General features: G+C 38.2%; 1 protein-coding gene across 1 annotated transcript; it reads left to right on the plus strand.

Annotated features, from left to right (window-relative positions):
• Positions 1 to 1,042: 1,042 nt before the first annotated feature.
• On the plus strand, positions 1,043 to 44,507 carry GPR63 (G protein-coupled receptor 63). The gene is made up of 2 exons (XM_059942042.1): positions 1,043 to 1,118; positions 42,701 to 44,507. Exon 2 carries the CDS (start codon positions 42,851 to 42,853, stop codon positions 44,108 to 44,110), a length of 1,260 nt encoding a protein of 419 aa, XP_059798025.1. The 5' UTR covers positions 1,043 to 1,118; positions 42,701 to 42,850; the 3' UTR covers positions 44,111 to 44,507.
• The last annotated feature ends 99,672 nt before the right edge of the window (positions 44,508 to 144,179 follow it).

Genomic DNA, 144,179 nt, shown 5'->3' on the forward strand with positions numbered 1-144,179 from the left:
TTCCTAGGGTGTTGACAGCTGCTGATGCTGTGTCTCTGGGCATCGCCACACTGGGCATATCCCGCTGTGCAGTGATCACAAATGTTGATGATAGCTGGAAAAACAGTATCACTTGTCACTTGAAAGCAGTATTTCCCAGTATCATTTTGATCTTAAGGTTGGTATCTTTTCTGAAGGGCCTTCCTGAATTCAGTTTGGTGATCTTCACAGCCAGTCTTTGCTGATGAAAGTCAATAGTTCAAAACGTCCAGTTGGAGGCCACCTGGCCATTGGAAGAGAACAGAGCACATGGTAAAGCAGGGCATTTGGCAAGTCTCCCCTGACACACCAGTGACACCATCAGGGGTCAGTCTAGGGGCCCCAGCTGGTCTTTAGTTTTTTCGGTCTCCTGCACTCCTGGGGGTGGGGGGGGACTCTCAACACTGTGTTGGAGACAGGAAGAAAAAGCAGGAAACACGGGAGAAAACGCAATTCCACTGGGCAGTCTCCAGCGGCGCACACGGGCTTCGGGGGCGTAGGTGTGGGCGGTGCCTCTGTGGAGGCGGGAAGACAAGCCCCTAAGGGGGATGGGGGCGGTTAGGAGAAGGGGCGAAGTTCCAACACCGTCGTGGGCGCAAGCCAACGGCGAGGGCGGCCCGCCGGTGCCGGGTCCCAGCACTTGCCCTGTTTTGGCCCAGGCCGAGGGGCGACCTGACCCGGCGGAGAGCTGGGGCAGCCCGGGTTCTGGCCCCTGGAATCTCTCCTTGTCTGCAGGCTCCCTCCTTATTTTCTTGCTTCCTCCCCCCTCGCCGCCCGTCCTAAAACGCGGCGCCTTTAAGAGGGAGCTCGGTTACCCTGGGGGCGGGAACCCCTCGGCAGATCGCGAGGCGGCGGCGCTCGGCCGCGATGCTCCTCACTTTCTGCTCCAGCTCCCGCCGCCGCCGCCGCCGCCGCCGCCTCCTGGATCGCCACAGCCATCCCCGCCTCCTCTTCCTCCTCCTCCTCCTCCTCTGCCTCGAAGCGTCGTTTTCTGCAGCAGAGGAGAGAAGTGCTATGTCAGGAAAGTTCCGGGAGGGACTGGCTGGGGCCATGATCCCCGGGCTCTCCAGCAGGCGCCCGCGCGCAGCCCTTTGTATGAGGTGAGACTTGGGGTCCCCGGCCCCAGGGACAGGTAGCCGCCCGCGGGGAGCGCTTTGATTCGTCGCGGTGGGAAGGGTGTGCGGTTGGGCGGAGTGTGTGGCGGGGGACGAGGCTGGTGAGACCGAAGTTGTGCCGGAGAAGCTCGGGGTTTTCGGGAAGGTTTTTGCAGCTGGACTAGAGGGATTTCGGCAGCCAGCGCCACACGGTGGGGCCCGGCCGGGACTCGGTGTCCCCGGGTCCCGCCTCGCCTCGCCTCCCGACGCCCCCTGCCCCGTCCCCTGCCCGCCCGAGCGGTGAGGCCTTCGAGGAAACCGCTCCGCTGCTGGCCGGCCCCCGGTGCCGGGTTTCTCTCTGCCGGGCTCTCCCCTCGAGATGCTAAGCGCTGGGAGTGAGAGGCAGGGGATGGAATCTTCCTGAACTTTTACACTGTGGGCTCCTCACTCTTCAGAGGTGAAATTCACCTCGTTTGCCCAAGTCCGAGGGCTCCTTCGAGCTCCACCGGTCCTGAGATGTTGCCTTTTACTTGTGGGTGAGCTTTCCGCGCTGTGGCTCTTTCAGCCTTGGTCGGTTTTCAGCGTTGCACTGATTTTCGTCCGCCCTCCTCCTCCCCTTTTGGGAAACATTTTTTTTTTTTTTTAAAGAAAAAAAATATCTTGGAGGATTCGGATGCTAAAGCAAACCAACCAACCACCACTACAACAAAACCCAACAATGCATTTTTGTGAAATTTACCCCCCGGGGCTGACCTAAGTATTCCAAGTGATTGTTTAGTCCCCATGAAATATTTAGTCTTGGTCTTAACACTTATGAAAGGCAGAGATCCCTGTAGTAGGCTGCAGGGTTTTGTTTTTTTTTTTTTTCAGTGAGGTAAGATGAGGTTTCAGTCATGTTTTTTAAAAATTTCAATCATGTTTTTTAAAGATTTTTCTCTTTGTTTATTGGTTTTCATTATATCTTAGATTAAGAAGGCTCCCGTTAATTTTAGGAGTAGTATTTCTAAGAATCATAAATAAAACCTGATGTTTCTTGCATAATGCGACATTGCTTCACACAGTTTTACTCTTGGATGTGGTATGTAGTAGGTGTAATTATTTGATGAAACCTAATATATAAGTACATTTATTGCCCAAGTGGCTAAGTTTTCTTTTTTCATGTATCCTGTGGGTGAAGGAAGCCCATTTTCTCACACCCCCAGGTCTCTACCACAACTGACTGTTCTTGTTTCTGTCTTCTTCACTCACATTGTATACATCTGATGTCAGGGACAAATTAGAGGCGCTGATGGCAAGTCCCTATATTCTGTGAAGTGTTGCATAGCCAGAATTGTAGTGATGTAATTGATTATATCATCCAGATTATTTTGAAAAATAAAAATAGAATGTGGGGGCTTGTTTAAAGAAAAGAGTGTCATGAAGTATTTAAATTCTCAAGTATATGCTTTACATATAGTTTGTGTGTGGAAAGATATATTACCAAAATAGACGGGGAATACGGTAGGAGACAACTTATGTGCAGTGGGGAAGTTTTGAAAGAAAATCATTCCAGAATAAACATGAATATGATAACATTTTGTTTGGGATATAGGTTTTCATCTCTGAGCATGGTTTTGTCACTCTGTTGTCAAATATACCAGAATTGAAACTTTAAAAAAAGAACTCTCCATCTCAAACATTTTCTGAAAATTTGTAGCAAACTGAGCATTTTTGGAAAAAAATTTGCTTCGAAAAAGTCGCATACTTAAAACCCTGACTGCAGTTACTATTTTATCTTAAGTTTGCTGGACTCTAGGCCAGAAAGTACTGCATTCAGTAAGAATTTGGGGTTCTAAAGTGGATGTGACTTATTTCCTAAAACTGTGTGGATTAATATGAGTACCTTGAGATTTGGTATGTGATTTATTTGATTGAGATGATTGTTTTGTGAGTAATCCTTTTTGAAACTAAAGATATATATTCATATGTATATCACATATACATGTCACAAATATATATGTCACAAAATCCATATCTATTCATAGATACGGATATACGTATATTTATGCATCTCTATATATCTATAAAAGGGAAAACTGTTCAGGGACTCAGTAATACTCCTGCACTAAGAAGAGCACGTCTGAAAGATCAAAAGCTAAAAACATTTCTTGCTACAGCTTGTCATTTCTTCAGCAATTTCATCACTATCAGTTAAGTTAAAAAAAAACTGTGTTTTCCAGCATGTTCTTGTTCTCACACAAGGCTTGGACCAGGGAGCCATATGCCAATGATCCTAACTGCATATTTTTTAAATGGACTGAATTATCACACCAATGGATGATTGAATCAGGCATTTCTTAAGCTTCAGTAATTTACCTCCAGTAGAAGAATCCCTGGTAAAATTTAGCTTGTTAATATAGTGTTTTATTCTTTTAACACTTCAGTAATTACCTTCAGGGCATTCCCCGTAGGTCTGGGTCTTAGAAAGTAGACATCAAAGGCATGGGAGGCAAGCCTTGGGTAAGTTTTGGTACTCCAATTTGTGAAATGATGTCTTGAGTATTTGATTTGAGAGAGATACTCATTTATACTTGGGAAAATAATACCTATGATACAGTGCTCCAGTCACTATAGGCAAAGCTTTGGAATATTTCTTATCATGTTCCACAGCTGAAGCTGCTGCATTTTAGCATATGTATGAAAGTTAGAAATGAAATGATTTTTTAGACTTTTTTTCATTTGCTAGACATTTACCAGAAATGTGTTTATATTTGCTACAAATGCCCTTTACTTTATTGCATATGGCAATTTTTTCCTTTTCCTTTTTTTTTTTTTGCTACTATGATGTGTATATTTAGGGTGAGTTCTTAGTGTTTACTTGAAACAGACAGTACCATGTTTCACAGAGTTTATGTTGTGTCTCTTCAGCTTAAAAAAAATAACATTTGAAATGTTTGACTATGAACATGAGATCACAGACTTTCAGAACTGATGGGATCTTGGTCAATTGTAGTTTCAGTTTCCTGGGAATTTTCTGTTTAAGGTCAGATGTGGCCCTGATTTGAACTGGATGATCCACAAATAGGTACTTTTGCAACCACAAAACATGGAGAACATTCCAAATAATTTGCAGTGTGGGCATGCTTTAGTGTTTAGTTGGCTTGAGGCAGTGTGCCATGCTTGTAAAAAATGGTTTTTGAAGCTGACAGCAAGCTGTTTCACTCTTTGAGTTTGACACATAGGATGTAGTGCCTTTTAGCCTCTGTGCCAGTAAATGTGGACAGGATTGGAAAAAGTAATTTGTTCACATTTCTGTATGTCAGAAGATTCAGAAAACTCAAGCATGAAACTAGCTTAATATACTGGAAAGCTCATTCATATTCATTAAAAATGTAATGAAGAGTTGAGAATGTTGGATTTTAACACAGCTTTCAGGTCATGGGCAAAAGAGTGTATATTTGCAGTTAGTAGGGTAATCTAGTGGTCATCTCTTGAAATTAATAATAACACTATTATTAATAGTATTTCCTTTGAGTGATAATCCTCCCAGGCCCAACTTTGATTAAAAAACATCCCCAGCCAGACACTGTACCAATCACCTAGCAAATATGTTAACTGATTCTTAAATAATTTTAAGTTGAAACCCTTATGTGTCATTGTAGTCATAAGCTTTATGTACCTTTGGGGTTTTTGACCAAAGTTTCTTGGTTAACTTCTTTTCTATCAATTGACGAAGCCCAATCTATATCATTAAAGCATTTAAAAATATTTTAGGCAAATTTTTTTATGTGAAAATGTCTAAGGATTTGCCTTGGGAAGGGAGTGCAGAAGGGACATGATTCTTTATTGTAGCTCTTACCTTCCAAAGGAAGGTGCCTTCATCTCTTCCTGTCTTTTTTTAAACAAAAACAAATGCATAGGTAATTTTAGAGAAAGAACATTTGCAGGCATTTAAAGATGCTTGAAGTTTCAATCAAAATAAGGGTTTCAGCTCAAAGTTACCTAAGAATCAGTGAACGTTTGTGCCAGGTGTTGGTTATGGTTTCTGGCTGAGGGTGTCTGCTGCTGATGTAAGTTGGTCCTGGGAAGATACAGATTCAAAGGGAGTTGGAATGGAAAGGGGCTAATTCCAAGCATAGCATCTATTGCCTTCCAGAGGGAAAAATGTTTGCCTAAGTGTGTACTTCTATAAAATCCACTTTTCATCATTGTAGCTTATTTTTTCCGTTTCCTCCATGCTATATATGAAGTGTATAGTGTCTTCCTGCTCCATTTTTGATTAACCTTGCACTTCTAAAGTTTCACACTGTTCAGCACTAGCAGAAAGTCTGTTCTTTAAGCCTTTGAGCTTGTTCCCAGCAGTACTTTTCAAATGTGTTCCCCTTATTTTGAATTATTGAGTTATTTAATGATACATTATGAGTTTTGAATTTAAGATTCCTCCATCTTCCTTAATAGGCCTTGGTTGAATTTGCTTCTACTTAAAGGTGCAGTGATGTTGGTCACTTCTCATTTTTGTGCCTCTATTTCATGTACAGTTGCTATTGTGAGGTTTCAAATCTTTATTCTTTATTCATACGCATGGAAAATTTAGAAAATCCAGACAAGCTAAAAAAAAAAAAAAAAAAAAAAGGAAAAGGAGAGTTATGCCTATTAACATTTTGATATATATTTTTATATACATATAGAAAAATACTATATTTCATTTTCTAAAAGTGATACTTTACTTACTATATGTTTTTCTTTTAAATTTTCATACAAAGATGAACCACATTCCATATCATAGAGTGATCTTCTGTAACATATTTTGAATACTAAATAGTATTTTGTTCTGTGGATGTATCATATTTCATTGGGGAGATGCCTTAATATCAGACAGGTTTTCTTTTCTTTTTTTGTTTTTTTAATTAATTAATTAATTATTTATTTATGACTGTGCTGGGTCTTCGTTTCTGTGCGAGGGCTTTCTCCAGTTGCGGCGAGCGGCGAGCGGGGGCCACCCTTCATCGCGGTGCGCGGGCCTCTCACTGTCGCGCCCTCTCTTGTTGCGGAGCACAGGCTCCAGACGCGCAGGCTCAGTAGCTGTGGCTCACGGGCCTAGTTGTTCCGCGGCATGTGGGATCTTCCCAGACCAGGGCTCGAACCCGTGTCCCCTGCATTGGCAGGCAGACTCCCAACCACTGCGCCACCAGGGTAGCCCGGTTTTCTTTTTTTAAAATTGCTACTATATAGCGTAAATATCTTAAAGCTCAGCTTTTGTACATATCTGTGGTTATTTCCTTTGAGTAAAACCCTGGAAGTAGAATTTTGGGGTAGGGATAAAAGGCAATGATGTTTTTTATTGACCTCAAGGCATTTTATTAGTCCCAATATAAATCTGCAGATTTAATCATAGCTTTCCTTGGTTACCTTCTGCAGTTTTTTTTGGTCAGTGTAATATGAAAGACTCAAGTCAGATAGCATTTGAACCCTGACCTGAGTGACTAGGGCTTTATCCAAATGAAATAACCCTAGATATTTACAAAGACTTATCTATAAGGTCCAGCCTCAACACCAGAACATCCGTTAGGGCCCAGTTATAGCTGTAAATGCTGTTACCACCTAAACAGGAATAGCAGTTGATAGTGTGCCCTGAGAGTTCTCTCTTTTTCACTTCGGTCTCCTTACTATATTACCATCTGACCTCCTGGCCACATTTACTGATACATACATAATTGCTGTGTGGTAGAGTAAATAAATATTGTTTCCTTATGTATAGTCATCTCTAAGATTTAAAGATTCTATTTTCTGCCCTTTGCTGCCAACACCTGGACTCTTAATGTCCTCTGTGTGTTTATCTCTGTATCTCTATGTCTATATTTTATATATTTATCTCTATCTTTGTCACTCTCTGTCGATAATACAAAACTTCATCATAGCCAGAAGTTAGGTTTTAAAATCAGATAAGTATCCCTCTGGCTACCACACAAACATAGTCACTCCCGGGAACAAATCTAGGGGTATAAAATGGGCAAACACCAGGAAAAGGACATGTATGAAAACTTATGGATTGATAGTTTAATGTAGAGAGAAATTTTCTCCTTCATTTTTATGACTGACATTGTCTTTAGCTGTCAGACATGACCCTAATGACTGCAGAATGGCATTTGTATTTTCATGTACATTTTTCATTTTTAGAATTTGGTGCTGGCTGTAAAAAGGAAACAGAAAGTAAGCGCGCGCGCACACACACACACACACACACACACACACACAAACATATTTTCTGGGCCAGCTATTCTTTTTTCAGACAGTGTCTTCTCCACTGTGTGGAGACCATGTCCTTTCCTCCTTTTTCTAGTCAGGCTGAGCTTCTCTGTTCCCTTTGTACCTGGTACTTTCCTGTTCTAGCACTTCAGAATGAATTTTTTGTTTAGATGAGTATAATGTCCTTCTTTAATATCTCAAACAACAGGAATCATATCTTTGTATTTTGGCATGGAATTTAACAGGCATGTAAAGATTGAACGGGTACATTTTTTCATGAGATTGTGTGGATGTTCATTGTTTACATGGAGAGGTTTAGAAAATGCTTTTGAAACTGATTTTACTACATATTTTTAAAAGAATATTTGTTGTGAAGTACCTTGTACATATAAAGGTGCATAAAACATATTTGTAAGTTAAAAAAATAGAATACCTTTGCACCTACTGCCAAAGTTAAAAAGTATGATATACCTAGAATCCCTCAGTTTACCCATTCCCCACCTAAAGGCAACCCTTGCTTTATCTCTAAAGCAACATATTCTTTAGTTTTGGTTATTTTAGGACTTTACATAAAGGGAATTATGATATATGTATTATATACTTTTATGTTTGCTTCATTTGTTCACTGTTATGTTTTTGAAATTAATCAATGTTCATAGCTGTAATTTGTTTTTGTTTCTGTTTAGTGTTTTATTGTATGAATTCTATAATTTATTCATTTCACTCTTAAGGGGCATTTGTCATTGTAACTAGGTTTTCAAAAGCATAAAGTATAAGTATAAAGTTTTCCGTGATATCCTTTTATCTGTTTAATCACTGCCACATCTGTGATATGTCCCATTTCTTTTTTACTCCTGATGCTGCTGATTTCTGTCTGTCTGTCTCTGTCTATTGCTCTTTCACTCTCTGTCTCTCCTTCAATCTTTTTTTTTTTAATTTTTTTTATTTTTTGGCCACGCCACCGGGCATGTGGGATCTTAGTTCCCCGACCAGGGATCAAACCCTTGCCCCCTGAAGTGGAAGCGTGGAGTCTTAACCACTGGACCACTAGGGAAGTCCCTCTCCTTCTTCAATCTTGAGATATATCTTTTCAAAGAACCAACTTTTGGCTTTGCTGATCATCACTATTACATGTTTTTTTCCCTAAATCCTTCATTTTTTGCTCTTTTATTTTCTTTCTCCCATGTTTTTAGGTTTATTCTGCCATTATTCTAATTTCTTAAGTTGGGTGCTTAGCTCATTAATTGTGAACTTGCCTCATCAGAGGACAAGGAGTTGCCCTTGAATCATCACATTAGTTGCTTATCAGAATTTTTATGTAGTGCTTTTGTTATCATACAGTTCTAAATATTTGCTATGGTTTCTTTGATTCATAGATGCAAGATCCATCTTGAGAACGTTGTTTTCTAATTGCTAACATAGTTTGTTGTTGCTGTTGCTGATTTCCAACCTACTTGTAATATGGTCCCAGTATGTGGTCTCTATCATACCAGTCTTCTGATGCTCTTTGAGGTTATCTTCATGGGCTAGGGCAAATGTTCCCTTTTTAATAAATGTCCCATGTGTAGCTTGAAAATCATGTATATTCTCCAGTTTCTGGGTGCAGTGTTCAATGTGTATCCATAAGATGAAAATTTTAATTGTGCTGTTTAAATCTTCTTACTCCTTATTAATGATTTTGTCTGCTTGATTATTCAGTTACTGAGAAATTGTAACAATGGCTTTATCAATTTCATCTCCATAATTCACCTTCTGCTTTGAATACTTTGAGATTTGTTATTAAGTGCCTTTACAATTAGATTTTAAAATATTCTTATGGTAAATTAAACCTTTTTTCATATGTAATGACCTTCTAAGTCTCTAATCGTGCTGTTTGACTTAAGTTTTTCATTGATATTAATAAAACAATTTAGGGTTCCCTATAGATTTTGATTGGCTTGATATATCTTTCTCTACTCTTTGACTTTCAGGTTGGATTTATGTTCTTATGTTTTTAGATGTCTTTTGTAAATAGCATATAGCTAGATCTTTGCTTTTAACTGGAGAGTTTAGTCTTTTTATGTGTAGAATGAAGACTGATATATTTGGGTTTATTATCACATTATGATGGATTTTCTGTTCTGCTCTATCTCTTTCTGCTCTCCTTTGTTGCCTTGTTTTGAATAGGTTGGTTCTCTCCCACCCCCTTTTACTATTCTTTTTATTTTGAGGGTTAGGGCACTGGCTATAAGCTCCATATCTATTCTTTTAGTGGATACCCAGACAGTTTTACTGTGCATACTCATCTTAATCTAGTTTAATCAGTATCTTTGCCTTCTGCCATAGACTGAATTGTGTTCCTCCAGATTCATATGTTGAAGCCCTACCCCCTAATGTGATTGTATTTGGAGATGAAGTTTATAAGGATGTAATTAAGGTTAAATGATGTCATATGTGTGAGGCCCTAATCTAATAAGACTGGTGTCCATATAAGAAGAGGAAGAGACACCAGAGATGTCTTTGTTCCTTTTACCTATGCACAGAGGAAAGGCCAAGTGAGGACACAGTGAGAAGATGGCTGCTCTTGATTGCTCCTGTTGCCTTTATCATTTTAAGGTTTTGTTATTTTTGACTATGAGCTGCTCACTTTCCCTAGAACTTTATTGGTGGTAATTTTTTCAGGCCTAGGTTGAAGGTGAGTTCCTCCAGAGGGGAAATATATTTTGATTCTACTATTAGCTTGGACACTATTGGCTCAGGTACATTTAAATGAGATTTCTGCTTGAGGATTTGTTTGTTTGTTTTTTTAATCTCAGGGCTAGTTTGTGGATACGAATTCCTTGGGGAGATTATTTTCCCTCATCTGTCTAGCACTAGATTCAAGACTCGCAGTTTTCTTTGCTGTCTCTTTTGGCATGGAGGAGTTTATTTCTTGTTCACTTTTCACGTAGCAAATTAGCCCTTTGAAGTCCTGGTTGCTGTCGGGGTCTTCTAAAAAAGCAGACAGTAATGTGTCAAGCTAAGATTGAAAAATGCTTACTTTTCTTTTTTTCTTTTAACTCCAATTTTATAATTTATCATTTTCCTCTACCGATACATTTTGAATTTCTGTATAGTATATTGGTATCAGTACTTTCCTAAGGCCTAAACTTCATCTTGTTTACAGTCATTTAATATTTCATTTTATATTTTGTTCTTTAGGAAGTTAGTGTAGGCATCTTATTTTAAATTATTCAATTACATCTGGTTATATTTGCAAGCTTGAAAGACACTGCCAGTTACATTTATTTTTCTATTGCTTCAGATTTCTGGGTTTTGCCTTTAAATGGTAGTAGGGAAAGTTAAAAAGCCACCTTTGGTCTGCATTGCCCTTATTTATAATTTCCAAAGCAAGTTAAAGATGGCAGACTGCAGGATTCTTCTGGGTAGTTCACTTTTGAAAAGGAGTAATTATTCCATGTTTATTTCAAATGGTTACATCTTGGTAAACATTTAAGAAATGTTTAGTTTTTCTCTTTGTTATGCTCAATTTTTTTCCTTTAACCCTATGTAGTATAGATATGTGGATGCAGCCTTGGTTGTAATGATCAGTTAAAATGCAAAGAGTTTGAGAACCTCAGCATTTATATTTCTTAGTACTCAGTTACTATGGATTAGCTATAAAAACTTAGATACAGTGGTAAAGTGAAGTCAAATACAAAAACAGACTGAAGTAATGAACTTGATTACCTTTGGGTAATTATTTCATTCATCAAGTCGTAAAGCTAAGCTTTTAATATTTTCTGTGCTCTTTTTATGAAATAATTTTTCTTTTGCATTCTGAGTTTTAAAATCTTTTTGTCCTACTAATTTTTCTCATCTTGCGTAAGGAATCACCAGAATAGAAATGATCTCCGAGGCTCGCATAATAGAATTTTATTCTGGTAAGGTCTTTGCTCATATCTAGATTCTAGGTTGGAATAAAGTTTCAGGAAAAGATCCTTCAGATAATTTTTTTTTTAGTGGATAGGCAGGGAAGACTCCTATGAAAAGCCTCATTACATAACATAGCATCCATTTAGTTTGCGGCCCTTGTACAAAGGGAATTTTCTATTTGTCTAATATTAACTTGAGACTTGGAGTGATCATTTTACTGAATGCTGTCCCTCCCAGAATCTACTTTAAATGCTTATTCTATTCAATTCCAGCATAATAAATATTCCACATATAAGAAGAATTTTCATGTTTGTTTCATCAGCCATTAGACAAACTCTATATTTGGGCCATTCCAGTGCAATGGTTCTTGCCATTATAGAATCTATATTGAGTCCTCCCACATGTACGCACACTCATGCACCTCTTTCTGGTATCACTTTCATAGGCCGCATCTGCTAGGAGAAATCAAATGAGAACCAAGCATGAATGAAGTATTACAAAACTGGAAGAACTCCACATAAGTATAAACAGTGATGAGTATACAGCAGTATATAGTGTTCTTTCCGCCTTTTTTGTGTAAGAGGAAAGCTAAGAATTGAAATTCCGACTATTATGTGTACAAATGACATTGGGTGAGTGAATTCTCTATAGTTCCTTGGTCTTACCACCCATATGTCAGTTGAATCAGCACTTCGTGAACTTGCAAAGTCTTACTGACACTTTGATTTTTGAGCAGAGAACCAGAGACTAGCAGCAGGCATCTTACTGAATGGCAGCATCATTGGGGCACTACCAGTGGGGAACCCAGCAACAAACAAACATCACAGCCTCACCCCAAATTCCTTCTCCTTTGTGGTTTTGTGGTGCGTGATGAAGAATTGTTCTTTGGTGTTCAGAATACAGCCATTTTATCAACTTTATTTATTTATTTTTCATTTCTAAAGGTTCAAAATGAATATTCCAGATTTTCTTTAAAAATTTTCTTTGCTAAGGCATGATTTTTTGGTGCGGGGGGAGCATGGTAGGTGTTGGGAGGTGATATGCAGTACTTTGAATTTAGAATGACAATTATGTAACCCTTTTTACTTAGAGCAATCCTTCCCCATTGTTGGCTACACAGCAAACTTAATTGAATATTAAAATTTGGAAATAATAGAGATGGAAATAAGTTTATGTTAAAGGAAATAATTATTTTTATTCATGAACTTTGTTTTATGGCAGGTTTTAGTAGAGAGTCCTTCAGCTAGTGAGGTTTCAAGAAACAGTTTTTTGAATTTAAAATTATTTGTCAACAATTTGGTTTTAGAAGACTTTTTTAGGGCCACATGCATTTAGTAAAACTTTATTTATTCTTGCAGTGAAAACTTCCTGCTTTTAGTCTTCATTTATTTATTTTATTTTACCTCTTATTCCCTATGACCTACTTTCTCTCACCCTTCTCCCATCAAAAAAAAAGATAAAAGAGAATACAAAATAAACTATAACTTCAAAATCAAAATGTATAGGCATGCCTCAGAGATATTGCAGGTTTGGTTCTAGACCGCTGCAATTAAGTGAATATTACAATAAATTGAGTCACGGAATTTTTGGTTTCCCAGTGCATATAAAAGTTTACACTATACTGTAGTCTATTAAGTGTGCAATAACAGTCTAAAAAAACAATGTACATAACTTAATTAAAAAATACTTTTTGCTAAAAAATGCTAACCATCATCTGAGCCTTCAGCGAGTCATAGTAGTATCATTAAAGATCACTGATCATAGATCACCACAAAAAATATAACATATATAAAAATATATAATATAATTATATAAAATACAATAATAAAAAAGTTTGAAATATTGTGAAAATTACCAAAATGTGACACAGAGACATGAAGTGAGCAAATACTGTTGGAAAAATGGTGCCAATAGACTTGCTAGATGCAGAGTTGCCACAAATCTTCAATTTGTAAAAAGTGCAAGATCTGAGAAGCACAATGAAGCCCCCTCCAGTAAGATCACTTATGCCCATTTATAGTTAATTCTTCATCTCATCCCTAGTCCCAGGCAGTCATTGATCTACTTTCTGTCTCTTTGATTGCCTTTTCTGAACATTTCATTCAAGTGGAATTACATAATACGTGGTTTCTTATGACTGATTTCTTTTGTCTACCATAATAGTTTGAGGTTCATCCATGATGTAGCATGGATCAGTACATTATTACTTTTTATTGCTGAACAGTATTTCATTGTAAGGATATACAGGCATGCCTTGTTTTATTGCACTTCACTCTATTGAGCTTCGCAAATATTTCTTTTTTACCGTTTTTTACAAATTGAAGTTTTGTGGCAACCCTGAATTGTCAGATGATGGTTAGTATTTTTTAGCAATAAAGTATTTTTTAGTTAATGTATGCACATTGTTCTTTAGACATAATGCTCTTGCTCACTTAATAGACTACAGTGCAGTGTAAACATAAGTTTTGTATGCACTGGGAAACAAAAATGTTTGTGTGACTCTCTTTACTGTGATACTCGCTAAAATTTATTGTAGTGGTCTGAAACCAAACCCATGATATCTCCGAGGTATGCCTGTAATAATTTTTTTCTATCCATTCACCAGTTGAGGGACATTTAGGTTGTTTCCAGCTTTGTCCTGTAAAGAATAATGATGCTATGAACATTCATGTGCAAGTCTTTGGGTGGACATACATTTTTGTTTCTCTTGGGTCAGTACCTAAAAGTGGAATTGCCAAGCTCTGTAGGAGACTTATTTTTCACTATTTGAGAAACTGCCAAACTGTTTTCCAGGGTGGTTCTACCATTTTATATTCCCACCAGCAATATATGAGGGTTCCTATTTCTCTATATCCTCACCAACATTTGTTATTATCTGTCTTATTTATTATAGCCATTCCAGTGGGTGTGAAATATCTTATTGTGATTTTAATATGCATTTTCCTAATGGCAATGATGTTGAACAACTTTTCATGTGCTTATTAAGCATTTGTATATCTTCTTTGCGGTAATGTCTATTCATATCTTTTGTCCATTTTTCGATTTGATTTGAATGTTATTAAGTTATAAGTGTTCTATGCAAATTCTGGGTACAGGTCTTATATTTGATACCTGTTTTGCAAGTACTTTGAGTCTGTTGCCTGGCTTTTAATTTTCTTAAATATGTCATCTAAAGTGCAAAAATTTGAATTTTGATGAAGTCCAGGTTGTTAATTTTTTCTTTTATGGACTGTGTCATGTGTATGAATTCTTTGCCTAACCCAAGGTCTGGAAGATACATATTTTAAAGGACATTTAAAAATATTTCTAAAGGATGGATCCGAGAAGTAAAAGTTCTAGAAACTTGTAGTACAGTCAGCCTTTCGTATCCGTGGGTTCTGCATCCACAGAGTCAACCATCTGCAGATTGAAAATATTTGAAAAAAAATTACAGAAAGTTCCAAAAAGCAAAACTTGAATTTGCCATGCACTAGCAACTATTTATATATAGCATTTACGTAGTGTTAGGTATTATAAGTAATCTAGAGGTGATTTAAAGCATATGGAAGGATATGTATCTCTTATATGCAAATACTATGCCATTTTATATAAAGGACTTGAGCATTCTCAGATTTTGGTATCCATGTGGGTGGTATGGGAACCAATCCCCCACAGATACCAAGGGATGACTCTATATTTTCAGTAAAGTTTTTTTTGAAGTATTACATACAACAGGAAGTTGTACAAATCCTAAGGGCAAAGCTCAGTTAAATTTGAAAAAATGAATATGGGTGTTATAACTACCACACAGATCAAGAATGTTACCAGCATCCCAGGAACCCCCCAGAACCTCCAGAAGCCCCTTCCCAGTCTTTACTCCTACTCTTCCCCAAAGTTAATCAGTAATTACTAACACCATAAATTAATTTTGCCTGTTTTTGAATTTTATATAAATGGAATAATATTGTATATACATTTTTATGTCTGTGTCTTTTGCTCAGTATTGTATTTATGCGATTCATCCATGTGGTGTGTTACAGTGGTTTGTTCCGTTTCATGTCTGTGTAGTATTTCATTTTATGAATATATCACATTTATTTATCAATTCTACTATTATAGATATTTTTACTGTTCTATTTTTGGCTATTTTTAATAGTGCAAAATAGTGGCTAGTTTTGGCTGTTTTTAATAGTGCTAGCAAAATACTTGTACTTGGTTTTTGGTGCACAAGTGTGAGCATTTCTATTCAGTGTATACTCAAGGGTGGGTTTCCTGGGTTATAGAGCTGGCATAACTACAAATTTACCGTAACTGGCAAACTGTTTTCCGTAGCCAGTTACAATTTCCACTCCCAGCAGTAGTGTATGAAAGTGTCATTTGTACCACATCCTGACCAACACTTGCTGATTTTCCCTTTTTAATTTTAGCCATTCTTTTGGATTTGTGTCTTACTGTGGTTTTTATTTGCATTTTCCTGGTGAGTAATGAGGGACAGCACCTTTATTTTTATTAAAAAAAATTTTTTTTTTTGGTGTGTGTGGCTATTTGGTTATCTTCCTTTGTGAGGTTTTTGTTCAATTCTTTTGCTCATCTTTGGCAAGTGTCTTCTTTTGTTTGGGTTGCCTTTTCTTATGATGATGCCTTTTGGTCAGCTTTTCAGTCTTTCCTTTATAGCTAGCGCTTTTGGTGTCTTAAAAGTAAACTTGGTTTGGAGACTTCATTAAGATAAAGAAACTTAAACTTGAGCTAATTAGAAGCTGGTGTTTGCTGTTAGGAGGGCTCTCCAATTTCCTGTCCATGCCTGTTCCAGGGGGTTCTTCAGAAGTCGTTTTTCCCACCTTCCATGGCTCTGAACACAGCTTCCGGCCCTTTGAGACTGATACAGACTCTGCTCTGCTCAGCTTCTCAGGCTCCCAGCTGCCTCTCTTACTCAACTTTAAGCTTCTCAGCTGCTTTTAAGCCTTTCAGCTGCCAGTTTTCAGGCTCTCAACTTCTCAACTGCTTTGAGAAAACCTCTGAGCTGGCATTTTAGAATTGGCCCATGCCTCCAGGGGAAAAGTATCTTTGAATGCTGAGCTACCTCACTTTTACATACTTCCTTCTTTCTGAGATCTTGGCCTCTCAAGTTCTCCCTGCTTTGGTAGCTCTTAGGTGCCTTCAAAGAGGTTTAAAAAAATTATTTAGGCTATTTTGGTTGTTTTTGGTTGGCACATTGGTCTGCCACAAGCTTGTCTTTCTTTGCCAGGAAAGGAAATCCCTAGGAATGTTTTTTAAGGCTGTTGATAAAGCTTGTTGAATTATTATAAGGTTGCATTTCCGTTGATAGAGTATTAGTTTGCCAGAATTATTTTCATCTTTTATAAACCTTTGAAAATTGACCAAGCAAAAAATAATCTTGTGTTTTTCTTTTTCTTTTTATTCTAATGAGACTGAACATTGTTTCAAACACGGGTTGGTCTTTTGCATCTTCCATTTATGATTTACCTATTAATAATCTCCATGATTTTTCATTGATATTTAAGAACTGTGTAATATTGCTTGTATTGATAAGAATTTGTACATCTGAAGATAAAGGATTGTTACCTTAATGAACTTAAAAATAATTGGCATTTCCATTGATCTTTATAACGTTTCAAGACTTTGGAAGGCAAGGGTTGTATCTCCTCTTCTTTTGTGTTCTTTCTTGGTACCTGGTAAGTGGTATAGTCCAGGTTACCATGAAGCAGATTGCATTAAAAAATAATGCAGAGATAGGGGCCAGAAGCTCTTGAAGATTGTTCCCTTTGTTCACTGTGAAAAATTTCTTTAGTTATTGATACTTCATTTAGGAGCATGGCCTCAAGTCTAATCCCATTTTTGAGTCATTATCTTCTTTCTCATATCCATCTAAATCACTAATGTAGGATCAAACTCTCCTTTGTGCTGTACCACATTTATTGGGGATAAGTATCTGCTTCATAAATCTCCACAAATGTAAAAGGGGAATTACATGTCTTACCTTCCTCACATGAAGTTGAATTAATGTCATTCCTAGAAGTATCATATAAATGCTGAATGGCAACCTTGCCAGTTGCATTTTGAAGGGGTGTAAGGGTAAGACAGTTTCAGACTGACTTCAGAGTTCTAAAGCATGCATATAAAATTTTTTAAAATCTAAAGCATTCTTCACTCACACTCTAACCAAGTGTTTGGATTTCAAGAAATCATCTAGACAGTTTAATTTTTAGTCACATTATGAAAAGAATGTCTGAGGATGAGGGGTAGTAGAATTTTCCTTATCGTGTTAGGCATACTTTGCCTCTCTAAACTGTGGAAATATAATTTTACTCCTTGAAATGTCCTTGTTTTAGTCACTGCCCAACCTTTTTTTTTTTTGGTTATTTCATCAACTCTGCATAAACCGTAATATTTGCTCTCGTGCTGCTGCCTCTGGCCCTTGGGGAATGATGTTCTGAAGAAAAATTGAAGTCTTTGGAGAAGGCTGGTGTAAAAATAAAATCCTCAAGGTGTCAGACCAAGGATGTGGGCCAGATCTAGGGACGGCATTTTTAACATCGCAGATTGCTGTATTAAATGGACTAAAAGAGCCTTTCTCTTTTTTGGGTGTTGAGGGAGGCAGCAAAGCATTTTGGAAGGAGTAGGGACTTTGGATCCAGGCTGCCCTGGGTTCCAATTCCAACTCTCCCACCAGCTGTGTGTTTAGAGACACGTCACGTTCTGAGCCTTGGTTTACTTGTATTCAAAATGGGGAAAATAACTCCTATCTTTGCGGTGACTTGTCAGGAATAGCAATAATATATGTGAACGTCTGGTACATGGTTGGTGTTTAAGAAATGGTAGCTATAATTGCACGTCTTAAATTTTCTCTTATTCTGGCATAAGACTTTTTTCCCTCCCTAATGTCATAGTGATTCATGGACTAGAGCCAGGTTACCTAGGTGCTAATAAATAGCTCTGCTATTTATTCACTGTGTGACCTTGGGCAAGTTACCTACTTTGTAGCTCCTCATCTATACAAGAGGATAGTTTTGATGCCCACCTCCTAAAGTTGTTACAGATATTAATATTTATAAAGTACCAGAATAGTGTCTGGCTAATATGTAAGCACTAGGTAAGTATTTGATATATAAAAGTAGACACTCAAAGCCAACATTAATTGGTTATTGTTATTAATAGGGGTAATAGGATTAGGGATGGGTCTGGGGCACCATTGCTGTGTGCTAAGCAATGGCCCGCAGGTAAGAGAAATAGACTCGAAGAAGTTTAGTGAGATAAAAATTGGCGACTCAAAAGCTGTCACAGATTCAGACGGCTGCTTTTGATCAGTAGGCACATCAGAGTGGTGGAGGTGTTTACTTTTAGCTCATATAAGAACCTGTAGAGAAAAGTCTTCACAAGAATGGTTTCTGCTGTGTTCTCCACTGTCAGGAAAGAGACCTAAAGGAACAGGAACATGACTCGGGCAGAAAGTACTTCCATGCAACACTCAGCTGACACTGGCACTCCATAATGTCAGACATTGTCTCCTTTGGTTGGCAAATATATATATTTATATGTATATAAATAGTATGTTTCACATATGAAGTTGGAGGTTGAACAAATCTATGGATTATTTTTTGAGTACCATTGAATATCACAGTACATATAATGTTTTATTTTTATTTTTTTCAGTTGCTTTGAATTAGCATAAATAATACCAGTGTTGTCTTCTTTTTTGTTGAATTTTTATAATAATTTTCTTTTATATTCCTGCATTTCAGGTAGTATGAATCTTCACCTAAGGCTTTGTTTTAATACAATTTGAGTATCTGGTAGACTCACGCAGATGTTTATATGTTGCCATCCTTCACAGCTCACCCTTATGTTAAAAAACCATAGGTACTGCTCAGAGGGAAGTCAAAGAATACAACATATTTTAAAGGTAAAACAGACTCGTAGGGGAGACCCAAGAATGTGTCCATGTCTATAAAATGAAAAATGAAATGCTTTTTATTGCAGAGTGATTTTCTCTCCATCTCAAATATTACAGAGATTTTTTTTAAAAAGAGAAAGAATAAAAACAGATGGGTTCAGTAATTTCTTAGCATGAACATTGAGAATACTTTTACGACTGGGGAGTTTTGGAAAGTTCACCACTTCTTATTTTCTGCAGACTTCCATTGCTCATAGTAGGTATTTTAAGTTCAGAATAAAGATTCACAAAGCTGTCTAATTGCAGTAAATGGAAGAGGGAGAATGAATAGCTAAGCTGCACCCCACATGTGCACTGTTCTTCCTTTACCTGCAAACCTACCCTGTAGGACAGAGCAGCCCAGCATTTTACCCCTGAGTTGAAAACCAGAGACTTCTTTTCTCAAGAAATCAAAGGAACTGCCTGGGGGGAGAATTGGAGCTGATAAGGGGAGTGCACAAGTGCCAGTAAAGCCCTTATCTTCTTTCTGTTTGAAGGCCCACCCCCTGCTCACCCTGAAATGAAGCCTTTTGTTAAGTCCAACATTTCCCCACACGGAGCTACCTGACTGCTGCCTTATACAATACATAGGAGAGACTCCCAGAAAAGCAGAGGAAACCCACACTGGCCACAGGGGGAAAAGCTACCGGAAATATCCACCAGATATATGACAAGAAACAAAAGAGTGATAAAACAAACAGAACAAATGTCCCTGGAAGAAACAGACTAATTAAGGAATAGAAGAGAGTATAAGTGAAAACTTTAGGGGAGTTGCAAGAAGATGACATCTGGAAAACAACAGGATGCATTAAAATAGCAACATCAAAGAATAAGGAAGAACTCTTGAAAACTAGGCATTGTTTGCTGAAATTAAAATGATCAGTGGAAAATTTGGAAGGTGAATATTAGAAATTTCCTAAAACGCAGTGCAGAAAGAGAGGCAGAAAACTTAAAGGCAGACACAGGCTCAGTCAAGTTGGTCTAATATCTAAATACTTGGAATTCCAGAAGATACAACGGAGTCAATGAAGAGTTGAAAATATCAAATAAATAATAGAACCTTCTCTTGTGCTCTGGGAAATAATCCAAATCTTCAGATTGACAAGTTCTGAGGGCCCAGCAAAATGGATGAAGGCAATTTTAAATTCAAACTGATTCTTGTGAAATTTAAAAACACTAAGTATAAAGAAAAGATCCTAAAAACTTCTAGAGAGAAAAGTGAGCTTGTCAAGTCCCTGTTAGTCTTTTTTTTTTTTTTTTTAACATCTTTATTGGAGTATGATTACAATGGTGTGTTAGTTTCTGCTTTATAACAAAGTGAATCAGTTATACATATACATATGTTCCCGTATCTCTTCCCTCTTGCGCCTCCCTCCCACCCTCCCTATCTCACCCCTCTAGGTGGTCCCAAAGCACCGAGCTGATGTCCCTGTGCTATGCGGCTGCTTCCCACTAGCTATCTATTTTACGTTTGGTAGTGTATATATGTCCATGCCACTCTCTCACTTTGTCACAGCTTACCCTTTGAACACTTCTTTGCTTTCTGGTACGGTAAGGTACTTTAGCCTCTACCCATATGTTTCCTACCCCAGGCCTGGAGTCAGTCCTTTTTCTAAGGAGCTTTGGTGTCTTTTAATGGTGAATGTGTTTAGAAACAAAGATACCCTAGGCATTCACTGTATCTGCAGTATTGTGGCTTCTAGACTTTTTCAGTGGATAGAGCCGGGTGGGGAGGGGATAAATGTATATATGCCTTATCCCATGATACATACAAAATGGTTTTACCAAATAGCAGTATCACTACTAATAGCAAATAAGCTAAGTAAAGTTGAGAGGTTTTTTGCCTTTTTTTTTTTTTTTTTTTGTCTTTAGAATATAGGGTGTTCTAAGGGCATACAATCAGAGTGCTATGTTCAGAGATAAATTCTTTCTTCAGTGTGATTATCAATTTGACAATAGGTTTAGGTTCTTTTTTTTTTTTACTGATTAAATCTTGAGGGCTTACATTTTTATCCCTTTAATTTTTGAATATGTGAAATATTTAAGTGGTTCAAATGTCAAAACTATTAAAAATATACTCAGAGAAGCCTCACTAATATCTCTGTCTTTTCTATTTAAATACTCCCCCACACCCTATTTTTGGTTTATCCTTTTTTCAAAAATAAACGAATATATGCATATATATGTTTGCCCTTCTTTATTTCACAAAAATAGCACGTTATATATACTCTTTTGTACTTTGCTTTATTCAGTTTACAATGTGCTTGGAAATCACTGTTAGTTTATTGAAATCTTCAATCTTTTTGACACCTTCATAGTATTCTGTTATGTGGATGAGTAAAATTTATTCACCCAATCTCCTAGATAAGCAGTTAGGTTGCTTTCAATATTTTGCTTTTTCAGTCACTATTGCAGTGAGTAGCTCTGTGCATATGTTGTTTTGTATTTGTGGAGATACTTCTTTAGGGTAAATTCTTGGAATTGAGCTTGCTCTGGGGCAAAGGGTAAAAGCATACATGGTTTTGTTTGCTGAATTCCCCTTCAAATAGGTTGTATCGTTTTGCACTCCCATCAGCAATATGTGGAGTTGGCTAACAGATTTACCAATATCGGGTATTTAAAAATTTTTGCGAGTCTCATATGTGAGTAATAGTATCTCTGAGAGTGTATTATTTGCCTTTCTTTTAGTGAGAGTGAAGTTGAGCATCTTTTCACGTGTTTGAAGGCCGTTTGTGTCCTTTCTTGTGAACTGTCAATGTCTTTTACCTGTTTTTTCTTCTTTTTTTTTCACTTATGTAGGTACTCCATTTGTAAACTTTCTTATTGATGTGTAATGTGCTCATAGAATAAAGTACACTAATGTTAAGTGTCTACCTCAGTACATTTTTAAGTTGTAACCACTAGCAGATCAATAGACAGAACATTACCAGTTCCCAGAAGCTCCCCCTAAACCTCCTGTCATCCTCACCTCTTCTCGCAGCAAAGGTATCCACTGATCTGACCTTTATTATCATGGGTTAGTTTTTCCTGCTTTGGAACTTCCTACAAAGTGGAACCAAACAGTATGTCTGGTTACTTCAACTGTTAAACATAGTATTTTGTGTTGTCTTTTGTAGTAGTAGTTTTTTAAAACTATTATTGGTGTATATATTTTGTTGTATGAATATACCAAACTTAATTTAACATTCTACTGTTAATGGACATTTGGGTCATTTCTGGTCTTTGGCTCAGAGAACATCCTTGTACGTATATGTTTTGGTGTATCTTTGTACTCAGAGTTATGTGTATGTTCAGTGTTAGTAGTACAATCTAAGAGAAGTGGTTGTACCAAGCTACACCCCACCAGCACTCTGTGAGGGTTCCAGCTGCTCCAGATCCTCAGCAACACTTAGACTGTCATTTTCTCCTTAATGATAGCCATTCAAGTGGGTGCGTATTATTATTTTATTGTAATTTTAACTTGCTTTCCCTAATGAATAATAATATTGGTCACTTTTTCATATGCTTAACTGTACATTTGTATATCCCATTTTATGAAAAGCCTACGAAGTATTTTGCTCATTTAAAAAAAGAAACCTGGTGTGTCTGGTTTTTCTTTACTGATTCTAGAAGTTCTCTATGAATTCCAGATATGAGTTCTTTATAATTATCTTCTCCCTGTTTGTGGCTTGCCTTTTCACTCTCCGTGATGATTTTTTTGATGACCAGAGGTTGTTAATTTTAATGAAATATTATTTAACCATATTTTCCTTGAGGGTGATATCTTTTGTGTCTATTCAAAACGTTTTGCTTATCTAAGGTCCTGATATTCTCCAACATTATCTTCTAGACCTTTTGTATTTAGGCCTAAGATTCCATCTGAAATTGATTTGTGCCTGTGGTTCAAGGTAAGAGTCAACGCTTCTTTCTTTCTTTATGGATTTCTAATTGATTCAGCACCATTTATTGAAACACTCTTCCTTCCCCCAGTGACACCTTTGTTGTAAGTCAGGTGACAGTATATAGATGGGTCTGTTTCTGGACTGTATATTCTCCTCAGTTACTCTTTTTAATGGCAGACACAATGGAAATTTTCAGGGGCCTGTTACACTTACACAATAAACTGTGATGTTGACAAATAGTAAATAATCGAATCAAAGCCACATTCTTCTTTGAGCAAAACCCTTGCGTCATTATTCTGGTTCTCCCATGTGTTCTAGGAATATGGAGTTAATTTCCAAAGAGAGCCTAGGACATTTCAAAAATTTCTTATATGAGGAGAATCAGTAAATAAATTAGCAAATATTCACTGAGTACTCACTGTGTTGTGTGCCTGTCCCTGCACTGGGGCCTGGGGGAACAGGGTTGAACGACACAGTCCTTGTTTTGTTGCGTTTTTTTCGCTTCTAACTGTTCCTCTGTGGTCAAAAAATGACCACAAGGTAGCATTTTATAAATAGTGGACGGTGTCTGGAAGTTCATTTCCGCATATTTTCATGATTAGTTTCCTTCTGTCTTCTCTTTGCACCAGAAATAACATTAAAAACACACATTGGAATTTCTGCTTCCATCAATAGGTAATAGCTCCATTCTTTCCAGGTCCGCTTGGACATAGCACAACAAACAAGAAAGGACATCTTGGAAAAGTGGGAAGAAGGCAGGCTGCCTAGGGCCCTTGGGACTTGAGAAACAATACAGCAGTGAGTTCCGTGGGTGTCCTTATTGCCTCTCATATATACTGGACAGGCTGCTGCAATCTGGGAACAGACAGGAAAAAAAAAGCCTGCTTCCCTTAGCCAAAGGATGGGGAAAAGAATGGTTGTACAACAGGAACTCCTTTGGTCAAAAACCTCCCTGCTCCTATCTTTTTGTAGACATAGCCAAACTTATTCTAAAATCTAGATGGAAAAGCACAGGCCTTAAAGTAGTTAAAAACAGTCTTGAAAAAGAAGTGGGAGGAATCACTGTACTCAGTACTTTATATTTACATTATCAAGATAGTTTGGTATTTGTGGAAGAATGAACATATAGAACAGTGGAACAGAATAGAACCCAGAAATATATCCATAAAATATGCTCAACTGATTTTTGACAAAGATGCAAAAGCAATTCAGTGGAGGAAAGATAGGCTTTTCAACAAATGGTGCTGGAGCCATTGGACATACATAGGCAAAAAATGAACCTCACCTTAAACCTCATGCCTTATATAAAAATGAATTCAAATGGACCATGGACTTGAATGTAAAATATAAAACAATAAACCTTCAGGATCTAGGGCTAGGGAAAGATTTCTTAAACTTGACACCAAAAGCACCATCCATAAAAAGAAAAACTGAAAAATTGGACCACATCAAAATTAAAGATTTCCGCTTTGGACAAGACTATTAAGAGGATGACAAGACAAGCTATAGATTAGAAGAAACGAGCTTCAAACTACATATCCCATAAGACAGTATGTAGATATATAAAGAACTCTCAAAACAGTAATAAAGAAATTCAATTAGAAAGTGGGCAAAAGATATGAAGAGACATTTCACTGGAGATGATATGCAAATGGTAAATAAGCCCATGAAAAGATTATTAGTCATTAGGGAAATGCGAACTAAAACTACAGTGAGATATTACTACACATCTATTAGAATGGCTAAAATAAAAAACAGTGACAACACTAAATGCTAGTGAGGATGCAGAGAAATTGGATCACAAATACATTGTTGGTGGGAATATAAAATGGTACAGCCACTTTGGAAAACTCTTTGGCAGTTTCTTATAAAATTAAACATGCAACTACCATATGACCCAGTAATTATACTCTCGGGCATTTATGCCAGAGAAATGAAAACTTATGTCCGCATAAAAACCTGTATTACAAATATTCATAGAAACTTTATATGTTATATACAAAATCTGGAAACAACCCACATATCTCTCAGCAGATGAGTGGTTAAACAGACTTGGAGATTGATGGGATACCACTCAGCAAGAAATAGGAGCAAACTACTGATGTATGAAATGACTCGGATGAATCTACAGAGAATTATGCTGAGTGAAAAAAGCCAGTCCCCAAAGATGACATACTGTATGATCCTATTCATGTAACATCCTTGAAATTGTGTCATTATAGACATGGAGGATAGACTAGTGGTTGCCAGGGGCAGGGACAGCAGTGGGAGTGTGGGAGGGAGGGGGCGTGACTATAAAAGTCAACACGAGGGATCCTTCTGATGGAACTGTTCTGTGTCTTGACTGTGTCACTTTCAATATCTTGTTTGTGATATTGTAAGAAACTCAGGGCAACTGGATAAATGGGATCACTGCATTATTTCTTACAATTGCATATGAATCTACAATTATTTCAAAATAAAAAAGTTTAATTAAAAAGATAAATGTTACTTGGTTTAGAGTCGGGTTAAGATTCTAGTATAAATATCGATGTGATTCGAAATGCTGGAGAGGATTTTTTTAATTGGAGCAAAAAATTCCATAATTGATTTAAAGATTTATATGTTCACTGTAAATTTTTGATATTTGTAAACAATCAGTTCATATAAAAACATGAATTAGATGCTATTTGCATTTCCGCAGTGTTTACCTCACGTAGAAACTAGTGAGAACATGAACAAATCGATGAGAAAGTATTTTTTTCTCTCATTCTTTCCTTTAAATTTCTCCAGTTTAAATTTTTCTTTTAAATATTTAGTTTATATATTTAAGCACTTCAGAAATACAGTGTGGAGCATAGTACAGAACTTAGTTTTTATAGATTTTGGAAAACATGTTGAAGCACCTAACATTTTAGGAACTGGTAACTATTGTTATATGTTTCCACAGAAGTCCAGGCCAGTGCAGAGTTGAGCTTGTTTAACCTCACTTGAAAGCTCAGCAGCCCCTAGACAAAGCCCTGTTCCCAGAGCACAGATATGGACAGTTTCACATCCTCACGGCTCCATCCTTACTGCTAGACTATCAGTAATGAGAGTGCTTCCTGATTCACTGGTAAGTTGAAGGCCAGGCATACTCTCTCCACTTTTCCTTAGGTTAGAACAGTATTAAATGTGTAAGTAGAGCTACAGAGGTTAGGCAACTGAAAGCAACCTAGCCAGCAACTCCTAAAGCAGCACTTCTGTTTAATGCATCTGGGAATCACCTCAGGATCTTTTCAAAATGCAGATTCTGATTCCATAGCTCTGGAGCCTGATATTACACATTTCTAATGAGCTCCCAAGGAATGCAATGATACTGCAGATTTGCTACTTTTTCACTGGACATTCCAAAGGCAACAAAATAGCAACTGGCTTATATTAAAGGCTTACCTTTTCATTCAAATCAAGGAGTACGAGTGGCATGATAGGAGATAGAAGATGACACAGGAGAAGAAGGAGGGAAGAGGAGCAGATAGGCAGGGCCATGGAGAAGTCTTTCCGAGAGCATCAGCAGCCGCCTGCACTGCAGGAGGTCAAAGCGCTGGTGAGGATGGAGGCTGGAGGCACTTACAGCAAGAAGAGTCATCCAAAGCAGATGTGGGAATAACTCTGCTGGGGTGGTGGTGGAGTGGGGGGCAGAACAGCTATTGCTCTTCTCTGCTTTGGCTGAAAGCACCGGCATTGGGAACCTCCTTGAAATGTGTGCCCTGATGTGGGCTTCACATACAGTTGGTCCCGTCACCCCCAGGGATAGCCATGTGGCACGCTAAGGAAAGCCACCACTCAGAACCTGTCCTTCTGCAGTCTTTTGCGAACTCTCAAGATGTACGGTAGCATACCAGCCATGAAACTGAGCCCTGTGTCCTGCACATCTGTATCTTTAATGACATCCCAACATAACTAGAGAGGCTGGGGAAGTGAATAGTGTTCGTCAAAATATGTCTGTTATCAAGGTGGAGAAGCTCATTCACTCACCTTAGTGGTAGCTGGGCCACTCAGCTACCACTATATTAGAATTTCAGTGAGGCATGGCTTTATGCTTTCTTTCAGATATATTGAAAATATTCTTCAGGATTCAAGTTAATTATTTTTATTTTCTCATAAAAATAATAAAAAGACATTAAAAAGTAGAAAGAAAAGGAAAAGCCCACAATCCTACCACGATTAACATATTACTTTCAGCATTTGAATGATTATTTCTTTTGAGGCTGTGTGTGTGTGTGTGTGTGTGTGTGTGTGTGTATGTGTGTGTGTAAAACAGTTGTAAGTATATAAAAGTGCAATATTCCATCCTGTGCTTTATGACTTTACATTATAAGCATTTCTCCATGTTTTACAGTCTTAAGTAACACTTAAAGTGTCTGAATCATGTCTTATTGAGTTAACTAGGCCTCTAAATATTGGTCATTTAGGTTGAAAGAGTCTTAAAGAGCTGTCAGCATTTGGAGTATATGTGTGGGAATGGGAACTAGAAGCAGATGATTAGGAAAAGGAAATGTTCTTTCTTTTGGGTAGCTTTTTTTTCTCTAAGTTTAAAATTATCTCTAAATCCTAACGTGTGAGACAGTTCTGTTACTTTATTACAGGGATTCACAGAGGTGGGTTTTTTACTTGGTGGGTAGTTATATGTAACAGAATGTATTTAATCCAAGAAAATCCCAGATTACTTTTTTTTTTAATTTTTGAAAAATTTTAAAATTTTTTATTTTTATTCTTTTTTATACATCTTTATTGGAGTATAATGGCTTCACAGTGCTGTGTTAGTTTCTGTTGTACAACAAAGTGAATCAGCCATATGCATACATATATCCCCATTACTTCTTAAAAATCAGTCTTCCCTCACCGTCTGGCCTTAGTGAAAGACCTAATAAAAACTTCCTACCAGATGCCTTGCTCCTGGGGAGAGAATGTCACTGTAACACAGCGCTAACTTGGGGGGGTGGTGTGCAGAGAGTGCACTTGGAGCACAGAGACAAGGTGCTTAGTCCAATTTGCAGCCTTAGAAAAGGTACCTGGAAGGAATTCCCTGGTGGTCCAGTGGTTGGGACTCCGCGCTTTCACTGCCAGGGCCCCGGGTTCAGTCCCTGGTTGGGGAACTAAGATCCTGTAACTCTCTGGCTCTTTACTTAGAGAACAGAAAACTGCCCTGAGGGTCAGATCCCACTGGGTACTTGACTTCGTCTATTCCCTGTATTACTATACTAATCTCTGTAGCTTGCTTCCCAAAGAGACAAGATAGACCAAATGTTTTAGTAAAGAAGTATAAAGACAATGCTGTAGAATAAACTCTTTTTTTAAGAGTTTCACAAACAGAGAGTAAAAGGAGACACCGGGTTATAAATATGATGAAAGAATTTTAAAAATTAATGACTCACTAGCTTTTTATGGAGTATATACTATATGCCAGGTTCTTAACTGGGTTTAAGGACACAGTGCTGAGCAAAAAGTGTGTCACATCTCTGCCTTCCTAGAGTCTGTTCTCCATTTGGGGCAGGGGCGGGCAGGCCTGCGCACAGGTACGGATCTAGGGATGCCATGGATAACTGTAAAGTGACTGCCAATGGAGTCTTATCACGGAGAAATACATGTAGAAATGAGACAATAGGACAGGAGTGGGGGGTTGGCTAGGTTTTGGCCAGAGAAGATTCCCACAGTAACAAAAGAGAAAAAGTTCACACAGCAAATGGGTTATGAGGATGGATGAATAGTTAGCAGGAGGCTGTTATCCATTTAGCAAATACTTACTGAACGTGGACCATGTGGCAGGCACAGTCGTAGGTGTTGGGAATCAGTTGCGAATAACCCAGGAAAAAATTACTGCCTCATGAGACTTGTTGGTAGTTTGGACCAGGGTGATGGCAGAGAGGTTCGAGAGAAGTGGCCTGAAAGGCACAACATTTAGGAGTTAAAATGGACAGTTCTTGGGGGAAGGAATGAATTATAGCTGAGGGACGAAGCTGTCAAGGTGACTCTTAGGTTTCTGGCTTGTATAACCAGATGGGTGGCAGTCCAGTCACTGAACATGGGAACTCTGGTGTGGGGTCACTTAGAGGGGGGAGAGACCACCCCACTAAGTTTAATTTGGACATTTAAGGTTTGAGGTGCCTTTGAGATATCCAAGTGCAGATGTTAAGTGAACAGTTGGGTATGTGAGCCTGGAACTCAGAAGTCAGGTTTGGGCCGTTGGAACATATTTGTCAGGTGTCTGCATTCAGGCAGTAATTGAAGGAGTGGGTAGGGAGGAGATTGCATATGGCTTGAGAAGAAAAGAACCAAGCTTAAATCTTCTTTCTTTTTTATGTGTGTTTCTTAAAATCAGACTAAATTATATTGCTTTTAATTAGCATGTGGATTTCAATCTGAGTACCCATATAGTCCCTTAGGTATAAAAAACAAAACAGAACAAAACTAGTTTTCACCCTTTGCTCTATGCAAGTAGTTTATAGGCAAAAAAAGGAGATATTCAAGTTTTAACACAGCAGTTATAGTTCTAGGCAGAGCTGTGATAAAGGATTCCAGGTTCATTACCTAATAAGACTTGGTATTTCCTTGAATTTATAATCGAACACCACTGTGAGAAACATCAGTGGCAGGTTAAATAATGTGTCTGAATTATTCAAAAAGGCTGATGAAATTAAATTGGCCTGCATTTTCCCCAATAATAGTTTCAAGGCAGGTAAAGATTTCTCAGCAGAACAACGACCTAATGAATGTGAGCCAAAGACTAAGAATTAGAAATAGGAGACAAAAGGAGATGAGCAAAACCCATCACCCATGGGGCTCATCATTTCTGTTGGTTTTTGTATTCCTAGAAAGGTTCCAGAAGGTTAATCTTCTATTAGCCACTTAAAAAATACATTTTCCTAGTTTTTAATTATAATTAATTTACTTTTCTATTAAATGCTGAGCTTTCTTGCCCCTTGAGTTTCAGTTTTGTCATCAGCAGTTGCTTAGACTATTTTCCTCTGAAGCAAAGCCCTTGCTGATATTTAGTTTAATTTCTCTTTGGTGATTGTGGGGAAAAGTAACATGAATGCAAATAAATCCTCATGCTTAATAATCTAATTTTTAAAATGTCCATGGAAGAACTAAATGTTCCTTTGAACATTCATGAGAAAAATTCTTCCTTTTTTTGTGGTGAGTATTCTGGTTGGAATTAGAAATATATTACGGATGGAACAGTGTTAATAAATATAGAACATTGCTATGGTTCATACTTAAAATGTGCTCATAGCATTTTTTTCCCTTTAGCTTTATTGCATGTAGGTTTTAAGTTAGATATACCTTGAAAATAAGTGAAATTTTGATGCAATGATGATTTTCTCTTTGTAAAAATGACTTCAAATAAGCCTTCCCCTACCCCATCCACTCTACTTGGTTGTTAAATATTTTCCTCTGGTTAGTTTGTTCAAAGCTTCCTTTTACTCTATCTACAGATAAAACAAAAAATAATAATTCAACCCAAAAAAATAGACATTGCTATAGTGATATAAATTTATTTGTAGACTGTTTTTCTAAATTTTAAAGCAGAATGCCCAATAAAGATGATTGCTTTTGTAAAAATGAAATCAAGTTGAAATTTGGGCTACTTCTGAGCTGAAATGCCTGTTTCTTTGTTTCTGGCTCCCCCTAGAGAACTCAAGAGTAGACTGAGTATATTTGCGTCCATCCTGGTGTGTTCTTTGTCTACCGTTCCCCGTTTCTAGTTAGAATCTCTAGACAAGTATTAAGGGCCACTATAGGTAAAGAAGATGGATTTATGTGTGATGCATGGTCTCTTTCCTCTTTTAGTGTTAATTTTATTTCTTTCCTGAATGAGAGGAAAGATACGGGTGAAGGGAGGAATCCTTTGAGACCAAGTGAAATTTTTGGCTGAGAGTGTGGTGAGTATCAGAGAAGGGCAGTGGTGTGATGCCTTTCCTCCTCCAGCATTGTCTGTGGCCCAGAGTGGGAGAGAGATGCTCAGTAACCCAGGATATGAGTGCTTCTTCTCTTAGGCATTTTCCTTTCCTTTAGATTTTCACTTTGCTCAAGACAAAAGCAGACAGTCTGAGTAAGGCCAGTATTTCAAATTCTTACCTGTTTTTATTTTACTGTGCCAGTTATGAATTTGCTAGAACACTTCGGTTATCTTATTAGTCCTCTGCTGGTCTTTACTAGAGGCCAAATATGTGTATACTTCACTCCTTAAGGGACAGAAGAGTTCTAGAACAGCAGCAGTTGTTTTAATTTCTCAACCTTCCCAGCAGCCTGGGCTCAGTGGACTCAAGGTCACCCTTTAGAGTGTGTACAGTGAGCTAGGACCCGGGGAGGTGGGAGGTGTCTGCTGGGAGTCCTGAGAAGCCTGAACCCAGGGCCTTCACTGGGCCCAGTTTGTCAAGAAGATCCACAAACTAGATGGCTTGCTTCTCTTCTCCATGGTTAAAGGGTGCTCTAAATGGTTACCGCATTTTTAGCATCACTAGAGTACACAGCTTTGTGTTAGGGCTGATAGGTTATAAAGAAGATAGGCTGCGTCCTGCGTCCTGTTTTATATAGGAAACAGTGAGGAAAGTTCCACAGAATAATAAAGATCAGTATTGGTTTGATGTGAAAAAAACGTTTAAAAAGCCAGAAGTAAAGAAGGAAAATATATTTTGCACCCTTATTTTCACACTAGAGAGGAAATCCTTTTTGTTAGTTTGATGTATGTTCTTCTATTTGTCTGCTTAAACATATACATTTACATGTACATACACACATATATACACACATCTACATACATACACAACTGGGAGTATGTTGTATGTCATTCTGCAAGTTGATTTTTTCACTCAGTGTTTGTGAATATTCTCTGGTGTCAGTATTATGGATTAGCTTATTGTTTGTGATAGCTTGTGTGTACTATAATTCATTTAACTACTATTTTATTGATGATCATTTAGAAAGGGTCTAGTTTTTCACTCTTAAATAATCCTGCAATAAATATCCTTATCTTCATGTTTCTGCTTTTATTTCTATAATGTGGAATTCCAGACAGTGTTTAAATTGTTTATTTTTGATATTGAAAAATACTTCCTGTTTACCCTCCAAAAAGCTGAACAAGTTTTTACTCCCACAAAGGTGTACAATAAAGATATGAATTGCATAAAATAGTTGGAAGTGCTGTAGAAAGATCATGGTTATAATATGTTGTATTTTGATGGCACTTTGTATTTTATAATCCTCTTGCAACCTATCTTATTTAATTCTCAAAACCACTGTGTGGTATGGTTTTATGTCTGCATTTATAGGGATTGCATTGAATCTGTGGATAACTTTGGGTAGTATGGATATTTTAATAGCACTCTTCCATCCATGAACTCAGGATATCTTTCCATTTATCTGTGTCTTCTTACAGTTTCTTTCATCAAAATCTTATGGTTTTTATTGTACAATCTTTCACCTCCTTGGTTAAACTTGTTGCTATTGTAAATGAGATTGCTTTCTTAATTTCTCTTGCAGGTAGTTTGTTGTTAGTGTATGGAAACACAACTGATTTTGTGCGTTGATTTTATATCCTGAAACTTTACTGAGTTTATTTATTAGTTCTAATAGGATTTTCTCTAAGATCATGTCATCTGCAAAAAGCAATGATTTTACTTCTTTCTTTCCAATTTGGATGCCTTTTATTTTTTTTCTTGTCTATATTTTTAATGTGGCTAGGACTTTCTAGTACTATGTTGACTAAGGTAGTAAGAGTGGGCATCCTTGTCTTGTTCCTGATCTTAGAAGGAAGGCTTTTCACTTTTGAGTATGATATTAGCTGTGAGTTTGTCATATATGCCCTTTATTATGTTGAGGTACATTCCTTATATACCTAATTTATTTTGAGTTTTTATCATGAAAATGTCTTTAATTTTGTCAAATGCTTTTTCTGCATCTATTGAAATGGTCATGTGATTTTTATCCTTCATTCTGTTAATGTTTGCATATGTTGAATCATTTTTGCATCCTAGCAATCAATCCCACTTGATCATAGTGTATGATCCTTTTAATGTGCTCTTGAATTCTGTTTGCTAGTATTTTGTTGAGGATTTTTGCATCTATGTTTATAAGGGATATTGGCTTATAAATTTTATTTTCTTGTAGTATCCTTGTCTGGCTTTGGTATCAGGGTAATGCTGGCCTTATAAAATGAGTTTGGAAGTATCCTTTCCTCTTCAGTATTTTGGAAGAGTTTGAGAAGGATTGATATTAATTCTTTAAATGTCTGGTAGAATTCAACAGTGAAGCCGTCTGGTCCTGGCTTTTATTTGTTGGGAGATTTTAAATTACTGATTCAATCTCCCTGCTCATTATTGGTCTGTTCAGATTTTCTATTACTTTATGATTTAGTCTTGGTAAGTTGTATGTTTCTAGGAATTTGTCCATTTCTTCTGAATTATCTAGTTTGTTGGTATTTAATTCCTCACACTTAAAACGGGGATTATAATAGTAATCATCTCAGAGTTGCTATGAAATTTTTAAAAAGCTAATTTATATATATTAAAAAAGCTTAAGACATTCTTTCACACTCTACTTTCTAGAAAAACTCAGGAGAAAAGAAGTTATCCTCTTTTAAGAATACAAATTCCTGCTTTGAGTATGGACTAAATATCTTGATATGCTTCTACGTACTTAAAAACAAAATTCTAAATGTTTTGTTTTTGAATTGCCACTGTTTTATTCCAAATGTGTAACTGAAAAGGTAGAGATTTTTAGCTTTCTGATTATTTTTCTCTGTATACATATGGGATATTCTGTGAAAGAAAGGAAGTACAGATATTAAACATACTGATCTTATGATTGACAGTTTAATTTGACAAAATTATCCAGGATATGAGTGTATTCCAGTGAGAACCAAGTGTTCCATGATGGAAGTAGTCCATGTAATCAACCTGCCACCAGATGGCTGGCGGGTGCCCCAGACAATGATGCCATATTCACTAAGTCAAGTTTTGGCCTCAGTGTTGTCAGATTAAGTACTAAGTGGCTGTAGCCAGATTCATTTTGGTGAGTGGAAATCCCATGTTGCTGAGCCGTGTACAACCTCCATCTGTACTTCCATGGCCACTTTGTTCATAATCCCTTTTGAGAAGAACAAGAGTAGAGAAAAAGGTTGGTTGACCTCTGTAGAATGCATCATCTTCTCTACCAGATTATTTAGCTCCTTATCTATGAAGTTGCTATTTGGTGAGCATGTATATGGCCAGCCAAACCATCAGCTACTGTCCACGAATGAGTGTAGATCAGTACTTCTGACATGTCTCTTTCTAAATGAACAACCAGGTACAGTAGGCCCTCTGTATTTGCTGGTTCTGCATCTGCAGATTCAACCAACGGCCAGTCGAAAACACTTGGAAAAACACTCAGAATGTTTCAAAAAGCAAAACTTGAGTTTGATGCACACCAACTATTTACATAGCTTTTACATTGTATTTACAACTATTTACATAGCATTTACATTGTATTAGGTGTTAAAAGTAATCTAGAGATGATTTAAAGTACACAGGAAAATATGTGGGGGTTATATGCAAATACTATGCCATTTTATGTAAAGGACTTGAGCATCCTTGGATTTTGATATCCGTGGGGGGTCCTGAAACCAATCCCCTGGGATACCGAGTAATGACTATATACCATTCAAAGCTTTGCCCTCTGGGAAGTTTTCCCTTTGCCGTGACCTTAAGGGCTCCTGAGTGGGGCTGTAGTGTTACAACTCTTCACTCTTGGGTGGCACCAATATATTGTATAGAACCATTTCTAAATCACGCCTGAATTTTTCTTCTTTAGTTAACTGGTTGGTCATAAGGAACTCGTCTTAGTGAGGCCACAGGTGACATTTGAAGAGAGGATCAGTGTAGCAAGAATAAGAGCTATGAGAATATGAGCCACTTGCTTATGTTAACCTAACTGTGCTCATAGGACTTGCCAGGCCTGATTTCATATTCACCTCTCCTGTTTAAGGTTGAAGAGCTCTGTGCATACCCAATTTTATGGCTTTGGAAGGTCAGATAACCCTGTTCACATGAAATGCTCATGCCCTGTAGCTTTGTTCAAAATCCTAAGGGTCTCTGTTCACCTATAAAGGTTGTGATTCACCTATAGAAGGACTGCCAAATGCCATACTATGTAGCAGCCCCTATCTGCCACAGACACTTAAAACACCAGTGAAGCTGTTGGGTCATGTAGCCCAAGTGGCAAAGCAGCTGTCATGGCACTCTGGACCTGTTGCTGAGCCTTATTAAATGTCCCACTCAAACTTGGCAGCTTTGCAAGCCACTTAATAAGTGGGTTAGAATAACATACCCAAATAAGTATATGATGCCATCAAAATCCAAAAAGCCTACTAAGTACTGTGCCTATTTTTTAGTGGTAGAAAGAGATATCTTGACCTACTACAAGATCCCTAGAAAGTTTACAAAGATGGTAGGCCAAATTTTTGAAGTAATCTTTCCCCACCTTTGGCACATCTGTGTTTTACCAAGTATAGAGTAGTTACTACTTACTTCTCAGTCAGCACGTAATGGAAAGCATGACATTCTACAGAACGGAGAGGCAGTCAGGGTCCCTGTGGACTAGATTATGAGAGTGTGCTGGAGAGCTGATAGAACCCTGAGGTAGCGTAGTAGGGTGCCAGCTGGAGCCAAACTGCTCAGGCATTCTTTGCTAGCACATATAAAGAAAAAAATAATAATTTGCCCAATCAATAGCTGTGTACCAGATGCCAGGGAGTGTGTTTATTTATTCTAGCAAAGAAATCACATCTGGTACAGCATCTGCACTCTGCAAGATCCATCTGTTTTCTCTAATGCCAGATAGGCAAGTCGAATGTGGATGTGTTAGGAATGATCACCTTCATCCTTTAAGTCCTTGATGATGACCCTAATCTCTGCAGTCTCTACAGGAACAAAGTGTTGCTTTTGGTCTCCGGCTTTCATAGGTAGAGGTGGTTCTAGGAGTTTCACCTGGGCTTTCTTACATTATAGCCCTAACTCCACACGTCTGGGAACCAGTGAGGGAGTCTGCCAGCTGCTGAGTGTGTCGGTACCAACTCCACATTTCAGAACTGGGAAAATAATGATGGCATGAGTTCTGGGGTGAGTGGTAGCTGGAAGTGAGCACAGACTCCATTAATCATGTGACTTCTATAAGCCCCTACTCCGAATGGTGGAACACGGTACCATTTTGGTTCTCCAGGAATGAGAGTCATTTCAGAGCCATATCTAACAATCCCACAAAGTTCTGATTATTTCCCCTTCCTCAATGTATACCCTGGTAATTGGTTGCAGGTTTTTGGGGGAAGACTGGAAGATTTATAGTATAAATTTATAGCTGTGTAGCAAGGTCCTTCCTCAAAGGGGCCTGGCTTCCTTGAATACAAGAGGTTCTAGGTCTGTGTCCTGGCTCAAGTTTGGGAATTGATTGAGGAGTTGCATTTTTCTATTTTATAGCTTTGCTGCTTATACAGATCAAGTAGCACTTGGTAGCTTTCTAACTATTTCTCTCTTAGAAACACCATGATCAAACACCAGTGATCTCTGCAGGTCAGACTAGTCTGATTTCAGCTTTTGCTTGCTGCCCATTTTGATAATCATGCTCACCTCATCTTTTGTTAAGTACTGTCACTGAGCCCCTGCCACTCTGAGATACTATCATCCCCATTCAATTTAGGAACCCATTTCTTGGATGGCAACATTGCCCATTGTCATTCCTGGTCTTCAGAGAGTAGCTAGTATAGAGATCTTCAAGGATGCTGGTGGTCCTTTCAACCAATGTATCTCTCAAAGACTTGGTGAAGGCAGTGCCCTCTGGATCCTACCAAGTGATATAGTTATAAGTGGGTGAGCAGGTCTTACATGATAAATCCAGTTCAACTTTCCTATATGCTGAAGTCTTTGGATAGTTCCCTCTCTAACAAGGAGTTATGGCATCTCAGTTTCATGTAGTGTAGGTTACCTTTGGGACCAGGCTTCCATCAACCAACTGAACATACTATTAGAGCCATTTTCAGCCATCTGAGCTAGCACAGAGAATCCAGAATCTTGGTTTAGTGTGCCCATATCAATAAATTTGATCTGATCTAACATTATATTCCTTCTAAGCTGACTCAATACCCTCAGCATCCATTTCCATACATACTCCCTGGTTTCTGTCTATGTAAATTGGAATTATCTTGCATATCTTTTGATATAAATGGTACTTCTTTCTAGGTCACAATTTATACCTCACACTGGATTCTGCTGGGACTTGATTCTGGTCGTAGGTCTAGAAGCAAGAGAGGTAGATGGGGCAGGGTCATTAGGAAGGGCAAAAGTCCCTTGCAAGATGCTATCTTAGGTGAGGCCCTTACTGATTTTTCAGGCAAAGAGAGAGCTAACCTCATTAGGCAAGGGAGGAAAAGCTATTACTATTGGCAAAGAAGACTGCAGCACAAGGTCCTAAGCCTCAGCTTCATCAAAATCCCCATATACCCTCATCCCAATTTTCAGGCCCCTACTCCTTCCCCACCAGGCCCTAACTTTAACAGAAGAGTCTCTGTAAGGTTGGGAATTCAATTTGCATTGTAACATTGCCACCCATAGGATTAGACTTTGATTTAGTTTTCAGAAATTCCATTTCTGGGGCAATACGAGATAAAAGTTTTCTTTCACTGTTGTTGAAGAAGCTTTCTGGATCTTCATCTAATCCTTGAGCTTGGAATTTGAAGTTCTCAATTTAATTTTTCTCTCCTCCTGAAATTCAAATTCCAGGCGCCACCCCAGACCACAGACTTAGAGACTCAGGGGGTGGTGTTCAGGAGTCTGTATTTTAACAGGTGCTCCAGGTGATCCTTATATACCCTCAACTTTGAGAACCACTGATGTAGAACAACACCTTCAAAATTCTCAGAGAAAATTATTTTCAGCTGAGAATTCTAAACTGAGACAATTAGTATGAACAAATAAAGACTTATTCAAACATACAGGACTCAAAATTTACCTCCCTTGTGTTCTTCTTCAAAAGCAATTGGTTCCTGGAAAAGGAGGAAGTGAACAAAGGAAGCAGTGAAGTGAAAGACAAAGGACCTAGGAAATATGGAAGCCAAGAGCCCAAGGCAGAAAGGAGGATTTCCAAGATGGTAGTAAAGAGATGTTTCTGGCTGGCATCTTTGTAACAGAGAGAAGTGTATCACTTCAGGGAGGGACATGAGGCCAAAAGAATGACTCCAAGATAAAAATGTAGTTGATAAATCTGACCTTCCAAAGTATAATACTTCTAGATATAAAATCTCTCAGGTGGAGCAGGTAAAAAATATTGATAGTTATTTTTAAAAATTGAAAATAAAAAGTAAATTATTAATTCTAGGAAATCCAAAATTTATACAAGAAAGAAAACATTCTTTTAGCTTATCAGTAAATATACTATTAGCCTAAATACATTAATAGAAACACTAACTTCTATAATTCAAAATTTTCAAATAAAGATTTTGGTAGTATGAAGGGATGAAAAGTAAGTTAGGAGGTGCTATGGCAGCTAAACCCTTATCCTAATTAGGAAATCAGGATGTAATATACAATACTGATAAATCAAAATGTAGCAATTCTTCATATTATTTAGATATATAAAGAATAAGTACGTTTGATAAAAACCTTTAAAATAATTAAAAATGACTACCTCTAAAAACAGAAGTGGAATGGTGAAGGGTAGTACAGGATTTGACTGCCATTGAAAAACTCTTTTGATAATTTTTTAAGCAAAATTATGTGCATATAATGTATAAATAAATATTAAAATGAGTAAAGAAATTCTCTGATCTGACAAAGCATAATGCAAATAAATATAATTTACCATATATGCATTGTCTGTGTGCAAAGCATAGTAGTCATAGGGGACAGTGAGATTTATAAAATCAGTCTCTGCCTTTTAGGAGCATATACTTTTTTCAGAGAATTGAAACAAATATCTAAAGCACTGGAATTGCAGATAAGACTAAAGGACGAAGACCAGGGGAATTCTACAACCTCCACTGCCCATTCCAGCCTGTGAAGCCCCAGTAATTGTGACATTCTGGCATACCCCAAACATAAAACACTTACTTGTATCATTAATCTGATTGCCCCAATGTTGTTTCTGTAGCTGCTATAAGACAAGAGAAAGAATCATAAATTCAATCACTTCTGCCATACATGAGTTTTACATGTGTACATACATGTGTGTGTATATATGTATGTGTGTATGAATATATACACATATATGTACCTTCACATACAATTTTAATTTTTTCTTACTTAGAATATGTAATAAGAGTTTCTGACAAATGGCAAATAAAGACTAGCCTAGATTAAACATTAGGACTGTTAAGCAAATATTACTGACCTGAGCTAATTTTCTACTGTTCTTATGTTGCTACTGTCCCATTTCCTCTGGAAACACAAATTTTAAGTATAAAACTTTTATTTAGTCTTCTGTGAAATTCAAAGAAACTGCAAGTCACAGTGGTATTTGATGAGAATGCCTAAGAGGAAAGAATCTTTCAACATAGTTACAATGAGTATTCAAAAGCTCTGCTTTGGTTATTACACTTTGCAGTGAGAAAAGAAAGGCCAGAGAATATTTCTGTTCTGGTAGCCAGGAGTACAATGAATGAAGAGCATGTACAGATACCAGGGCAAAGGCATTATTAAGTTCATGTATGTTATGTTCCCTGTTATTAGAGATTCCAGTTCTTTTCCTTAATGTTTAACTATAACATTGCTTTTGTTTAGTCCTTTTATAGATTCTTTATATATTTGGGAAATTTACCATTTCTATTTAATGAGCACTGAAAAACTGATTGGAAGCTCTGTGTGTGTGGGTTGGCCTTGATAGTGGGTGGGCTTCAGTATCCAGGATAACTGGGCACCAAGCTGGCATTTTTCTTGGGACACCATCAAATGTTAGTATCTAGAATTTTTTCCTCTAGGGCTTTTTAAGTTACTGGAAAAGACGAGTCCTTCAGTCCTGCATGGTAGCATATGCCTGGCTGCTGGCCGTCTGGGAACAGGGTGGAGATGGGGGCTAGGTTCTCATGCTGAATGTGCAGACATTCATCCAGTCCTGCTGTGTTCAGCCCTGCACTAATATGCTAAAGTTTAGTGCTTATCAGGTTCAGTTGTGCCAGGGACTTGGGCTACTGGCACAGGAGTACGTGCTTTCATGTGGTTGCTGGAGGAGAAGACCCCCGAGCCTGGAGTGGGGTTCCGATGGCTCTGTGTATAGATTTTTCAATTTCCCAGTTTTCAGCCACACCTACACTTAACTGTGGTAACTGGTACCTCCTAATCCAGAGCTTCTCTGGGGATCTACAGGGTGTTTCAGCTTCTTCTAAGCATATTTCTGTGGAAGTATTGAAGATAAAAAGTTCTCTGTTCTACTTTGTTCAGTTACCACACCACCATCTGCCTTTTGCTTTGAAACATTTAAAAAAATCTCTTATCTATTGATGTATCTTTTATCCATACTTCTTGTCCTTTTGAGTTGTACATTTTATTTTTAAAAATCCCTTTACTGTCATTTCAGTGTAATCTTGAGGTGGTGGTTCGGTCCTGTTTAACCAGAAATCCAGGCACCGTTTGTTCATCACTGTCTCTCCAGTGCCTGGCTCATAGTAGGCTCTGAAATAAATATTTGATGGACGAATAATTGAGTGACTTGAGTTAGAAGTTTTTACAATGGCAGTAAAATGTTGTGACTATATACACACATGTAACAACCTTAAAAAGCATCTTTTAAATTATGGTTTTGTTTTGGCTCCGTTCCATTTTTTGTTTTAGTTCCTCAACATGGTCGAGAAAACTAAGTGTTTTAAAGTGTGTGCTACCTTCAGGGTGGATATGTTTGTTTACTTGGTCAAGCACAGTTGTCACTGTTACCTTAGGCTTAATATACACATTTGCCTAAGGTACACATTTATACTTTTTCTCTAGAGATAGAATCGTATTGAGGCTGATTTATGTAGTAAGCACAGTCTTTATTCTCATTTGTATGTATATTTAGGTAGTTATAAAGAGACTTGTGGTGATTATGGTGTAAAGCTACCACTGCCCCTTTTCCCATTGGCCCTTTGTGGTTAATAAAGTTTGGGAGTCACTGGATTAGTGGGGCATCTTATCCAGGTATGTTTTGCATTTCAAAGTGAACATGTGAGGATGGATAACATCTAGTAGAGACAAAGAAATTAAGCTATAACAGTGAAAGTGTATAGTACAGTTAATATTTTGAACAAACAGACGGATATTCTCCTTCTTCATAAGGTTAGCCCTGGACCACAAATTGGGGATTGTAGAGAGATACGAGTATGGTAGAGAGCCCACGATTTGGCTACAGTGCTGGATCTTGGGTCTCGTAAATGGGATGCTTCTACCCTCAATACTATAGGAAATGAATAAATGAACTTTTAGCATTTACCCCTAAGATCAATGAGTAATTGTAAATTCATATAATGAGAAAATTACAGCATTGTCTTAAACTACTATGCACCACCCCCCTCAATCTTAGGGATTTATTAAAGGAATCTACCCAGAAATCCAAAGAGAGTTCTTTCTAATTAAAGAGATTAAAGTTAGCTCTCCAGTAAAGAATAAGAACCTGCATAACAAAAGTGGGTTAGGAAGATAGTAGATTAGGGAAGTCCTTTACAGAAAACTCCAGGGTCACAGAAATTAAGAAGTTGGGGGTTAGGATAAGAGAAAGGTGATAAACTTTTTGGAGCGAGAAAGCGAAATGTTTTCTAGAATGCATTCTTCACGCCTGAATATTTTCCTAGTCATCTTCTTTAGAATCCCCATCTTTATTTCTTGGTTGACATCTATCAAGTTGCTGACATACAAGTCTTAGGGAGAAGAAATTGAGAAGATAGAAGTATTTGTATCAGAAAATAAAGGGTGGAAATGGGTGCATGGGAAAGAAGAGAGAATAGGAGAAGCAAAGAGAGCTTTAGAAAAGAAAGGAAGTCTTAAAAATATGACCAAGACGTTTTACAGATAATTTTTCTTCTCTTCTTGAATAACTTCTCCAGTAGTTATGTGGTGGGATTTCTGGGAAGAAACACTTACAAATAAAATAGAAAGCCAGGAAACTGTTTCAGACCCTTCATTAGAAATAACCTAGTTCCTACTTGTGAAAGTGTTAAAGCAAAAGTGTCTGATTATCATGTGTTAAATAGGATACTGATTTCAAGGTTCTTTGCCAACTAGTTTTGTGCTAATGTAAAAATGGAATATGAACCTGTACCAAAGAGCTATCAAGAATACTCTCAGGAGAACCATTATTAATAAAATCTGTATTAATAGTGACTGTGGAGAGGCTATGCTGCTCCTGGAAATTTAAAAGAAAAATTAACTGTAAAGTTATAATTTTTGCCTTTAAGGCAGTAATACATTTTCATTCTTTTCCCTTTCACTTTATACATGAATGTCATGAAATTTCCATTGTAGTTGACTAAAAATGAAACAACAGAACAACAGTACTTTAGTGATGACTAGGATAGAGACTTAAATATTTTTAAAGTGTTAAAAAAAGCGCAAAACTGGTCCTTCATGATGAACAGTAAGAAGTCAAATGTTATTTACAAAACTCATTCCCATTCATTTTTTGTGTTTTGGGCTTGTTTTCAGGCAAAAGGACTCCTATGGAAGATGGAAGTCTTTGTCCGTTTTCCAGAGTGTGTTTCCAAGCCCATCAATGAAACATGATCCTGCTGCTCTGTGTTGAAATGCTTGAAGAACACCTACATCTCTGCCGGCGCCTTCCATCCTGCTGAAACCATGGTCTTCTCTGCGGTGTTGACTGCGTCCCATACTGGGGCATCCAACACAACATTCGTAGTTTATGAAAGCGCCAACATGAATATTACGGTCCCTCCACCGTTCCAGCATCCCGACATTGGTCCGCTGCTTAGATACAGTTCTGAAACCATGGCTCCCACCGGGATGAGTTCCTTGACACTGAATAGTACAGCTGTGCCCCCAACACCAGCAGTTTTAAAGAGCCTAAACTTGCCTCTCCAGATCATCCTTTCTGCTATAATGATATTTATTCTGTTTGTGTCTTTTCTTGGGAACTTGGTTGTTTGCCTCATGGTTTACCAAAAAGCTGCCATGCGCTCTGCCATTAACATCCTCCTGGCCAGCCTGGCTTTTGCAGACATGTTGCTTGCAGTTCTGAACATGCCCTTTGCCTTGGTCACCATTCTTACCACCAGATGGATTTTTGGGAGATTCTTCTGCAGGGTATCTGCTATGTTTTTCTGGTTGTTTGTGATAGAGGGAGTAGCCATCTTGCTCATCATTAGCATCGATAGGTTTCTTATTATAGTCCAGAGGCAGGATAAGCTAAATCCATATAGGGCTAAGGTTCTCATTGCAGTTTCTTGGGCAACTTCTTTTTGTGTAGCTTTTCCTTTGGCAGTAGGAAACCCTGACCTGCAGATACCTTCCCGAGCCCCGCAGTGTGTGTTTGGGTACACAACCAATCCGGGTTACCAGGCTTATGTGATTTTGATTTCTCTCATTTCTTTCTTCCTACCCTTCCTGGTGATACTGTATTCGTTTATGGGCATACTCAGTACCCTTCGGCACAACGCCTTGAGGATCCACAGCTACCCTGAAGGTATATGCCTCAGCCAGGCCAGCAAACTGGGTCTCATGAGTCTACAGAGACCCTTCCAGATGAGCATTGACATGGGCTTTAAAACACGTGCCTTCACAACCATTTTGATTCTCTTTGCTGTCTTCATTTGCTGCTGGGCCCCATTCACCACTTACAGCCTTGTGGCAACATTCAGCAAGCACTTTTACTATCAACACAACTTTTTTGAGATTAGCACCTGTCTACTCTGGCTCTGCTACCTCAAGTCTGCATTGAACCCACTGATTTACTACTGGAGGATTAAGAAATTCCATGACGCCTGCCTGGACATGATGCCTAAGTCCCTCAAGTTTTTGCCACGGCTCCCTGGCCACACAAGGCGACGGATACGCCCCAGTGCTGTCTACGTGTGTGGGGAACATCGGACTGTGGTGTGAATATTGGAACTGCCTGACGTTTTGGGTGATGGTTGTTCTTTATCTGACTTTGAATTTTTTTCTCGTGGCTTCTCCACTTAAACTATATTGTTTTTCATAGGGTGTGTGTGTGTGTGTGTGTGTGTGTGTGTGTGTGCAGTGTAAAGAAAGAATGGTGATTAGTTATATAAGTCTGTTACCAAGGATACACAATAGGGAAGTGATCACACGTGTTACCTCCAGGGTTCAAGAGAAATCCCTGATTTAGGGTGGGGAGATGGTTTTCTGTTCCTTTGATTGATTTTGTTTTTCTAGTAGGAATCAGGATTGTGCTTTATTGAGCCTGCAGTTACAGTGCATTGTAGGTATTCTGTATGCTGCTAAGATATGCTTTGTCGAGTTTATCAATTATTTTTTTCTGGAAGACACTGCTGCTTTTTGCCATCACATTGGAGCCAAAAACTACATACATCTCCATAGATAAATATTTAGTTTTATTTAAAAAAATAACCCAAGGGGGTTAGTGACATTTTAAAGGTCATGAATATTTACTTTGGTGCACTTTAAGAAACAATGTACAAACTAATTCAGTCATGTTTTTCAGAATTGTTTTTATATATGACATGTTGTGCTTTAGGAAACATTGCATTATTTCTAGGAAGATAGTTTTTTAAAAATGTTTTGTCTGTATGTACAGTTTTAAAGGAGGGAACATAAAAATGAAGAACTTTTTTCTAAGCACAATAGTGATTCTTTAGAGCAGTAGGGCAGAGTTGAGGAGATGGAGCACCCTTGCAAATTTAAATGGGATGCAGTGAGGCTGTGGCTGGTGTGGGCTGTGGTGATTCCTTTTAACCAAGGATTCTCTGAGTCCAGTGGGGAGAAGGGGCACCATTTACTAGACGTCTGCCATGTGCCAGGCCCTGTGCATCATTTTATCCTCACAGCACCCCGTGAGGGAAGTATTATTTCTTCCTTTTTGCAGATGAAGAAGGCAAGTCTCAGAGAGACTAAAACCCTGCCCAAGGTTAGCGGTAGAGGTGGGATCCAAAAATCTGTCCGAGTCCTGAGACTGCATTTCTACTGTACCACACGGACACCTCGTTCAAGTTCAGGTTTGGACATTTCATAGTCAAGAGGGAACTATGTGTATCCTTTCATTTTCTTTTAGACTAAAACCTTCTTTTTAAAAATAGCTTCATTTTTTGTATTGCCAAAAGAAATGTGAAACCATTACAGAAAGTCTGGAAAATAGAAAAGAAAAAATAAAATCATTTATAACTACCTTTCTAGAGCGGAACTAAAAATCTTAGGTAAGTAAGGGTATAAAGAAATAAAGCAATTTTTTTGGTTTGCAAAACAAGTGACAGTTACTGAGCAGTTAAATACAGCTGTATATAGGTCTTTGCCCTGTGGGTTTAGATGTTTCCAGTTGTCCAGCTGTATTTCTCAATGTTCTGGGCAGAACAGCATTGTTGCCCCAGTGCTTGCCCAGAGCAGAGCTGGCTATTGAAGAATGTGAATGTGCTCACAGGTGTGTCTCCTGTAAAGAGGTGAAGATAAGCCCTGGTCTGAGCCTAGAGCAAGTTTTCATTAAGGCAGGTCTGGGGTTTCAAATTATTTTTCTCTTGATGATGTTCTGCCTCTCCCCTACCCCAGGTGCAACCAGGGCCTTTGGTGCCCTTCTCTCTCTAATCATGGGAACACATTAAAAAACATCCCCCAGGGATGGGGCTTCAGACTATGGCCATAAGTGCTGAAAGTGTAGCCTGTTGGCTACATCATGGGCTTTATAAATAGGCAAGTTAACCTTGAACACTTTTTGGATTTATAGCATGTTTTCAGAATTATAGTGCTTTGTGACCAGTGAGGAATGAGCCTCTTTTCTTCAGTTGTACAACCAGAGAGTTGGACTAGATGAATCTTCAAGGTCTTGTCCAACTCTAATGCGAGAGTAGAGATTTTTAAAGAGCCCAGCTGTTGTCAGCTTCACTCTTTGGTCTCCAGTATTATTTTTTTACATTTTACTTCATTAGATGTTTCTTAAAATTGAATATCTGAAGAGCATATGGCACCATATCAGGAGTCAGGACTTTGGAAGGTGGATGTCATCATGAAAGACCTGGGAAACCCTGCTCTTGAGGCAGTTGTCATGGTATTGGAACTCATTTTCCAGTTAACCTTTCTTTTGGGATTCAAGCATGTTATTCAACATGTTATTTTGAGATCATCTTCTGATGATACTTGCCTACCTCTTTGGTTTCTAATTTATATTATTCACAGGTAAAATTGCTTTTATCCATAGGGATCTTATAGAACATAAACACTGTAGTAGATATTAGTAGCACATTGAAGTGTATCATGCTTTCCACTTTCAATATAAACTAGATTTCAGGCAGATATTAGTAAGTATATTTGAAATTAGACTTTCTCTGAGGAAAGTCAGCATGATCTGTATTCATCTTACATATCGGCAGTAGGTCTTGAGACTCCTTTTGTGGTTGGAGTTGAAACTGAGCTTTTGTTTTCTTTGTTCTATTTTTATGAGCAATCCTTAGGTACTTTAATGCTGCCTGGTAGGCAAGTGCATCGTTTGGTGAGAGCTCTGGGGTGCCTGCTAAGAGGCTCAGTGTTTGTGAAAGACAACCGTGAGGGGCCTTTGTGAGAATTCAGCAACCACACTGAATAGCAGTTCTCTTTACACTGGATCGTCTTGATCAGATGACAGTTTACAAACCATTTTGAACGTTTTTATTATGTATACATTTTGAAAGCTTTAAAAAAAAGTACTGTGGTGTACCTTTGAAAAATTTAGGTGCAGTATCATATGTTGCCTATTCTTATATATTTGTTTGAGGGGAAAAAAAAATACCACTACTAGTTATCACCACTTACTGACAAAATCAGAAATGTTTTTGGTTTTGTTTTTCCTTCTGGCGAATAAATAAGAAGCAGGAAAGAGATAATGAAATATTTGTGGTCAAAGAAAGAGTCAAAAGAAATCCCCAATAGTCTGCAAGAGTGATATTCAGACTTTCATATGAATTTGTGTCTAAGTATTCCCGGGGGGCTTGTTAACAGTACAGATCCCCAGGGCCCCCAGAGGGTCTGAGATTGGGCCCACAAATGCACACTTTTATTTTGTTGAGTATTTGGCCTGATGCTGATTCAGGTGGTCTCTGGGGCACACTTCAAAGAAACACTCCTGTGGAAAATATATCCACTTAAATATTGTCTGTTTTATCCAAAAAATGTTTGTTTTGTGTTGGAAGCCATTATCTCCTAGTGCATGGATAATCCGCATTGAGAGGAAAATCTGTGTATCATTGTGCCTAATTTGCTGCCACTCGTGTTAGTGCTGGATCACGCCAGTGTCAGCTTTACCGTCTTTCAACTGGCAAAATTCTGATAAACGATGTAGTTTCACAGAAGGGCAAAAAAGGTGACTTAATATTTGAAAGTCATGATTTTCAGGAGTCTGATTCCTCTAATATTTTCTTTTCTCATAGAGAGGTGTCTTTATTGTATGTATCCTCCTAAAGCGTATGAGGGGAATGCAAAGATTCATCCAATTCCTATTGCTGTGCTTATGCCAGCTGTGTTCAGTGGAAGCATGAAGAAAATAAAATAACCATTTTAATCTATGTATTTCAGTTGCTGACAAGGATATTTAACTTAATCTTGATCTTTGCTTTTGTTTACATGACAATATTTATGTATATATCACAGGAAAAATGTTCACTTGCTTGACATTTTATTCTTCCATGATTTTTAGTTTATGTTTAAAGGACTGTTTAATTCAAATTTATTTTCACAACCATAGTCTTCATTGAAAACTCGATTTTTATAATAATAAATGAAAACATCAAAGCACATGTTTGTTATTACAAGTAAATGGTAATACAGTTCTTAGATATATATTGGTACTAGTCCTTTGTAATTAAAATTAATTTATTTTACAATAGTACCTAACCTATATGAAAAAACCACTTTGAATTTTGGGTTGCAATATTCAAAATCAAAATGTATGATTATTTGTGCATATTCTTATTACAACCAGGAAAAGAGCTCCCAATAAGAAAATGAATAAATGTTTAACATTTCTAAAAGTGAAGTTTTTTTAAAAGGACTACTTCATTTATCTTAGAAAAAATTGTCATGAATAATACTTTCTGTTAAATTAAAATCTGAGTTTAGTTTCAAATCCTGCTTCCTTTGGGTTTTTATTTTCAAATTAGCTCTTAAAGCCTGTATGTGTATTCTAGTTTTAGAAATTCTCAGAGTAATTAAGGATGAAATGAAACTTGGCAAAAGACTATCAGTATTAAGAGACAGTTTTAAGACATTCTGTCTAGGAGAGTTATAAAAATTTTCCTGCTAAGTCATTTGAAATTGGATTGTCACTGGCAAAGCAGTGACAATGTTTGCTTCTATTTTGATGAAATGATTTCTTATTGCACTTCCTTTTCTAAAATCTAAGGCCTTTCTAAAACCTACTTTTAAATCTTTAGGAAATATCATTTATTTTCTTATGAGTTTCAACTTTTTTGCCAATTAGACATGAGGGTTTTATTTTCTCTTTTTCACTTATATGCGATAGCTAAATATATTTATTTTTAAATTATAAAAGGTTGATTTACAAAGGAAGGTTGTTATTGAATCTATTATACATCTGATAGTTCTTTCTGAAATGGAAAGGTAAGAAAGATATAGCAAAATAGAGGAACCTGTTGAATTAAAAGCATTTGCACATCTATCATGAAAATAATTAGCCCCACTCAACTCATTCATAATAAAGAGAACCTTTAGGAGAAGTTTCTGCCTTCTATGTCAAGGTGCAGTCAATTAGATTTAATGCAAAAAGAAACAAAAATTTCATGGCTATCTCAGCATTTAACCCAGGGAAGCAGAACTAGTAGAAGATATTTATTAAGAGATTTATTGCAAGAATTGGCTTACATGATTGTGGGGCTGGCTGGGCAGATCTGAAAGCCAGAGGGCAGGCTGTCATGTAGGACAGGCTGGGAATCACAGGCACAAACTGAAGCTTGCTGTCCACAGGTGGAATTTCTTTTTCTTCAGAAAAGCCTCAGTTCTGCTTTTGACCTTTCAACTGGTTGAATCAGACCCACTCAGATTATCTAGGATAATCTCTTAGTTGATGTGGACTGATTGTAGACTTTAATCACATCTATGAAATACCTTCACAGCAACACCTAGATTAGTGTTTGATGGAATAGCTAGGGACTGTAGCCTGGCCAAAGGGACACATCAAAAGACCGTCACAGTGATGACATCCAAATGTAAAATATATAAAATCAGGACTTCCCTGGCAGTCCAGTAGTTAAGACTCTGAGCTTCCACTGCTGGGGGGCGCGCGTTCAATCCCTGGTTGGGGAACTAAGATCCTACATGTTGCATGATGTGGCAAAAAAGTTTTAAAAAGTGATAATAAATAAAATATAAATTAAAAAAAATATAATAAAATCCTTCTATGATGCTGTAGTGGTAGTATAAAAAACTAAGTCGCATAAATCTCAGTGTTGAGATTAATATAATGACCAAGATAAGTTTGTTGAAGAGGATGGGAAACATATTCTGACTGCATTATATTCAAATTCACATAATTACAGGGCACAATATTTATCTCTGGATTTCACTGCAGCTATTGTGAAAGTTCTCAAAAGGGAGTAATAATCAATTGATTAGATGATTATGTAAATCAACTTTCTTCCTACGTACATTTTATTTGTGATACTTGCCAAGGATGATGCCTTTCTTCTAAGAAATTTGAAAGCAAATTAAAACAGTATTAACTCTCAGCATAAAAATATGCTACTAGTAATAATAATAATAATGATGACGGGTGCCATTTTTTGTCCACTTATTGTAGTGGACAAATCTATTTTAATCCACAGTATTTTCTCCTTTTTCCAACTGAGGAAACTATGTTCCCAAGAGATTAAGTAACTTTTTCAGGTAATAGCTTAGATTCAAATCTAGACCTAATGCCACAGTTCATAGTTTTCTAGACCACCTTCCCCTGTTATTCCCCGATAACAGAACTGAGTCTCTAGTGAGACCAACTTACTAAGCATCATACTAGATGATGATTCCTCTCCATGCATTAGGTAAATAATCATAACAGAAAAACCTATACGTAAAGTTGTGGATATTAACACAAAACCTAGGTTAGTTTGTTCTTGATTTTAAGTCATTAACTAGATTTGGGTAGATCAGAATTGAGACTGTCAAGCTGTCTGGGCCCCAGGGAGCCTTGGGTATACCAAAGCCCAGTTGGGTTCTAATGTCACAGAACCTTCAAGAACTTGCTGACTGTGGCAGAAATTTTGGGAATGCTTAGATACCCAGACAGTTTCCTAGATTGCGTAGATCTCACAACCCCTTTTGGAAAGTTTCACCCTGATGCACATTTGGGGTTCGATTATGTACCGATTTGTCTGAAGTACTACAGGTTTTATCTATAGTAGCCAAGACTTTGGAAGAGAAGGTGGAGGTGATGAAGTCAGGAGCCCTGGGGTCCTCCTGCCAACTTTGACACTCCTGCTGTGCTGCCAACCAGGACTCCTTCAGCCTGACATAAAATGGCAGGGTTTTAACATGCCTATTAACTCATGATTGGTATAGTAATTAGAATTCCTTAGTTGATTGCATCATTTGTACAAAACAAAACAAAAAACTTTGTTACCATAGTTTGTCATATATTTTTGCAAATGATGAAAAAAATTTAATTGTGTAATTTATCTTATTGACCATCTGTTCAGGTACACTTACATGTGAAATTTTGTAATAGTAAACACTGTGAAACTACAGGATCCGTGTTTGGTTGGATTCTTGCCAGAAGAGCCGAGGAGCCGGAGGGCCGACTATAAGTTCTACATGGATTTCCCGCCTCCTGGAGGGTGGAGATCCCTAACCCCTTGTTCAAGGGTCAGCTGTATTCCCTAATAAGCAGATGAAGAAACAGGTTTAAATAATTAAACGACTTTCCCAAATTCTTGCAGCAGTTAGGAGGCAGAACCAGGATGTAAACCCAGCTGGACATCTCCCAGCTTTAGAGCTCTTAACCACTTCACTTCGAGTCAGTGGGATTTTACTGTCAGAGAGAGAAGGGCTGGAAAGTGGGCTTGCGAGCTTTGGAAAAAACCGGTAAGTAACCCAGTAAACAAAGGTCAGATAAATGATCCTGGAAAGTCTCTTAATCAAATAGATACATTTTTATTAGTAGAAAGAAGAAAAATAGAATGTTTACATTTTTAAGAAAACAGTTTTTTTTTTAGTTCATCACCCAAGATTTACCACTGAAAACAACTGAGCTTGTGGACAAAGGCACACAGGCAGGTCAATGTGAGGAGGCCAGGCGCAACTGCTTCCCAGCGCACGGGCAAGCAGTTTATTCTCACTTCGGACATCATGCTCTGAGGGGGCCTAAGCTGGGTCTACACACCCCAAACTTCTCTGGTTACTATTGCTATCGCTATCACTTCTGCTTTTCTGGACTTAACACTGGAAGAACTTTTTCTTCAGGGGTGCTGGGGACTCCTTGGGAAGCTGTTAGTACCTAGGGAATTTGACTGTGCTCTCACTCCCTCTTCCAGGATTTATCTAATGAGCAAAGTAACTGCAAATGGCACGGAAGACATTTCCCTCTGACAGGAAGAAAGATGGAGTCTTCTTGTATGACTTCCCCAAAGGTATTTGTAGTCTCAAATGACGTGATTAACTTGGATTGCAAGATATCACAGTATTTTATGTTCATCTGTGTGAAGGCTACTATTGCCAAGTAACAGGTTCTGTTAGATCTCTCTCCAGGGCAAAAGGCTTCTCATGAAAACATGTACAGTAAAACAAGATGCACATTGAAGGAAAAATAGAGAGGTAGAGAAATGTAATCTGACAGAGATGCGATGACAACCAAAAAAAGAAAAAAGAAAAATCAGCTCAGTCTTGATTTCTAGCCCTACCTTTCCCCCTGGAGTTCTCACCTTTCTTTCCCACTAGGCACTAAACTCCCTGAGGGCAGGGCACTGTGCTTGTTTATTATTTCTCCAGCACCTAGCATGGTGGCTCACAGAGAAGGGCGATTCTCAAAAGTCTGGAAATGGACCTTTTGATAATAGAATCTTGATGGTTAAAATCATAATGGACTTACCCAAACCAAGTAGCAAGTGCTGAGATCAGCACACAGGGCTTCAGTCTCCAAGTCCAGTAACCTGCCCACTATATGAACCTGCTTCCTTGACTTAGAGGAGAAAGTAATCAGAAGGTTTTCTGACACTGAGTTTAGGCCAGTTTAGGAGACAAGTGTGTGGAGTGGACAGAGCTGCTAAATTTTTTTTTTCAACATCTTTATTGGAGTATAATTGCTTTACAATGTTGTGTTAGTTTCTGCTGTATAACAAAGTGAGTCAGCTATATGTATACATATATCCCCTTACCCCCACCTCTTGCATCTCGTTCCCCCACTCCCTATCCCACCCCTCTAGGTGGTCACAAATCACCAAGCTGATCTCCCTGTGCTATGCAGCTGCTTCCCACTAGCAATCTATTTTACATTTGGTAGTGTATATATGTCCATGCCACTCTCTCACTTCATCCCAGCTTACCCTTCCCCCTCCCTGTGTCCTCAAGTCTATTCTCTACGTCTGCATCTTTATTCCTGTCCTGCCCCTAGGTTCATCAGAACCATTTTTTTTTAGATGCCATATATATGTGTTAGCATACGGTATATGTTTTTCTCTTTTTGACTTACTTCACTCTGTATGACAGACTCTAGGTCCATCCACCTCACTACAAATAACTCAGTTTCATTTCTTTTTTGGCTGAGTAATATTCCATTGTATATACGTGCCACATCTTCTTTATCCATTCATCTGTCAATGGACACTTAGGTTGCTTCCATGTCCTGGCTATTGTAAATAGTGCTGCAATGAACACTGGGGTGCATGTCTCTTTTTGAATTATGTTTTTCTCAGGATATATGCCCAGTAGTGGGATGAGCTGCTAAATTTGTATTTGTTAAACCTGGCAACCCTAAGAGTAGTGCACATATGTATATAGTTTTCTGACCCTATAATGTGCAAGTCATGGCATGGAGGAGGGCCTCTGTTCCTCTTGTTTATGAGGCTGGTCTGTGACTACATCTTGTAGTCTTGACTAAATATGCTGGGGGTAGAGGAGGACGTGACTCCTGGTGCAGCTGAGGAGCAGACACAGATGGACGGATAACAGAAGTAAAAGGTGTGTTTTGTAACTGTTTTGTGTAATCTCAGTTTGTTGGTAAACGACTGGTGACGGTGATACGGACAAGATGTATTCAGTAACCACCTCCATCAGGGAAATTTTGGTCGGGAAAAGTTTTCAATTGCTAGAATTAGACATCCATGTGTTGAATGCCATTTCAACACTTGCAACAGAAATTCGGAGTTTAAATCACTTTCACCATAGTTTTGGCAGGACTGGGAACACATTTTTTTTTCAGCTGTTCTTCCTGATGGGTGCTATAAATAGCCTTGGGGAAGTATATAATTATCTCAAAGTAGAAGCTAAAGATAAAAAGCTGCTTGAGACTTTAAAGGAACATTTAATAGTGATTATTATGTAACATTTATTAAGTATGCTCACTGTGCTCATTGTCTTTGCCAGGAAGAAACTTGGAATAAAAAGTCAATCCAAGATGTGACATGTATAAATAGACCAAAAGGTATATTAACACGGTGCCAGAACAAAGGCTTGATTCAATAAAAAAGAAAATTTGGGAAACAAAAAAGGCAGCCAGATCAGTACAGTGTTGTGTAGAAATGAAGAAAACTTATATTTAGTAACATATCTTTAAATTACTGGCAGTTTAAAACAAAGATGCAAAGCCACATAAAAACAGGTAACATTATGGTATGTGCATGGGTAGTACTGTGTTTTGGGCAGCTAGCTCAGCCTTTTATATATAAAAGGAGTTTACTTACTCTGTTCAATGAATAAATACTAAAAGATTTAAGTATTAAATAAAGATTCATTGTTGGCCGAAGCTAGGTCAGTGTTATAAAGAATGATTTCAGTCATTGGCTCCTGGCTAAGACTGTGATGGCTGTTTAAAGCCTATAGAAAGTCCACAACCAAGTAATCATATTAGAGACGTCCATCGTTTATTTGATGCCTGCTGAATGATGCAAGTACTATATCTACATAAATACATAATCTCTAATTCTTATAACAATTCTAGCAGGTAGATATTATCATTCTGTTTTACAAATCCTTCAAGCTTTTAAGTAGTTAGATGAATTTTAAGAGGCGACAGGACTTAACAAAGTGGAGATACAAGAATTCAACCTCACGTCTGTGTGAACACCAAAACGTAGGGTTTTTTTTCATGTTGTCGTACTATCTGTCCAACCTTTTGCCTATGCATTCTTGTTTCCTTCACCTTATTTCTCCTTCACTTATGAAGACTTTTCCTTTAGAACCTGATTGTCCCACTCAACCTAACTTGGACTTCATGATTCATCCTGTTGCCTCTGGTCCTGCCCTCAGCTTTTCCTCAACTCTTCTACGATCTCCTAGCCCTAAGCTTTGGTGATCTGTCTACATTCCTCACATCCTCATTTTGGTATATACTAGGTTCAGCATTGCTAAGGCTAAGAACTCCTGTGTGCTGATAATTTGCATAGATGCCACCCCACAAGATGAATATCCTTATTATGGACTGAAGTCATGTGCTTCTTATCTGCAGACAAGAAGCACAGAAAACCGAAGATCCTTATGAAGCATTATTGGCCCTTATATCCTCAGAGAACTTCCTAATATAGGGCAGAAATCCAGTCAGGCCAGGCAGGCACACAGCTCCTGGAGGCCAGCACCAGCAGAACTCTTTTGAGATCTAAGTAATCCAAACAGTAAACAAAGAATGATTCTTTGTGTTGCGGTTCTTCCTGGGGAAAGATTCAGACATGGTGATCACTAGAAAGGCAGGCAAGATTTTGGTAGCAAAGTTGCCAAAGTAGGGAACTTTGGTGAAGTTCCTACTCAGACTTTTAACCCAGATCTGAATACCTCCTTCCTCGGGAATGTTAGGTTGGCCAAGAGATCGTGGAATGCCTAGAGTCATGTGGCTGTTGTCACGAGGTCCTGATTGTCTCAGAAGCAGGGTTTCATGAATGTTTACCCTCTTCTGCAGCCTGGGTGCTCATCTGGGTGCTTTCAACTTAATCCCAGGCTGACACAAAGTAGTATTTATGCCATTAAAGGGTTAGGAATAACATGAGAGTGAAAACAGCAGTTCCTTTCTCTTCCAGAAAGTGGTCAGTTACCCCCAGTAATATACTCAGCAATTAATTACTAGCTTATGAGAAAACTGCAATCTAAGGCATGGATACGGTGAGGAAGTAGAACATGAAAACACTGTCAATGCGTGGCAGGTGCAGACCAAAGTTAAATAAAGGGATTTGGGAAATGACTGAACCTTGAGAAATGGGGTTTGCAGGAATTAGGCCAGTGAGTAGAGGCTTCAGGAAGCTAATGGATAAAGAGCTGGCTATTAAAGAGGAGGGCTGGGGTTGTCTGGATTTGCACAGAAAATGGACCTTTGCTGCCCTCATATCTCTGCCCAAATCCTGTACCATGTGCTCTGTCTTCATGCCCAGCAACCCAACGGGCTCACAGGCCTCCTGACTCAATCCCCATTACTTACTGTGTTGTGATTGGCTTCCTTCCTTGACGCTGACTTTTGGGAAAGCTTTCCTAGCATTTGGTTTTGCTTCCTTCTTATACTACAATTGAAATTCTTTATCTATGCTTCCTCAGGCCACCCTGGGCAGTCGTCTCCCGTGGTCCAACCGTAACTCTGGGTGTTATTATCCTGGCCCAACAAATGTGACATGAACATCAATGTGTATATTCATTAAAGTAGTGCTAGCTTTTTTGACAGCAAACTCCTCAAATCAGTATCTTAACAACAATAGTTTATTTCTTTTTCATATAACAATTCAATTTACATGTTCCTGGTTTGGCTCCAAGTAATCATTCAGGAATCCAGGATGATAGAAACTCTACATCTTCAGCATGTGGATTCCAATGTGCCAATATCCAGTCAGTAGACTGGATAAAGGTACCATGCCTGGATATCTGGGAGATTTTTATGGGCCAAGCCTGGAGGTGGCATTCATCACTTCTCCCCCATATTTCATTGGATAAAATTTGGTCACATTGGATACACCTTCTTGCAATGGAGACTGAGAAATGTGGTCTAGTTGTGCAACCCCTGATGAAGAAGAAATGAGTTTTGGTGAAAACAGTGTTTTCTGCCACAGTAGAGCCAGCAGTGACCTCTTTGTTTCTGACCAGAGTATCCCAAAGTATCCCCTGAGACCGTGGGCTTCCCTCACTGTTTGGTAGTGACACAGGACAATTACCCCATATGCAGGCCCAGCTTCCTTTTGATACTCTCAGCAGAAAGACTTCCCCTGATATAGTCTAGCACCTAGATTTCCTTATGCTATTGATGAACTCTGTATCTGAGGCTGTGAAATTTATGGGTGAGCCAGAGTGAGTAAAAATCTTGATATCCTGGCTGAGAAGAGAGACAAATAGACGAACAATCCCACACTCATGACCAGCCAGACTCCTCCTGAAGCACCATGCCGGATTTCTGGAAGTGTTTCAGGCCACATCAGGTCATCCAACCTGACAGCAAGTGTCTCCATCATCTGCCATCTGTACGGGGACATCAGACAATGTGTTGCTGTGTATAGGCAGGAGTTCTGGTTGTTGGTACACATTTTATTTAACAACGAGGAGAACCTAAATGTCTCAGGAATGCTTTCTGGACACTTACATGATACTTACGTGATTTATTAGTCTAGGCCATAAAGTCAGTTGTCTATGCATAGAAAGTCAGCTGGTAAGCCAGCCATACAGTCTCATTGGCTGAGGACTGGAGATAACCCACGTGAGTGGAGGAAGCATGTTGTTGCCATATGAAAGTGCAGTCAATGGGTATGTCTACAGTTGTACCCTAGAGAAACCAGCTACTTCTGTAAATATTCCCCTCCCTCTATTCAAGGTGCCCTTTACTCAGTGATGGGAAATGTGCAGCCTGTTCTAGTAAGTGCAACTGCTGGTTTTTCTCTTCTCTTCCTCTAGCTTGTTCTCCTCTTCTCTCTTCCTCCCTGTTCTATTTATTTTAATAAACCAGTGGATTCTGGGTGCTCATGGGACTGAGATGAACTGGGCACAAACCCATAGAATGGTAGTTGTAGAAAATCCTGTTTTCTGGATCCTGGTGCCTAGGCTCAGCTGCTGAGCTGCCCCAAATTTGTGCAAGTCTGAGTATATACCACTGATTCCCACTTGGGGATGGACACTGGGGGAGGGCGCATGACCCATGAATGTCTGGGTGGTAAATCACATAGAACCCCTGGTGCTGGAGGTCACCATATGACCACACAGGCATAACATGTAAAAGTGGATCTTAAACATCCTCATGTATCTATGACCCTAGCATTTGTGCAAACTCATGAATTAGATTCTCCTACCTTCTGACCATATTTCTTAATTCTTCCATTTATGAATTCACTGTACTTTTAGGATCTGATGCTTGGCCATAAATTCCTGTTGTAGCTCCTTGATTATGATTCATATTATGCTCCTGGAATTGCGGCTGCAAGCTTCCTTGGGAAAATATTTCGGCTGGTCGAAGATTTCCCCAAGATTCCTGTTGATCACCTAAGCCTTAATCTGCAGCTCTCCTGCTGGGGCTTCCTGAGCCTCAGGAGCTGAAGATGGGCATATGTGACCATTTGAATAGATAGGACAAATCCTCAATGAAGGTCAGTGCCCTAACTTACCTGTATCTCGATTCTTTTGCCTCTGAATTACTATATTCCAAATATTTGTGTGTATGTGGGATAAGCCCATTTAGCTTATTAAAAGTACAGAGCCCCAACCAAGACCTACTGGGTCAGAATGTTTAGTAAACAGTTTGGTCCCTATTCTGTTTTCTAGGAGGTGCTCTCTCATCCACTGCCTTCCATGGCTGCATCTTAGGTGGGTACTGGGGAGAATGAGCTATCTATTAATATCATCATGGGACATTCTACTTTGAGCTAGTAGAGTTTCAGAGTCCTAGAAGTTGATTTAGAGTTCAAGCAAAGCAACTTCCTTAACAACTTAGGAGACTTCCCCCCCACCACCTTCCTTTCATTCCCTGGATTTCATGGGCTAGCAACCCAAAGTCAGACATCATATCAAGGTATAGCTTTTCAAATATGAAACTGGGCATGGGAATTTCAGTCTCTCAGTAGCTGGTGTTGAGTTAATCTCAGACATTGGCTTATGCACTTGACTCTCCACTAAATGGCTTTCATTTTGGTCTCTGCCTAGGGAGAACATTAAACAATAGCTGTGGTATGAGTCACCAGTAATTTGCCTCTTGATCCTAGGCTCCATCCCAGCTTCTTCTTTGCAATTAAGTTAGTTGTTCCCATTGTCAGTCATTCCTAGAGTGCATGACAGCAGATAGTTGAGTGGGAACACGTCCCAATTTTGTCTCCTGGAATAACTCTTCCCTGCCTTTTCTGGCAAGAACCTTAACTGACAGCAAAGCATTTCATCTTTTCCAGCCCCTGGTTTCATTTCACTGGACGTTTAGCCAACTCAGATTGCAGGCCACAGGCAGAAATCATTTCCATCAGCATATTCATAATTTTCATTCCTTTCTGCTTTGAGATGGGCCAATTTCAGCTGAGCCTAAGTGAATCTTTTCATTGTAGGACCTTACAGAAGGGCACAATAAATAACACTCTTATCACTTTTCTTATCTTTTATTGGGAAACTTCAAGAGGCACATGGTCTCAATCCCAAGATACAAGAGTAAATATTTTTCTACTCCTCATCAGGGATTATCAACTTTCCTGCCCAAGATGGAAAGTCTACTTTCTACCCTATCTTTGCCTATTCCATTTTTTTCCCCGTTACTTGCACTATCCTACTTCCAGTTCCTTTTTTTTTTTTTTTTCTAAATTCTATGAGGACTCTTTTCACTTGTAAGTGACAGAAAGCCACACAGTCTGGTTTGGGTCTAAGGAACATGCTGTACTCTGGAGAAGTGCATGGGCTAAAAGTGAGGGAAGGAGTGAGTGGTTCTCCAAGAGAGAAATTGGGGTACAATGATTAAAAGGATGGTCTATCAATATTGAGTGGTTAAAAATGGACACATTTTCATTACATTTGGTTTCTCAGCTGAGCTGCTGAATGCTGCTGGAGACTATTACACAACCCTAAAGATCGGTGACATTTCAAGTTCATGTTCTTCAACTTTATTTTGACTTCAGTCTTACTCAGTGAACTTTTCACATTGCTCTGGTCATGTCTTTTACAGGTTCCAGAAATAATTATTCCTAACCTCACCATTCTTCCTTAGGCCCAGCTCCCCATTCAGCAGATTGCCTTGTCTTTTACTTCCTACAGGAAATTGTAGGATAAAAGCTGAGACCTCTCTCAACTTCCTGTTTCTACATATACAAATTTGTCTATATTGAGACCACTTTTACCTCCTTTCCTGCTCCTGTGTCCTCTACTTCAGCCTTCTCTCCTATAAAGGAAACCTCCAGTTATCATTGCACCCTCTGTCCTATATTTGCAAAGTCTTCCTCTCTATGTGCATTTCTCTCACAGTCAGAGCTGGATCTACCTACCAGAAAGCCAATGAAGCTTAAATAATCTTCAGGGCTTCTAATTTGCCTGAGCCCCTTTCAAGGCTCTGGGTGGGACTTAGTGGTGTAGTCACATGATCATATGTATTTGCAGAATGTGCAAAAATAAGATATATTAATGGTAATATTTCTGTATATACTTTCTCATTCACTCTAGGACCACTGTGTCCACTTTGACTCACCTTCTGTCACATTGCCTTTGTGTTTGGAGGGAAGTAGGCATTTTGGGATCCAAGTTGAATTGGGGACACATTTTATTTTAGATTTAGTGGGATGAGTATACAGTTAAGTTATTGCTAGCAAGACTAGGGTAGGAATGGCTTCCAGGAATACTCCCACTCCTCACTGTGCTGACTCACAACTGCAATGTGATGTGAAGGTGCTGTGCGAATGCATCTTTTGGTGCCTGGCACCGGAAGTATGAGGATAGTGGAGGAGAAACAACATTTGAAGTATTTGGAGCCAGAAATTAATCTGTGGAAAGTTCTTTCAATCTTCACATATGTAAAATTATACGTTGAGAATTCAGTTCTCATTGAAGCCTAGTAAAAGCAGAAGTTCTCTTTCTGTTGGGAACATATTAAATAATACAATAAAAAATTCAGCTTACATATAAGTTTCTTTTGGGATAGGAATAATGTGAAGGAGAATTTATCAGAATTCCTGTGTTTGCAAAACAGAAACGTTTAGCAGTATTACAAATGACAAGTGTCTATGTTGGAATCTCATGTTTTATACTTTCCAAACATTAATATTAAAAAATAAATTTTGAGCAATGACATCAGAATGACTGAATCATCTTGTTATCTCTATTAAGATGTGTCTCCAATTCAATTTGGGACCCCTCTATTTTTATTTTGCTAGGTGAAACATGGAATATTTACTTCAAAATGTATTTCTTTGATATTGGACCAAATAATATATCACATCTTCATTTGCCTTTTCTATTTATTTACATGTGATCTATGTTGTCCATTTTTCTCTCTGGGTGATTGCCTTGGCAATTTGTAAGAGTTTTTCTAATGTACAGAAGACATAGCCTTTGCAACAGTTTCTCTTGCCTCTGGCCATCTGCTTTCGGATATTTAAACCACTTGCTGACCTTCCTGTGTTCCCATGTTCTGTCTTCTCTCTGCTTTCTTCAGGTCATGAGCATTCCTCAGGGTAGTCTTCTGTCAACTTCTCCAACCCCATTTGTCAATGACAGATCCTTTGCTATCTGTTCCCAAAGCATAACTCTGTATACTTCCTTTTTCTAATGCTGTTCACAGTCATAATTGCTTGTTTGTTGTTTGCCTTCTACAACAATGTAAAATCCATTAGGGTAAGGACTGTGTCACTGTTGTTTGACCATAGTCATCATTTCTCTGCTCTCTTTGCTAATGGAACCCTATTCTGGTGTCTATCCTGTCCCCTCCCCAACTCAGCCCATGTTCCTCCGTAGACTATGCTCACACCTCAGTCTAAGTAGCCCTGATTGACCTAATATCCATCTCCTTTGCCAATAAATTTTTCAAAAGTGGGAATGTGTTGCTATTTGGGCCAGCAAGGCACCAGGAGAGATTTGATGGGAGTATCTACTTTGTCTTCTGGGGAAACTTTCAAAATGCAATTCTGTCTTCTTTCGGACATGTGATACGTGGAAATCTGATTCTTCCTGTAAGACTGAAGACAAAGTCAATGCACAGAGGAAGGGAAAACCAAGAGAATCTCACTGATATAGAGCTGGAGTCCATAGATTATGTCACTCCTGAAACCCACATCACTGCTGGACTTCTGGTTGTGTGTGCCAATAAATGTCTTTAGTTAAGCCAATTTGAGTTGAGTTTTCTACTACTTGTAGCCAGATGCACTATACCTAAGCAATATGACCAGTTCTTAGTTCTCAACAAATACTTACTGAATCAAATAGAAAATTCTCTCCCATATATAATACATGTGTCTTCCTTGGTATATACTTTTTTTTTAATCTCCTTACTTTTTAATTTTATTTAATTGTAAGATAATATTCATTTTTGATAGTCAAAGCAATATAGAGATATGGAAAAAACATTTAATCTTTACTTTCTTCTTTCTAATTATACCTTCCTGATGTAACCAATGTTAACCATTAGTTATATGTACTTATATATTTTCCTTTATGCTTATAGAAACTAATATATGTCTATCATGTTTAGTTTTGTTTGTTCATTCATTTTACAAAATCTGTCATCATACTGTATACATTATTGTGGAATATCTTTGTTTTTTAATTAATAGATCATAGCTGTTTTTACAGGTCAGTCTCCATAGATATAACCCATTCTTCTTAATAACTGCATACCACAACTATATCTCATTGCATCTTTGCTCTGCTTAAATGTTTCTCATAGAGTTTTATTCACATTATTTTCTTTAACTAGAGAGCCTTTAACTGTTTTCTCTTTTATTGTTCTACTTTATGCCTGTGAATTTGGAGCATTAGAAGAAAACAGTGGTTGATGGAGTCACTTAGGTATTGGGAGGAGTATGTAAACTTCACAAGTGTTAAGGCATCTAGTTTACCATTTTTGAATTTTATTTATTTATTTGTTTTTTTAAAAAAAAAGATCGTCCTTTCTTCTGCTTATCATAATTGGAATTTTTTTTTTTTCTGTGCTCTTTGTAAAAAACCACACCTGAGGAACAGCCCCAGGGAGACTTTTCAGCTGCCACTAATAAAGTAATGGTTTCACAAGGGATCCAGAAATTAGATAAAACCCAGAAAGATCTAATATTTTAACCCTAACCCAGCAAATAAGTTCTTCCTTTCTTCCTTTGAACTGAAGATTTAACTCTTAGGTATATTACTTTATTTATCATCATTAGGGGACATACCTTTTATTTTTCAATATTAATTCTTGCTGATTGGGGATAGTTTAATTCCTTGTTAGTAGATATGCTATAGTTGGATTTACAATAGACAGGACTTGGAAGCAACCTAAGTGTCCATTGACAGATGAATGGATAAAGAAGATGTGGCACATATATACAATGGAATATTACTCAGCCATAAAAAGAAACAAAATTGAGTTATTTGTGGTGAGGTAGATGGACCTAGAGTCGGTCATACGGAGTGAAGTAAGTCAGAAAGAGAAAAACAAATACCGTTTACTAACACATATATATGGAATCTTAAAAAAAAAAAAAAAAGGCTCTGATGAACCTAGGGGCAGAACAGGAATAAAGACGCAGACGTAGAGAATGGACTTGAGGACATGGGGGGGTGGGAGGGGAAGCTGGGATGAAATGAGAAAGTAGCACTGACATATACAACTACCAAATGTAAAATAGATAGCTAGTGGGAAGCAGCCGCATAGCACAGGGAGATCAGCTTGGTGCTTTGTGACCACCAAGAGGGGTGGGATAGGGAGGGTGGGAGGGAGACGCAAGAGGGAGGGGATATGAGGATATGTGTATACATATAGCTGATTCACTTTATTATACATCAGCAACCGACACAACACTGTAAAGCAATTATACTCCAATAAAGATGTAAAAAAAAAATATATATATATATGCTATAGTTGAAAGTGTGAGTAGTAAATGACTTTATGATGTCAGTTATATGTCAGTTCTTCCCACCTCCCTTGGAAGGTGGAAGAAGATATGGAGGAAGAGAAAACAGTGATTTCAAACTGAGAGAAAACTAAAATTACCTGACACACTTGTGCTCAAGGTGACATACAATCAGGATTTTTCCTGGTTTCCCTAAGGAACAATTCACTCTTGACAACAGCTAAACCTAATTTCAGAGACACAAAAAAAGAGAGGGAGAGAGCTGGGAGAGAGAGGAAGGATGATATGAACTAATTTGGACAATATAATAAGGGCAAGACACAGGGAGTCACAATATTTCCAAGCAGTTTTTATCAGCTAACCACCAAGGAGAACCAAACAGAACACCCTGTGGTAAATTAACCTATAAGCCAGATAGATAAAGGCAGCTGTGGTTTCTGTGTACATTCAAAGCACAGATGAAAATTAGGTCCTCTGGGTATAGTCATTTTAGACTCCAGGAACATGGGTAATTTTCTGAGGTTAGAAATATTGCAAAAGACTAAAGCATGCTTTTTCCTGAGATAACTGTACTCAGCTTGTCTAAGTATAAAATGAGCCAAGGCTTAGGGAGAGTAAATACTGAGTCCTTCATCAAGTCATTGAAAATGAAAACAGAAACAAAACAAATGAACAAATAGATGAACAAAGCAAGACCAAAAATCATTTTACTTTTATTCTTAGGATAGAAATATAAATATATTTGGGTTTTCTTAGTTTTGGGTTTTTATCACAATGAGCTGAGGTTTTATTTTGTGAAATACACTTTTTCCTGGGTAGAATATGCTGATAGCCTTCTGTGGGTGGAGTGATACAGAGAGAAGCTTGAGAATAGAGGGAAATTCTCTCAATTGTACTAATAGCCTGGAATTTGTAATTTGCTGAAGGTTAATGGAAGCAAATTACTAAGTAAGCACTCTAGGGTACATTTGGATCCTTTCTGACATAATTAGAGTTTTCTATTTTGTAGCCAGTAATCTTTTAAAATGATGTTTCAGGTAATTTTAGTTTGCTCTTTGCAAGATTTTATTGTAGCACATAGGGGCCTATTTCTAGGAAGATTGAATTTTGAGTGCCAATTTCTACTTTAATTTAAAGGCTCCATGTTTGTTGGCCTCAAAGCAGTTATCAGCAGAAAACTTATCTTTAATAATTTAAGCTTGAGTTAACCAGGTAGCAATTAGCATGCCCGACAATCTGCATAATCTGAAAAGAATTCTGGTGAGCCTTGACTCTTCTCTTACCAGAGATACAAATTACCACAATTTCTAGTCAAGTTTTATAGGTCAGCACAAGGTGAGAAGAATTTAGTGAAATTTTGGTACAGATGGAGTAATCTTTCTTTACTTACTCATTTAATTTGAGTCATAATTTAGATTCAGTAGAGTTCCAATCATGGTGTTTTTGCAATGTTTAAAAGAATGGAAATGGAGGTTAAAATATTTAGTTTGATATATATTTATACCCTGTCTCCTTTAAAATTCATTTAGGTGACAATATGATCCACACAATTCAATAAGATAAATTAATTTAAGGAAGTACAAGGACAAGAAGGGTAAGGTTGTAAGATAGAGTTGGGAGTAAAGTGAGCACATAAAGTACATGCCTATGGCACAAACTCTAATCTGAGCTTTCTTACAGCCAATTCAAAGGGGGAAATATGGTCATTTAGGAGAATCTCAGAGTCCACAAGGTAAGCAAAATTCAGTCTCAGTAGGAATAAAACTATTCCTGACACTGAAACCAGAAATCACTTTCAGTTTTCTTTCAAAGAGAAGACACTGGGGATAATGTTGAATAGCATCCTTAATATCACCTTAACAGAAAACATAGTTTTCTAGAAATTTCTAAAGCTTTCTTACTATAGGTTGAAAGCATCACTTAGGATCAAATTTCAGTAAGAACAGTTGCCCAGGAGGGAGAACTATCAATATAAAGCAAGACATGTACTCTCCTCTCTGTCAGTCTGGTGTATACTGGAGCTAGATCTTATGGAGGGGAATTGATAGTGTACTGACCCTTCAGGAAGTCCTCCATAAAGGGTGCTCCTCTCCAAAGGGCTTCTGAACATTGTGAAGTTGAGGTAATATTCCCTGACAAGAAGCTTGACCGTGGCAATTTGTGTTTCATTAAATGCATCGCTAGGAGCCATGGCTGTCACTGTTGCCAGGTGTAGTGACAACATCTGGTGAAACTGCCCAGATGCTTTCACACTAGCCTGACAGTTTATGATTATCTCTAAAACAGATGAGATTCAGCTTAAGATTCCCAGGAAATGGAGAGATAGCAACTGTACCTGTATGCAGCTCTATTTTATCTTTTGAACTTACCTCTATCATTATAACCCATTGCTGTTCTGTCTCTGCTACTAGATGTAAGCTAGTGTGAGTTCCTTGAGGACAAGGACTGTAGAGCTTGGAGGTGAAGCACTCGGGTTCTAGACTCAAGCTGTGGGGACTTGATCCTCGATGAAAGAGTTAAAGTTCCCTGGGAAAACTTATTTGCCTTTACGAAATCTCAAATTCTCATCAGTAAGTGGAGATGATAATGATGATGATGATAATGATAATAATAATACCAACTTCACAGAGTTGTGAGGATAAAAATATAGTTAATGTAAAGTGTTAGATATTATTGTTTTCCTTATTTTTATCTTTGTGGCAAGAGAGCAGTGTGGTACAATGGATATTACACCATCTTCAAAGTCAGGTCTATGGTCGAGTTTGTGTATTCTTGAACAATTTATTTGATATTCCTATAACTCCAGTGTCCTCTTCTCTAAAAGTGAGGGTAATTGTGCTACCATCTAGGATTGTGTGAAATTTGAAAAGGACAATATGATCATATGTTACACATAGGTGTAACTTCCCTAATATGTAAAGAGTTCCTAGAATTGTAAAGACCATCAACCCCATAGAAAAATTGTTAGAAGGCAGGGGCAGATAGATTACAGAAAAAGAATAGGAATGTCCATAAGCATATGAAAAAATGTTCAACCCCACTCATGAGAAATAAAAGTGAAATACATGAGATACCATTTCTCACATACCAGATTGGCAGAAACCTAAAATTTGAGAACACACTATCAGTAAGTCACACACTGCTGGTGGCAAATATAGCAAAATGCTACAACACCTGTGGAAGATTATCTAGCAATAACTACCAAAATTATAGATGCATTTTACTCTTTGCCCCAGAAATTAGATTAGTGAATTATAGATTCACTTCTAGGAATCTATTCTACAGTTATATGTACACAAATACAAAATGGCACATGTATAAACCTAGTCATTATGGCTTGGTTTCCAATAGCAAAAGACAGGAAACATCACAAGTACCCAGCAACGGGGACCTGGTTTACCACACAATAGGGCACTATGCAGTTGTGAAAAGAATGAGGATATCCATAATGTGCTGATGTGAGAAGATCTCCAGGATACATCACCGTTAACTGAAAAAGCAAGGAGCGGCATTGTACATATACCAAGCTACCTTTTATCTAACAAAGATGAAAAAAGAGGAGTATATGTTCATATTTGTTTATATTTGAATGAAGATACTTTGGAATGGTAACTAAGAAACTAATTAAAATGGCTACTTATAATGGGTGAGGGGACAAGGTGAATAGGAATGGGGATGGAATTAAGATTTCTCAATAAATTTAAAAACTTTTAATACTTTATTTTATTTTATTTTTTTAAATAAATTTATTTATTTATTTATTTATTTTTGGCTGTGTGGGGTCTTCGTTTCTGTGCGAGGGCTTTCTCTAGTTGCGGCGAGTGGGGACCACTCTTCATCACGGTGCGCGGGCCTCTCACTGTCGCGGCCTCTCCCATTGCGGAGCACAGGCTCCAGATGCGCAGGCTCAGCAGTTGTGGCTCACGGGCCCAGTTGCTCCGCGGCATGTGGGATCTTCCCAGACCAGGGCTCGAACCTGGGTCCCCTACATTGGCAGGCAGATTCCCAACCACTGTGCCACCAGGGAATCCCCCAATACTTTATTTTTTAGTAAAGTTTCACATTCACAGCAAAATGCGGTGGAAACAGTAGTTTCCCATATACCAAACATCCCCACACATGCATAGTCTCACTCATTATCAACATTCCCCAACAGAATGGTACATTACAACTGATGAATCTATACTGACACATCATTATCACCCAGAGTCCATAGCTTACATTATGGTTTACTCTTCATGTTGTACATTCTATGGGTTTGGACAAGTCTATAATGACCTATATTCACCATTTTAGGACAGAATATTTTCACTGCCCTAAAACCCCCCTGTGCTCTACCTATTCATTCCTTCATTCACCCTAACTCCTAGCAACCACTGATATTTTTAACTATCTTCATAATTTCATTTTTTCCAAAAATATCATATGGTTGGAATCATACAGTAAGTAGCCCTTTCAGATTGACTTCCTTCACTTAGTAATCTGCATTTAAGGTAACTCGATGTATTTTCATGGCTTGATAGCTCATTTATGTTTAGCACTGAATAATATTCCATTGTCTGGATGTACCACAGTTTATTAAACACCCATCTACTGAAGGACATAGATTGCTTCCAAGTTTTGGCAATTATGAATAAAGCTGATATAAATGTCTGTGTGAAGGTTTTTGAGTGGACATAAGCTTTCAGGTTTTTGTAGTAAATACCAGGGAGTAAGATTGCTGAATTGTGTGGTAAGAATATGTTTAGTTTTGTAAGAAATCACCAAACTGTTTTCCAAAGTGGTTATACTATTTTGCATTCCCCCCAACAATGAATGAGAGTTCTTATTGCTCCACATCCTTGATGGTATTTGATGTTGTCAGTATTATGGATTTTGGCCATTCTAGTGAGTGTGTAATTGTATCTCACTGTTTTTTCAATTTGCCTTTCCCTGATGATATATGATGTGAAGCATCTTTTCATATGTTTATTTGCCATCTGTGTATCTTCTTTGGTGAGGTGTTTGTTAAGATCTTTGGCTCATTTTTAAGTTAGGTGGTTTGTTTTCTTATTGTTGAGTTTTAAGAGTTCTTTGTATACTTTGGATAGGAGTTCATTATCAGATATGTCTCATGAAAATATTTCCTCCTAGTCTGTGGCTTGTCTTTTTATTCTCTTGATAGTGTCTTTCACAGAGCAGAAGTTTTTAATTTTAATGAAGCCAGCCTATCAATTCTTTCTTTCATGGATTGTGCCTTTGGTGTTGTACCTAAAAAGTCATTGCCAGACACAAGGTCATCTAGATTTTCTTCTAGTTATATTCTTGGAGTTTTATAGTTTTGTGTTTTATATTTAGTTCTGTGATACATTCTGAGTGAATTTTTGTTTGGGGTGTAAGGTCTGTGTCTAGATTCTTCTTCTTCTTCTTTTTTTTGTTGCATGTGGATGTTCAGTTGTTCCAGCATCATTTGTTGAAAAGACTGTCTTTTCTCCACTGTATTTACCTTTGCTCCTTTGGCAAAGATGAGTTGACTACATTTATGTGGCTCTGTTTCTGGGATTTCTATTCTGTTCCATTGATTTGTTTATTCTTTCACTAGTACCATACTGTCTTGATTACTGTAGCTTCGTAGTAAGTCTTAAAATCAGGTAATGTCAGTCTTCCAGTTTTGTTCTTCTCCTTCCATATTGTGTTGGCTATTCTGGGTCTTTTGCCTCTCCATATAAACTTTAGAATCAGTTTGTTGATATCCACAAAATACCTTGCAGGCATTTTGATTGGGATTGCATTGACTCTATAGATCAAGCTGAGAAGAACTGACATCCTGACAATATTTAGTCTTCCTATCCATAAACATGGAATATCTCTATTTATTTAGTTTTTCTGCAACCTTGCTATACCTGGTTATTAGTTTCAGGAGTTTTTGGTTAATTCTTTTGTATTTCTACATAGATGGTCATATCATCTGTGAATAAAGACAATTTTATGTCTTTCTTCTTACTACATATACCTTTAATTTCCTTTTCTTGTGTTATTGCATAAGCTAGGACTTCCAGTGTAATATTGAAAAGTGGTGGTCAGAGGGAGCATCCTATTCTTGTTCCTCATCTTAGTGGGAAAGTTTGTAGCTTCTCACCATTAAGTGTGATGTTAGCTTTAGTTTTTTTGAAGGTATTTTCATCAAGTTGAGGAAATTCCCTTTTTACTGAGAGTTTTTATCATTAATAGGTGTTGGGTTTTGTTACTTTAAAAAAAATATTGTTCTGATTTTTGAACTTTATAAAAATATTATCTATTTATACTATATTATGTATAAATATTAGCTGTAAAGTAGTAAGCCCTCTGCCATATAAGTTCATGTCTTTCTCTCCAAGCCCTGAGAAAATTTGGCTTAAAATAGATATTCTGTAAAAACATGAAGTCCCACATATCTTCTTCTCCCTAAATTTTACTTTATTTTTAATCAGCCTGAGTTTGGAACAATTAAATTAGGATTTATATAAATTAAACTTAGAAAATGTAAACACTTTTTTTAAAAAATAAAAGTAATATTTTCATCCCTCGCCTTGTATGTGGTCCCAAGTTGCTTGCTTGTTCCCTGGCCTTTGAAGTTTTCAGGGACTAAATATTTACTTAATTACAAACTAAATCTTCTAACTATAAGTTCCATTTTTTTCCAAACCAGGAGACTACCTGATATTGGGTAAAAAGCATAATAGACCTGGGCATTAAGACACTGAGTTTTTAATCTGGAATATGCTGCTGAGGAGCTGATTCTTTTACTGGGTTGTCTGTGGGTGGAGTAATTCAACCCTCACCCAACAATGTTTATTGGGTGCCTAGGTTTCAAGCCCTGTTATATAGCAAGAACAAAACTGATAAAAACCATTGCCCTCAATTTTTAATATTTTTATTGGGAAATACTCCTTGCTGCCTGATGGTCCACAATGAAGAGGCCAAGATCTTGAAGCCTCATGTGAGGGACCTCATGTGTAAATAGTTTCTTACTGCAAATCATAGGTCAGTGTGCCCAAGCTGTTCCAAGTTGTTGAGGGAGTGAGTCTGTAGGGGCAGACGGGGCATTGTGCTCTTAGGTTATCCACTTTGCTCCCTGGTCCTTTACAAGGGGTGAGACTCACTACCTTGGCCTCCCCAGAGGGGCCAGAGAACTGCTCCCTCCTCTTTAACTCATCATCTTCTCTCTCTTATTCCTTATCATCTCATTCCCTCTGTTCTCAGTTCTCCATTTTCCTACATATTTATGTTTCTCTATAGATATGATAAAATCCCAGGTCTTTCTAATGTGATAGAAATTGAAACATATTCTGAATATCAATAAAAAATTTTTTTCTTCTTTAGGGTCTTGCAACTTTAAAGAGAGGAGGATTAAGTTAAAATCTAGTGGAGGGGAGAGTGGAAATAGAGTATGTGTGTGGCGGGGTTGGGGTAGTGGAGTTGGAGTCCTCTCCTCAGGTAGTTGGGATCCTCCTAAAGTATTTGGAATTAAATATTTTTCCTAACTCTCAGGTTTAATGTCTTTCTTAGGAGAGCATTTGGGTTGCTTGGAAGATTCATGTAGCTCCAACTATTAACAAAAATTTGACATTATTTCTTGTAAAGGAATAACCTCTGGTATTCTTGGGACTTTCCTTGTCTTGGGTAACACTACAATTGGTATTAATTGACTTAAAGGATATCCTGTCTAGATTTTTTACTAATTCCTAAGTTTTTTCCCTAGGTAGAGAGTATACAGTAGAGGGTTGCTATGGTGGGGGTTTGTGTGTGGGTATGGAAAGGCTCAGTTTTGGTCTGCCACAATATCAAAGCTGGCGAGTTTGGTTAAAAATTAAATTTACCACTTACTTTCCCAGCTCCCTAAATTCTACAAGACAGTTTTTAGCATTTTACATTAAAACAAACAGGATAAAAAAATTGACCATAAACAATAACAAAGAAGCAATTTGATATTGGGAGTTGCTGATCTCCTATAAAGGAATTAGATAAGTGTAACCTTCCTCTACTGTGTCTAGGGGAGTTTTCCTTGCAGTTACAGGTTTAGCATGTTCTTGAAATATCATTTTCAGGATTAGTAGCGCTCAGTAAAGATTAGAAGTGATAATGGGAGAGGATGAGGAGAAGGTTAGCTTAATTTAGTGACAGAGAAGGAAATTAAGACTTTAGGGTCTACCCATGAAAACTCCTCTTTCTCTATTAAGAGGGGCTATGGGTTCTGAAAGATCCTGTTTTGTAATTAAGAAGGCAGAAGTCTGAAGTTAATACAGTCACATTTACTATTCTAGAAGCACTCTGTAAATCCAAAGCAACATCCATTGACAATAAGCATTTTAAAGCTCTCATTCTCTCTAAAGATTTTTTAACCTGAGAATAATGTGGCCATCACCACTTCAAAGACCCTTGAATAAGTAGAAATCAATACTAATTATCCAGAACACTTGTTCACAAGTTTGTTTAATATTATTTATTTATCACAAAAGGTCAGTAACTTGCTTCACACATTTGTGCTCTTATTGTGGCCAAATGGCATTTAATTACTGTCAAAATCGTGCTCATCAGGAGTGCTTTTCTTAATTACCGAAGTATAACAGAAAGGGTTAGCTTTCCTAACAGAAGGTATTTTTGAAAGAACAAATGCCATGATGATTTTTGTTTTTAAGTGAAACCTTCTGCTGACTTGAAATATCTCATAATGGAGATGAATATCTTATTGTATATGTAGAATAATTATTTTTTTTCAGTCAGTATAATTTAAATTGTCTTAAGTTTAAAAGTGAAAAAATGAACGAACTAAACATAGTTGTGTTTCTGCATGTTTCTAAAAACATAATTGTAAAAATGTACATTTATGTATTCCCAGGAGCTTTTAAATAATAGCCGTGGCCCTGGCCAGAAGAAGGACTTCATTGCCAGCTTTTCAAGGTCAATACAGGTAGAGAAAAACACTATCTTCGGTGCTATCTTACCTCAGAAATAGGAAGTATACTGCCTTTTTATTCTAGGATTCATTTGTTTGGGAGAGAAAAAGATAGCACATTCTTGAGGAGGTCAGAAAGAATGTGTGAACACTTATGTGGATGATTTGGTTATTGATTTACCTAGGGGTAGAGAGTAGGCCACAAAAATAAGCACTTTTAATGATAGTGCATTATTAAATGAATGTATTATGTATGTTTATATTCTGGTGATCTGGTGTAGTATGAGAAAGTCAAAGGAAACTCTCCCGTTTACAGTGTGGGCTTTTCACCTCACATAAAATTTTGTGTGCAATGGTGTGTGGATGAGGGAATCTGTAAGCCTATGGGTCTAGGGTAGGTTGGAAATAGGCCAAAGGATTAGTTGGGAAAGCTGAACAAGAAGTTGCTAAAGGAAGCATGCTGACCACCCTGTTCTCTGCAGGCTTAATAGAAGTTCATGTGCAAGCACATTTTTCCCCCCATGGCTTATGAGAAGAGGGGCTGTGATAGAGCATATGATCATATTTGTTCTTGAGGTATTTTCCTTCTATTCCTAGTTTGTTGATATTTCTTATCATAAAAGGATGTAGAATTTTGTCAAATTCTTTTTCTCTTTCAGTTGAGGTGGTAGTGGGTTTTTTTCCCCCTTCATTCTGTTAATGTGATGTATTACATTGATTTTCATGTGTTGAACCATCCTTGCATTCCAGAAATAAATCCCCCTTGGTCATAGTGTATAATCCTTTTAGTATGCTGCTGAATTCAGTTTGCTAGTGTTTAGTTGAGGATTTTTCCATCAGTGTTCATAAGGGATATTGGTCTGTCATTTTCTTGTGGTGTCTTTGGGGCTTTGGTATGAGGGGAATACTGGCTTCATAGAATGAGTTAAGATGTATTCTCTCCTCTTCACTTTTTGGGAAAAGTTTAAGAAGGATTGCTATTAGTTCTTTATATGTTTGCTAGAATTCATCAGTGAAGCATCAGTTTTTTTAATTACTAATTAAATCTTGTAACTAGTTACAGGTTTATTTAGATTTTCTCTTTCTTCACGATTTAGTCTTGGTAGGTTTTGTGCTTCTAGGAGTTTGTCCATTTCATCTAGGCTATTCAATTTTTTGGCGTACAATTGTTCATAGTACTCTCATAGAATCATTTTTATTTCTGTAGAGTTGATAGTAATGTCCTCATTTTCATTTCTCATTTTAGTAATTTGACTCCTCTCTTTTTTTCTTTGTCCATTTCACTGAAGGTTTGTCAATTTTGTTGATCTTTGAAAAAACCTAGCTTTTGGCTTCATTAATTTTTTCTACTGTTTTTCTAGTCTCTATTTCATTGATCTTTTCTCTAATCTTTATTATTTCCTTCCTTCTTCTAGTTTTACGTTTAGTTTGTTCTTCTTTTTTTGGGCTCCTTGCATTGTAAACTTAGGTTGTTGATTTGAGCTCTTTCTTGTTTTTAAGGTAAGCTATAAATTTCAACCTTAGCATTGCTATAGCTGTTATATATGTATATATAAAATATATATAATATTTATTATTATATAATATGATATATATTATATATATACACAAATTTTTCTTTTAGCACTGCATTTGTTGCATACCATAAATTTTAGTACATTGTGTCTTTGTTTTCATTGACTTCTAAGTATTTTCTAATTTCCCTCTTTGATCCATTGGTTGTTTAACTGTGTACTGTTTAATTTCCACAAGCTTGTGAATTTTCTAATTTTACTTCTGTTATTTATTTCTAACTTCATCCTGTTGTAGTTGGAGAAGACATTCTGTATGATATCTATCTTTTAAAGTCTGTTGATACTTAATTTGTGGTCTAATGTATTGTCTATGCTGGAAAATGTCCCGTGTGCACTTGAGAAGAATGTGTTGGCAATTGTTGGATAGTGTTCTGTATATATCTGTTAGATCTTGTTGTTTTATTGTGTTAAGTTCTCTGTTGACTACCTGTCTTCTGTTTTTTCTATTATTGAGAGTGAGGCATTGAAATCTCCAACTATTGCTGTAGAACTGTCTATTTCTCCCTTCAATTTTGGGCTTCATATATATTTGAAGGTCTGTCATTAGGTATGTGAATGTTTATAATTGTTGTAGTTTTTGCTGTATTGGACATTTTATTAATATATAATATCCTTCTTTGACTCTTGTAACTTTTTAATTTAACGTCTATTTTGTCTGATATTAGTATAGCCACGGCTTCTCTCTTTTCATTACTACTTGCATGGAATGTCTTTTTCCACCCTTCCACTTTCACCGTATTTGTATCTCTGGGTATAAAGTGAGTCTCTTGAACACATAGTTTGATTATGTGTTTTTAATCCATTTTTTTAATCTCTCATGTGATTAGAGAGTTAAATTCAAATTTTATTGGAGAGAATGAAGTAATTACAGATAATGAATGACTTTCTTCTGTCATTTTGCTATTTGTTTCCTATATGCCTTGTACCTTTTTCATCCTTCTTTTTTTTTTTTTTTAACAGCATTATTGGAGTATAATTGCTTTACAATGATGTGTTAGTTTCTGCTGTATAACAAACTGAAGCAGCTATACATAAACATATATCCCCATATTTCCTCCCTCTTGCATCTCCCTCCCACCCTCCCTATCCCACACCTCTAGGTGGACACAAAGCACCAAGCTGATCTCCCTATGCTATGTGACTGCTTCCCACTAGCTGTCTATTTTATGTTTGGTAGTGTATATATGTCCATGCCACTCTCTCACTTCGTCCAGGTTACACTTCCCCCTCCCCCTGTCCTCAAGTCCATTCTCTACGTCTGTATTTTTATTCCTGTCCTGCCCCTAGATTCTTCAAAATCATTTTTTTTTCTTTTTTTAGATTCCATATATATGTGTTAGCATACGGTATTTGTTTATCTCTTTCTGACTCACTTCACTCTGTATGACAGACTCTAGGTCCATCCACCTCACTACAAATAACTCAAATTTGTTTCTTTTTATGGCTGAGTAATATTCCATTATATATATGTGCCATATCTTCTTTATCCATTCATCTGTAGGTGACACGTAGGTTGCTTTCATATCCTGGCTATTGTAAATAGAGCTGCAATGAACATTGTGGTACATGACTCTTTTTGAATTATGGTTTTCTCAGGGGATATGCCCAGTAGTGGGATTGCTGGGTCGTATGGTAGACCTATTTTTAGTGTTTTAAGGAACCTCCATACTGTTCTCCATAGTGGCTGTATCAATTTACATTCCCACCAACAGTGCAAGAGGATTCCCTTTTCTCCACACCCTCTCCAGCATTTATTGTTTGTAGATGTTTTGATGATGGCCATTCTGACTGGTGTGAGGTGATACCTCATTGTAGTTTTGATTTACATTTCTCTAATGATTAGTGATGTTGAGCAGCCTTTCATGTGTTTGTTGGCAATCTGTATATCTTGTTTGGAGAAATGTCTATTTAGGTCTTCTGCCCATTTTTGGATTGGGTTGTTTGTTTTTTTGATATTGAGCTGCATGAGCTGCTTGTATATTTTGGAGATTAATCCTTTGTCAGTTGCTTTGTTTGGAAATATTTTCTCCCATTCTGAGAGTTGTCTTTTCATCTCGTTTATGGTTTCCTTTGCTGTGGAAAAGGCTTTAAGTTTCATTAGGTCCCATATTTTTATTTTTGTTTTTATTTCCATTTCTCTAGGAGGTGGGTCAAAAAGGATCTTGCTGTGATGTATGTCATAGAGTGTTCTGCCTATGTTTTCCTCTAAGAGTTTTATAGTCTTGAATCTTACATTTAGGTCTTTAATCCATTTTGAGTTTATTTTTGTGTATGGTGTTAGGGAATGTTCTAATTTCATTCTTTTACATGTAGCTGTCCAGTTTTCCCAGCACCACTTTTTGAAGAGACTGTCTTTTCTCCATTTTATATTCTTGCCTCCTTTATTAAAGATAAGGTGACCATATTTGTGTGGATTTATCTCTGGGTTTTCTATCCTTTTCCATTGATCTATATTTCTGTTTTTGTGCCAGTACCATACTGTCTTGATTACTGTAGCTTTGTAGTATCGACTGAAGTCAGGGAGCCTGACTCCTCCAGCTCCGTTTTTCTTTCCCAAGATTACTTTGGCTGTTGGTGGTCTTTTGTGTCTCCATACACATTTTAAGATTGTTTGTTCTAGTTCTGTGAAAAATGCCATTGGTAGTTTGATAGGGATTGCATTGAGTCTGTAGATTGCTTTGAGTAGTATAGTCATTTTCACAATGTTGATTCTTCCAATCCAAGAACATGGTATATCTCTCCATCTGTTTGTATCATCTTTAATTTCTTTCATCAGTGTCTTATGGTTTTCTGCATACAGGTCTTTTGTCTCCTTAGGTAGGTTTATTCCTAGGTATTTTATTCTTTCTGTTGCAATGGTAAATGGGAGTGTTTCCTTAATTTCTCTTTCAGAGTTTCATCATTATTGTATAGGAATGCAAGAGATTTCTGTGCATTAATTTTATATCCTGCTACTTTACCAAATTCATTGATTAGCTCTAGTAGTTTTCTGGTAGTATCTTTAGGATTCTCTATGTATAGTATCATGTCATCTGCAAACAGTGACAGTTTTACTTCTTCTCTTCCGATTTGGATTCCTTTTATTTCTTTTTCTTCTCTGATTGCTGTGGATAAAACTTCCAAAACTGTGTTGAACAATAGTAATGAGAGTGGGCAACCTTGTCTTGTTCCTGATCTTAGTGGAAATGGTTTCAATTTTTCACCATTGAGAATGATGTTGACTGTGGGTTTGTCATATATGGCCTTCATTATGTTGAGTTAAGTTCCCCCTATGCCTACTTTCTGGAGAGTTTTTATCATAAATCGGTGTTGAATTTTGTCAAATGCTTTTTCTGCATCTATTCAGATTATTATGTGGTTTTTATCCTTCAATTTGTTAATATGGTGTATCACATTGATTGATTTGTGTGTATTGAAGAATCCTTGCATTCCTGGGATAAACCCCACTTGATCATGGTGTATGATCCTTTTAATGTGTTGTTGGATTCTGTTTGCTAGTATTTTGATGAGGATTTTTGCATCTATATCATCAGTGATATTGGTCTGTAATTTTCTTTTTTTGCAGTATCTTTGTCTTGTTTTGTTATCAGGGTGATGGTGGCCTCCTAGAATGAGTTTGGGAGTGTTCCTTCCTCTGCAATTTTTTGGAAGAGTTTGAAAAGGATGGGTGTTAGCTCTTCTCTAAATGTTTGATAGAATTCACCTGTGAAGGCATCTGGTCCTGGACTTTTGTTTGTTGGAAGATTTTAAATCACAGTTTCAATTTCATTACTTGTGATTGGTCTGTTCACATTTTCTGTTTCTTCCTGGTTCAGTCTTGGAAGGTTATACCTTTCTAAGAATTTGTCCATTTCTTCCAGGTTGTCCATTTTATTGGCATAGAGTTGCTTGTAGTAGTCTCTTAGGATGCTTTGTATTTCTGCAGTGTCTGTTGTAACTTCTCCTTTCTCATTGCTAATTTTATTGATTTGTGTCCTCTCCCTCTTTTTCTTGATGAGTCTGGCTAAAGGTTTATCAATTTTATTTATCTTCTCAAAGAACCAGCTTTTAGTTTTATGGATCTTTGCTATTGTTTCCTTCATTTCTTTTTCATTTATTTCTGATCGGATCTTTATGATTTCTTTCCTTCTGCTAACTTTGAGGGTTTTTTGTTCTTCTTTCTCTAATTGTTTTAGGTGTAAGGTTAGGTTGTTTATTTGAGATGTTTCTTGTTTCTTGAGGTAAGATTGTATTGCTATAAACTTCCCTCTTAGAACTGCTTTTGCTGCATCCCAAAGGTTTTGGGTCATCGTGTTTTCAATGTTATTTGTTTCTAGGTATTTTTTGATTTCCTCTTTGATTTCTTCAGTGATCTCTTGGTTATTAAGTAGTATACTGTTCACCTCTATATATTCGTATTTTTGTACAGATTTTTTCCTGTAATTGATATCTAGTCTCATATCATTGTGGTTGGAAAACGTAGTTGATACGATTTCAATTTTCTTAAATTTACCAAGGCTTGGTTTGTGACCCAAGATATGATCTATCCTGGAGAATGTTCCATGAGAACTTGAGAAGAAAATTTATTCTGTTGTTTTTGGGTGGAATGTCCTACAAATATCAATTAAGTCCTTCTTGTTTAATGTGTCATTTAAAACTTGTGTTTCCTTATTTATTTTCATTTTGGATGATCAGTCCATTGGTGAAAGTGGGTTGTTAAAGTCCCCTACTCTGATTGTGTTACTGTCGATTTCCCCTTTTATGACTGTTAGCATTTGCCTTATGTATTGAGGTGCTCCTATGTTGGGTGCATAAATGTTTACAATTGTTTTATCTTTTTCTTGGATTGATCCCTTGATCATTATGTAGTGTCCTTCTTTGTCTCTTGTAATAGTCTTTTTTTAAAGTCTATTTTGTCTGATATGAGAATTGCTACTCCAGCTTTCTTATGATTTCCATTTGCATGCAATACCTTTTTCCATCCCCTCACTTTCAGTCTGTATGTGTGCCTAGGTCTCAGGTGGATCTCTTGTAGACAGCATATATATGGGTCTTGTTTTTGTATCCATTCAACCCATCTATGTCGTTTGGTTGGAGCATTTAATCTATTTACATTTAAGGTAATTGTAGATATGTATGTTCCTATTACCATTTTCTTAATTGTTTTGGGTTTGTTATTGTAGTTCTTTTCCTTCTCTTGTGTTTCCTGCCTAGAGAAGTTCCTTTAGCATTTGTTGTAAAGCTGGTTTGGTGGTGCTGAATTCTCTTAGCTTTTGCTTGTCTGTAAAGGTTTTAATTTCTCCATTGAATCTGAATGAGATCCTTGCTGGGTAGAGTAACCTTGGTTGTAGGTTCTTCCCTTTCATCACTTTAAATATGTCCTGCCACTCCCTTCTGGCTTGCAGAGTTTCTGCTGAAAGTTCAGCTGTTAACCTTATGGGGATTCCCTTGTATGTTATTTGTTGTTTTTCCCTTGCTGCTTTTAATATTTTTTCTTTGTATTTTATTTTTGATAGTTTGATTAATATGTGGCTTGGCATGTTTCTCCTTGGATTTATCCTGTATGGGACTCTCTGAGCTTCCTGGACTTGATTAACTATTTCCTTTCCCATATTAGGGAAATTTTCAACTATAATCTCCTCTAATATTTTCTCAGTCCCTTTCTTTTTCTCTTCTTCTTCTGGGACCCCTGTAATTCGAATGTTGATACGTTTAATGTTGTACCAGGGGTCTGTGAGACTGTCCTCAATTCTTTTCTTTCTTTTTTGTTTATTTTGGTCTGCGGTAGTTATTTCCACTATTTTATCTTCCAGGTCACTTATCCGTTCTTCTGCCTCAGTTATTCTGCTATTGATTCCTTCTAGAGAATTTTTAATTTCATTTATTGTGTTGTTCATCAGTGTTTGTTTGCTCTTTAGTTCTTCTAGGTCCTTGTTAAACGTTTCTTGTATTTTCTCCATTCTATTTCCAAGATTTTGGATCATCTTTACTCTCATTACTCTGAATTCTTTTTCAGGTGGACTGCCTATCTCCTCTTCATTTGTTTGGTCTGGTGTGTTTTTACCTTGCTCCTTCATCTGCTGTGTGTTTCTCTGTCTTCTCATTTTGCTTAACTTACTGTGTTTAGGGTCTCCTTTTCCCTGGCTGCAGGTTCGTATTTCCCGTTGTTTTTGGTGTCTCCCCCCAGTGGCTAATGTTGGTTCAGTGGGTTGTGTAGGCTTCCTGGTGGAGGGGACTGGTGCCTGTGTTCTGGAGAATGAAGCTCAATCTTGTCTTTCTAGTGGGCAAGACCGCATCCAGTGGTGTGTTTTGGGGTGTCTGTGACCTTATTTTGATTTTAGGCAGCCTCTCTGCTAATGGGTGGGATTGTGCTCCTGTCTTGCTAGTTGTTTGGCATAGGGTGTCCAGCACTGTAGCTTGCTGATTGTTCAATGGAGCTGGGTCTTAGCGTGGAGATGGAGATCCCTTGGAGAGCTTTCACCATTTGATATTACATGGAGCCTGGAGGTCTCTGGTGGAGCAATGTCCTGAAGTCGGCTCTCCCACCTCAGAGGCACAGGCCTGACACCCGGCCAGAGCACCAAGACCCTGTCAGCCACATGGCTCAGAAGAAAAGGGAGAAAAAAAGGAAGAAAGAAAAAATAAAATAAAATAAAGTTATTAAAATAAAAAATAATTATTAAAAAAACAAAAAGAAAAAACAACAAAACAAACGGAGTGACAGATCCCTAGGACAAATGGTAAAAGCAAAGCTATACAGAAAAAAATCACACAAAGAAGCATACACATACACACTCACAAAAAGAGAAAAAGAAAAACTATATATTTTGTTGCTCCCAAAGTCCACCGCCTCAGTTTTGGGATGATTCGTTGTCTCTTCAGGTATTCCACAGATGCAGGGTACATCAAGTTGATTGTGGAGATTTAATCCGCTGCTCCTGAGGCTGCTGGGAGAAATTTCCCTTTCTCTTCTTTGTTCGCACAGCTATTGGGGTTCAGCTTTGGATTTGGCCCTGCCTCTGCGTGTAGCTCACCTGAGGGCATCTGTTCTTCGCTCAGACAGGACTGGGTTAAAGTAGCAGCTGATTAGGGGGCTCTGGCTTACTCAGGCCAGGGGGAGGGAGGAGTACAGAATGCGGGGTGAGCCTGTGGCGGCAGAGCCTGGCGTGACGTTGCAACAGCCTGTGGCATGACGTTGCAACAGCCTGTGGCGTGCCGTGTGTTCCCCCAGGGAAGTTGTCCCTGTGTCACGGGACCCTGGCAGTGGCAGGCTGCACAGGCTCCCGGGAGGTGAGGTGTGGATAGTGACCTGTGCTTGCACACAGGCTTCTTGGTGGCTGCAGCAGCAGCCTTAGCATTTCACGCCCGTCTCTGGTGTCGGTGCCGATAGCCGCGGCTCGCACCAGTCTCTGGAGCTCATTTAGGTGGTGCTGTGAACCCCCTCTCCTCCGCACCCCAAAACAATGGTCTCTTGCCTCTTCGGCAGCTCCAGACTTTTTCCCGGACTCCCTCCCAGCCAGCCGTGGTGCACTAGCCCCCTTCAATCTGTGTTCACGCAGCCAATCCCAGTCCTCTCCCTGGGATCCGACCTCCGAAGTCCGAGCCTCAGCTCCCAGTCCCAACCCGCCCCGGTGGGTGAGCAGACGAGCCTCTCGGGCTGGTAAGTGCTGGTCGGCACTGATCCTCTGTGCGGGAATCCCTCCGCTTTGCCCTCTGCACCCCTGTTGCTGCACTTTCTTCCATGGCTCTGAAGCTTCCCCCCTGACACCCCCATCTCCGCCAGTGAAGGGGCTTCCTAGTGTGTGGATACTTTTCCTCCTTCACAGCTCCCTCCCAGTGGTGCAGGTCCTGTCCCTATTCTTTTGTCTCTGCTTTTTCTTTTTTCTTTTGCCCTACCCAGGTATGGGGGGATTTTCTTGCCTTTTGGGAAGTCTGAGGTCTTCTGCCAGCATTCACTAGGTGTTCTGTAGGAGTTGTTCCACATGTAGATGTATTTCTGATGTATTTGTGGGGAGGAAGCCGATCTCCATGTCTCACTCCTCCGCCATCTTTAAGGTCTCCCCTCTTTTTGATGCAATTTTAAATGAGATTTTTTTTGCTTTCTCTTTCTGATAGTTCATTATTATTGTATAGCAAGCAACAGATTTCTGTGTATTGATCTTGTATCCTGTAACTTTACTGAGTTCATTTGGTAGTTCTAATTTTTTTGGTGGTGACTTCAGAGTTTTCTATATATAGTGTCATGTCATCTGGAAATAGTGACAGTTTTATTTCTTCCCTTCCAATTTGGATGCCTTTTATTTCTTTTTCTTTTCTGATTGCTCTATGTTATAGAGACGTGGCAAGAGTGAATTTAGAGGAAACGCTTTGAGCTTCTTACTGTTCAGTATGATTTTAGCTGTGGATTTGTTATAAATTACTTTTATTATGTTGAGATAAGGTCATGCTATACCAACTTTGATGAGAGTTTTTATCATGAGTGGATGGTGAATTTTGTCAAATGCTTTTTCTGTGACTATTAAGATGATCATGTGATTTTTATCCTTCCTTTTGTTAATGTGGTGTATCTCATTGAATGATTTGAGAATATTGAACCATCCTTGCATCCCTGGAATAAAGCCCACTTGATCAAGGCTAGTGCTTCCATTTTCTTATCTTTTTTTTCTTATTTTATCTTTTTGCTCTACTTAATGGGGTATTAGCTCAAAATATCTTCTAAGCTTTCAATAGTGGTTTAAAAAATTCTGCTATAATATTTTTAAATTTGAAGATTTTTCTCTTTTCTTTTAAAATGTCCTCCTGTTCTTGTTTCATAAATGCAACATCTTCTTTTATCTCTCTGAGGATATCAATGATGGTTGCCTAGATTGTATTTCCTCCTAGTTGTTTTTTTTCATGTTGTTTGCTTTGATCTCTTCCATTCTTGTTCGAGACTTTGCTTAGATATTTAGTAGTCCTTGATTGTCTAGTGATGATTTACAGTGAAGGAATAAAAAGGTGATTCGTGATTTTGAATGTATGGATGCCATTTTCATATCTGAACCTCAAATTTGACCCTGAGTGAGTCTGTTGTTGGGGAACTGTCTTAGGTATTTCCTTTGAGAAAGCTTCTCTGCCTGGACAGTGAATGCCCAGCTGCTGGAGTTTTGGGGTGAATGGGATCAGGGGAAATATGGGATCTGCAGTCAACTTTCAGTGGGTTCAGTTACTTAATCTGCCTATACTTCATGCTGTTCACCCTGCCTCATGTCTTCAGCCTCTTTTTCTTTGAACATTTAGTCACTGTAGTTTTAATGGAGTTTGGAGAGGGAGTGAATAAGATGTAAATGTTCAATCTGCTGTCCTAACCTGGAATGTATGGGAAGGTTTTCAGGCCATCTCTTTCACAGGAAGACCTATTTTAAAACTACATTTAAAGAGAATAGTGGTTATTTGGTATAACATCCTAATTTTACAGATAAGGTAACTGAGGTGCAGAAACTTTATCATTTGCTGGGTTGAGAGTAACCCAGGCTCAGAGAGCGAATTGTAGCATATTTGTTTTATCTTATTGAATGACAAATAGGGATATGACAAAGAAGAAGTATGAAATACAGAAATAAAATGAGGTATAAAGGACATAAATTTCAGCTATGTATGTTTAAGGTTTTCTTCATGACCGTTATCTTTTATAATCAGGAAAATTTCTGCTCATGTGAAGACTGTAAACCCCTATTGATATAAATAATTGTATTGAAATACTATATCTAAGAGTAGGCTTAAATATAATATAGCAGTGGAAAAAATACCTTGTGCAGTTTTTTTTTCATACACATTTACTCTGGTTTTAAAGTGATTTTACTTTGTAGGTCTAGGTTATGGAGTTGTTTTTGTGTGAAGTTTTCCAGGTTTATAAGCAGAAAAAAAAGTGTGGCAATAAAAAGGGGTGTAGGGAAAACTGGCAGCCTACAGCCTTTGTGGGTGGTCGTATTTTCAAACAGATGGAAAACTAAATATTTAAAGTCATGTTTTCCAATGACATATAAACATTTGAGTAAGACAATTACATTTTGAAAATTATGATAAAAACATTCTTTCTAAGGATTTGAATTGCTCTTAAGATGAATTTGGTTTCCGAAAACCTTATGAAATTGTTCTACAATACAGGAAGTTTTGTCATTTTGATATTTCAGTTATAGCCTCCCTGAGAGACAGAGTTCTCTGTGCTTTTCTAAATATATAAACATCCTGCTGACACGCACAATCAGGTTCAGGGCTCTGGACATGATCAACACTGAATAAATACTGCCCTACTGACAGAAAATGGGAGATGTGATGTAGAGATGTTTCAAAGCAATTTTTTAAAATAGCAAGCTCTTGAGAAAATTAACATATAGAGTTCTTAAGTAAAAGTAGAAATTATGACTTAGTTATATAAAGGTTTTTTTGTTGTTGTTTTGCTGTTTTTGCATGTTAATTGTATCACGTCTATGGGAACACTTACACTAAACATATTTAGGGAGTTTTTCCTTTCAATGCTAAGATTGCTCTGAGTCTGCTGTCACAGCTAAAGAAATATTGTAAGAAGACATTTATTCATAATATGTCTGTAAATTACTGCCAGCAGTCTCAGTGACCAGGAGTGCATGTGTTAAGAATTGTCTCAAACAAAGAAATGATTTCTCTCTGTGTAATTGTTAGCTGTAGCCAAGTTCACTTAAAACCTTTTACTATTACTAGTTTGCAGGCAAAAAGTGCTATTTTCTGTTTCATCTAGCATTCATTTGAAAAATGTCTGCCTTGGATGTCATAAGAGTGATAACAATGATAGCCCTATTAAAACTCTCTGCATAACATGTGGCACATATATACAATGAAATATTACTCAGCCATGAAAAGAAATGAAGTTGACCTATTTGTAGTGAGGTGGATGGACCTAGAGTCTGTCATACAGAGTGAAGTAAGTCAGAAGGAGAAAAACAAATACCATATGCTACCACATAATATGGAATCTAAAAAAAAAAAAAAAAAAAGGTTCTGAAGAACCTAGGGGCAGGACAGGAATAAAGACGCAGACGTAGAGAATGGACTTGAGGACACGGGGAGGGGGAAGGGTAAGCTGGGATGAAGTGAGAGAGCGGCATGGACATATATACACTACCAAATGTAAAATAGATGTCTAGTGGGAAGCAGCCGCATAGCACAGGGAGATCAGCTTGGTGCTTTGTGACCACCTAGAGGGATGAGATAGGGAAGGTGGGAGGGAGATGCAAGAGGGAGGAGATATGGGGATATATGTATATCTATAGCTGAGTCACTTGGTTATAAAGCAGAAACTAACACACCATTGTAAAGCAATTATACTCCAATAAAGATGTTAAAAAAAACAACTCTCTGGATATACGTTAAAGAATTTCAGGAGAGCTGGCACAGAGCTGAGTCAGGGGGCCTGAATCCTCATGCTTATACCTGTGGGAGGACATTCTAAACAATTACTGCCCTTCAGCTGGATTCAGACTTTCATTCTCTATGTTCTAATCATCCCTTTGGTCTTTCCAACACCTAACTTGGATTTCCCAGTGTGTGATTTCTTTGAAAAGGGATTTCTAACTGTAACAATAGTTCCTCTACTTTGTTCCAAACTGTGCTCCATAGATAGCACATGTGTCCAGAAAGATGTTAATAGGTATTCTGGAGAGTAAAGAGTTTTAGCTAAGATCAGTTAGGGCTGCCACTGGCTGAGTCCCAGCTTGGAGGGTCAAGGTGTCAGGGCCTCTTTGCCCCTCCAGCCTTTGCTTTACCTGGCATCACCCTGACAGTGCATCCAGGCTCTCTCCACACTCTCACATGCAATCTAGAAAGACCAGGGTGTTAACCCCTTACAGGGCCACTCTTGGCCAATAGGCAACAGGACACAGAGGATTAGGCTCCGTGCTTCCACCCCTCAGCACTGCTGAGACACATTCTATGCGGCTCTTCAGAGGCTTCCAGGGAGATCTAGCCCAGTTTCCCAGCGCAGTGACTGGCCCCGTAACACACCCTTGTATTGCTTTCTTCCTTCCCTGTGTTACTGTTCTCATCCTCCTCTCTGGGTCTCTGGGATCACTCCCCAAAATAAAAAGCCCTTGTCTCACAGATTCTGCTTTTGACAGGGGGAGAGGCAGGCTAAAGCAGTCACAATGCACATTAGCTTACTGAAGTCTCCTGAGAGCTCCTGCATTAAAAAAAATAAATAAACAAGCACACAAACAAAAAACAAAACCAAAGACTTGTTCAGCACTGTTTCCCAATTTATAACTGTGGAATTAGAAGAACATTTTTTCTTTTTACAAACCTTGTTACTGAACCCAGGATATCTTCAAAATCTGGGCCAGGGTTGGCTTCATGGGTGTGTGTCCTGTGCAGCAACATCAGACCCTGCTGTTAGAAGGGCCCTGAGCTTGGTTTAAATCTCTGCTGCCAACTTTTTGAAGTTCTTGTTTATTTATTATTTTTTTAAAATTAATTTTTATTGGAGTATAGTTGCCTTACAATGTTGTGTTAGTTTCTGCTGTAGTAATTTATGAAAAAGGGGCTTCACATTTTTTATTTTGTACTAGGCCTTGCAAATTATGTAGCTGGTCCTGGCCTGAGCTAAGTTGAAAGAAATTCAGACCATAGACTATGCTCCTCAGGACACCTTTTGCAATCCTATAGTCCTTGTAGTTGAAAGAACCCTGCACTTAAAACAAGGGTCTCTAATCCTTTCTTTGATGCTTTTTACTTTACATGGGTGGGTTAGTGATTGAGTCTATCAGGGCTTCAGTCTGGCTGCTAATGACTGGTGGATAAGACCAGTGGCTCTCAACCCTGGCTGCACATTAAAATGATCTGAAGAGTTTTGAGAAATATTAAGTCTGGATGGGACTGGGTCAGCAGTATTTTAAAGCTCACTCTGTTGGTTGGGATACTCAGCCAGTGTTAAGAAACCAGGAAAGAATGATACCCACCTTTCCACCCAGCTCTGATTTCTGTGTGTATAATGTTAGTTACAGGCTCGAGCTACATAAGCTTCCACAGTTCTCATTTTATAACACAGAATAAATTATCAAGAGAACATTTAAAGCTATTTGAGGCATAGTAGAGTATAGGGAGAAAAGTTAAATTTTCATAGGATCTTATTGTTGGACAGTAACTTGGAAGGTTATAGCTCATTCATACACCTAATATAAACAGTATTTATAATACTTCAGCTGTACACACAGAGGTATAATAAAAAGGATTGTAGGAAACAGAAGAAAAGTTCAGAAGAAATGGGAAATCCAGTTGGCTTTAGTGTGAAGAACTACTCCAATATATTATAAAAACAAACAAACAAGCAAATAAGCAAGCAAACAAACCAAACCAATTGTTGGATCACCCTTCATTTCAAGGATAAAAACATAGCTCCGATAGAAGCATCCCAGGACCATCTGGAGGTTTGCAGATCTTTGGGGGAATAGAATGCTCTTAATTGGGGAGAGAATAACTCTGAATCAAACAGAAAAGACTGAAAAAAAATTGAAAACAATCATGTAAAAAAAATGAATTAATTAGCTGTCTCCATCTAGAATGTAGCAAAACTCTAATTAATATGCAAAGTAGACTTATGAATAGTATTTGATGGATAGAAAATATGCATCTGAATCCTTTCCCAGATTTTTCTCTGACAATATAGAAGGAAATCATTAATAATTTGCTGTCTGATGGAAGTCAGAGTCATTTTAGAACCTAGCTTTTACATTATTAATATGTGTTTCATTGTGTTTTCCCCACATACCAATTATTTTTCTGGGAAGGAGGAAGTTAGTTGTCTGCCATTTTTCTGACAATATATTTTGCTGTTTTTCCCCCCTGGGACCTCTGGACACTTGATGAGAAGAAAACCACTTTTATTTATTATCACCCATGAATGTTTACTAAAGTTCAGAGTGCATCAATGAGAGGTCCATAAAAATAAATCTCTATTTTATTTTCTTTTAAAAAATAATTATGTAAAACCAAACTCCATGCCTTCACTTGCTTGTTTCTGCATCAAATGTGGTTCTGCAGATGCATGTGTCACTGTGCAGAAGACAGTTAGAGCAAGGCATGCCCTCGGCCACTGAGCTGCTTATTCTGTTTTCTCAAGTCTTTTTCAACCTCAGAAATTTGAGTCCTCCTTTTGAAGCATAATCAGGTCAGTGAATTAGATGATATCAGCTGCAGATCTTGTGTACTTTTTCTGTCTGCCATATTTGGTAACAAGTTCTTCTTCTGTGCTCTGGCCTGTCTCTTGAGAATGTGTCAAGCTTTGGATGAGTCCCTCCACCCTCAGATATACTTTCTGTTCAAAACCTAATTTTTATTTGTTGCTGTGAAGGCTCATGTGGGCTTTATTCAATTTTGGTAAAAGAAGTGAGATTGACACTCCTAGCTGTCCTGTGGATCAGGAGGATGGGCTTTTATTCAGCAATTAAATAAATGAAAAAAGAATGGATCACAGCTTCAATTTTTATTTTTATAAAATCTGACCCAGGGACTTCATTGATATTCTGTATATTCAGAGCATATGTCAACGGAATGACATGCTGAAGTGATTACATTGTGTGAAGAGAAAATTATTCTGAAGGAATCTAGTAATATTTTGCTGATTCTTCACTCTATGACTTAGCTATATTTCAGTTCTATACTTCTGTAAAATCAACAGTAAAAGAGTAGCATATTTGGTACTGATGAACCTAGTTGCAGGGCAGGAATAAAGATGTACACATAGAGAATGGACTTGAGGACACGGGGTGGGAGGGGGAAGCTGGGGCAAAGTGAGAGTAGCATCGACATATATATACTACCGAATGTAAAATAGGTAGCTAGTGGGAAGCAGCAACATAGCACAGGGAGATCAGCTCAGTGCTTTGGGATGACCTAGAGAGGTGGGATAGGGAGGGTGGGAGGGAGGTGCAAGAGGGAGGGGATATGGGGATATATGTATGCCTATGGCTGATTCACTTTGTTGTACAACAGAAGCTAACACAGTATTGTGAAGCAATTATACTCCAATAAAGATCTATTTAAACAACACAAAAATAAGTAGCATATTACCACTTAAGATTAATATGCTATATCTTGCTCTAGCATATGTGTTATGCCTATCATTTTTTAAAATATTTATAGTATTCATATGTATTTTATAGAAGGAGAAATTGGGATTCAGAAAGCTTAAATATCTTGACTATAGTCACTTCATCTAGAACTCATAAGTCTTTTTATTTAAGTATTTGCCAGGTTGATCCCTCCACGTTTCAGGTAGTTTTATAGTCTGAGCCATTTTATTTTATATCTATCTATCTATCTATCTATCTATCTATCTATCTATATACCTATATATATATATATATTTTTTTTTTTGGCTGCATTGGGTGTCCGTTGCCGCGCGCGGGCTTTCTCTCGTTGCGGCGAGCAGGGGCTGCTCTTCATTGCGGTGCGCAGGCTTCTCATTGCAGTGGCTTTTCTTGTTGCAGAGCATGGGCTCTAGGCATGCGGGCTTCAGTAGTTGTGGTGCATGGGCTCAGTAGTTGTGGCTCACGAGCTCTAGAATGCAGGCTCAGTAGTTGTGGCACACTGGCTTAGTTGCTCCGCGGCATGTGGGATCTTCCTGGACCAGGGCTTGAACCCATGTCCCCTGCATTCACAGGCAGATTCTTAACCACTGCGCCACCAAGGAAGTCGAATATTTTTAAAAAAATTATATGTGTATATATATTTTATTATGCATTTATATTTATTATATCTATAAAATTCCATAGAAATACTTAACTAAAACAGTATAATTATTACTGAATATTTCAGTGAACAATAAAAGTAACTTAAATATAAAATTCAATTCTTTGAGTGTCTGTTGAAGTGAGCTTTACATACACATGGTATATAATCTACTTTCTCATTAGTTCCCTTTGGAATTGATACAGTGTTTTTACAGCATAGGCTTTCGTTTGAACCCTCAAATTGACATCTTTCCCTTACTTAAAGCTTAGCAATTCTTGAGACAGCAAAAGTGTTGTTATGTTTAGCAAGCTCAGTAGAACAATAAGAATTTCTTCCAGCCTTGGAATTTTATAGTAGGAACTAAGATGACTGTCTTCTGAAATCACAGTAACTTTGGTGTGTTTTAAATGGAGAATTATGTAACATGTACAGAAAACAATGATTGACAACGAATTTTACACATATAAAAAGGATATACTTTAGGAGAGTGGCCATATACCAGTTTGGTTATTTAGGGATAAACATGAAATTAATAATGAGTGACATTTACATAGGGATAATATAAAGAAATATCCAGTCTTTATATACATATGTGTGTGTGTGTGTATATATAAAGATCTATTCTGGTTTACTCATATTTTTGGCACAGTAACAGACTAAGAAAACAATATTTTCCTATGAAGTCCTTACCTGGATAATCTCTGGGTCCTAATCCAAATCCTACCCCTAATCCACACCTGTCAGATGTTAGCAGTTACCTTGCATTTGTCAGATCCTGGGGCCCATTTGGATATCCATTCTCCTTGATCCCTGGAATTTTTTGCTTTTCTGCTCCTCCCCTCCTTGGGAAATGTTCTTTTTCTCTTAGACCTGGGGTCTCTGAGAGCTTGGTTCTCCTTCTGTGTCTATCACTGTGTTTTTCAGTCTGCACTCTTTGCCGCTGCTCCCCAGCTGAGCCCTCAGCCCTTTAGTATGTCTTTTTCTTACTCCTTCAGCTCTCATTCATGCACTCGTTGTCAGCTTTCTCTTCTGCCTCTATAAATAAAGCTTTTGAAATGGCTTCCAATGGATTTTCCCTGCTCAAATATTTCTTTTTCATTCCCTGTGGTCCAGTCTCATTAAGGCTAAGTCAGAGACCAATAATTATTGCTCTAAGGAAGGAAGGAAGAGATACTGTCTACAACCCAGAAGTCATGGTTCACCTTTTAATTTTAAATCTGACATTTTAAAAGCCATAGAGAGTCAATAGTTTTAAAAGCTAAGGGGAGGTTTTTAAATACTCAGATAAATTTGGAAGATTCAGGGCTTCCAAAGGTGTAGCCTGAGGGAGTCTGCCTGACTTTCTCTCAGAGAAGTCCATATTGAACGTTACCATGCCCACCAGGATGTGGGAATGGTTGAATAACAAAGACGAAGGCAGGTAGCCTACACAGTTGGGCCTGATAACAACTTCACTGGTTCGAGTACAGGTTGGAATGATGCAGAGAAAGCACCTGAGAATTCCAAGGTCCCTAAGAGGCAAGGGACATAGAAGTGCTGAGAGGAACTCAAGAGGCCTTTGATAAGGAAGAGTTATGCGGTGGTTAGAGTGAGGAAGAGGTGATTGCACTATCCTGCAGCTGGAGGCCACCTGCAACAGTGCCAGAGTGATACTCAGATGTCCACATAGGATGGTCTCAATTCAGCAGAGACCAGTTCAGGACACCCAGGGACCTGATGGGCCAAGGCACAGTTCAGCAGACATATGAAGACTCAGAAGATGGCATAAGGACTGAGCATTCCTCCTTATCAAAGCCACATGGAATCCAGATGCAAAATTGGAAAGAGGAGGAGGGGAGACCAATTAAGAGAGAGAGAAATCTTTACAACTAGATACTTATCCCAATGAGGCTATTTTAAAATCAGTGTCTACAATACATTTGATTAGCATGATCAGATATTTTCCCCATTAACAACCATGTCCACCACTACTAGGTGCAGTTGGCTGTGTTTGGATTTGTGGTAATGAGAAAAAGACTATATTCCTACTTTAATGGGTTCACAGTTAGTTGGGAGTATTTATTCCCAAGTCACCTTTCTCTCTTTAGTAGTGAGGTCTTATCTGACTAATGAATATGACCTCAGCATGCTAAACTCAATGTGTGCAACACTTAACTAATTGTTTTCCTTAGCACTTACTATTCTGCCTAAATTCTCTATTCTCTTAATTATACTTTTGAAAAATTGAAGTGTAGTTGATTTACAATATTATGTTAGTTTCAGGTATACAGCAAAGTGATTCAGTTATATATATATATATTTTTTTTTCAGATTATTTTCCATTACAGGTTATTACAACATATTGAATATAGTTCCCTGTGCTATACAGTAAATCATTGTTACTTCAATTGTTCTTCTTATACTCATAGTGTAGGTATCCTCTTTGAATTTTCCTTCCTTTTTCTGAGTTCCTCAGAGACAATCTCCAAGCATCTCCCTGTGTTCCTTTCTCATTGCTACCATAATATTTCAGAAAGATGTGAATAAGTGTAACATCATGATTTATCTTCAAAATGGGAATTTATTTCCATCCCTATCTTAGAAACATTCAATACATGCAGGGGATATTCCTGATTATTTAGTTTGGCCCTCAAGTTTCCTGATACTTTATTCTTAAGGTAACAAATTACCATAAACAGAGTGACTTAAGACAACACACATTTAATCTCTTCCAATTCTGGAGGTCAAAAGTTTAAAATCAAGGGGTTGGCAGAGCTGCATTACTTCAAGAGAGAATCTGCTCCCTAGTCTTTTCAGGTTGTAGAGGCCACCTGGGCCACCTGCATTCCTCAGCTTCTGGACCCTTTTTTTTTATACCTTTATTGGAGTATAATTGCTTTATAATATTGCATTAGTTTCTGTTGTATAAGAAAGTGAATCAGCTGTAAGTATACATATATCCCCTTATCCCCTCTCTCTTGAGCTTCCCTCACATCCTCTCTATCCCACCCCTCTAGATGGTCACAGAGCATTGAGCTGATCTCCCAGTGCTATGCAGCTCCTTCCCACTAGCTATCCATTTTACATTTGGTACTGTATATATGTCAATGCTACTCTCTCACTTCATCCCAGCTTCCCCTTCCCACCTCGTGTCCTCAAGTCCGTTCTCTACCTCTGCGTCTTTATTCCTGCCCTGCCACTAGGTTCATCAGTACCGTTTTTTTAGATTCCATATATGTGTGTTAGCATACAGTATTTGTTTTTCTCTTTCTGACTTACTTCACTCTGTATGACAGACTCTAGGTCCATCCACCTCATTACAAATAACTCAATTTTGTTCCTTTTTATGGCTGAGTAATATTCCATTGTATATATGTGCCACATCTTCTTTATCCATTCATTTGTCAATGAACATTTAGGTTGCTTCTATGTGCTGGCAATTGTAAATAGTGCTGCAATGAACATAGTGGTACATGACTCTTTCTGAGTTATGGTTTTCTCAGGGTATATGCCCAGTAGTGGCATATGCTGGGTCATATGGCAGTTCTATTTTTAGTTTTTTAAGGAACCTCCATACTGTTCTCCATAGTGGCTGTATCAACTTACATTCCCACCAACAGTTCAGGAGGGTTCCCTTTTCTCCACACCCTCTCCAGCATTTATTGTTTGTAGATTTTTTGATGATATGGCCATTCTGACCGGTGTGAGGTGATACCTCACTGTAGTTTTGATTTGCATTTCTCTAATGATTAGTGATGTTCAGCATCCTTTCATGTGTTTGTTGGCAATCTGTATATCTTCTTTGGAGAAATGTCTATTTAGGTCTTCTGCCCATTTTTGGACTGGGTTGTTTGTTATTTTGATATTGAGCTGCATGAGCTGCTTGTATATTTTGGAGATTAATCCTTTGTCAGTTGCTTCATTTGCAAATATTTTCTCCCATTCTGAGGGTTGTCTTTTCATCTTGTTTATGGTTTCCTTTGCTGTGCAAAAGCTTTTGAGTTTCATTAGGTCCCATTTGTTTATTTTTGATTTTATTTCCATTTCTCTAGGCGGTGGGTCAAAAAAGATCTTGTTGTGATTTATGTCAGAGAGTGTTCTGCTTATGTTTTCTTCTAAGAGTTTTATAGTGTCTGACCTTACATTTAGGTCTTTAATCCATTTTGAGTTTATTTTTGTGTATGGTGTTAGGAAGTGTTCTAATTTCATTCTTTTGCATGTTAACTGTCCAGGTTTCCCAGCTCCACTTATTGAAGAGGCTGCCTTTTCTCCATTGTATGCTCTTGCCTCCTTTGTCAAAATAATGTGACCATATGTGCATGGGTTTACCTCTGGGCTTTCTATCCTGTTCCATTGGTCTATATTTCTGTTTTTGTGTCAGTACCATACTGTCTTGATTACTGTAGCTTTGTAGTATAGTCTGAAGTCAGGGAGCCTGATTCCTCCAGCTTTGTTTTTCTTTCTCAAGATTGCTTTGGCTATTTGGGGTCTTTTGTGTTTCCATACAAATTGTAAAATTTTTTGTTCTAGTTCTGTGAAAAATGTTATGGACCCTTTCTTATCATCCAACCTCTTGCTTTCATCACAACATTTCTTTCTACTAACTCTGATCTCCTTACATCCCTTTATAAGGACCCTTGTGTTTACACTGTGTCCATTTGGATAATCCAGGATTATCTTGTCTCAAAATCCTTAATGTAATCATGCTGCAAAGTCCCTTTGCCATGTAAGGCAATATTCACAGGTTTCAGGGATTGGCCTGGATGTCTTTGGGGAGGCCCTTATTTTGTCTACCACATCCACTGCACATTCTAGGCTATCTTCCACTGTATCAACCTCTGCTGTAGCCAGAGCCTTCCAGTTGCTGTCCCATGGATGGACCCTGTGCATTCTCATCTCAACCCCTTTGCTCTTGACTTTTCCCATATTTGGAATGAATGCTTTTACTTAATGATACCAACAACTGAAATGCTACTCACCCTTTAGTTCTCAGCTTCCTTTCATCACTACCCCACCCCACTGTGCTTTTCTTCTTCCTGACCTCTTCTAATTGCTATTTTATATACCATATGAGGAAGAAGGTATTTACTATATTGTATCTTGCATTGTTATTGTAATTATCATGAAAAAAATTTAATCAAGGTCTACTATAGGTAAAGCATTAATTTTAGATGTTAAGGGAAATATAGACATATGTAAAGTTGATTCTTGACCTAACAGAATTTATAATCTGATAAGAAATTTAAAAAGATATTACTAGGGTCAATGTGATGTGTTGGAAAGAACATAGATTTTTCATCATAATGTCTTGAGTTGAATCATAGCTCTAACTTGGGGCAACTTATTTATCTCCACTGAAATTCAAGTCTTCTCATCAATGAAATAGAGATTTTTCATTATAAGATTCAAAGTGCAAACTATTATAGTTTGTGAAATATCTGGTTCATAATATAAACTCAGTAAATTTTCCTACGTGAGTTTTTAACATTAAAAAAAAAGTCTATGGGTATACAGAGGACAGAGAAAACAGTCAGTCAGAGAAGGCTTTGTGGAGAAAGTGGGATTTGAGTTAGGCCTTGAAATCTGGATATAATTTACTTCTTAGAGATAGAAAACAGGATCTTGGACATGAGAATTTGGTTCCAAATGATGTATGCAGACAACCAGTTGGGGGGAAGCACAGTATACTCCTACAAGGAAGGCTTAAAATATAGGCTGAAGAATTTGAAGGACAGGCTAAGGGTTCATCCTGTTGTCAAAAGAGAGTGATTCATTCACAAGCCTTTGTTTAGGCCTCCGTCATTTCTTACCTGAGCTATTAAAAGCTCTATAATGATAGGAACTATATCTGTCTTGTGCATTTCTGTATCCCCAGCATCAGGACAGGTCTTGGCGCATTATATGAAGCACTCAGGAAATGTCTGTTGGATAAACAAATAGAGAAGCACAGGAAGATAAACATTACCACATAATAATTATTATTTTTTCCTCTGATGCAGAACAAAATGATCTGAGGACAGAGACATCTTGTACACCTTTTCCAAGCTTTCATTCTTCCTAAAAACCAGTAGTGAGGACTATAAATGTGAGGAGACAAATTATCTGCTGTGTTGGAAGCTGGAAATACCTACAAACATTTGAGTGCTTTTAAAAATACAATAAACAAAAGTATCTTGCATTATAAATCTCAAAGTCATTTCTGTAAAAAACTATTAGTTATTCTTCTTGTTCCTATGATTCTGAAACTTTGATTGCTTTGGTAATTTATGGTGATAGTTTTGTATGTAGACTCAGGAGGATGGGTTTCATAAATAATTGAAAAGAATAAACAGATTCAATTTGCTTATGCTTTATGGTTTTTAAACAAATTTATATTTTTGCATAATTCATACTTTCTCTCACTAAGTTTCTCTCTTGCTAGGAAGTCATAATGACTGTATGATGCATAAATGCTTATCCCTTTGAAGACTGATTGCTGGAGCTGATGAGGGGAAAAAAAAACCCAAAACCCACACCATGGACACAACAGAAAACTCTGTTGAATATCAGAGCCTGAATTGGTTTCTGATACCCAAACTTTTGTTTGAGAACTTTGGGTCTTACAGTCTGCTAGTAAACTGAAACCTCTTTTCTACTTTTAAAGTATACTTTCTACCGAGCATATGGAAGCAAGTTTAATCATTAATAGGTAGATAACCATGGCAACACCATAGTTACGCTGCTATAATCAGCATCATTTTCTATCTGAGCTAAGAATAGCATAACATGTTGAGAGTTTTACTTTAAATATGATTTCTAAGACTGGAGGTTGGTAGATGAAAAGGTTTAAATGCCACATGATAATTGTTCAGCCAAAATTTTACATTTTCTTACAGATAATGGGAACAAGTTATTGAGATGTCAATGATATCTACATCAAATGTTAGTTGGTATATTTCCACCACATCTGGCTACATCTTAAAAGAACATGTAAGATTTTTAATTAATAATTCTTCTACTCAGGATTAGGGAAGTAGCCACCCTGGAAGTGGAAAAAAATGAAAGAAGGTCACAGAATTGGGGAAATATAGAAACCTATTTTTTGATATATGTGGCGGAGCCTGCATCTAGGTGGTTACCATGAGACTGGTTCTTACCAGTGGAACATGAGAAGTTCTAAATGTCACCATCCAGGCTGAGATGATCAGACCAGGTGTCCCCTTCTTTCTCTGGTCACTTGTCAACTGTCCAGATGGAGAGGATCTAGCAAAGGAAAGATGGTGGAGTCACTAGAGAGAAGTATCTGAGGTCCCAGAATCATTGCATAAAGCAGAGCCCACCACCCACCCTCACTGCACTGTTACATGAGCAAGAAAGTTTGTGTTAAGCTGCTGAAATTTAGATGTTGTTTGTTTCAGGGATTATCCTAAAACAAGGGATGGAAGACTTTGAAAGTCAAGGAAATCCCAACTTCTTCTGATGGTTCAGGCTTGGGAAGTGATGTTGGCATGGGCATCAAAATATGTTCACAGGAATTCATCACTTTTTCCCTTGTCCAATGAGCCAGGGAAGGGGCTGTGGATATCCTGCCCCTCCCTGTCTCTTCACCTGTGCTTATGAGGTGCCTGTTTCCAACCAACAAAAGCCACACCATGTGCCCTGCCTTGAATGCATGACATAGAGCCGACTTGATTGAAGTCACTTATCAAAACCATTACAAGTGGACAAATTAAGTTTAGCTAAGCTGCTACTTAAAACCCATTAGATTTTTTTTTTTTTTTGCCAGTGAATATAAAGCCAGTAAAATAGCTTCATTTATTTTCTTATTTATGAGTGTTTGAGTACTGGTATTTAATTTTCTTTTTATATGGTGCAGAGATATTGATAAAATCCTTTACGAAACATGGATTATTTTTTAATATAACTTCCTTTAATAGTACATCTAATATTCAAGAAGGAAAGCAATTGACAACTTTTAATTTAGAGTACAAATTTTTTAACATTTGGTAGTTCTGAGTAAACCTTAGGAATATTTATTCCCACATATGAACTTTTTAATTAGCCAAAAGATCTTTGTTTTACTTTTAAAATATTTCATCAAGAAATATAAAATGGGAAAGGAAAGACATATAATCATCTGGGTCTTGGATCACTTATTTTTTAAAAATTTATTTTATTCAAGTATAGTTGATTTACAATGTTGTGTTAATTTCTGCTGTACGGCAAGTGATTCAGTTATATATATATATTCAGTTACATATATGTATATATATATATACACATTCTTTTTCATATTCTTGGGGATCACTTATTTTGAGCTTAAATTTAAAAAGAAAATATACTTTCAGCTTTCTCTTAAAAAGTCATCTAGAAGGTGTTGCTGAGAATATTTGTAAGAAAGTGATCCACAGGAAGACGACATATAGGATGATTTAAAAGTAGCCTTTCTACATAAAAGCCATTTCCACCCTAGTTTTTGGATTTGTGGCTTCCATCTGCTTGGTTCATAGTAAGAAGTCTCTGCAGCTCCAAATCCAGGCATCAGACCTGGGTGCATCCTGTCTCTTGCAGAACTGGGAGTGACATGATCTTTGATCAAGGCTACTGAGGGGTGGAGAAGAGCAGGGAATAGACAGACAGAGAGATGTTAGAGTGTATGTGTGCTGCCTCCCATCTTTTAGTGGTTTAAATTATATAATCTTTTAATTTAAACTTTGGGTGCCATAGCAAGCCCCAAACATGTCCAGTTTGAAGCAAATGTATTTCTTAAGAATTAGTTATATATTTCCCTAAGGAATGATTGTTCTTAAGACCCCTGAGTAGTTTCTTATAACAACAGTAACAACTGCAAAAACGTTATAGAGAAAACTCAACAAAAATAGTATTTTGCTTTCTTTTCTCTTCAGAAGGAAAGAGGCAGATAATGAATGTGTGCATGCCTGAGTATGTGCAGCTTGGGTATGGGGGGCACATAAATAAATCGTATTTTACTGCCCCAGAGTATTGGGAATCATTCCAGTTATCTCTTTCTGTGTAATGGAGTCCCTTCCCCCTCCAACTTAGTGGGATAAAACAACAACCATTTTATTAATCTTATACTTTCTAAGGGTCAGGAATTCACTCAAGGCATTGCCTTTGCTCCCCAAAGTTTGGGGCCTCAACTGGGATAAGAACCACATATCTGGTGCCTTGCCTGGGCTGGTTCAAAGACTGTGTCTGTTGACCTGCGCCCCTACATGTAGCCTCTTAATCGTGTCCTCAGGGTAACTGAACTTCTTACCTGGTAGGTTAGGGCTCCCAAGGAAGGTTTCCAGCAAATCAGACAGAAGTGCCATGGCTTTTTATGACTTATCTTCAGAAGTCACATTGTGTCTCTTCCTATATACTCTATTTGTCAAAGAAGCCACAGCCTACCAGATTCAAGTGGAGGGGACATAGACCCACCTCTTGATGGGAGAAGAATGGAAGAATTTGTGGCCTTGTTTTAACATGACTACAGGAGGCATAGATGCAGATGAAACTTACAGTCCAAGAAGTTATTTATCTAGGTCTCTCAGTATTCTGAAGACCAGGTGTTTGGATATTAACTTTTCTCCTTTGGACCACCCTAACCTTTCATACCCCTACATTTTGCATTCCTGAAAATGTTAATTTTTTCCTGTGATTTCCTTTCTATTTCTGAGCTTTAGCAAATATATACAAAGTAATATTAAACATTGTTTCCTCTGTGTTTAACTGGTGACATGTATCCTTACCAAGACTAGAGAAAGTCTTGCCTAAGGAGTTGGGCACTGATACAGTATTATAAATCCCCTGGAAGAAAGGGAACCATTATTGATCTAACCAGGGGATATCTCGGTGTGTGACTTGCTCCCCTCTATCAGCTTACCCACAGAGCTGACTGTTTGCTTCTTCGGGTTTTCTTTCATAGGGATTGGCTTCCCCTGTATGGAAAGAGTAATGCAGACTGAATGGTGGCATTCAGGTGCCTCATCCTTCAAGGCGTTGGCTTGATGTGGTTTTCCATTTATCCCTGCCTTTGTCTTCTTCTGATTATAAACCTCTTGGTGTGTATCTAGTCTTCTAGAAATATTCTCTAAGTCTGATCATCGGATACATCCTTCAAAGACTTCAGATCTGCTCACTTTATCTGACTGTGCTTGTACTTACAACCCTCCTTGTGTATGTGACAAGTCAGCCAACTCCCAAATCCTGGTGTTTCTCTGTTCTCTTGTCATAAACCATAACTTGTCCCTGCCTGACTCCAACAGAGGCTCACCCTCACCCACAGTCCAGCGTGGCAGTAAAGAACAGAATGCTAACCTATGGAGAAAATCTTCCCACATGAATCCTGGCCAGATGGTAGGAAAAAGTCAGAGTGGGGTGGGATGGGGTTACCCTCATTGTTAGTGCTTTTACGTTTTAGTTTGATTGTATTATGATAGGACCACATGGTCTGATGAGACAAGCACTACCTTTCTAAAGAAAAATGTCCAGTCCTACTCTTTATTTGCTTGTGAAATAATCAGGGGGTTTGTTTGTTGGCTTAAATCAGTTGTACTTGTTATTGTAATTGTTTAATTATATAATATGCAAGTGAATGAAATATGAATTGCAAAAAGAGAGCTAGGGCTTCGTGGGAAAATAAACGCATTAATTGCTTTATTAAGTGCTTTATTGAGCAATATCTTTGTAAAATTAGGTGAGGGAGAGATAAGTATAAAAGGTAGTAAAATAATTGTAATAATGTAGAAGGATCTTGCACTAAGTTTGCTACCTCATCTGAGATTTATCTTATCCTCAACAAATGATAGCTATTATGTATTGTATTTAAGGATAAATAACCAGGTGGACAAAGTTAGTACATATTAGGTTCTTTTGTCTTTGGACTGACACTTGAAATAGAACTTGGGTGGGAGGGGGAGATTGTGTTTCACTTTCAAGGCACAAAAAAAATGTGTCTCGACCAAACATAATTACCTTCTCAGGAGGCTGTGTTGATTCTTCCAAGCTTTGATGGGTACAAACTGTCAGATGGTGATAAATTATGTATCTGCTCAAATGATGTATCATGGACCCAAGTTTTTGTATCAAGGAATTTTTGTAACAGTGAGGACTTGCCCAATCCCCCTACTTAAAATTGTAACCCTTACCCCATCCTTTTTCCATGGTTCTCCCTATCCTCTTTCCTGCTCTTGTTTTTCCCTCATAACAATTATCACCTTCTTATATATCATACAATATCCTTACTTATTTTATTGCCTCTCTTCCCCCACAGCCTAGATTATAAATTCATAGGAGCAGAGATTTTTCATGTTTAACTCATAGCTATCCCATAGTATTAAGAACAGTGCCTGACCACACATGGTAAATACATGCTCATGCACACACACACAAACACACACACACAAATTTATGAATAAATGAATTTATGAATGAATAAGAAATGTGGAATTGTTATATTAGTAATTAACAAAACTTTCCAACCACATAATAAAGCTTGGCTTGAAGTCACCCCAGAATTAGATTAGATTATTTTAGATTAAGTTAGATTACAGACACAGACACATACACACACAAAATCAGGAAGTGACCAGTGATAAATACTTATGTCCATAAGGATAACTTTGAAGATAATGTTGGATTCAAGAAACAGAACTCCATCTCAAAATGGCTTAAACAATAAGAATACTTACTACTTTATATAATAAGAGGTTCCAGAAGTAATATAGCTTCATACTGTCTAATACAGGAGTCCAACAATGACATCATGAACCCAGCTGCTCTGAATCTTTCTGTATTTCCACTCTTAAAAGCATCAGATTTGTTCTCAGGCTTCAAAGTGGCTGCAACAATCCAGGCATTACAACCAAATGCAAAGATGTTCAGAAGAATAGATTATTTGCTTCTGTGTGTTTTCCTTTTAAAAATTAGGAAACATTTCCTGGAAGCCCTCCAGCAAAGTTACCCTCATGTCTCATTGGTCAGAATTGTATCACATGCCCACAGTACTAACCAATCATTGGCGGGGAGAATGGGTTTCCCCATAGTTGACAAATTAAAACTCACCCTCTGTCCTGTCCTAAAGCATATGGCTATGAGAAGAAGGAAGGAAACTGGAATAAATACATTTTAGGGGGAGGGGAAGAAGAGAGGGGGCAGAAATAGATGCTTGATAATGTCTGCTACAACACTAAATGCATTTGTATGTGGAATTAAGGCTAAATATTTGTAGGCTTGTTTGAAGTAGGTAGTTTAAAATGTAATAAAATGAATCTCTTTAATGGTTTTATATTTTCCTTATACTTAACCAACTAGTTCTCTTTGTCAGAAGAGACATTGGTCTGATTTCATAAATTCTTCAATTTTATTTCAGTTTTAAAAATTATCTTGTTTAAATTCAAATAAAACTGTATTTCTTACTTAAAATATTACATATATTAAAAACTTATGTATATATCCATCCATCTCTCTATTATTTTCTATATATTTATGCATAAATAAATATCTGGAATGAAGCTCATTTAATGTTAATGAGAGTTTTTAGTTTTTTACATTTTGTATATATTTTTTGCTACCTTTTTTTGTACTCTTCTGGAGAGCTTGAATATTATGGAATGAGAATGTTTCATATTTATAAAAATAATAACATTATTCTAAAAAGTAAAAAAAAAGACAAGTAGATATATAATATTGTAAAAGTATCTCCATATTATTAAATCCAATAAGCAAATTATAAAAAAAAGTATAGTATAATCCCATTTTGTAAATAAATAAATAAATAAAAAGAGGGAAAACTATGTTATTAGAGAAATCGAAAAATTTGAGACATTTATATATGAAACAGATAATAGTGCTTATCTCAGGATGATGCTGGTTTATGGGCACTTGCACTTTTCACAGTTTCTATATTGTTTGATTCTTCAATGATCGTATAATTTTTTATAAGTATTAAATATAGTAAATATAAATGTATGTAAATAATAAGCAATCCCATCCCCCAATAATTAATCCCTTTTGTTGGGTTACTCTCCCAAAGCTGCAAATCCCTACTTCCTGCTGCCTCTGCAAAGGCCATGGTCAGCCTGTCATTTTCCGCCGCTCGATACAGCCCCTGACTGTTGAATGGCTCTCCTGGAGGTTACAGAGGTGAGTCACAGGTGCCTTCCCACTTGTAGTAAATGCTGACGCTCTTTATTGCTGCTGAAGCCTGTTCAAAGGGAGGTCAATGGTGTGACTCTGGCCTTTGCACTTAGACTCCCCACTCTACCCTCCTTGAACTTTAACAGTAGTTGTCTTTGCAAAAGCCTACTCTGAGTGCACACCAAATGGTGACCTTAAACCACTACTATAAAATTAATGATAAAATGATTCCTTCCCTTCTAGTGCCTTAGGGGCATCGTAAGTAAGGCCAGCACTGTGCAGGCAGTTGGAATTTCTTTTTAGCTGAGCATACTTGATTTTAAGACTCAGAGAGGTTGGTTTTTAGGTATTTGTTTCCTATTGGATTTTAAGTCCAGTCCTCCCTGGCACTGTCAACTTTATTTCTCCTTTGTTGGTTTGGGAGATTAACTTTTCAACAGAAAATCTCTTCCTGAATGCTTAAACATACTAGATTTGAGAGTTATAGAGTGTCAGCTTTAGGAGTACCTGACACACATTTTTAACTTCCCACTGAAATATCAATGAATATGTGCAAAAAGACAAAATAAAGCATACACCACGACTAAGACAGTTTCAGACAAGTTATTGCCATATTTTGGTGACAATTCATTAAGAAAAAAAGATGAGGGAACTGCATTGAGAATTACTGACCTTCATGAAAGAGAGCATTAAAAAACTTTGCTGTGAAAATAGGGATTGATCCTACCTGAATAAACATAATGGGCTGCCATAACAAAATACCACAAGCTGGGTGGCTTGAAACAACATAAATTAATTTTTCGTAATTCCAGAGGATAGAAGTCTGAAATCATGATGTTGGCAAGGCCGTGCTCCCTCTGAAGGTTCTGGGGAAGAATTCCACTTTGCCTCTTTCTAGCTCCTGTTAGCTTCCAGCAATCCTTGGTGTTCCTTGGTTTGCAGATGCAACACTCCAATCTCTGCACATGGCTTTCACATGGCCTTCCTGTGTCTTCACATGGTCTTCTTCCCTTCATGTATCTCTGTGTGTCCTTCCCTTCTTCTCATAGTAGTCATTGGATTTAGGGCCAACACTTCTCCAGTATGACATCATCTTAACTTCTGCAAAGACCCTATTTCGGATTATGGTCACATTCACAAGCATTGGGGGTTAAGACTTAAACTTGTCTTTTAGGGGGACACAATTCAACCCACTACATTACCTGAAACCAAGAGAACTACACCAAATGAACACATACTAGATCCTATGTTAGTCAACTTTTGGTAAGTAAAGCAGTGGTGACAAACCAACCCTGAAATCTTAGTGACATACAATAATAAAGATTTATTTGTCGCTTGTAGTGAATGTCAAGTATGGATCTGTAAGCCTTTCCTTCACATGTCTTCTTTATTCTTAGATTCAGGATGAAAAGGCAGTTGTGGTTTGGGGCATTGTTATGTGTTGAATTGTTCCCCCATTTTCATATGTTGAAATCTTAACCCCCAGTGCTTCAGAACGTGACCTTATTTGGAAATAGGGTAATTACAGATGTAATTAGGTAAGATGAGGTCATTAGAGTGGGCCCTAATCCAGTATGACTGAGTCTTTATAAAAAGGGCAAATTTGGACACAGATACAGACATGCACAGAGAGAAGATGATATGAAAATACAGGGAGAAGACGGCTGTCTACAAATCAACAAGAGATACCTGGAACAGATCCTTCCCTCACACCCTCAGAAGGAACCAACCCTGCCAACACCTTGACTTTGGACTTCTAGATTCCAGAACTGTCTGACAATAAATTCTGTTAACCGCCCCTGTTTGTGGCACCTTGTTACAACACCCCTAGGTAACTAACATAGTCATGCCAATCTCATGGCAGAGGAAAATATATGTATGAGGAAGCATGCAGTGACTTTTGAAGCTTCTGCTCAGAACTAGCTGACATAAATTCTTACATTCCTTTGGTTAAAACTGACAATGGGGTGACTTGAGTTGCAATCTGGAGGAACTGTGAATGCATGGGTCTGCCGAGTACGGGGGCGACAGGCACGATGGGGCCTGGACTGAAAAGGGAAGTGAAATTTCCCACAGTATGCTGGGGCTTTGGTAGACAAAGCCTTGCTGGAGGAGTGGGCCTGTCATAAACACAGGCTCGGCCTCAAGCATTTGACACTAAGGTGAACTGAATCGTATCTAAAACTCTGTCCATCTGGAGTCAACTCAGTTCTTGGTTAGAGCCCAGGGATCAACCTCTCACTTTATTTGAGGGACAGAAGAAAGGCAAGCCTTCTCTGAAGAATGTAGGGTGGGGATAATATTGACTTCAATTTCTTCTATCCTCTCATACACAAATATCTGGAATCAAAAAGAGAGAGAAAGACATGCAATGAAGCAAGAGAATTATTCAGGTATTAGGTTTGGTATCAGGCAAAGAGTTTTTCCACTGTGATATTTTAGGCAGAAGCTTTTAGGCATCTGTGTTAAATCAGTGTTCCTGCAGACAACTGTGTTTGTGACCCACTCTCTCCTTAGAACATGAGGCCTATGTTCAATATACAGTAGGACAAAGGAAAATAATATATACTTAAAATTTTACAGGATATTTTAATCATATGCTTTGAAATAATCAGAACCAAAATAAAATGAAAGCAAACTCTTTAGGATCTTCCATACCCATCAATTTATTTATTTGTTCAACAAATATATGCCGGCCACCGTGTTAATTGTTAGAAATCTGGGAATGAACAAAACAGAGCCAAGTTATGTCCCAGTGGAGTTTACTTATTGATTTATTATTAATTTTTATTGGCGTATAGTTGATTTACACTGTTGTGTTAGTTTCAGGTTACAGCAAAGTGAATCAGTTATACATATACAGATATCCACTCTTTTTTAGATTCTTTTCCTGTTTAAGTCATTACAGAGTATTGAGTAGAGTTCCCTGTGCTATACAGAAAGTTATTAGTTATCTATTTTATATATAGTAGTGTGTATATGTCAATCCCAATCTCCCAATTTATCCCCCAGCCCCTTTTCCTCCCTGGTAACCATAAGTTTGTTTTTTACATCTGTGACTCTATTTCTGTTTTGTAAATAAGTTCATTTGTACCATTTCTTTAGAGTCTACATATAAGCGATATCATATGATGTTTGTCTTTGTCTGACTTACTTCACTCAGTATGACAATCTCTAGGTCCATCTATGTCGCTGCAAATGGCATTATTTTGTTTTTTTAATGGCTTAGTAATATTCCATTGTACATATATACCACATCTTCTTTATCCATTCCTCTGTCGATGGACATTCAGGTTGCTTCCATATCCTGGCTATTGTAAATAGTGCTGCAATGAACATTGGGGTGCATGTATCTTTTTGAATTATGGTTTTCTCCAGATATATGCCCAGGAATGGGATTGCTGGATCATATAGTAGTTCTATTTTTAGTTTTTAAAGGAACCTCCATACTGTTTTCCATAACAGTTGTACCAATTCACATTCCCACCAACAGTGTAGGAGAGTTCCCTTTTCTCCACACCCTCTCCAGCCCAGTGGAGTTTAGAGTAGGACAGTCAGAAATGTTGGCTAAATAATGAAATCAAAGGCCAAAGGCTGTTAGGGTAAAAAAAAAATAGAGGGCTCTGTCCCGCAGAATGGCATTGGGACCCCAGTGCTATAACAAGGGTGGGGTCTTTCTCTTGTGAGTGGGTATTTCAATCCTTTGCCTCAGGGGCTATGACCTCTGCCGCCTCTTATGAAATTGTTTCCGCTTAGGAAAACTGATTCCTAGGAAAGATTTCTCCCTCAAATTCATAGTTGTTTCAGTTGGAGAATCCCCTCAGAAGATTTCTGCATAGAAGCTTCCATCAAGAGGCCACGTGAGGATCCATGCCTATGTTTATTCTCCTCAGCTTTTGGACATCAGGGGCCTTGACTTTCAGAGGCCTTGACTAGTAGTTTTACCCTCTACTGTTTTCAGCAGAATTGGGATATGTTTCTATTAACGTATCTTCCTTCTCTTTTCCGCCCCTACTCTTTTAAGAAGGCTCTGTGGTGTCTAACAGTTTATTCTTCTTGTTATATTAGTATCTTTACTCCTTGCAACAATAATGATGGTAGTGACAATAGATAACAGTAAGATAGATACCATATGCAGACACTGCTCTAAAGACTTTCCTTATACAAGCTCATTTTATCCTCACACCCCCTGGGTATAATGCTTCTTTGTTATTATTTTATTATAATAAAATATTGTTTATTATTATATTCTCCTCATTATTGATCTATTCTGGCCTTTAAGATCTCATGTTTCCTTTAATATCGCATCTGTTTCCTCAGATCTTAACCTTTCTCCTGAGGAAATTTCTTTCTTCCTCCGGTTTAAACAGTCTGTCTTCCTTGATTTGTTTTCACTCTTCCACAACCCTTCTTCTGAATATAACACTAAATCAACTTTTTTTTTTTTTCTTTTTAAAATCACTCTCAATTTCTCCTTGACTCCTGAGCGAACTTGATTTCTAGAGGCAGAATGTTCTAAGCACAGGCTTTTTAAATCACCATCTGTGTTTCTGCAATATTTCTTTGAGCTCAAGAAGGTAGCATTTGTCTCTGTATTAAAGGCCCTGTTCTTTTTTATTTGTTAATGAAATATACCACTCTTCCATGAATTTAGCTACAATTTGAGACTTGCATAATTTTTAAGCCCTTTAAGAACTTAGGTAATTAACAATCCAGAGCAAGCTTGAGTCCATACTGGGGGAGACTTTTAAGACCCTGTGGACAAGCCATATGTATCCAAGCTCAGCTCCTCCACCATTTCCAATTTTTCATGAGTGAAGTTCAGAATGGCATAAAACATTACAGAATTTGGAGAAATCTATCCCACTGCTGACCTAGGCCTCATATGAACAAGTTAAAGCTAAAAATTTGCACCCTATGGGACGTGCTTGGCGGTCCAGTGGTTAAGACTTCACCTTCCAATGCAGGGGGTGCAGGTTTGATCCCTGGTCAGGGACCTGGGATCCCACATGCCTCAGGGCCAAAAAACCAAGACATAGAACAGAGGCAATAATGTAACAAATTCAATAAAGACTTTAAGAAAATGGTCCACACCTAAAAGAAAAAAAATCTTAAAAATAAAAATCTTTAAAAATTTGCACCGTATTTTTCTGTAGTTCCTATAGAACGTAGTTATAATTTAAGATTTGATCTAGTTGGCAAAACAAAACAGAAAACAAACAATAAAAAAAACCTAAGCAAAAGCACCAAATAATTTACATGACCCCCAAATATCTAAAAAGCCTGACATGCAAAGACTTCTTCTCTGTAATCAGATCCTCTCACTATAGTCCCTGAGGACCGCCTGCACTTGCTGAGGTCCCAGCTGCATTTATTGTCTAGCCTGGCGCCTGTGTGGTTTCTGGTTCAGCTACAGCAGCATTCAGCCTGAGGCATGCACCTTTGCTGATTCGGAGACAGCCTGGGAATCAGACGTATGCTGAGACCAAGGCACCCTGTGCTTTTGCTGAGGCAGGCTTGAATTTTCCTAATGCCAGTGAAGATGTACAAAATAGCCATTTGCCTATGAACAAAGTTTCCAGAAGCTTCTGTGGCATGTCAAGGAAAAACTGCATTTGTGCAGCTTTGATTGCTCTCTTTCCTACCCATCTCCTCCATGCGTCAACTCTTGTGTTATTTACTTGTCCCTCCAATTCAGCTTCATCTCCTCTTCTGAAGTTTCAAACAGATTTTGGCATTTCCTGAATCCCAATGAATGACTCCCTTGCTTTCTCTACCCAAGATTTGAACCAGTTGAGAGAGACAAAGAAGTAGCAGATAGCAAAATATTACCTCCACTACTAATAAAGTGTTTCAGGTGGCCTGTGTGAGTGGCAAGAGTGGGCTTTCTAACTTTGAACCCTAGGATTAGGCAGACCTACACACTGGGTCCCAGGCAGTGCTGGGAAGCCCCTGGCCTCTCAAGTTGAGCTGCAGCTTTAAAACTTACGGCAAAGAGGAGCAGATATGACAAGTGCTTCCCACAGTTTCTGGTGTGGAGGGACAAGGAGGTTGGAGGAAGAGTGAAGCTGTGCTTGCCCAGTTCCTTATCCTAAACTCACCGATCAGCCATTCCTCATCCCTAGGGGCAGAGGGAGAGTGAGAGTGGAGGGGAGTTGTTTTGGGGAGAGTGGTTGAGGGACCAGGAGTGTTAGGCAGTGGGGCTCCATCCACATAGAAGATGCTCTGCTCTAAATGTTTGCATCCCCCAAAATTCTTATGTTGAAATCCTAAGGCCCAAGATGATGGTATTGAGAGGTGGGCTTTTGGGAGCTGATTAGGTCATGATGGTGGAAACCTCATGAATGGGATTAGTGCTTTTATAAAAGAGACCCCATAGAGCTCTCCAGCCCCTTCCACCACATAAGGATACAAGGAGAAGTCTGTAACCAGAAGAGGGTCTTCACCCAACCATGTTATTCTGGCACCCTGATCTTGAATTTCCAGCCCCCAGAACTATGGGCAATAAATTTCTGTTGTTCATAAGCCACCTGGTCTGTGGTATTTTGTTACAGCAGCTCAAATGGACTAAAACAGAGGGAAACAACAGGAGTGGGAAGGTACATTCCTCTACTTATATTTCAATAAGGAAAACACTAACAATAGTGTTAAGTAGGCAAAAGACAATAGAAAAAGAAAATTTTCTATAGGAAATTAGGCAAGAAACATAGACAATTAATGGAATAAATCCAAAGTATAAATAAGTCCAAATATAAAAACGGTCCAATTTGATTTCTTGTCAAATAATTGAAATTTAAAATAATGATGAGGGATAGATTGGGAGTTTGGGCTTGAAATATACACACTCTTATATTTAAAATAGATAACCAAAAAGGACCTACTGTATAGCACAGGAAACTCTGTTCAATATTCTGTAATAACCTAAATGGGAAAAGAACTTGAAAAAGAATAGATACATGTACATGTATAACTGAATCACTTTGCTATACACCTGAAACTAACACAACATTGTTAATCAACTATGCTCCAAAATAAAATAAAAATTGAAAAAAAATAATGATGAGTTACTGGTTTTCCACCAGGGGAGGTAAAAAAAAAATTACAGAATTTCTAGGAAGTATTTAGTTTCTGAAATATAGGCCAAGTAAATGAGGGTAATGTAGACAAATTAAGCACAAAGATGTTTCTTATAGTATAATTTATACTAGCCAAAAACGGGATAATAATCTCAATATTCAACTGTGGGAAATTGGTGAATTAACTAGGGCATGATGGAATATTATGTATCCATTAACATTTTCAATAAAATTTAACAAATTGGAGAAATGCTCATGATTAAAGTTTAAATAAAAAATCAAGAAGCAAATCTACGTACAAAATGATGAAAATTTTGTTGAACATGTATATGACTAGAAAAATATTCTTGGAAGAAATATATAAAAATAAACCCTAGTTTGCTTAATTTTTATTTTTCTCTCTACACTTTCATGTAGTTTCTAATTTTTTACAACAAGCATATATTACTCTTTTACAAGTAGAAAAATATAAGCATTTAATAATGTCATGAATTTTATTGCAGATTAGCCCACAGTCATTAATCCCACTCTGTAAAGAAGAAACCATGGGAAGTGAGAGTTCAGAGAGCAGAAATGAAGTGAACTGAGGACAGTTCAGCACCAAATAGAACCATTTGGCTATCAGCTTATATGTTTATAACTATAGTGAGTATTCATTTCATTCTTGGTGCAGCCCACACACTGTCCTCAGAGTTTTAGTTGAATTAACTCATTAAATCCTCACAACAGCTCTATGAGGGAGGTACTATGATATTATTATTCTTATCTCATAGTTGATAAAAAGACTGAAGCAGAGACAGATTAGTTAACCTGTCTGACTTCTTACAGCCCTTAAGTGGAAAGGGTAGGATCTGATTAAGGGCCATCAGATCCTAGAGCCCATGTTTTTACTCTTAATGTTCCACTGCCTCTATGCTGGCATTTGTTCACCCGGGTTATGGAAGGGAATTTTAAAACCGTAGGTTCTCTTGTAGGTACTTTCACTATGACAGTTCCTTTATTGCCATATTAATTGTGTGGCTCCAGAAATTTGGCAGCGGTCAACTCCAGAATCTTTGAATCCAGATTTCATGTTCTTCCTACCTTACCATGCACAATGCCAGGAAAGCTCTTTCTTGTTATTGTGAGAACGAATTTTCTTATAAGAAGGCTAATTACACTAAGAGGCTAGCTTTTGCCCTGTCTTGGGTAGCATCTTGGTACACACACTGCTGATTATTAAAGACAGTATTTTGATTCATTGTGAACCATTCATATTTTATTTTCTAGGTGAGTTAAGGGATAATGCTGTAACCTAATTAGAAGACCAAATTGCATTACTTTAAATGTTAATATTTAGCTAGATTGTGAACACTGTTTAAAGAGAGTAGGACATAGGAAAATCAACTTCCAAAGTCAAATAAACACATATCCCCACATAGCTTACAGCTAAGAGTAAATTAATCATCAAATTTTGGAAGTAATATCTATGGATTAAGGTAGCACAATGAAGGACTTCCCTGGCAGTCCAGTGGTTAAGACTTTGCCTTCCAATGCAGGGGATGCGGGTTTGACCCCTGGTCAGGCAGCTAAGATCCCACTTGCCTCGTGGCCAAAAAACCAAAATGTAAAACAGAAGCAATATTGTAACAAATTCAATAAAGACTTTAAAAATGGTCCACATCAAAAAGATCTTAAAAAAAAAAAAGTAGCACAATGAAAAAAAATTATGAACTCTTTCAGTAACCTGAGCTTTCACATACCCCTTACTAAAGGTACCTAAATATGCCAATCAACTGTGGTCTGAAAATAAATGATCTTTCCTTTAATTGTGTTATAGTAGGAATTAGCTTTAAGAACCCCTAAAAACACTGTCAATACAGAATGATTTGAGAATAATTTAAAAAGCAAAACAAACGACAGTCCATTACTCTCCTTAATTAAAACAAATTAATTACAGAAACTTGCTAGCAAAGAATATACAAGGCAGGTGAAAATAATCTATTTAAATAGCTCATTGATTGCCAAAGAAATTTACATCACATGAGATTACATTAAAGCGCACTAGGTACTTAAAATCTTTGTTACAAGTGACAGTTTCATACTGTGTTCTCATAGTACTTCACTTCTTTTTTCAAAATATTTTGCTTTACTGAAAATTATAGGGTTTACAGTGTTATAAATTTAATTCATGGACCAATTCTTGTGCTATATGACTCCTCCTCCCCACATCTTTATTCATGGTATCAATTCTCAGCCATTCAAAGAAAGAAAATAATTTTCATAATGCACTAGTTGGTTTTCTTTTCTCCCAATCTAGAAAAGTAGCCTGTTATTGAATAAAGTTTCTTGAGAAAACTTTAATTTTGAAGATACTGTCTTGGACAACTTGAAAATGGAAATTGGAAAGGATTACAGCAGTGAAGTGGATGGATTTGATTAAAGATCAGCCTTAAATAAATCCTTTTCACCAGACCTCAATGTGGAGAGATGATTATATCAAGGACTGACTGATCCCACCCAATGCCTCCCTCGCACTCCACACCCCATCAGAACATGGACACAAACTCTAGGGAAATTGACTGAGATGAAATTTCTGCTACTTGGAGGACTAGAAGCTAAAAATAATAAAGTTTCAGAAAATATGAAATTTACATTTTTTTCATATGTAAGTTTGCAAACCAGTGAGAGAGAATAAAAGACAGTGAATGGATTTTACATATACACACACACGCACGTGCACACACACACATACACACAAATGTATAATGCTACAGAATTTCAGGAGATACCTCCTAAATTACACAAGCAAGAAAGGCCTGTCAAAAAAGGTGATCATTAAAAACTGAAACTTGAAGGACGCATCAAAATAGATCATAAAAATACATGGAATCTGAAAAAGCTGAACTTATAGAAACAGAGAGTAGAATGGTGGTTTCTAGGGTCTGAGGGGTGAGGGAAATGGAGAATTCTTGGTCAGAGGGAACAAACTCCAAGCTATAAGATGAATAAGTTCTTGGGATCTAATTACAGCATGGTAGCTATAGTTAACAATGCTGTACTGTATACTGGAAAGTTGCTCTCAGAGTAGATCTTTTTTTTTTTTGGCTGTGCTGGGTCTTTGTTGCAACACGTGGGCTCTTCAGTTGGCCCATGGGCTTCTCTAGTTGTGGTGTGCAGGCTTCAGAGTGCATGGTGTGTGTGCTTAGTTGCCCCGTGGCATGTGGGATCTTAGACCTCCGACCAGGGGTCTAAGTCCTCCGACCAGGGATCTAACCCATGTACCCTGCATTGGAATGCGGATACTTAACCACTGGGCCACCAGGGAAGTTCCGAGAATAGATCTTAAATGTTCTCACCATACACGCACACATACATACATGCACACACACACACACACACACACACACACACACAAATGGTAATTATGTGAGGGCATGGAGGTGTTAACAAACCCTATTATGGTTATCATTTCACAATAAATGCGTGTATCAAATCATCATGTTGTACAGCTTATGCAAGTTTCAATGTCAATTATATCTCAGTAAAGCTGGAAAACAAACAATTTAAAAATTGTGAAGAAAGAGCATTCTAGGCAGAGGCTACAGCATGGGGAAAGCCCTGAGGCAGAAGGGAACTTATACTTGGAGAAACCTGCAAGATTCCTCTGTGTGTGTGTGTGTGTGTGTGTGTGTGTGTGTGTCATAGTGAAAGAGGATGTGAGTTATACAAGGTCAAGTAGAACAGGTAGACAGGAAATACATTCCCCTCTCAAAATACCCCACCTACCCACAGTGCTGGGATAGGTCAAACTGATTTAACTATACCCCTGACCTAACTTCAGTCAATCATTCTTTTTGGGGGGGGGGGAATTTTATTTTATTTTATTTATTTACTTTTAAATTTTTAAATTTTATATTGGAGCAGAGTTGATTAACAATGTTGTGTTACTTTCAGGTGTACAGCAGAATGATTCAGTTATACATATACATGTATCTACTCTTTTACAAATTATTTTCCTATTTAGGTTATTACAGAATATTGAAGAGTTCCCTGTTCTAAACAGTAGGTCATTGTTGGTTACCTATTTTACATATAGCAGTGTGTACATGTCAATCCCAAACTCCCAATCTATCCCTCCCCCCGACCCTTGTTCATTGCAGTGTTGTTTACAACAGACATGAAAGCAACCTAAATGTCCATCGACAGATGAATGGATAAAGAAGATGTGGTACATGTATGCAATGGAATATTACTCAGCCATTAAAAGGAATGAAACAATGTCATTTGCAGCAACATGGATGGACCTGGAGATTATCATTCTAAGCGAAGTATGTCAGACAGAGAAAGACAAATAGCATATGATATCGCTTATATGGGCAATCTAAAAAAATTATACAAGTGAACTTATTTACAAAACAGAAACAGACTCACAGACTTAGAGAACGAACTTATGGTTACCAGTCAATCATTCTTTCCTTTGGAAAGTTAGAATTGGGAACAGGGGCAGAGAAGAGGCTTTTTTTTTTGTAGAGAAAACAAAGGAACAGATTCTCAAAGAGAGGCAAACATGAGAGCATGTGTGGTTCTAGAGACTGACCATCAGAGAAATTGGCTGCCTGACAATTTTTCAGTTTCTATGTGGTTCTGCTCTTCATTCCCGTGAGGTCCTACTCTTCAAATCCCATGTGAGTCTGTGGTGAACACTCACCATGTTTGTATTCTCAGCACTCATTTATTTCTTCCCCAACTATGGACTTTGTTGGGACTGTCAATTATGGTGCCCCTCTGGTTCTGTGGTCCAGGGATGAGTATGTGGCCCACTGGAAGTTTTCCCGGAGATTTGGTATATGTCAATAGGACAAAAATATCTCTTTTCCCTTTGAAACATGAGTTATAAAGGGTGTGGTTTCCCAAGGGTGCTATTTCCTACCATGTGTTGAGAAGTTGTTGATGGTAGAAGAATGAAGCCAAAACACAGAAGCAGAGACAAGCAAAGCTGTGACACAGAGCCCTCACTAACAAAATCTCACCCTTCTACTTGAGCTATTTTGAGAGAATCTCTGTTCTTTGCAAATAAATTGTTGTAAGATACTCTGTGATCATTTAATTCAATTTTCTCCTTTCACAGATGGGAAAGTTAGGCTCAGAGGCTAAATGACTTCCCCCTGACACTCCAGCACTATGAATTGTGGCCTTGCAACCACAAAAATCAGGGCCTTTCTATGTACCCCTGGATCAACAGAGTGCCTTACAAAAAGCTCCTAGTTAGTGGCAATTTTTCACAAAAAAGATGCTATTTAAAAACAGATTATACATCATGAGAAAGATATTAGAACTTCACCTGATAAAAATGCCCCACATCAATAGATAATTCAATTTAAAAAATATAGTTAGAAAATTTATAGATAAGGATCAATCTCATTAATATCAAATAAATGCAAATCAAAATGTCTTACTTATTAAATTAGTTTCCTCCCCAAAGTTAACCATATCTAATAATAGAAGCAGTATACTCAAAGTTTATTGTTCCAGGAGATCTTGGCTAAATCTCTTTTCTAAATTTGAAGCCTTCTAATACTCACAATAGGAGAGCACTGGAATCACAACTAACTGCTGAACAATCATCAACAGGAAGGCACTGGAATGCACCAAGAAAGATACCCCACATCCAAAGACAAAGGAGAAGCTGCAATGAGATAGTAGGAGGGGCGCAATCACAATAAAATCAAATCCCATAACCACTGGGTGGGTGACTCACAAACTGGAGAACAACTATACCACAGAAGTCCACCCACTGGAGTGAAGGTTCTGAGCCCCACATTAGGCTTCCCAACCTGGGGGTCCGGCAACAGGAGGAGGAATTCCCAGAGAATCAGACTTGGAAGGCTAGCGGGATTTGATTGCAGGACTTCGACAGGACTGGGCGAAACAAAGACTCCACTCTTGGAGGGCAAACACAAAGTAGTACATGCATCAGGACCCAGGGGGAAGGAGCAGTGACCCCATAGGAGATTGAACCAGACCTACCTGCTAGTGTTGGAGGGTCTCCTGCAGAGGCAGGGGGTGGCTGTGGCTCACCGCAGGGACAAGGACACTGGCAGCAGAAGTTCTGGGAAGTACTCCTTAGCATGAGCCCTCCCAGAGTCTGCCATTAACCCCACCAAAGAGCCCAGGTAGGCTCCAGTGTTGCGTTGCCTCAGGCCAAACAACCAACAGGGAGGGAACCCAGCCCCACCCATCAACAGTCAAGTGGATTAAAGTTTTACTGAGCTCTGCCCACCAGAGCAACACCCAGCTCTACCCACCACCAGTCTCTCCCATCAGGAAGCTTGCACAAACCTCTTAGATAGCCTCATCCACCAGAGGGCAGACAGCAGAAGCAAGAAGAACTACAATCCTGCAGTCTGTGGAACGAAAACCACGTTCACAGCAAGATAGACAAAATGAAAAGGCAGAGGACTATGTACCAGATGAAGGAACAAGATAAAACGCCAGAAAAACAACTAAAGGTAGTGGAGATAGGCAACTTTCCAGAAAAAGAATTCAGAGTAATGATAGTGAAGATGATCCGGGACCTCAGAAAAATAATGGAGGCAAAGATCGAGAAGATGCAAGAAATATTTAACAAAGACCTAGAAGAATTAAAGAACAAACACCTGGAAGAATTAAAGAACAAACAGAGACGAACAATACAATAACTGAAATGAAAAATACACTAGAAGGAATCAATAGAAGGATACTGCTATCAATAACAGAATATCCATTCTTCTGAATGGATAAGTGACCTGGAAGACAGAATGGTGGAATTCACTACCATGGAACAGAATAAAAAGAAAAGAATGAAAAGAACTGAACACAGCCTAAGAGACCTCTGGGACAACACTAAATGCACCAACATTTGCATTATAGGGGTCTCAGAAGGAGAAGAGAGAGAGAAATGACCCAAGAAAATATTTGAAGAGATTATAGTTGAAAGCTTCCCTAACATGGGAAAGGAAATAGCCACCCAAGTCCAGGAAGCACAGAGAGTTCCAGGCAGGATAAACCCAAGGAGAAACACGCCAAGACACATAGTAAGCAAATTGACAAAAATGAAAGACAAAGAAAAGTTATTAAAAGCAGCAAGGAAAAAACAACAAATAACATACAAGGGAACTCCCATAAGGTTAACAGCTGATTTCTCAGCAAAAACTCTACAGGCCAGAAGGGAGTGTCATGATATATTTAAAGTGATGAAAAGGAAGAACCTACAACCAAGATTACTCTACTTGGCAAGGATCTCATTCAGATTCGACAGAGAAATCAAAAGCTTTACAGCCAAGCAAAAGCTAAGAGAATTTAGCACCACCAAACCAGCTCTACAACAAATGCTAAAGGAACTTCTCTAAGTGGGAAACACAAGAGAAGAAAAGGACCTACAAAAACAAACCCAAAACTATTAAGAAAATGGTCATAGGAACATACATATCGATAATCACCTTAAATGTGAATGGATTAAATGCTCCAAGCAAAAGACACAGGCTTGCTATCTACAAGAGACCCACTTCAGACCTAGGGACACATAAAGACTGAAAGTGAGAGGGTGGAAAAAGATATTCCATGCAAATGGAAATCAAAAGAAAGCTGGAGTAGCAATACTCATATCAGATTAAATGACTTTAAAATAAAGAATGTTACAAGAGACAAGGAAGGATACTACATAACGATCAAGGGATCAATCCAAGAAGAAGATATAACAATTATAAATGTATATGCACCCAACATAGGAACACCTCAATACATAAGGCAAATGCTAGCAGCTATAAAAGAAGAGATCAACAGTAACACAGTAATAGTGGGGGGACTTTACTACCTCACTTACATGAATGGACAGGTCATCCAGACAGAAAATTAATAAGGAAACAGAAGCTTTAAATGACACAACAGACCAGATAGATTTAATTGATATTTATAGGACATCCCATCCAAAAACAGCAGATTACACTTTCTTCTCAAGTGCACACAGAACATTCTCCAGGATAGATCACATCTTGGGTCACAAATCAAGCCTTGGTAGATTTAAGAAAACTGAAATCATATCAAGCATCTTTTCTGACCACAATTCTATGAGATTAGAAATAAATTACAGGGAAAAAAAAGTAAGAAACACAAACACATGGAGGCTAAATAATACATTACTAAATAACCAAGAGATCACTGAAGAAATCAAAGAGGAAAGAAAAAAATACCTAGAGACAAATGACAACAAAAACATGATTATCTAAAACCTATGGGAGGCAGCAAAAGCAGTTCTAAGACGGAATTATATAGCAATACAAACCTACCTCAAGAAACAAGAAAAATCTCAAACAATCTAACCTTACACCTAAAGGAACTAGAGAAAGAAGAACAAACAAAACCCAAAGTTAGTAAAAGGAAAGAAATCATAAAGATCAGAGCAGAAATAAATGAAATAGAAACAAAGAAAACAATAGCAAAGATCAATAACACTAAAAGCTGGTTCTTTGAGAAGATAAACAAAATTGATAAACTTTTAGTCAGACTCATCAAGAAAAAGAGAGAGAGGACTCACATCAGTAACATTAGAAATGAAAAAGGAGAAGTTACAGCAGACACCACAGAAATACAAAGCATCCTAAGAGACTACCACAAGCAACTCTATGCCAATAAAATGGACAACCTGGAAGAAATGGACAAATTCTTAGAAAGGTATAACCTTCCAAGACTGAACCAGGAAGAAATAGAAAATATGAACAGACCAATCACAAGTAATGAAATTGAAACTGTGATTAAAAATCTCCCAACAGGGCTTCCCTGGTGGTGCAGTGGTTGGGAGTCTGCCTGCCAATGCAGGGGACATGGGTTCGAGCCCTGGTCTGGGAGGATCCCACATGCCGCGGAGCGACTAGGCCCGTGAGCCACAACTGCTGAGCCTGTGCGTCTGGAGCCTGTGCTCCACAACAGGAGAGGCCACGATAGTGAGAGGCCTGCGCACCGCGATGAAGAGTGGACCCCACTTGCCGCAACTGGAGAAAGCCCTCGCACAGAAACGAAGACCCAACACAGCCATAAATAAATAAATAAATAAAATTAAAAAAAAAAAAAAAATCTCCCAACAAACAAAAGCCCAGGACCAGATGGCTTCACAGGTGAATTCTATCAAACATTTTAGAGAAGAGCTAACACCCATCCTTCTCAAATTCTTCCAAAAAATTGCAGAGGAAGGAACACTCCCAAACTCATTCTATGAGGCCACCATCACCCTGTTACCAAAACCAGACAAAGATACTACGAAAAAAGAAAATTACAGACCAATATCACTGATGAATATAGACGCAAAAATCCTCAACAAAATAGTAGCAAACAGAATCCAGCAATACATTAAAACAATCATACACCATGGTCAAGTGGGATTTATCCCAGGGATGCAAGGATTCTTCATTATACGCAAATCAGTTAATGTGATACACCATATTAACAAACTGAAGAATAAAAACCATATGATCATCTCAATAGATGCAGAAAAAGCTTTTGACAAAATTCAACACCCATTTATGATAAAAACTCTCCAGAAAGTGGGCATAGAGGGAACCTACCTCAACATAATAAAGCCCATATGTGGCAAACGCACAGCAAACATCATTCTCAATGGTGAAAAATTGAAAGCATTTCCTCTAAGATCAGGAACGAGACAAGGATGTCCACTCGCCACTTTTATGCAACATAGTTTTGGAAGTCTTAGCCACGGCCATCAGAGAAGAAAAGGAAATAAAAAGAATACAAATTGGAAAAGAAGAAGTAAAACTGTCACTTTTTGCAGATGACATGATACTATACATAGAACATCCTAAAGATGCCACCAGAAAACTACTAGAGCTAATCAATGAATTTGGTAAAGTTGCAGGGTACAGAATAATGCACAGAAAATCTTGAATTCGTATACACTAACAACAAAAGATCAGAAAGAAAAATTAAGGAAACATTCCCATTCACCATTGCAAGAAAAGAATAAAATACCTAGGAATAAATCTATCTAAGGAGGTAAAAGACCTGTACTCAGAAAAGTATAAGACACTGATGAAAGAAATCAAAGATGACGCAGACGGAGAGATATACTATGTTCCTGGATTGGAAGAATCAACATTGTGAAAATGATGATACTGCCCAAAGCAATTTACAGATTCAGTGCAATCCCTATCAAATTACCAATGGCATAGTTTACAGAACTAGAACAAACAATCTTAAAATTTGTATGGAGACACAAAAGACCCCGAATAGCCAAAGCAATCTTGAGGGAAAAATGGAGCAGGAGGAATCAGACTCCCTGACTTCAGACTAAACTACAAAGCTACAGTAATCAAGACAGTATGGTACTGGCACAAAAACAGAAATATAGATATATGGAACAGGATAGAAGGCCCAGAGATAAACCCACACACCTATGGTCAACTAATCTATGACAAAGGAGGCAAGGATATACAACTGAGAAAAGACAGCCTCTTCAATAAGTGGAGCTGGGAAAACTGGACAGCTACATGTAAAAGAATGAAATTAGAACAGTCCCTAACACCATACACAAAAATACACTCAAAATGGATTCAAGACCTAAATGTAAGGCCAGACACTATAAAACTCTTAGAGCAAAACATAGGAAGAACACTCTTTGACATAAATCACAGCAAGATCTTTTTTGATCCACCTCCTAGAGTAATGGAAATAAAAACAAAAATAAACAGATGGGTCCTAATGAAACTTAAAAGCTTTTGCACGGCAAGGAAACCATAAATAAGATGAAAAGACAACCTTCAGAATGGGAGAAAATATTTGCAAACGAATCAGCGGACAAAGGATTAATCTCCAAAATATACAAGCAGCTCAATATTAAAAAGCAAACAACCCAATCTAAAAATGGGCAGAAGACCTAAATAGACATTTCTCCGAAGAAGACATACAGACGGCCACGAAGCACATGAAAAGCTGCTCAACATCACTAATTATTAGAGAAATGCAAATCAAAACTACTATGAGGTATCACCTCACACCAGTTAGAATGGGCATCATCAGGAAATCTACAAACAACAAATGGTGGAGAGGGTGTGGAGAAAAGGGAACCCTCTTGCACTGTTGGTGGGAATGTAAATTGATACAGCCACTATGGAGAACAGTATGGAGGTTCCTTAACAAACTAAAAATAGAATTACCATGTGATCCAGCAATCCCACTACTGGGCATATACCCAGAGAAAACCATAATTGAAAAAGGCACATGCACCCCAATTTTCACTGCAGCACTATTTACAATATCCAGGTCATGGAAGCAACCTAAATGACCATCAACAGACGAATGGATAAAGAAGTCATAGTACATATATACAATGGAATATTACTCTACCATAAAAAGGAATGAAATTGGGTCATTTGTAGAGATGTGGATGGACTTACAGACTGTCATACAGAGTGAAGTAAGTCAGAAAGAGAAAAACAAATATTGTATATTAACGCATATATGTGGAACCTAGAAAAATGGTACAGATGAACCGGTTTGCAAAGCAGAAATAGCGACACAGACGTAGAGAACAAACGTATGGACACCAAGGGGGGAAAGAGGGGGTGGTGGTGGTGGGATGAATTGGGAGATTGGGATTGCCATATGTACACTAATATGTATAAAATAGATAACTAATAAGAACCTGCTGTATAAAAAATAAATAAAATTAAAAAAAAATACAATATATTTAAGTATTTTCTCTCTTTCTTGGGAAAAGAAACTTAAAGACTTTTGTTTTTATTCTCAAGGAATTTCCACATAGATTTCAAAGCATCTTTCTCAGAAAGATAAACTTTGCATCATTGCAACAATAAGCGCTTAAACTTTGTAATGCTTGCGAAGTCCTATTGAGAACGCATTGCTCAAAACATTTGCCAGTTTGTGGTTTAAAGATGTCTCAGGTGATATGATGTCTTTACTGACAATCACATTTGCTTGGAGAATTTTTTAGGGATGAGAAAAAATTCTCCAGGTTGTAAGAATCCCAATTTTGAAGGTCCAGTTATGTTTGCACATATGAAAAAGAAAGAAATGTTTCAATCAGACAGATTAAATCAATGTGGTAACATTTACATGCTGTAATATTGTTTTGTGTAGTGAATAAAGGAATAAATAAACAACTCTTTGACTTTTTAAAAAAGTACTTGAATTTTTGAAATGTCTGCCTTGTATATTTTTCAAAAAGCAGGAATTAGTGAACTGCTTTTGGCAAACATGCAATAATTTTGTACACAGTACCATTTTTTGGCAAAAAAATTTTCTCTGTATCAATAAAAATACAATCATGACCAGGAATCTATCAAAGAAAATTAGTGTAAATTTTGGAAAAATTTAGATAGATGAACTTATCCATTGCAGTAGTATTTATAATTATGACCAATATCTACTGAGATTCGGGCACTGTGGTAAGAACCTTGCAAGTGTTATAGCTACTGTGTGCTATAACAAGGTAGGCACTATATTATTCTCCTTTTGTAGGTAAGGAAACTGAGGATTAGAGAGGTTATTAGTTATGGTTTTCCAGAACCAATATAATGTGTATATATATGTCCCTATCTATCTATCTATCTATCTATCTAACTAGAACTATTTTAAGAAATTGGCTCATGTGTCCATGGAAGCTTGGCAAATCCAAAATTTGCAGGATGAGCCAGCAGGCTGGAGATCCAGGGAAGAGTTGCCGTTCAAGTCTGAACTCGCCTGCTGGCAGAATTTCCTCTGTGTTTGTGTCCTAATCTCTTCTTATAAGTACATCAGTCATATTACATTAGGACCCACCCCAGTAACCTCATTTAATCTTAATTACCTTTTAAAGAGCCTATCAGCAAGTACAGTCACATTCTGAAATACTGGGGGTTAGGATTTCAACATACACATTTGAGGGGACACTATTCAGTCCATAGCAGAGGTTTCTTCATTTGTTCAACAAATACTGATTGAGAGCTCACTAAGTGTCTCTTTGTGTGAGATTCTGGAGAAAGATTAAGTAGCACATTTACCATCATGCAGCTGATTACTGGTAGAAACACGGTTTGATGTCAAAGGATGTGCTCTTAACTACTCTAATGTCTTTTAATAGCAAAAATCAGAAAATGAACAAATAGAGTGTATAATCTTTTGTTGGAATACTATGGAACTTAAAAAGGCTGATTATGAAGGTAAGAAATATGGGAAGCTGCTTTTGGCAGAAACAGGAATGCCGGTTATTTATACTTCTACATTAGGACGGCATCTGTGCACAACTGCATAGAAAATAAAAGCTTAAAAAGAAATACATCAAAATACTGATAGTAGTTTTATTGGAGCAATAGGCACTCTCAGAGTTTTTGTTTCTTTACTTTCAAAATTTTTTGTAGTATAACATACTTTTCTAAAATTTTCTAAGAGATTAACTAATGAAAGGTGATTATTTTTGTTACTTATAAGACTCATAAGATGGAATAATTTTGACATAGTAAAATCTCTTTTTGGATATATTGGTTAATCAAGGAACCATGAGTATTAGAACTGGAATATGAATACGAGGACAGTTAGTAACTTAATAATATTAACCACTGCCCATTTTACGAGCTAATGAGACTCACTGTCATCAGTATCTAAGTGATCTAATGATGCTCTGGGCCAAAAATTCATTTATTTCATTCTTCAGCTCTATTTACTTTAAACACACGTTACTGCTTTCATGCATCTGGAAAGTCTCTGGTATTTTAAAAAATTATTTATATTTCTTTCACTTTTAATCATGGAAACTTAATGAGGTCTTTGGAAGTTTATGGAACGGTTAAATGGAAAAAAATGAATATATTTTATGACCCCAATAAATTTATTCATGTGACTCTTCTGCAATGGCTAATTAATCTTACTTTGGTAGTCTAGTTACAAAGCATATACCTTTCCAAACATTAACTATTCTCATTATCCTTCTCCAGGCTTTTTCAGATTAAATTACTATCTGTTACAGTAAAGTAAAAACAAATTAGCACAAATTGTTTACCATTCAATAAACACATACAATGTTCTGATCACTTTATATTTTCCATAGAAAGATAGCCAGTGCATTGGGCTAAATTTCGGCCTTCCAGCTGATTACACAGCCTAGTCCTTTCCCCATAGCCACTCACCAATTTTTACCCGCACACCAAACTCAACAGAGGGCTGGTTTTAAGTAGTCACCTTGGATAAGGATATTATATTGTAGGGCACTACAGAATACGACAAAGAGAAAGAAATATAAACATCTTTCAAATGAGTGATTGCTTGTGTGGTATATCATGGGGAACAGGCAAAAGTGCTTACTCCCTCCAACAAAAATTCCCCTCAGTGAAACCTAAAATATTTCTAATAATGATTATTAAATAATCCTTTGGGACTTGAAAGTAGTCACAGTTAAGACTCTATGGCCTTGGTATGAAAGCATTGTTAAAAGTCTTCTGTTAGATCCTAAAGTAGAGACAACATATGGACCCAAGAAAGAGGAACTAACTAGAGAGATGGATGGGCTGCTGAACAAAGAAGACTGATGATGGGGAGAGCAAAGGCAAATGATCCTGTTACAGTCTGAATGTTTGTGTGCCACCAAATCCATATGTTGAAATCCTAACCCCCCAGTGTGGTGATATTAGGAGATGGGGCCTTTGGGAGGTCATTATGTCATAAGGATGGAGCCTTCATGAATGGGATTAGTGCCTTTTCAAAAGAGACCCCAGAGAGCTCTCTAGCTCTATCCTCACCACGTGAGGAGGATACAAGGAGGAGATAGCAGTGTGCAGCCTGGAAGAGGACCCTCATAGAACCTGACCACACTGGCATCCTGATCTCAGAGTTTCAGCATCCAGAACTGTGAGAAATAAATTCATGTTGTTTATTAGCCACCTAGTCTATGGTTTTCTGTTATAGCAGCCCAGACTGACCTAAACACATCCTGATCTCACAAGAGTGCCTGGTGGTAAGCCTTATATCCCAGCAAGGGTAGATTTAGAGAAGGCGTTGGGGGGGGGCGTGGTGTGGAGAGACTTATGCTTTGGGATGTATCTCTATATGCCAAATGGAAAGAATGACAAATAATGTTGCAACCTCAATGCAAGGGCTAAAATCAATTTCTCTTATATTAAAGTGAGCCCTACAGGGAGGTGGGTCAGGTGTCTGTGAAGGGTGGAAGTAATGTGATGGAAGAAACTGTCCCCTCAGGTGTTGATCACAACAGTGAGCCATGCTGTGCCACTCAGGCCAGCTTAGGAAAGTAATGGGAGCTAAGATAATTGTAAAGAGGATAGCATCGGTAGGTCTTAACCTCAGTACCCTCCAGATTCACTTTTCATCTTTGACCCTCCTTCATATCATCCATTGTATTTCTGATGTAACTACAATAATTATGGGGCTTTATTGTTTCCCCTGCAGCAGGAGGGTGAATGTATATTGGAGAATGTCAGAAAGGGGAAGCCACAAAAAATTGATGATCAAATCTGAGTATGGGGGTTGGATGGGGAGAAAAGCAGAACAAATGATGGCTATTGCATGAACGGAAATGCAAGTTTTCCTCCTCTCTCTACTCAAATCGAGGATATGTTATAGTGAATTTTAGTGCCATTGAAGAGTCAGAACAGATGGCAACAGTCAGACCAGTGTGTGACTCTTTGTTCTGCCCGGAGGACTTGGGGCAATTACTTAACCTACCAGCTTCTTTTCAATGACATAATATTATCTACTTCATGCTTGGAGGTTGAATTAGATGACATGGGTAGGACATTTAGCCCAGCACTAGGCACATAGAACTCAAGCAAATATTTACTGATTTCATTATTTAGAGGAGGGTCCCCCTGGGAATATTTATTAGCCTGAAGAACTGGTGTGGTTGACAAAATAATGCCCATCCCCACTCAGGAAGTCCATGTCTGAATCCCCAGAATGTATGAATATGTTACTTTACATGGCAAAAGAGACTTTGCAGATGTAATTAAGAGTAAACACCTTGAGCTAGGGAAAGTGGCCCCAGTTAGCTGGGGGGCGGGGCCCAACTTAAATACGTGGTCAGAGAGAGACATGACTATGGAAGAAGGGTGAGAAAGAGATTTGACATTGCTGGCTTTTGAAGGTGGAGGAAGATGGCCACAAGCCAAGGAATGTGCGTGTGCTCCAGATGCTGAAAAAAGCAAGGAGGCATATGCTCCCTTAGATCCTCCAAAAAAGATCTTGGTCCTACTGACACTTCTTTAGCCCAGTGAAGCCCTTGTTGGACTTCTTACCTACCTGGGAAAGAACAAGAACAAAAACAATCTATATTTACACCCTGCTGGGAGAAACATGGACATTTATACACAGGCCAAGTGCAATTATTCAAGTCAAGTGCCGTGGGAGCACAGAAGAAGGGGAAACAGCTGGGGATTTACGGAAGGGTTTTGGAAGAGGTAAATGACACAGACCTTGACATATTTCAACAGAAGTAGAAGTGAGATGAAAATTAATCTGAGGAGTAGCACAGTGGAAGCTTGAAAGGGTACTGCATGTTCACCAGCTGGAGAGCCCCTCCCAAGGGACTGGAGAAGAGCACTTGGAGTGGGAGGAGAAAAGAGTAGACAGTTATGCATCTGTGAAGCCTGGGTGGGGAGGCAGCATTGCCCACAAGAAGGTGCACAGCTCTGGGGGCAAAGAGACCATGGTTGAAGTCTTGGGGTTGAACTCTCAAAAGATAACCAGGGGAAGCAGCTGCGGCTCTGTTCCACCCCCAGTGCACCTCTGCAATCTGAGTGGGGCACTTACAGAGGCACATTCTGGCACTAATGGCCTCAGAGGATTCATTCTAAGTGCTCCTATAAATGACTCACTGCATATGGGCACTTTGAGAAAACAGAAGAGGAAAACACTGACTTGATTATTTCTCTAAAACAGGCTTGCAAGTAAGTCTTCATCCATTTTTCTTTCTGTTATTCCCTACCTAAAACCTCCAAGCTTTGTACTTCTAAGGATATATTTGAAAAAACCAATCAAAATTAGAGACCTCTTTTCTTTACCCCTTGCCTGACAAACATTCTCCTCATATGAGTCAGCTGTGCTTACCTGACTCAGTGCAGTGCCGTCAGCTAGGGCTGGGTGGATAGTTTGCAAGCCCAGCATAGTGAGAAGATGTGGAGCATGGCAAACTGATCCCCAGAGGAGACTTTTGGCGCCTAATACAATGTCCTGTGAGATCCAGCCTCCCATTTAGGCAGCTCAGACATTTCTATTTTTATTCTTGTGCCACTCCCTAGTGAAACTTGCAAAGCCAAGCCATCCATGCAAACTAAGGATACAGATCCAGTCAATGAGCCTACAGATTGAAGGGAAAAAGCTGAAATTTAGACTTGGGTTGAAACAGCTATGAAGGGCTTTATAGTTGAGATATCCTAAGCTGTTTTATAGAGCAAGATTGTTGTTTTCCTCTGGCCCAGTTATGAAAAGCTGTAAATGTAGATGCCAGTCACTGGAAATAGTTGGAAAGGAGAGTTTGGTTGTTTGAATAATTGAAGTGATTACTTTCACTTTGGATGCAAATTTGCAGAGCTTGCAGCATCCCAGCATCCCCAGACAACCATACTCCAACCGAGCCTGTGAAATTCCTCTTCTAGTTTTACCCTGGATCTTACATCCTCATCATAACCAACATCTCTTCCTGGAGACAGCCTGATGTCTGCATATTACTCTTTGATGAATCTACCCACTGATGCAGTAGACCCTGTAGGAGGTAGATGCAACTACGGGGACTAGGTGAGATATAGTTGGCTACAATTCCTGGGAATTTATTAATAAATTAATTTAAAAACCCTCTTCCTTTTTCTAAAGCAGAGTTTCAAAAAATGTGGTCTTTCCCAGAACTGCATTAGAATCTCCTAGGGAATGATTATTAAATACAGATTCCTGTTCTTACCAGACACACTGTATTTCCAGGGAATGGAGAGCTGGAACTACATCTTTAGAAAGCACCTGAGGCAATTTTGTTGGGCACCAGTGTTTGAGAACTATTGCTAAGGCAAAAAAATAAAACTACCCTCTTCTCTCTCTGTCAGATTGCCTTACAGTGAATATTTTTTCCATCAAAATTGCCTTTGAAGGTGTGCCTTAGTCCTTTGGGGCTGCTATAACAGAATATCATAGACCGGGTGCTTTATAAGCTACAGAAATGCATTTCTCACAGTTCTGGAGGCTGAGAAGTCCAAGATTAAGGCACAGGCAAGTTCAGGGTGTAGTGAGTACATGCTTCCTGGCTCATAGAGAGCTGTCTTCTCACTGTGCCCTCACGTGGGGGAAAGGAGGGACATGGGAACCCTCTGGGAGCTCTTGTAAGGGCATGAATCTCATTTATGAGACCTCCACCCTCATGGCATAATCATCTCCCCAAAGACCCCCCCTTCAAATGCCATCACGCTGGGGATTAGGTTTTAACAGACAAATTTTGGGGGGACACACACTTTCATTTCACAGCAATGTGTGTGTGAGGGTGGAGGAGGTGGGGGGGGGGATGGCAGGGAAGAAGCAAGAAAGTTTGATAAAAAAATGACAGAATTAAAGATTCCTCCCTCATCATATCTTGACATCTGAGATCTTCCCCTAGGACTTCAAACACGTAGATTCTGCCATAGGCGTTTTTAAAATGAATGCTCTTAGCTTTAATGCAGAATTACAGTTATCACAATTTTGATGTCTCTTGATTCCTGGAGAGAAATTTACTGAAGGTTGAAGAGAACAGAAAGAAGGCTATAGCCAACCAAAAAGTATTATATTTGTTTCAGGCCAGATTTAGGGTTTAGATGATTGATTGCATGTGCTGTGTATCAGGACTCTCTGCATATTTACAGTATATTAACACTGATTTTATTCATTTATATATCAGTTCAGTACTTATCCCATTGTGAACGACAGGAGTTCAAGAAATAATTTAGTGAATGTATGTTCTTCATTATGTTTGCCGTTTATTTGATGCTGAGTGGTTGATCATGAATATAATCTCAATTCTGTTGCTGAAAAGACGGTATGGTGTAATGGAAGGGGTTCAAACTTTGTAGATGAGGATTGTGGTTAATATGAAACCAGAGAGCTTTTAAACCTATGTAGCCCAGGGCTGAGTACATAACAAAAGTTTGGGTCCTTTATCTTTGTCTTAAGGGAAAATATGATCCCCATTATAACATACGTTCATAAAAAGCATCTGATAGAAAGCAGAGGGTTTAGCCAGACTGTGATGAGTTGATGAAAACTTCTGTGGCTACTAGGGCTGTATTGCTGGATGCAGAGGCAGCACGAAGCACAATGGCCTTTTTTAGCAAGTGCAAGAAAGGAAGACAGGGGCTTCCCTGGTGGCGCAGTGGTTGAGAGTCTGCCTGCTAATGCAGGGGACACGGGTTCGTGCCCCGGTCCGGGAAGATCCCACGTGCCGCGGAGCAACTAGGCCCGTGAGCCACAACTACTGAGCCTGCGCGTCTGGAGCCTGTGCTCCGCAACAAGAGAGGCCGCGATAGTGAGAGGCCCGCGCACCGCGATGAAGAGTGGCCCCAGCTTGCCGCAACTAGAGAAAGCCCTCACACGAAAACTGAGACCCAACACAGCCATAAATAAATAAATAAATAAATAAATAAATAAATAAAGTATTTAAAAAAAAAAAAACTAATCTTTAAAAAAAAAAAAAAAAAAAGGAAGACAGACAGCTCTCAAGAACGCAGTCACCATCTCTCTTGGGTGTACACAGACGACAAACAGAGCTGAGCACAAAAATAATGTGCAAAGGATATGCACTTTAGAGACTGCCTGCGTAGGTAGTTTTCCTTTAAACTGTTCACTCCAGATAACAAACAAGCCTTAACCCATCATTCCTTTTCTACTGACTCTTGGATAAAACCTAAAGTAGAAAAACTTTGTAGCAAAGCTATATAGGCAAACTAATAACTAGCATGTGAAAATAACCCCAAAGTAAAATCATTAAGTAAGAGAAAAACGACGATTTATCTGTTTTTTGACCTTAGACAATTTACTTAGCTTCCTTTTAAGACTTATTTTACATATTTGTAAAAGTGGGAATAATAGCATCTAAAGAGATTTTGTAATTATTAAACAAAAATGTATATAAAGTGTTTAGGACAAAATGCTCAACGAATGGGAACTATTTATATTAAATGGAATAATACAGAATGGCTAATAGTAATCAGAAATAAGCTATTGAAATATGGCTCTGAAAATAAGAATGGGGGCTGTTGTGTTTAAAACTGGATTTATTTTGACAGCACTGTAGCTATTTCCACTGCAGCATGTGCGACTGTCAATCGTCTTCTCTTCCTGCTGACACATGATATTTTCAGTGCTGAGGTAGATTTTAAAAATGGTTCAGAGAAGGTACTTGGCTATCTTTCTGAAGTTACTATAATAATCCCCATAAACCCTCAAGCCAGCAATGTGCTCCTACCTGGGTAAATTGATTTAGTGAGTCATGTGTGATTTCTCAACAGTAAGCTGCACAGAAATTTTGATCAATATATTTTATGGGAAAAATAATACTTTTTGAAATGAATTTTTTTCCCTCATAGAGATGCAATTTGCAACTAAATTTCAGACTATGCTTAGAATTATACAATGGCTATGAATCAATTAAACCAATAGAGATGCAGAAGTGAGTGGAGTTTATTTTTTATTTGTTTTAAATCTTGTTGCTTTTTCAAATAAATAGAAGAGTTAAGAAAAATATTTTACATCTTTAGAAGTTATTATATATCCTTATGTATTGTGGTTTGGATAGTTTTAATTCAATTAAATGAAGCCACGTGTTTACTGCCTTGGGAAAGATATAAGAATAAGACACAATTCCCACAATTCCTTATCTAATGGAAGGAAAATAATGATATAAGTAATCTGTTTAGTTTAGTAAAAAACCAAGTGAGATATACAAAGTGCTATGTGTGAAGTACCCAGCTCTAAGGTGCTGAGGGGGGAGGGAATGGTTCATTTGACCTGGGCTTTAGAAGCTTGGAAGGATTTGTATTCTAGAAATAGGCATTCTACTTGTCAGAAAAAGCATAAGCAAAGTTGCAGAGAGAAGAAAATACATGTCAGACTAAGGGAACAAAAAAATAGCCAATTTTGGCTGGTACAAGGGTCACTGGAAATCATATGTAATAAGTCATAATGGTAGGCTAATACCATATGAAGCATCATATCCTCAGAAGTTGTAAGCAAATTAATTGTTGCACTGAGAGATAATTCTGATGGAAAATTGTTCATGTGAATAGTGGTGAGGACAGTAAACAGGTTGAGAACAACTACTCCAGTCAATGGAAAATAGTTGCTTTAGTCAAGAGAAAAGCCAATTATTTCTAAACAGAAGACTGACATGATCAAGGAATTAGGAGACTCTAGTAACTTACTAACAAGAGGAAATAAAGGCCAATATCTAGCTAAGCATGCAAGTCGAATTGAACTTCGGCCCCCTGCTCCAACCCATGCTAAAATGACGGCGAAGAGATTTTAGCTTTTCAACCTAAAAGGAGAAAGGAAATGGAGAGGAGCCAATAGCAAAAATTTGGGAGCTGGCAAAGCAGATGGCTGACCAATATTTAATTAGCAGGCCTGAGAAATATGAAGATTTGAAAAGTAACCTGAGTTACACTGCAGAATTCTCAGTGGGTGAGGAATTGTTGGCACTGTGTGCTTCTGGGATCATAGGTGAATTTGGGGCTATAAACAGAAGAATTATTTGAAAGTTTGTGGAGGTAGAAGATGGTCCTGTAGGGCAGGCAAAATTTTACCTCTACCATGTTAGGCTATCAGCTGGAACTCTCTAGCAATGTGGTCTGTACATGTCAGCAAGAAAAACCTAAACTCAAAGTAATTCACAATGGAGGCTTAGAATTCAGCCTCTTCAACAAAGGGCGGGACCTTTGTAGAGAAATGACGTAACAAAGGAAGGCAGTTTTAGGTTTCCAAGGGCAGCAAACTGTGGGAAGGTAAGTATCTGGGAGGAAACTATTGGAGTAAAGTTTGTTTGCAGATTCCTCTGGTGCCATCTCTGGACTGATAAGACTCTCTCTTTAGTAAAAGGAGAATTTATATGCTGCCTTCAGGCAGAAAATGGGGAGTTTTTCCTGGGTCTTCTGCTTCTTGATTGCCTTCTGCTCAAAATAATTTTTATGTCAAAGAGGCATATTTTGGAGTGACATATTCCGGTTTCCTTCATCCCCTCTATTCATTTTTCTACTGCCTAAAGCCAAGACAATTCCCACTTTTAGCCAGGCAGAAGATCAGAGATTTATTCTCTAAGGACTGTGAAATATAGGGTCTTTGGACTCAGGAATACCAAGAAGATTTGAAGGCAGGATTGCTGTATGAAAACAAGGGCATTAAGTGAAAAATTTACTCTGAATCTGAGCCACTCTGCCTTCTCTTTCCTCTCATTTACCATAATGCTGGTAGCTAGGTTTATACCATCCAAGCAGAAAGTGCAGGCTTTTCCCTGGGGAATCTGATCAGCCAAGAAGAAAAGTTTTATGGAAATGGGTATCAGGTGTTTCTCCCAAAATCGAATCTGGCCCTTTGAGATTACCTTTTAGTCAAGCTCTGCATTGAAAACCCCACCTGTTCAGTCAAGGCTTTCAAATAGCCTCAGTGAGCCATCCTGAAATATAAGCTGACACTTCAGGATCATCTCAAATTTGAATAAAAGCTCTGTTATGGAAGATAGAGACCAAAACAAAACTTAGAGAAACAGACTATTCAGGGAGAAGAAAACCTCAAAGAAATTAATCATTAATATTCTCTGAGAGACAAAAAACAGATTTGTATCCATGAAACAGGATCATGAAATGGAACAAAAAACAAAAAGAATTACTGAAAATTAAAAATATGATAACAAAAATGAAAAAACCTACTAAGAATAGTTGGAAGTAAACATTAAGAAAATCTCCCAGAATACAGACGAAAAGAGAAATAGTCCAAGGCAGTTTAACATCAAAATATTAGGAAATTCAGAAAGAGAAAACAAAGTAAAGGGGAATAATTTTCAATTACATATATTTCAATCATATGTAATATTTCAATTATTTATATATGTTTTTTATATATATGTATATCTCACTAGGAATGGACATAAGTTTCCAATGGAAAGGGCTCTCTGAATTGAATGCTCAGCAAAATGGATAAAAATAGACCCATACTAAGGCACATATTTGTGAAATTTCAGAACACTGGAGATTAAAGAAAGATCCTACAAGCTTCCTGAGAGATACAAAAATAAATAGTAGTAGGAGGAGAGGGAGGTTCATACAAAGAGGATCAAGAATAAAAATGTCACAGACAAAAGCAACACTGTAGACTAGAAGATATTGTTTTCTAACCTCGAAAACAACATCTACACATACTCTCAATCAAATGTGAGGGTAGAATTTTAAAAGCTTCAAAAATTTACCTTTTCTCAGGACACTACATTAGCAAAATGAGAAGTTATAGCTAGAATGAAGACATGGGGTCCAGAAAACAGAGGTTCAACTCAAGAGTCAGGAGAAGGGAATCATCAGGATGTTGGAGAAGGAAGATCTTAATATGGCAGTAGTGCAGTTGGCCTGGGTTGGGGTGAAGTATGGGGGACAGTCTTCATGGAGCACTGAATCTGAAATTCCAGTGAGAGATGTCATGAAGATGAAATCGAAAGGACACCTGAGCTGTTTGACTGTATTGAGAAGATACTGACACAATAGGGGAGGATTTGTGATTGAATTCATGATAGAAAATCAGGCCAATGAAACTCTGGCAAAAACAAACTGTTCAGTAGAGAAAGACATCATGTTATGCTACATGGATCAATAAAAGCATTTACTTAGTCATAACAATGTAAACATTGATCCAATCAAAATTACAGTGTATTTATATTTGAAGAATGAAGATTGCAAAGTGTGTGGTGGGAGCTGGGGAGAAGGAGAGCTGAATCTTCCTCTTCTGTTGTGAGAAATCAATAGTCAATGCCTAACATTAAGAACAGTAGCAGCAGACACGTTATTTGGAAGTAAGGATGCACATATGCCAAAAGAATCATTTAAAAGAGCAGAAGAGAGTTGGCTCTGGGGATGAGGAAAAGGAAGTGGGAGGGTCTAAAATTAGATGAGAGGGCGAGGTGTGGAAGGAGAAGTAAAGAAAGGAGATTTAGGACTAGATGAGAGAGATGTGTAAAATTAAAGCTGTTGGACTGGGCAATTCGTTGGATTTAAAAAAAGAGTAGGACAAAGATGACAGGTGTTTCAGGCAGGGTAACTGAGAGGACAATGACATCACTAACACAATTAGGATATCCAGAGAAGACATGGGTTATAGTGAGGACAGATAGGGGGAGACCATGGAACATGATAGAAGTGTAATGGTTCAGAAACATGAGCATCCTGATTCTGCCACTTCGTCTATATGACCATGGGCAGAACACCTAACCTCCACGGGTTGCAGTGTCCTTACCTACAAAGCAGGAGAGGCAGAGGAACAGAGTGGTGAAGAACCCAGACTCTGGAACTGGATTGCCCAAGTTTGAATGCCAGCAAACCCCATTCTTTTATCCCATTTATTATCCATGTGGTTTGGGCCATTTACTTAACTGCTGTGTGCCTCAGTTTCCTCATCTGTAAAATGGAAATAATAGTATCTGCATTATGTATTTGTTTGCAGAATTAAATGGGTTAATGCATGAAGCACTTAGAACAAAAAGTCCTCTATATGAATTTACTATTTTTATTACAAGTAAATTCTAATGTCCATTCCACATCTAAGTTTTTATGAATATATATTAGAGTGTGTTGTATTTGAGATTCCAGTTTCATATTTAGGGGAAGGATTAGGACAAGCAGTTATAAATATACTTCTGGAACTTGTGAGGGGAATCACGATGATAGAAATTTGCAAGTTATTTGATTGTACAGGTGATTGTTGATGCCGGGAGAGTGAATTAGATTGTTTAAGGATAAGAGAGAAAAAAACCCTGAAAATATAAAATAAAATCCCTGATTCAATATAAATATAAATGAAGTAAATTTGAAAAACAGGAAAGAGGCTGTACAGAAGCATCAATAGATTTTCTCCCAGTAGACACCAGGTAGCACAAACAGATCATGGCAAGAGCTTGAGCCTTGGACCTGAACAGACCAGGGTTTAAGTCTTGATTCTCAAGCCATGGAAGTTGGGGAAAGTTATGTACCTCATCTAAACACACTCTACCTCAGCTGGGAAATGCCTTAAACTTTTGTATGAAATAAATCACATATTATGAGGAATGTGCCCAATACGGTGCATATCCCAGAGTGTACATCGGAATGTTGTACACACGCAATGTTGCACACAGAGCGGGAGTTATAGATGACCACTAGCCTATATGTACCTAGGGTATCAATGTCCATGCCATCTGGAAGTCAGGCTGTTTCCTCCCCTTTGTCAATCTCTTTCCTAGGTTTCTTCTCCCATCATTCAGGTCCTCATCTCGGAGTCCCTGTGCAGCCATAACTTTCTAATTAGTGTCGTTATTCTGCTGGCTGCTCTGTAAATAAAGTGAACAAATGACCCAGTTCACAGAGCCCATGACCAGGTGCAACGTAACGTCTACAAAGCAGGCACAGTAGTCTGCATCTGCCCACTGAATCAATGCCTGATGTCACTGTACTCTCAGGAGCGTGGTTAGATTTGACAGTCCTCTGGTTTACATACTAATGAAGGAAATTCAAATCCTGGAAAATGATAGGCTGACCTGACTGTAATATCCAGTAACTAAGAGTGCAGAAAACAATCAGGTGTGATAGGTAGGATATGAAATCACTAGGTGGCAAAAATGAAAGAGTAAATGTAGGAGTTCAATACATGCTTTTTTATTGAGTGCCCAATCTCTCTACAATCCAAAGCATTGATCTCCGTGGAGGAAAGCAGAACAAAATTTAAAATAACAACAAAATAAAAACAAATAGAACAGAGTTCTTGGGATATTTCAGCATTTAAAAACATATATGTGCAAGAAATCGAACACAACTCACAGAATATCTATTACACCCTCCAAAGTGTCTGTGTAATCATAACTCTGGGTTTTGAAATCGTGTCTTTGCAGAAGTCAAAGAAAAAAATGGAAAATCCTTCATGTCCTACAAGATGTGTCACATTAGATGGGCCAAACTTAGAGCAAGTGAGATGCAGGAAAGAGAAGCCCTCAAAGTTGTTTCATTGCCCATCAAAAACTGAGTTCTACACGTGTCTGCTTCCAGTAACCATAGCATCATACCAATGGATTTATGCTCCATCTTATGCTGTAGGCTTAACACTACAGGACTTCAGCAGCCGATCAGAGTTAAACCAATACTCAGCACTAATTAATGATTCTTAAGGTTTTATGTGGGGAAGAGATGTGGCCCAGACCAAACTAGTCAACAGGGTCAGAGTGGCCTCCAGTGATAGACAATATTTTGATTATTATACAAAGTTTCCTGCCACAAGTAGTGAATTGCTTAGATCCAGCAAGACTCATGCAGCGTAGGGAGGAAGCTGGTTTTGGAGGTAGAGAATTCATGTGTGTTGCACGTCTTAACACAGTTCCTTCATCTGTAAAATGAGGATAATAACACTTTGCAGGGTTCTTCTGAAGGCTAAATGATTAAATATAAAAAAATATGACCACTTCAGGGTCTGGCGTATATTGAGAACTCAGTAAATTTTGTTTATTTCTCTTCTGAGGGGAAAACCGTCTTAGTTAAATGACTGCAAAACTGATCTTTGTCTACCTGAAAATAGAGAGGGGCTTACCGCTGTAATCACATCAGCCCTTTTCCATTTTATTGTGGCCAGAGAGGTGAACGTCTGTTGGCTCTGGTAGCTTGAATCTGCACTTTTTTTTTTTTTTTTTAGTTGGGGAGGGCTAAGAAAGGCAGTCTTGGGCAGATGCCACACACTTCTGTGTTTGCTCAATTGATATTAATTAGTCCTCACTAGCAGCATTTTGGCAACAGACCTTGACCCCTGTGACCTTTCATGCTGGGTCAAATTACTCTCCGATGTTTCCTTTTCTCAGCCAAGCCCTTCAGAACCTTCTTAGGCTGTTGGCAGAATTCCATGAGCACTGCAGTTTACTGAGAAGACTGAAGTTGGCACCTTAAATGTGTTATTGCTAAATAAGTAGAACATGAGACAATACATATCCAATTTTGGTGATGGAAGATACCCAAGTAATTGTCGTCAATATACAAAAATTCCCACTCTGAGCTCTGTGGGGCTCCAGAGGGTGTATTGGGGAAATAGTCTCCTGCCTGCTGCCTGCAACCATTCACAAGTCCTGTGGTTACGCAGCGCGTCCACTCACCACGACAAGGGATATTGCTGGCAAAACAACTGCTTCACTCAGAGGATAAGCAGCTTACATTTGGTGCCTTGGGTAGCATTGGCATTACATTAGCTTTTAGTCCTCCTTCACCTTTTCTCCTGCTGTTTATGAAAAGGTGTTTTATTATGTGATTTTATTCTGTTTGAAACGAAGGCAGAAGTCACAAAACTGGAACAAAGAGCTGACACTTCTAGCCCTACCTGGGCCTCTTTCTGCCTGAGATGACAGTGCCCAGGCACCAACTATGGCAAGGAAGGAACATGTAATGTTTGGATCATCTTTTGCGTCCCTACAACTGCATTTTCCTGTAGAAAGGGTTTAATGCAATTTAAAATTCTACTGTAAATGATTTTCAAAAATTCTGTAAATGATGATTTTCAAGAACTTGGTAATAATAGCTATTATTTTGTAATTACAACGGTTACTACTGTTAATGCCTTTTCTTTCCTGGAACTACACAGCACTGTCACCACGTGTTAAAATGGTCAGTTTACTTTTCTCTCTCCTCCACCATATTTTAAGATGTTTTTTCATTGTATCCCAATCACCTGGAACTGTGATGGGTAAGAGTAAACTGTTCAATAAATATTTGCTGAACAGGTGAATGATGAGGTCTTATGAAGGTAGTGGAACATATGATAGTGATGTAGCCAAATATTTACAGACTTAGTCTGATGACAAGTAGTATCATTCGCATATGTTTTTCCCGCCTCCAACCTGCTGTTAGTTAACTCCAAGTTGTCCTTCAGATAAAACGAATTTCTCAAGGAAGACTTCTTTCATGCGATTTATCTTTTCACTTAACTGTGTAAGTGCAGAGAACAAGGTTATTTTCGCCTAACATTCTATTCCCGGCACTGAGCACAGAGCCTGGCATGTTACAGACACACAACAAATATTTGTTGAAAAATTACTCTGTGCTCTGACTGCACCTCTCTACCTATTATCAAATTGTCTAGGCACTCACCACGTTTCATTTAGAACACTTCAGCGATCTTCTTGCTGGACTTTATTCATCCAGCTACTCCACACTAGAATTGGTCTGGACACAGCTGCCAAAATAATTTTCACCAAGCTGTGTTCAGGCCATAAACTTCCTCAAATTGCTTTCAAATTACTCCTATTTATTCACTTGTAAACAGGGACTTGTAAGTTTTACACCAGATGCTCTCCATTATCTTTTTTAAAAAAATATTTATTTATTTATCTGGCTGTGCTGGGTCTTAGTTGCAGCACTCAGAATCTTTGTTGCTGTGTGCAGGATCTTCGTTGCGGCACACGGGATTTTTAGTTGTGGCATGCAAACTCTTAGTTGCGGCATGTGGGATCTAGTTCCCTGACCAGGGATCGAACCCAGGTCCCCTGCATTGTGAGCACGGAGGCTTAGCCACTGGACCACCAGGGAAGTCCCTCTCCATTATCTTTTGAAATCTCATTTCTCCACAGAAGTTGTTTGTACTACTCAAGCCATTTTTTTTTGCTTTGTCTTTAAATGTATGCATACTTCTCTCTGGTAACGCCCAGCTTCTTGTCTTTCTCTCAGGTCTTCAGAGTCGTGTTTATATTGCATATCCCGTTTGCCTTACATGTGTGAAAGAGACCCAGAAATGTTTTAGCTCTATGGACGATGAGTTCTCAGTATTCAACAGCAAATAAGACGAGGAAATGAACCACACAGAGAGACTTGAAGTAATCCAATAATCTGAATGAAACTATAAAATAAGCGGATCACAGGAATAAAAGGCTTCCTGTGACTCCAGCAGGGAAGAGGGGAGAGAAGGAGCAGAAAGTGGGGGTCCTCACCGTGCTGTGTCACTGCTGCCTCACTGGATCTCTGAGCTGGAGAAGGGGGAGATGGAGGTGTGAGTCTTGGAAGTGAGCGGGAGCACCTGGGTGCCGGGGGTGGTAGTAGGTGAGTAAAGGCTGATCAGGATACTCAACGGTGTTGGCGGCCGGCAGCATCAATTGGCTGCTGGAAGTCAAGGGCCCAGAGCCTGGTGGGAATATCCAACTATAGTGGAAAGAAATCAGAGGCCTATCCTTACAATCCTGGGAAGTCTCTCCGACTGTCTTACTAAAACTAAATTGCCACTCAGAACATGGGATGATATCCATGGTCTATCTATGATATTTTTTGCCTTTTTTTAATATGGTAGTTTGCCTCCAAAGACAATTATTGTTTCTTGAGCCTATAAGATGAGGAAGTACACATTTTATTCACTATAGGCTGTCAGTGTACTTGTTGGCCTACAAAATCAACTATTCAGGTGGTTTTTTCTTCGCAAAGGAAATTATAAATATTAATGGAATTTATTAATTTTATGATGAATATCAAAGAAGATAAAATATTGAACCATGAAAACCCCCAGAGTAACTGTTTGCAAATGTAACTATCATGCATTAGAAATTTTTCATTACCACAATGTTTTTAATCACCAAATCTTTAAATATCTATGGAGTAGATTTAATGAATTGTATGACAAACTTACGTACCAGATCAAATTCTTTTTTGTGATTTTTTGTGATTTTTGGTGATGGTTCCTGAAAATATGTCTGGGTTTGGGATGAAAATGATGAAGAAAGTCCTTCACATTCAGACCAGAAGTAATTTTAAAACATTTCCATAAGTAAGATTGGGAACTTATACAGAAAGTCTTTCAGTAAAGACGAATATGAATTTCTGCAAGGACACCAAGTTATTGTACGGGAATTTGATAATACATTTGCCATGAGGAATATGGAAAAAATGCTTACGTGTATTCTTTCTGAGTTCTTAAAAGTTCAGGGAAAATAAAGCCAAATTTCAGTAGATTCATAACACTACCGGAGTATGGTCAAAGAGCAAAAAAACAAGCAGAAAGATCAATTTAGTACTGCTTAGTTGGGACTTTTAATACAAAATAGCTTACTTTCATTTTTAAAACTGTAATGTGTACTAGTCTTTTTTTCCCAAATAAATATGGGTTTGTGTGCCCCTTACCCATTTTCATTTATTATAACATAAAAATAAGAGATTTTCCCCAATTTAGAGTATAGTGTTTCTTATCAAATTAAATTGCCAATTCCATTTGTAAGCAACTTTTATTCTGAAAGGTTACAGCTGTGTACTCCAAGGGTAAATATATAATTCGTTCACTTTTTCTCTTTAAATTCAGTGCAACCAATTATTAAATTATCTTTCTTCATTATGTTTTTTATCCTTTACTTTTAGTCTGTGGCTTCATACGTAAATTGAATTTCTTGTAGACAACATATATTAAATCTTGAATTTTATTTTTTTACCCTCTTTTATTTCTTTACCCTCTTTTATTACCCTCTTATAGTCTCTGTCTTAAATTGGTATTTAGATCATTCACATTTAAAGTGATTATTGATACAGTTCTTTTAGTATCTAGCATATTTGTAACTTTTCTATCAGTTGCTGTATGATCAGGCCGCCCGCTGTCTGTACATCCGTTGCTCAACCAGCGCCTGCTTCACCCACACCATAGTCACATGACTGACCTTCCTATGTACATGCCCTCCCACGCCGCCCCCCCCGCCTCAGCTGGTGATCATTCTAATCTTTGGCGCAGAACATCTCCACCAGAATAGCTTATCAAAGGAGTGGTGAGGGGCGTGCCCCTCTATTAGTTTCCCTGGTAACTGATGAGCCCACCTGCCGTCAATTCCCCTGTAGCTGATAAGTAACCTTCCCAGCTTCCCTGGGAGCAAAGCCTGCTGCCACGTTCGGCCTGCCCGCGGTCTGCAGCACAGGAGGGAGGGCGTTGCTCCAGGACCTCGCTCCAGACAGGTAAGCTCCCCCATCCATTAAACCATTGATGTTTGTCTCGCTGACTCCGGGCTCGCTCTTCGGTCTTGAAGCTGGGCAAGCACAGGGCTTGCAGGCCTGCGGGGTGCAGCCCAACAATTGGCCTAGCCAGCCGGGAGACCGAGGAAACTCCCGTGAGCGTGGAGATGTTGGGAAATAAGGACGGGGAATGGAAGGTTGCGGGGGCCGTCGGCTAATGTATGGAGTCTAGAAGTTACGAGTGTAATCCTGAGGTGACCATCCACTAATGAGGGGCCCAAAAGTTCCAGGGGTAATCCTGGAGTGGTCGTCCACGAGTATATGGGGCCCTGTGGTGGCTGTTCTTGACGAATCGGGGCTGCTAAGAGAGTACAGAGAACTTACAGACCACCCTACCCCCCCCACCCCCCGGCCATTGCTGAGATATTGGCTGCCATTATGGTGGGGGGAAAAAGAAGTTAGGCGATTAGGCAGTGGCCACAGCTGTGGGCAGGCCATTGCTTTTTATGTTAAGAAAGGCCACAGAAGCTGAGCTAACAGCCGAGGCGAAGGTTAACTTGAATGCTGATTCCTGTTCCTCTGAAAGTGAGGCAGGTGAATGTGAGTGAATGATATGTATTATTGTCTGTTACTGTTATTTATTTAAACTGACTTGGCTGTTTAGAAACTGAAAAAAATCCTTGAAAAGGGCCAAGATGGGAATCTTTTGACACTCTAACAAAACTGGTTGTTGCATATGCCCTTAGAGGAAGTTAGTTTTCTAGAAAGAATTGGTATTTCTCTTCCTGCGCCTTTGAGATATAAGTGAGATTACCTGGGCTCTCAGGAATTATAATCACCTGTGATCCCTGAGAGTGAAGAAAAAAGAGGCCTTTTAAAGTCTAGCAGGAAAACTGTGACATTTCTGTGTCTATATAGATATATGAAGAGAATTCATTGACTATCTGTCATTTCAAATAGGATAAAATATTGGAGTATTAATTGCTGGTCAGGTCTAAGTTTATCTACTTTTGCCTTCTTAGGAGAGGAAGACTAAAGTATAAGTTTTCCAATCAGGAAATGCTGGTATGACAAATAGCTTACAATTAGTTCTTGTTTTTTGCCAGAGATTAAGGTTTTTAAGGGTTAAGAGTATAATCAGTCATAATTGTAGTTATTGTAACCAAGTTTCTTTATTATATTGTAATCAGACATTTAACCATACCTTTTAAAGTCTTTTATCATTTATAGACAGTTGTTGTATTCTGATGTTATTGCAAAAGTGCTTCATCTTCAAGAAAATTCATAGGAAGGAGTCTTTGACAAGTATAGGCCTCTGATAAATTTCAGATCATACTGCTGAACAGAGAAAGAAATTAAAGACTCCTAATGGAAAACCTAATGGCTTCATAAAAAGTTCACAGAAGGATTGGTTACTGAGTGAACTGGCGAATATGTTTATAATTCTTATGGTTTTTCTCTGGAATATTACTGGTTTTGATCTGTGCTTTGCAGGTCTAAGGAAGCCCTTCCCCTCGAGTTAGTTATGACTTACAGCAATTTGGTAAACTACACCTGTGGGTAGAATTGAAACATTTTTTTTTTCTCTGCCTGGTGCCTCCAGAAGTTGGAGATTCTTGGGTTCCAAGCAGCCGTATCAGGTGAACAGGAAAGACCGTCTCCTGGCATGTGCAGGAATCTCAGTATTTTGGGGACCTCTAGAAGAGGGAAATCCACCAAGGCGGAGTCTGATGGCACGCCTTTGACATGGGTTTCCTGGCCTTGAGAGGCCTTTTGGGAATTCAGTCTGAGACTCCTTCTGAGGACTGTTCCACCACAGCCAGTTTGGAAGAAACTATGTGGTTAATTGACCAGACTTAATTTGCAAACAAAGTAGTCATGATTTGGCTGTGTTTGGTGGAGATGAGGGTAACTTGAGGGAGAAAAATATTATGTTTCAGTGGATATTAAATTCTAGTTCTGCTAATTGAGGTCTGTATTTATGAAAGTTATTGTGTTAGCCATACTTTTGCCCTGATGTTCAGGATGGAAAGAGAATTCTCTAGTGAAGTTGTCACAGAGTATAACTACTCATGGTGTGTAACACTGCTTGCTTTAAATCTGCTGCTAAAAGCACAGACACAACGGTCGTGTAACAATTTGGTATAAATGATAAAATGTATAGCCTCTAAAACGTTTCCCCATCAGTATACCTCTGAGCTTGTTCAGGGTGTGGTATCTCAGAATGCGGTTACTGCTTGTGTTTTGCTTAACGGTCATGATCTCCCCTGTGTCGTGCCTGTTAGATGTCTTACATTTCGTCCCTAGCCTGAGCAGCAACAGTGGGTTCACTGTGAAATGAGTCTAACTGCTGGGTCTACAGTGAGTTGCTATTGTCACCTTTCTCTGGACTTTCATGAAAAATTGACCAGGCTAATGCGACCATGTGGGGATGACTGACAATGGGGAGAAAGACGCTTACATCTTCCTGTCACACATGCCGGTACCTCAGAAGGATGCCTGTCGGTAAATGTTACCATACAGCACATCCTACTCTTTGCCAGGGAGACTGCCCATGCGCCCCCCCTGGGCTATGCTGTGTTGAGGGAATCAGCTGGCTTCTGGACACACGAGTCCAACTAGTGGGATTAACTTTTTTTTTGGTTGGAAAGACCTCATGGGTCCACCCCTAATGGCACCCAACATAACATGGGGTGGCAGACCTGTACTGTGACTGCTGACTCCTGGCTAGGCCACCAAAATATTTCTCTTAGAGTCAGGGCCTTCCCCTCCCCATGGGGGTGGCTCTGGGTTTGTGAAACCAGGTGTGGCCTTACCTTCCTTGTAACTGGACAGGGTGCTGCTGCCATTGACTCCCTCTCCATTGACCTGGTAAGTGCTTGGCTATAAAATTTGCCCACAAATGACTGTTCTGAGCATACTAGGTATCTCATTCTTGATACTCTTTGACTGCTACTGTCTTTTATTGTACTTGTGATATGTGGTTTTAGTGCCCCCCTACATACATGACCATAGGGATCTCGTGGAAGAGGAGTGAACCAAGATTGTAAGGGTTGTGCAGGGTGTGTAGGGGTGGAGTATATGATCAGGCCACCCAAGATGGCTGTTCTCTTGCTCTCTGTACATCCCCTGCTTGACCAGTGCCTGCTTGACCTACACCCTACTCACTTGACTGACCTTCCTAAATACTCCTCCCACCCCTGCCTCAGCTTATGATTGTTCTCATCTTTAGATCAGAACATCTCCCCCAGGATAATTTATCAAAGGGGCAGTGAGGGGCCTG

Source organism: Balaenoptera ricei, chromosome 12 (assembly GCF_028023285.1).
Source record: "Balaenoptera ricei isolate mBalRic1 chromosome 12, mBalRic1.hap2, whole genome shotgun sequence".
In the NCBI taxonomy this organism is placed as follows: Eukaryota; Metazoa; Chordata; class Mammalia; order Artiodactyla; family Balaenopteridae; genus Balaenoptera; species Balaenoptera ricei.

Excerpts from the sequence above, each read along its gene's own strand:
- GPR63 (XM_059942042.1), top strand. The coding sequence starts at position 42,851 with ATGGTCTTCTCTGCGGTGTTGACTGCGTCCCATACTGGGGCATCCAAC.